This window comes from Eublepharis macularius, chromosome 7 (assembly GCF_028583425.1).
Source record: "Eublepharis macularius isolate TG4126 chromosome 7, MPM_Emac_v1.0, whole genome shotgun sequence".
NCBI classification, from domain to species: Eukaryota; Metazoa; Chordata; class Lepidosauria; order Squamata; family Eublepharidae; genus Eublepharis; species Eublepharis macularius.
Window position 1 is genome coordinate 89,739,843 of NC_072796.1, and position 144,009 is coordinate 89,883,851.

General features: G+C 41.6%; 2 protein-coding genes across 3 annotated transcripts; one reads left to right on the forward strand and one right to left on the reverse strand.

Annotated features, from left to right (window-relative positions):
* The first annotated feature begins 8,219 nt into the window (after nucleotides 1–8,219).
* SDCBP (syndecan binding protein) lies at nucleotides 8,220–18,588 on the forward strand. Its single transcript, XM_054985656.1, has 9 exons — nucleotides 8,220–8,336; nucleotides 10,567–10,632; nucleotides 12,223–12,301; nucleotides 13,171–13,280; nucleotides 13,851–14,009; nucleotides 14,449–14,624; nucleotides 15,052–15,223; nucleotides 15,984–16,075; nucleotides 17,866–18,588. Exons 2-9 carry the CDS (start codon nucleotides 10,582–10,584, stop codon nucleotides 17,918–17,920), a joined length of 894 nt encoding a protein of 297 aa, XP_054841631.1. The 5' UTR covers nucleotides 8,220–8,336; nucleotides 10,567–10,581; the 3' UTR covers nucleotides 17,921–18,588.
* Nucleotides 18,589–19,185: 597 nt separating this feature from the next.
* NSMAF (neutral sphingomyelinase activation associated factor) lies at nucleotides 19,186–78,783 on the reverse strand. 2 transcript variants are annotated; one of them, XM_054985249.1, is made up of 31 exons: nucleotides 78,499–78,783; nucleotides 53,489–53,578; nucleotides 53,307–53,385; nucleotides 53,148–53,212; nucleotides 53,031–53,067; nucleotides 48,157–48,207; nucleotides 47,428–47,499; nucleotides 46,836–46,883; nucleotides 46,694–46,746; nucleotides 45,315–45,444; nucleotides 43,843–43,914; nucleotides 42,411–42,519; nucleotides 40,430–40,606; nucleotides 39,804–39,883; nucleotides 39,321–39,411; nucleotides 39,170–39,233; nucleotides 39,008–39,059; nucleotides 37,345–37,465; nucleotides 36,591–36,722; nucleotides 33,768–33,810; nucleotides 32,752–32,915; nucleotides 32,023–32,131; nucleotides 31,637–31,695; nucleotides 30,315–30,382; nucleotides 29,524–29,591; nucleotides 28,794–28,917; nucleotides 27,953–28,033; nucleotides 24,545–24,695; nucleotides 20,335–20,437; nucleotides 19,993–20,102; nucleotides 19,186–19,498 (listed from the first exon to the last, which is right to left on the reverse strand). In XM_054985249.1, exons 1-31 carry the CDS (start codon nucleotides 78,549–78,551, stop codon nucleotides 19,404–19,406), a joined length of 2,751 nt encoding a protein of 916 aa, XP_054841224.1. In that variant the 5' UTR covers nucleotides 78,552–78,783; the 3' UTR covers nucleotides 19,186–19,403. The 2 variants fall into 2 exon arrangements, with proteins under 2 accessions (XP_054841224.1, XP_054841225.1); XM_054985250.1 differs by lacking the exon at nucleotides 19,993–20,102.
* Between the last annotated feature and the right edge of the window lie 65,226 nt (nucleotides 78,784–144,009).

The window sequence follows — 144,009 nt, forward strand, 5'->3', positions numbered from 1 at the left end:
CTCAGTGAGGGCGCAGAGTTTTCCCCGGCAATGGGCCTCTATGGGCTATGCCACTTTTTTCTGTGGCGTAGCTCTTTTGCGCCGCTGTGGGTGTTCTCATGCCTGGCAGGGCTTAGGGAGCAAACTAAGTCCAGTCCCGCCCTCCGCCCCATCCCTTCCTGTGCTGGCGCAGGGCCCTGCACCGCTTCTCCGCCTCCATCCACCCACCAAGCATTCCTGCCAGCAGCAGCCTGGCAGCGGTAGCACACCTCATGCCACTGCCAGCGGAAGGGCATTTGCACCCATGTAGGAGCCACCTATGCCCATGTAAGCCTTGGTTCTCTCCCTATGTACTCCCCCCCCTTAGGATTGGGCTACCTATGTACTAAATTACCTGTGTGTTGGCGGAGACTGCCCTCAAGTTACAGCTGACTTATGGTGACCCCGGTGGGATTTTCAAGGCAAGACTTAACAGAAGTGGTTTGCCATTGCCTGCATCTGCAAACCGGGTCTTCACTGGAAGTCTCCCATTCAATTACTAACCAAGGCCAACGTTGCTTAGCTTCTGAGATCTGACGAGATCAGGTTCACCTGGGCTATCCAGGTCACAGCAATTTATCTGTATATGACAGGTTTATTATGTATATATAAAAGATTTTAGTACTTATATGTTGAACCATATTAAGGATTTTTTAAATATAACAAGTATTTTTATCTGATTAATTAAATTATATACCAGTACTTTTAGTCTTTTACAATCATAACAATTTTTAATTTTGTTCCAACCTTCTTGGTTTCCCTTCATTTGTTGTTTTTTCTCCCCTTTTTGTTGACCTTACCAGGAGAGGATAGGGTTGCTAAGTCTGGCCTCAGAAATTCCTGGAGATTAGGGAGCTGTGCCTGTGGAGGGGAGTGTCAGATACACGCCAGTATATCTCCCATGATTGTCTTTTGTGTGTTTCTGGACCTCTGAGAATGTGCATAGGGGACACAGTGGCTTCTTGGCTGTTAGCTGCTTATCTTGAAAGTGTTTTGCTTTCCATTTCCCAGCTGGCTTGAGAGCATGGCCTTGGAGTGCCGGCTGGAGCCGTCTCATCCTCCCTGAGAACTAGGATGAGCTCGTCCCTCCTTTCTTCCCCTCCTCTCCCTTCTCCTGGGCACTTCGCACCAAAACCCTAACCGTCTTCCTTTCCCGGGGCGAGAACGTCCCCCTATAATTAACATTGTCCATCTTGCATCACTTCTGCCAATGCTTCTGTCTGAACATCTTGAAACTGGTATATCTCATCAATAAAGTATCTTTAACTCACATCTTGAGGTGATGCAGTGAAGTGCTTGGGGATCTACCTGACAAGTCTTGACAGGGAGAATTTGGGGAGGGATTTCACTTACAATATATAGTATACCATAGAGTATGAGCTCTGAAGCAGCTATTTTTTTCCAGGGAACTGATCTCTGTAGTCTGGAAATCAGCTGTAATTCTGGAAGAACTTCATGCCCCACATGGAGGTTGGCAACCATGGGAGGGGGTTGAAGACAGAGCAACAAGTGCAGAGCCCATTTCCTATTTACTGCTATTGTAGAACCTTACACATCACTCCCAGTGTTTCTTTTGGTTCTTTGCATGTAGCTCCCCCCCCACCCCCCACAGGGACTTAATTTCCAACTTCTGAACCTGAGCCCTCAAATGGGTCGTATTGGTCCAGCCTGGTGTGGTGCGATGAAACATTAATCTGAATGCGCTCTTTATTTGATGCTATATCTTGCCATTAGAGCATGTTTAAGTTAGTAGCGCACAATAAAAAACTTTGTTGCATTGTGGCTCAACAACAATCCGCTGTGATTTGCCAGCTACAGTTGACACAGTACGTGAACTAGAGACCCCTTGGCCGTCTTCTGGGCCAACATTTGAACATTTCAGTTCACTCTGCGAGGATGGGATTGACAGGACCCCGTGAGTGGTGAGACCCACCACATGCCTCCGGGACCCGTGTCCGTTGTGGCTGGTAAAGGCCAGTGCCAATGGAGTTCGGAGTCACTTGGAGGCCACTGTCAACTTATCTCTGAGCTCTGGAGTTTTCCCTGGGGCGCTAAAGGAAGCTGTGGTGAGGCCTCTCTTAAAGAAGCCATTTTTGGACCCCACCGACCCGGGCAGTTACCATCCAGTTTCGAACTTCCCGTTCCTGGGTAAGGAGATTGAGTGGGCGGTGGTGAAACAGCTGCAGGGTTCCTGAATGAAATCTCAGCCCTAGATCCCTTCCAGTCCGGTTTCTGCCTGGGGCATGGGACGGAGACATTGCTGGTCACCCTCACAGATGATCTCCGCAGACACCTGGATCGAGGTGGATCAACGCTGCTGATTTTACTGGATTTGTCAGCAGCGTTCGATACAGTCGATCACGAACTTATGACCCAGTGCCTCGCCGACGTGGGATATGCGGGGTTGCCTTGCAATGGCTGGTCTCCTTTCTCCATGGTCGGGGACAAAGGGTGGCACTTGGGAAGAGACTGTTATCCCACCAACCTATGTGCAGTGTGCAGTGTCCCCCAGGGGGCAATTCCCCATTGTTGTTTAACATTTATATGTGCCCCCTTGCCTAGCTGGTGCGGAGCTTTGGACTTGGGTGTCATCAATATGCAGATGACACCCAGTTATACCTGATGATGGACGGCCAGCCTGGCTCAGCCCCAGGTGTCCTGGAGCGTGACTTTGATGCCGTGACTGGCTGGTTGAAACAGAGTTGACTGAAATTAAATCCTACGAAGACAGAGGTCCTGTATTTGAGTCACGGGAGGTTAGGTGCCAGACTCCGACTCCTGACTGGGCGCCGCTTATACAAGTGTCGTCAGTTAGGAGTTTGGGGGTGATTCTGGATGCCTCCTTGAAAATGGAGGCTCAGGTCGCAGCAGTTGTCAGGGCCTCTTTTTTCCACCTGCAACAGACAAGACAGTTAGTCCCATACCTCTGTCAGCAATTGGAGTGCGTATAACACCTATATTGCACCAGCTGCATTGGCTGCCAGTGGAGTACCGAATCAGGTTCAAGGTTTTGGTACTAACCTATAAAGCCCTATGCGGACTGGGACCAGCGTATCTGTGAGACTGCCTCTCCCCATATGTGCCCCATGTGCCCAATTGGGAGAGAAACATCTATTGGTGGTCCCTGGCCCCAAGGAGGCCTGCCTGGCCTCAACCAGAGCCAGGGCATTCTCGGTCCTGGTCCCAGCCTGGTGGAACTCTCTGTCTACTGAGACCAGGGCCCGGCAGGATGTGTTATCATTTCACTGGGCCTGTAAGACAAAGATGTTCCACCAGGCATATGGTTAATAATAATAATAATAATAATAATAATAATAATAATAACATTCGATTTATATACCGCCCTTCAGGACAACTTAATGCCCACTCAGAGCGGTTTAAGGTCAGGCTTGGCCCCCACCAGCTGAAAAATGGGAGACAAATGGAGAATAAAATCTGAATCCCTCCCTACTAAGGTTGTCCACCATCTTATCATGTCAAGTTGTGTCTGCTGCTATTGATTGCCACCATCTGCATATATATCTGAATATATATTTTTATATGTGAGCATATTGTATTATATTACATTTTTTATCAATCTATTATAGTTTTAACTGTTGTTAGTTCCTTTAGGTTTGTCCTGGAGCAGACTGTTTCTGGGTACTAGTCTGGCCCTGTTGATTTGTTTCTTCATTTCATTTGGTGGGTACCCACCACTGGTTGTCACCTATAGCTCCCAGCTCAAACCCATCCAACGTATCATCAGTGAGCTACAACCCATCCTGGAAAATGATACCTCTCTCTCAGAAGCCCTGGGTGGAAGACCTTTCCTTGCCTACAGACAGCCCCCCAACCTTAAACGACTTCTCACTCACAATCATGAATCGGCCAGCAGAGTCACCAGCACAGGTACCAGGCCCTGCAACAGACCCAGATGCCAGCTCTGCCCCTATATCTACCCAGGGAATACAATTACAGGACCCAATGACATCAACTACACTGTCTCTGGCTCTTACAGCTGCTCATCCTCCAATCTGATATATGCCCTCATGTGCCAACAATGTCCTTCTGCTCTGTACATTGGACAAACCAGCCAACCTCTATGCAAAAGAATAAATGGACACAAATCTGACATTAGAAATGGAAACGTCCAGAAACCAGGGGGAGAACACTTCAATCTACCAGGACATTCCATCAAAGACTTAAAAGCCGCTGTAGTTCAACAGAAACCTTTTAAAAACAAAATCCAACGGGAGGCTGCTGAATTGGAATTCATATGCAAATTTGACTCTGTCAAGCTGGGACTGAATAGGGACTATGAATGGTTATCACATTATCACAGGTAACAGATTTCCTTTACAGAGGCGGGGTCTGGGGGAGCCCAGTGGCACCTGGCGTGGGCTTTTGGGGACCACAGTTCTCTTTGTCAGATGCATCTGATGGGGAGAGCTGTGGTTATCGAAGGCTTATACTGCATTGGAATTGGATGGTCTAGCTGTTTGGCTGCTACAAACTAACACGTCAAACTCCTTTGAAGCCTCACACAAGCCAACTGATCCCCACACCAAAAGGAGATGTTTACATTTACTAGCAAAGGAATGTTTTGGTTGCATCCTCCCTCTCCCCCCCTAATTGCATCTTCTCTCTCCTCCCCTCCCCCCCTCTTCTATATTTGACCAGTTTCTGTACCATGCATCTGACGAAGAGAACTTGATTCTCGAAAGCTTATGCTACAAACATCACAATATTCATATCGCCAATTCAGGATCCTAAAAAAGTTATGTTGAGTACATTATAAAATAAATGATAGTGGTCTTGAGTTTTAGAGATTTAAGTCATGTTTTGGCCACCCACCCTCTGTGGAATAATATCTAACAGCATTGTTCCTTGTCTATCATCTTATTTGCATTTTTTTTGGTTGCTAAGTTACCTATTCTTGTGCAAATATTTTTACAGCCTATGTGACTTGTTACTGCAGTAATGCCACTTCCTCCTCCAGCTGTATTTGGCTCTTCACTGCCCTTTCACCTTCTTCCTCATTCATATAAGAATACTGCAGGATAGCTACATCACCACAATAACAGTAACAGTGAATAATGAGAAGCAGAAGGCAAGCAAATAATTAGAACTAAGCACTACTAAAATCTATAATGAAAACATTAATCCCCAGGGCTTTTTTTCAGCCGGAATGCGGTGGAAAGGAGTTCCGGCACCTCTTGAAGATGGTCACATGGTCAGTGGCCTCGCCCCTGATCTCCAGGCACAGGGGAGTTTAGATCACCCTCCGCACGTGGAGGGCGATCTAAACCCCCCTCTGCCTGGAGATCAGGGGGCAGGGCTACTGGCCATGTGACCATTTTCGCTAAGGGTGGTTTAAACTTTAAAAAACTCCCTTGTTCCAGCTGACCCAAAGTGATGTCATTGCGCAGTCCTGGAAGCGTACACACACTTTGCGTGTGCGCACGAGATACCAGGGGCACCACCTCCCACCAGGAGTAGCCCCCTGTGCTGGCAACCCACTGAGTTCCACCACCTCTTTCCCCAGAAAAAAGCCCTGATCCTTATATATTTAAGATGATGTGGTCACAAGTTTTAGAAAGTTACTTAGAATTAAAACTTGGATTTTTAGAATTCTAATAAGAACACAAAATAAGGAGTCTTATTTGTACCGGGGGACTCAACACCATCAAGTAAAGATGTCATAGCATAGTGGTTAAGTAGTTGGATTGCAAATCAGCACATTGCTGATTTGACTCCCATTGCTGCCATGAGCTCAGTAGGTGGCTTTGGGTAAGCAGCTCCTCTCAGGCCCAGCTCCATTGTGGGGATAATGATAATACTGACTTTGTTCATCTTTCTGAGCAGGGCACATCTGTTTAGACAAGCAGTGTAGAAGCACAGTTATCATCATTATCATCATTATTAAATACAGGGGCCCACAGAATTGGATCCCTTGGTCCTATTCTATTATTATTAACAACATTTGATTTATATACCGCCCTTCAGCATGATTTAACATCCATTCAGAGCGGTTTACAAAGTATGTTATTATTATCCCCACAACAATCACCTTGTGAGGTGGGTGGGGCTGAGAGAGCTCTAGAAGCTGTGATTGACTCAGGTGGAAGAGAGGGGAATCAAACCCGGTTCTCCAGATTAGATTCCTGAGCTCTTAACCAGTACACCAAACTGGCTCTATTAAAACTTGAGGGATCTTTAGTGGACAGGTAGTACTCATTTTCCTGAAATTTTGGTGTAATTTGGTTGACAAACAGCCAATCCAGCTCCAATAGGGTCCCCATAGAGAACAATAGAATTTGAGTAATTCCGAAACCCCAGAATAATCCAGACCTCGAAATGTTATTGTGACAGTGGTTTGCTCAAGAGCTGAAAGGACGATGGTGATGTAAAACATTTAAAAGAATACATTATTAAAGTATGCAGAATGGAATGCACAGAATAAGAAAAGTGACATAAAATATATGAAATTGGAGAAAGAAATGATGAAAAAAAAGGTTTAACATTACATCCCACAAACAGAGAATTGCACAGCACTGGAACTAAAGAGCACATAATTGTCCAACCTTCTGTGCCCAGTATCTTCATCCAGAGGATGATCATGATGACGGCAGAGAAGAAATGCATCCTATGATGATCCAGACCGTAGAATTTTAAAGTTGTACCCAAATCACAGTTTTCTTAAGGATGCAAAGGGAATTTAGAAATGCAAATCCAATGATCTTTTGTAATGTAAGAGCGCCCAAAATTATTTATAATAAGATAATTAAGTAGTTGTGAAGTCAGCTTTCCTTCTTTCCAAGAGTAAGAATGAGCTGTGACACACAGTTTTAATTATCTTAAACAGACCTGAACTCTGGACCTGAATTAAATACAGCTGTGGGTTCTGCTGAGCTGTTGTCCAGGATGTTTAGAAACAAGCTGCTTAAAACATCAGAAACAAAACTTGAAGTTAAACTCATGATTCATATAAAACTGTATGAGGAACACAGTTGTTTGTCATGAGACTGCAGCACAAAGTTCATTTTTTATTGAGCAACTTGGTTGGAGACAAGCTCACAGGGTTTATAAGACAAGATGCTAGTTGAAGGAACCCCCTTATATCCATGCCAACCTGTACAATCTGAGAAGTAATCCTTCACAGCACTCACATGCATGCTTATCATTTGATTATTGCATGGGACTAAACTTTTATTATTTACTTCTACGCTTTTCAAAGAAGCAATACATTCATAGTGCAGTCAGACACAAAAATCATACAATCTACACTTGTGTGAACATGAATGTGAACAAGGTCTAAGACTATTTACTTTGCTCAAAGCACCATTCCTCAGAAAGCTGCTGCTGCTATTTTGAAAGATTTTGTTTTCCACATATCAATCTACATTGGAAATATATTCAAACAGCAGATCACAGGAGCTACTTTCATGACTAGAAAACATGCATCATTGTAATCTTCCCTGTGCTTCAGAGTTGATACTGAATCTGATGTTGTTTGTTATATTTTGTGCACAAGATATCTAAGTGAAGACAATTGGAAGATTGGAGCACTGACTTTCTGATTACAATTTCCCTTGTATGTTCTCACTTCTTATGTTACACTGGTCACACAGTGCAGTAACTTCTAAATCTGACCACTGATGTTACCCAGTGTGAAAGGACCACTTCTGCATTGCACGTAGTGAGAACTAACTTTTGAACTGGAAACATGCTAATGGTAGAAGATATTTTTGTGCCTCAAAAAAAATTCATTTTGCAATTTTCGGCTTGACCATACCATTACCCGTGCAATCCTAACGGACTTTGGGCGTGTAACTCTGATTAGGTTTGGATTGTATATTGAAGGACACATGATCTATGCAACGATGCTGTTTTCTATGCACTGTTTTTTAAAAAAGAAATTTCCCCCTCTCCTGACCGCCTGACGAGGAGTTCGGCTACTTGCTGTTTTGTAAGAGTCTAGTTGGAAACCCCCAAAACCACCGTTGCTCATTCGAGCCGCAGTGTGTGGGGGAGGGAGGGACGGAGGAGAAGCGGCTACTCGGCTGCAGAGGCGTCTGCCCCCTCCTTCGCACGCCACGGGGTGACAGCGGGCGAAGGGCCAACCGGACTCCCGCGGCCGCCCAGCGCCGGCTGCTCCCAGCCTCACCGAACCGACGCCTCCCCCGCCCGTCTAGCGTCACGAGCGTCCCGCAGACGGCGCATGCGCACGGCCTCGCCTTGCCTTTTCTCCGCCGCCTCCTCCTCTTCAGAAGCCGAAGAAAGAGCTTCCGTCTCGGAGTCCGCCTTGTCTTAACGGTCTGAGTCGCGGCCGTCAGCCGGTGAGTATCTCGGCGGTTTTCCGAAGCTGGGCCGCAGCGTCAGCTTCGCTGTGGGAGACACTGGGCAGGCCGAGTCGAAGCGGGCTGGGCCTCTTCTTCGGGGGCTCTGGGCGGTGGGAGGGGTTGGCAGCCGCCGCTCCTCTCGGGCGCCGCGGGTGGGGCATGCCGTTGGTCCCGAAAGGGGAGGGCGGGCTTCTCGTTCCTTTCCATGGCGAGGGAGATGCGCTCTCGACATGCTCAGAGGCACTCGTCGACTCTTTTCGCTTACTTGAGGGCCGAGTGCCCGGGGAGGGGAGGGGAGGGGAAGGGAAGGTGCGTGTGCCTGTTCCCCCCTCTTGTCTGGGACTACGAGCAGGAGGAGAAGCGCGTCGCGAGGGAGGGGAGGCTCTCCTGGCTGGGCTCCCAGTCCTCTGAGAGGCTCTGCGTAGGAGGGAGGGGGAGAGTGGAGGGAATCGGCCGCGTTCAGGGGAATGGCGGCGGAGGGGCGGGGGGGGGAAGGAGGAGGACTCCCGTTCATTCGGTTTCGTGACGTAAAAATTTACTTGGAAGTGGAAGAAGGAAGTCTTTTCGCGGGTGGGGCGGCCTCCTCTCCACTCCTGTGGCGACTGATTCAGGCTGGGATACGTGGGTCGGCCTCTACAGCAGGCGGACCCGGAGGGACCCAGGGGGCGCGGTGGGAGTTGCCTGGGCTGCGTCCAGCTTATCCTGAAGGGTATTTATTTTCTTTGCTTGGTGCGTGTGGGCAGAGACATGTATGATTGAACTCTGAATGTATTTCTTGGTCAATTCCGGATCTTGGTTGGTGTTAAGTAAAAACGTCTGTAGTCTCTCAGATAACATGGTGGACCACTTTATATGTTGACCGACTCCTTTTTTTCTCAGTTAGACCGTGTGACCATTGAATGCTATAGCATTAATATTTTTAACAGTGTCTAAATTGACAGATTTGGTGCTTCCATATTGGTTACAGTTTCATTTTAGCGATTTTTTAGGCTTTCTCCAAAGTATGGTTTGTCAGTTTAGCAGATTTTTTTTTTACTCCTGATGGGAAAAGCCTCCCAAATAGTTATGATTTCTCAGTGTAGCAGGGGGAAACGAAGAGTGGAGGAGTCAAATTGTTGATGTTTGAAAGCTTACACCCTGGAAATCTAGTTAGCCTCTAAGGTGCTACTGGACCTGAATCTTGCTCTTGTACCTCAGACTAATAGGGCTACCCTGAAACTATCTTCATAGAAGAGGGAAGGGTATTTGAGAGGGGGGGAAATACTAGGAAGGGTTGGTTGACTGGAAAACAAAGGCAGGGGGAATGGGAGTTCCCTGCAAGTTCCCCACCTCTCCCACAACCCACTGTGGCTCAGAACTCCCTGGACTCCCCCCCCCCCTGTGATTTTTACAGCCACCCCCCCCCCCCATATTATACTAAAAAATTAGGTCCAGAAAGATTTAGGTTGATCTTTGATGAAATAGCAACTTGCATACAATTGGAAGCAAATGCCAAGAAATAGTACTTTAGGTATAAAATGAAATGTTTTCTCTTTTACAACAGTAAGTAGGATATTATTTACATCAAGAGGAGTTAGGCGTGTTAGTCTGTAGTAGCAAAATCAAAAAGAGTCCAGTAGCACCTTTAAGAGTAACCAACTTTACTGTAGCATAAGCTTTCGAGAATCACAGTTCTCCCGCATCTGACGAAGAGAACTGTGATTCTCGAAAGCTTATGCTATAGTAAAGTTGGTTAGTCTTAAAGGTGCTACTGGACTCTTTTCGATTTTATTTACATCAAGGTTTTACTCACTCAAAATGTGTAACAAACATTTTTATGTAAGAATATCTGCTGATGTAAAATCATGTTCCAAATTGTTTAACATGTTTTGTTCAATACTTATACTCCAATTGAAATTTCTGCAGTTCCTAGTCCTATTACATTGCTTATAAAATTCCATCATCCCGTTGATTTCATGGACTTACATTTTGTATTCTGCTTTGACTCCTGGTAAGAAATGGGGACTATGAATAATATAAATATGCAGGACTATGATGTGATTAGTAAACTAACTGTCAGTCTAGAATTTTTTTTTTAAAAAAATAGAAAACTCAGTCCCAAGTTGAGCTGGATCAGGACACTCCATGAGACATTATGCTTATGTTCCCTCTGGTGTTACATCCCAAACTACCAATAGTCTGCTGTATATAACAGTTTTATATTGAACAATTGCTTTTCTTCCTGTAGTGAAATTTTGTGAAAATGTCACTTTATCCTTCCTTGGAAGATCTGAAGGTGGACAAGGTAATTCAGGTACGTTGAAGATACATGGAGAAAATGAATTTGCGGAAGACATATATATTGTGAGGATTCAAGACAAAATACCCAAAGTACTATTTGCAGTAAGCTGAGAATACTTGGCTGTATTCTGCTTTGGATACAAACTGAAGCTGAGTTCCGTGTCTTTAACAGAATGCTGTGTTGCAGCAGGCATCAGTGGGGATGGGTTGATGGGAAAGTCACTGGCTTATGCCATTAAGTCCCTCTCACTTCCCTCATTTTGGCTTATGCCTTTGTTGAGGAGCCTTCTCTAGCATCCTGGAACCCAGAGAGGAGGCAGCAGCAGTGAAAAAACTAAAAGCACTGTAAGCTAAGCTCCCATAATCTTCAGTTGTTCTTACACTGTGTGTCTGTTCTAGCTTGCTGAGGCTGGTAAGTAGGGGCAGCAGAATCTTGTGAGATCGGGTAATTGGCCAGGCAGATGCCCTGTGAGGTGAAGCCTAAGTGTGGCTCCTGCTGCTTTTTTTTTCCTGTAAGGGGAATCGTTGCCTGTGCCTTGCAGTAGTGGAAGAACTGTGTCGCATTTGATGGAATTTTCTGAGTAGGACACTTACCCACCAATGAAAATATGTTACTGTGCTAAGAGAAGAGCACTTACCCATTCTTTTGTTTTATTATGTGTTTTATTGTTTTATTATGTGCACTAAAATACGACCTTAAATATTTTAGAATGAGTATTGGCTTTATATATCATATCCATGTTTTCACATAGCCAAGGGCTGGTCCCACTGACCAGTGGCTAAGGTTCCTGGAGATGTTTTGCCATCTTCTGGGCATGGAGCAGGGGTCACTGGGGCAATCACGGGGTGGGGGTAGTTGTGAATTTCCTGGATTGTGAAGGGGATTGGACTAGATGACCTTAGAGGTCTCTTCCAATTCTATGATTCTATGTAGATTTTTTTAAAAAACTGTACAGTGGAGCCAGTCATGCTGCAGTTTAGGGATCTCCCAGTTTTGTTAAAAAAATCTGATTTGTGAGTATCTGACTAATTTAGGGGACGCTCCCCCTATTCCAAGTCGGGATTTTCCTTTACATAGTTTTTCTTGTTTTTTGCTCCGTTTGTTGAAATCCAGTGGCCCTTTTAGTGATTGGGGTGGCTCACAAAGCTGTGTCAAGGTAGGAGGTTACATTAATAACAGAAAAGTAGCTGGTGAAAGGTCACTGCTGCCACCTTCTCATCTAACAGGAGGCCAGGGCCAGCAGCTTTTCTATGCTGCATACTTGTTCCTTTAGGAGAAGTGCAGTCTCATCTAGAACATTGGACACCTCATTTCCTTGGTCATCATCACTAGGATCTCTGATTTGTCAGGGTTTAGCTTCAGTTTATTGGTCCTTATCCATCACTATGTTTATGTAGGTAGACCTTTCCCTAAACCTCTGGCAGGGCTTGTGAGGAGGAGTCTTGCATTTAGGAAGGTGAAATTTGTGTTGATGCTTTTGTAAAGAGTATAATTTATTCCAAATGTGATGAAGCTCTACAGTATTTTTTAATTAAGTGTCTCCTCAAAATGTTTTCTGAATTTTATTTTAAACTTCATGAAGTGTTTTATCTTTTTGTGTAGGCCCAGACAGCTTTCTCTTCAAATCCTGCCAATCCAGCAATTTTATCTGAAGCTTCAGCACCCATCTTTCAAGATGGAAGTAAGTTACTGTAGTTTAGGAAAGTATAAGGGGGGAAATTTCCATCATACAGAAAAATGCAATATTTACTGCATTGTTAACGAAACTAGAGGTACAATTCAGAGAAAAAGGACAAGGTTTAGCAAAATCAATTGGTGCTTAGTATTATGTGTATTTTCAGTGATTACAAAACTCTTAATGTGCTTTTTTTGTCATTCCTTGACTTTTACTTGCTTGTATGTTTTACTCTGCTCATCATTACACCTGCTCTTCTAGGATACATGAATTGGAGCGTTATAGTGGAGGAAGGATGAAAAACATAATTTTAAATGGCATTCAGTTTGTTTTCCTGAAGAAAAAGGCAGCTCTGTGTATCATAAAGTATCACCTTTTGCTATGAGTTTACCTTTTCACACTGTTTTTCTACTTTTTGTTAAAAACCCCACAGTAGCAAAACAGGAGTAATTTTTCTGGACCCTTTTTCAGGAAATATTGACTTTTTCTTAACATCACTGTTTCCTGTGAATTGAATTGTGTTTTGCTTAAACAGTTGCCTTAGGGTTTTGAAGTGGAATGTGTGGTATAGATATAGATTTTATGCCGTGATAACAACAATGCTAACTTTATACTATGAGCCAACTATTAAACAGTTTGTCTGCCAAAGCTCTGGGAATAACAGCATATACTGGTCAACTGGTTGAATAAATGTCAAATAAATGGCAGTATCTTCTAGCAGTAGTAACTATCTACTTGCTGTGAAGGAGGAATTGATTCACTCAAACCTGATACTTGCTTTCTCTTTCACCATGTTTAGAGGGAAGGGAAATATAATTTCAATGGTCCATAAGTATTTTATAGAACAAATCCCTGTTTGGAATTAATTTCTATAGGTTTATATCCCAAACTGTATCCTGAACTTTCCCAGTATATGGGGCTGAGTCTGAATGAAGAGGAGATACAGAGAAACTTGGCAGTGGTTCCTGTTGCTGATTCTCAGGGGGTAAGTATAAATCCAGTGAGCAAACTCCTCTCTTAAGTTTAGCACCAGAATTCTTGAAATTAATTTCTGGGGAACTTTCTGTCCTAGCCTTTTTATCAAACTGCTAGAAACAAAAGGGCAGAAATATTACTTCCCAAATTATAGATCCAGAGGAGTTAGCCATGTTAGTCTGTAGTAGCAAAATAGTAAAGAGTCCAATAGCACCTTTAAGACTAACCAACTTTATTGTAGCATAAGCTTTCGAGAACCACAGCTCTCTTTGTCATGCATCTGACGAAGAGAGCAGTGGTTCTGGAAATCTCATGCTACAATAAAGTTGGTTAGTCTTAAAGGTGCTACTGGACTCTTTACTATTTCCCAAATTATAGGTGCAGAAGTTTTCTCCCTGAAGTACTCTGCTAAGGCACAGGGCTGTGATACCTTACAGTTGTTGCAGCTGTATTCTTGCCAGAAACTTTAGCCAAAGCATTAACAAAACTGCTGTCACAAATGAAATTATTGTATTTTAATCAAAGACTTATGAATGAGACTTCATTCTACTATGGTTTACATAAATCTTCTAATCCTCAGCTTGTTGCAAGGCCTTCTGCAGTGAATTATATGGTAGCTCCAGTAACTGGAAGTGATGTTGGAGTTCGTCGAGCAGAAATTAAACAAGGGATCCGTGAAATAATCTTGTGTAAAGATCAGGATGGAAAAATTGGGCTTCGTCTCAAATCAGTAGACAATGTATGTATGAAGCTTAATACATCATCTTGTAAAGAACTTAAGTGTGAATTTCAAGCACAAATAAGTAAAATCAATTTAAGACACCCATAAATTTAAGTCTTGGATCCAGGCTAGCATTTACTTGAGAGCAAGGATTTCTGCCTGTGGGAACACTGGTTTGGAACCAAGCCAAAGTATTTAATTTTATATATCTGAAGAAAAAAGAAAAATGTGTTACTATTCTTTTAACTAGTGAGAGGCCATTATTTAGTGTATTTTTTTTAAGTATGGGACTTTGCAAAACAAAAGCAAATTGAGTTTTACTAAACTACTGCCAGATTTAAAAATCTCTGTGCTGTCCAGTAACTTATCTTGTATGCATCTTTTTAAAAAATATACTGAGTACATCCTGATGGTGTTTGGTTTCTTGCTTGATGCAAAGCTCTATCTTTCTGTTTAGGGTATATTTGTCCAGTTGGTTCAGGCAAACTCTCCAGCATCCCTGGCTGGGCTGAGGTTTGGGGACCAAGTTCTGCAAATCAACACTGATAACTGTGCAGGATGGAGTTCTGATAAAGCCCATAAAGTTCTGAAGCAGATACCTGGAGATAGAATTTCAGTGGTTATTCGTGACAGGTAAACACTTCTAAAAACCTTACAGTTGTGTTTAAGGCTCCTTTTATCAGCAGAAAAGTTGATGACTGTCTTCAAATTGTATTTAATTCTTTCAGATCATGATCTCCTAGTGGGACTAATTAATTTGTATATAGATGAGTGATTAGTTTACTTAGTGTCTTCATTTATATTCCACCTTTCTTCCCAAGCAGTACCCAAAGCAACTTACGTATATATTTCTCTTCTCTTTTTTATCCTCTCAACAATCGTGAGAGGTAGGTTAGGCCAAAGTACATGAATGGGTCAGTGTCACCCAGAAAGCTTCCCTAACAGAGTGGGGATTTGAACTTGCATCTCCCAAATTATTGCCTGGCAGTTTAACTACTACACCACACTGGTTTCTGAATAAAACATTTGACAATATAAATTGTAATTTTTTTCCTGCTAGGCCTTTTGAGCGAACTATTACTATGCACAAAGACAGCACTGGACATGTTGGCTTTATATTCAAAAATGGAAGGATAACTTCAATAGTAAAAGATAGTTCTGCAGCTAGAAATGGACTCCTGACAGAACACAACATCTGTGAAATTAATGGACAGAATGTAATTGGCCTGAAAGTGAGTAACATATTTGATTTAAAAAAATCACCCTACTGTTAATTTAAACCTGTTTTATGCTGTGACAGAACTATTATATGTATGGAACAGGATTCAGATGAGGAAATCTGTATTGCCTCAGATGCTCAGCAATGTATTTTCAGAATTTTGTTTTGTTATATGCTGTCAAACATATTATGTGCACTTCTAACATGGAGCAGTAGTGGTTGCCACTTTATCTCTACAGATGGTGGGGGAAAAACTTTCTCTCGGAGCAGGCTACATGTTTCACTAAAACTGGTGGGGTCTTGCAGAAAGAACTATAGCTGGGGGATAAGAATAGTATTGCATTTGTTGGTTTTCCTTTCTGTTGTCCCCCCCTCCCTTTCCACTAAACAGTGTTTGGGTTTTTTGGCTGTTAGAAGGGAAAAACCATGTCCTTAGTTTGCTAATGGGGGCTACAAGCATACTTTCTCTCCATTGCTTTTTCTTAGCCTTGTAGAAAGAGCTAATAATATGCAAAATGAGGGCTATAATGGCAACAGTTGGGAAGGAATTCTGTAACAAAGGTGTGTTTGTTGTCATCCAGAGATAATAGCTAACCATTGGTAATGACCAGGTGAATGCATACAGAAATGGCAGGGTTAACTGTTTTTTCCAGTCTGGTTTTTAAGATATTTCTGGACATTTACTATGATAGCGGAGAAGAGTTAATTTTAATGCAGAGCAACCATTAAAAACTTCGTTATTCATTGCATCAGTTTTGTAACATTTTTCACAGGATCCCCAAATTGCAGATATCTTGACAACAGCTGGAAATGTAGTGACCATCACCATCATGCCTTCCCAGATTTTTGAACACATAATAAAGAGGTATGCATAAAATACACATTATAAACATTGTACTGCTTCTGCCTTCAAAGTATTTACATCTGAGGTTCAACTTTATTCAGTGTTAAATAATAATATTTTACTGAAGATCAAAGCTGGCAAGTGGGCTTTCAGTAGTATTTTTGGCAGATATTCTTTATACTGGGATATATTTTATGGGGTAATGAATTTAAACTTGCATAGCTAAGTTGGGCTTAAAATTGTTCAACTGATGCAAACCAAACGTTTTTAAAGTTAAATCTGCTTGTTAGGCATAGAAAACGAACAAGTCATGACCTGCAAATAATTAGTAGTGAAGTACCTTTGCCAAGCCAGTCCTTGGGGAAAAGGAGGGCTTGGCCTTGAGTAATGTATTCTGTGGCACGTGTGTTCTTACTGTTGCCTTGCCCCTATTTCATAGGAAAGGACAGACTCACTAAGAGCTGAAAGAATTGGAGGGGAGGGGATGGCTTGGAGGTCACTTGCTGGAGGATGCATGTGATTATTCCAGCTATTCAATACAGAGAATAGTGATATGCATTCTTTCATGTGAATCAAAAAATCTTTTTGCCATTTATTTTCTTTGATAATTCAGCTGATGGTGATCCTTATTAAAGATCACCACTAGGGAAACGGTAATAAGATGCAGAGGAGTTAGTTGTGTTAGTCTGTAGTTGCAAAACAGTAGAGTCCAGTAGCACCTTTAAGACTAACCAACTTTATTGTAGCATAAGCTTTCAAGAACCACTGCTCTCTTCGTCAGATGCAACATGTTGGTTAGTTTTAAAGGTGCTCCTGGACTCTTTACTATTTGGTAATAAGATGAGAAACCAGTTGGGAGAGAGGCTGGAACCATTCGCATGGCAGTGCTGTGCTATAAAAAGATCTTCAGCTTGGGGGAAAAACTGAAAGAAGTTCTGATAGCAGCCTGGAAAGTTTGTGGGAGCACTGAAGAAAACCTGAATTATTTTTTTCTTCAAATGAGTGAAATGTGCTAAGATACCCATAGGGTGCAGCATTTTGCAGGTCTTTCATGGTTTAGTAATGGATGTTTACAATTTTATTTGTAGAAAACTAAGGCCATTTATACTTTTAAATTCTATAAATATGCAAAAGTAGGTTTAGGTTTAATAACGTATTGCATAAATTCAACTTTATTATGGTGAAGTAAATATAATTAAATTCTGCTTATAAGCTGCAAATTTTGTGCTCCTTTTTCTCTTTACTGCATGTTAAGCACTGACTTTGTTATCTTGCTGAGGATCTAAAACAGCTTAACTTTCTCCCTGTCCTCATTTTATCCTTACAACATACTCCTGTGCAGTATGTTGGATAGAATTACTAGCCCAATGTCTCCCAGCATGCTTTCATGGCAGGGTGGCGATTTGAACTTGAGTCTCCTAGATCTTAGTTTGACACCCTATGCAATACTGGCTTTGCGATCTCTACATTGGTTTGTACTTCTGTTCTTCTAAAATTAATAAGCTCCTTTACCCTTCCCATTATCCTCTTGAGGCTTGTTTCACAGAAGATATGTACTAGGGGAAGGCTTTTAAATCTGTATAAGGGGAAAATGCTTTATACTATCAATGGGGAAGTATGTGAGTACAAGCTATGACAGTAAGCATTTTTGCTCCAGGGAGATAAGGAAATGCCTCCTTGCTTCAGAGTTAAGTAAGTGCAATCTTGTGCTGTGTATCAGATGACTTAAGGTTTTACTTCTCTTTTCTTCCAGTCCATTAGAATGTCTGTTGTACACAGTGTCAGTTTAAAAGTTTTATTCTTATTTCTAGGATGGCCTCAAGTATTATGAAAAGCAAGATGGACCACACCATCCCTGAAGTTTAAAACTAGAGCTGTTTTGTTGTGGATGCATCTATAATGAGAACTCTGCTACTCCACATTCATATTCTGCACATGAGCCTTTAAAACCCAAGAGGAGAGCTGCTGCATTGAGCAATTTGCATTATGATGTTAAGGCTGGAAACATCACAATCCAACATGTTATTTTTGTTTACCAGCTGCGAATTGTGTAGCTTTATATTAGCTTCACAAGACATAAAACCATGTAATGCTTTTTTCATATAATGTAAATTTCTTCCACTTCCTATAAGCTATAGGAATGGAAGAAAACTAACATATGCTGTAAGAGTTAGTATTTACTATTTGTGATACAAGCCTGTTGCTGCTCTTTGTACTCTTTCAGATAAATTAGTTTTTCTACACTACTTTCTGCTTGCAAGAATATCTTCAGTGATGACTTCTAGCGCTAGTAATTTGTTTACAAAAGCATGCCAGTTAAAACTGAGCATACTGTTGCTATCATTCCATATGTATTTTAAGTAATGAATATAGTGTCCATATCTTAAATCTTTTTATTGCTTTTATTCTAGTGTATTTGACCTTTCACCATGTTAAATCAAATAAATTGTTGCTGAACTCACTTTCTAATTAAAATGGCACCATAAGATCATGATTAATATCTTTGTATTAAAGCAGATATTCAGAATGTTCAATTAATGTTTTACCATGTATGGGAGGTGATGTAACAGCTGAAAAATGAGGATTATAATAGCATCTCCAGAAGTTATATATATCTAATACTGGAGTGCTGTCAATAGAATGTACTATGAAAGCTGCAGTAACATATACAAAAGTTTATACTTATGTGCAAAGTAATGATCTTTTGTTTGTCAGTGGTGCCTCTAAATTCATATTAAGGGCCAAACATAATTTAAAAATGCTATAAAGCATGCAGCTCTGTGCTCTTGCCCCCTCCCTCCTTGCCTTTGAAGTGCTGAAATAACTTAAGTTGTGGGGGAGCTGTTTTGGCATTTATGTGCTTGGTGGGGAAGGGAACTAAGAGTGCGTCAACGTGCCAGACTACAGGCCCAGTACACGCATTTTATTTTAAAATGGTCATGCTCAGGGATGTCATATGTACTTTGGCCCATAGACATCTTATATATACTCCTTGCAAGAAAATGGGGGGGGGGTGTCATAAAATCTTAAAAGCAGAGTACTGCGGCTGTTTATCTCCACTAAGAGGTGGACAACTGTAAATAGATTACATGACTGCAAATTAACACCTTTACCAAAAATAAGTCTTTATTTTCACCTAAATTATTTGGAAAAGCATTTCAAGCTGTGATGATATTCAGAAATAACAAGTGCATATTATAGGCTGACATGGAATAATTTAGAGAACATAAGCTACAGGCACCGAGAACTTAGTCTGAACCTCTTCAGGTTTGATTACGTATGGATAAGATCCATTTAAAAGTCTCATTTAAAATATCTGGAAGCCCATACATATTTTCAGGAAAGGCACTTAGTACTGCTGTTTCCAGAACATGATTTGTCTGTCTTCCCCTCCAGTGATAATACTGTTACATTGCTCATTCATCCACATAGATGTCACTGGACCTAAAGACAAAGATTTAGCCAACAGATGAGTTTAGTTCGTTTTTGTTTGATTTTTTGCTAACAACATTGCAAACTACATCCCACTGAAATACAATTTGACACCCACAGACTTGTCCACATAAGGCTAATAAATCCTCTTATTTCAATGATGCTGCTACATTGCAGGTTTTAGCTGTAATAAAACATTTATACCCCACCTTTCCAAACAGGTAGCTAACCCACCAACTCTAAAAATGGTAAGGGTCCATCACATTTCAGAATGGGCAAAAGCCATCCTACACACAACCCAACCCCTCAATAGAATTCATTAGATTCTAGAAGACAAAGCAGGCCTCTGTGGCTAAGCACTCTCAAAACAGAATGAGCTAATTCAAAAGTGCAATTTCTACCCACTTATTTGATGTACAATAAAACATTAGGTTTAGGTCATTAGCCTTCCAGTATTTAAAGCTGCAGTACCTATGGGAAAGCTGTCACTTAAAAAAAAAACATACCTGCATGTCCTCTGATTCTTTCTATGATTTTTCCTCCAACTATATCCCAAACCAGTAATTCTCCAGACTGACTTCCTGATAAGACAGTATTGCCATCCCACTTGAAGCATCTGTAAAACCAGTTGCATATGGGAATAAAATGATGCTATAAACTTAACCTCTTCCCTCTACAAATTACACATTTTTAAGCCTGGCAAATATTCAAGGTATATTATGTTCGTAATCGCCACTATTAACAATTTTCCATGACGTTTCCCCTCCCAAGTAGTCCTGCCACTGTTAGACCAACCTATAATTTTGTCCCAAGTGATAATTAGTTCCAGAAATCTGATACAGCATTACCTTTGTGACTGCTCTGAAGCTATGGAAGAGATAATCATTCCAGTTTGCACATCTGTCACTTTGAAGTAGCCATCATCTCCTGTGCTTAACAGGTGCCGGCTGTCTAAAAATAAAACAATTGTGCTATGTATTGAATCCAGGCATGCTATACATGCAGGTAAATAACGATGGTCCTTTGCATGTTCACACAAAAAAGTTCTCAGTTTCATGTATGCAAGTAAAGCACATTGAGGACACACGCCTCAATATGTGAAGCTTTAAAAAAAAAATTTCCTGGAATTTCAGGAGCGTTTTGGGTTGGCACAGAAGGGAGGGAGGGATTAAGGGAGAAAACGGACTGACCTACACCTAGCTCTTAGCTATTGTATAGTGCATGATCCCTTTAAACTGGAAAGGATTATTTTTTATGGTGGATCTGTCCTCCAAACTCAGGAGGCAAGGTCTACCCTCACTGGAAGCAACGGCCCTTTGATATTTAAAGGGACCAGGCACCAAACAGCCTGAGGGCACTGAAAATAGAGCTGCCAATATAAAATAATGGTCTAATGTTCTTTAAAATGACACTTTTTAAAAGTCCATGAGAACTGAGACATGCTTCTCTCTCCTGCTCCCCCAACTGTTACTGTTTCAGGGGTGCAGGGGAATGTACCAAAATCATTTAATTTTGTATTGGTTTTTTTAAAGGCATGATTTTCAGATGCCAAAATTCCCAAACCAGAAGTTACAGTACAAAGCCGAACCCTCCCACACAAAAGCTTAGAATGTGAACGTTTCAGTGTGCCATTTTAAAAAATAATCTGAAAAAGTGATTTTTAAATGAATACCATTAGCATGCAGTAAACCAAGCTTGTATACATCATTCACTTTTGGCTATATATCCAGAGGAGTTAGCCATGTTAGTCTGTAGTAGCAAAATACTAAAGAGTCCAGTAGCACCTTTAAGACTAATCAACTTTACTGTAGCATAAGCTTTCGAGAATCACAGTTCTCTTCGTCAGATGCATCTGACAAAGACAGCTGTGGCTCTCAAAAGCTTATGCTACAATAAAGTTGGTTAGTCTTAAAGGTGCTACTGGATTCTTTACTATTTTGGCTATGAGTAGTGGATAAGAATTGCTCTAGACGATTTGACAAGGAAGCTTCTGTAAATGGTTGTTACGGATTTTCTGGGCTGTATAGCCGTGGTCTTGGCATTGTAGTTCCTGACGTTTCGCCAGCTGCTGTGACTGGCATCTTCAGAGGTGTAGCACCAAAAGACAGAGATCTTTCAGTGTCACCATGTGGAGAAGATGTTGGCAGGTAATTTATATCTACTCAGGAAAGGGGGGTTGAGCTGAGTCATCCTGTAAGAGTTTCCCAGGGTGTGGAATGCTAATGGAGCGAGGCTTCACTGTATCCTGAGGAGGTTCTTTTGCATATGGATTGGTGCTTGATATGCTAATCTTCTCTGCAGAGTATTTTGTTAGCCTGGTGTTTTTCAGGACTGGAAACCATGCTCTATTCATTCTTAAATTCTCTTCTTTCCTGTTGAAATTGTCCTTATGCTTATGAATTTCAATGGCTTCTCTGTGCAATCTGACGAAGTAGTTGGAAGTGTTGTCCAGTATTTTAGTGTCCTGGAATAGGATACTGTGTCCTGTTTGAGTTAGGCTATGTTCAGCCACTGCTGATTTTTCCGGATGGCCAAATCTGCAGTGTCTTTCATGTTCTTTTATACTTGTCTGGATGCTACGCTCTGTGGTCCCGATGTAAACTTGTCCACAGCTGCAGGGTATGCGGTCTACTCCTGCAGAGGTGAGGGGGTCTCTACTGTCTTTTGCTGATCGTAGCATCTGTTGTATTTTTCTGGTGGGTCTGAATACTGCTTGAAGGTTGTGCTTTTTCATAAGCTTTCCCATCTGATCAGTGATTCCTTTGATATATGGCAAAAACACTTTTCCTGTGGGAGACGGTTTTTCCTTGGTTGTTTGATTTATCCTTGGTTTAATTGCTCTTCTGATTTCATTTCTGGAGTAGCCATTTGCTTGATGTGCGTGGTTTAGATGATTAGTTTCCTCGCTGAGAAAGTGCAGTTCACATATCCGTCTTGCACGGTCTACTAATGTTTTTATTATGCCTGTTTTCTGTTGAGGGTGGTGGTTGGAGTTTCTGTGTAAGTACCAATCCGTGTGAGTTGGTTTCCTGTAGACCTTGTGACAGAACTGAAAGTTTGCTTTGCGGATGACCAAGGTATCTAGAAATGGAAGATTCCCCCCGATTTCTTTCTCCATGGTGAATTGTATGTTCAGGTGGATATTGTTGAGGTGGTTTAAAAACCTCCACCAATTCTTCCTCACTGTGGCTCCAAATAATAAAGGTATCATCTACGAACCGGAACCAGACTGTAGATTTGTGGGGTGCTGACTCTAGAGCTGTTTTTTCAAAATGTTCCATGTAGAAGTTTGCTATAACTGATCCTTGAGAGGGCTTCCCATGGCCACCCCATCCATCTGTTCATAGAATTCGTTATCCCATTGGAAGTAACTGGTTGTCAGACAATGGTGGAATAAGGCTGTTACATCCTCTGGAAAAACCTGATTAATAAGTGCGATTGTGTCTTTTACCGGAACCTTAGTAAACAGGGATACAACATCAAAACTGATGGATATGTCTTGTGGATTGAGTTTCAGAGAACTGATTTTGTTGATGAAATGTGCTGAATCTTTGATGTAAGACGTGGTTTTTCCGATGTGGTCCTGTAGAATATTGGCCAGATGTTTAGCTAATTCATATGTCGGTGAACCAAGGGCGCTCACGATGGGTTGGAGTGGGACTGAATCCTTATGAATTTTAGGGAGTCCATATAGTCGTGGTGGCTGTGCTTCTGTCTTGCATAGTTTTCTGTGCGTGTCAGGATGAAGTGAGGAATTTTTGATCAGCGCATTTGTTAGCCTGGTGATTTTGCGGTTGGATCTTGTTTTAGTTTTTTGTAGGTGGAAGGGTCCAGGAGTTCCTTAATCTTCCTTTTGTATTCTGTTTCCATTATCACTGTGGCATTGCCTTTGTCAGCTGGTAGAATAATGATGTCTGGATCCGCAACTGAGGGTCTTGATGGCCTTCCTCTCCTTGCGTGTTATATTGCTGCTGGGAAGCTTTGCCTTTTGTAGAATCCTGGCCATCTCTCCTCTTATTTCCTCAGCGTCCTCTTCAGGTAGATGACGAATGGCAGCTTCTACATTTGCAATGATGTCTTCCACAGGAATTTCGGTGGGGGTGACTGCAAAGTTTCCTCCCTTAGCCAAGGTGGAGGTTTCTTCCGGTGAGAGTTGATGGTCGGTCAGATTGATGACAATGCATGCATTATCAAGCATTGGGTTTGTCTGTCTTTTTTCCAGTCCTGAAAAACACCAGGCTAACAAAATACTCTATACCCTACAATAGCCCTGCAGAGAAGATTAGCATATCAAGCACCAATCCATATGCAAAAGAACCTCCTCAGGATACAGTGACGCCTCCCTCTGTTAGCATTCCACACCCTGGGAAACTTACAGGATGACTCAGCCCAACCCCACCTTCCTGAGTAGAGATAAATTACCTGCCAACATCTTTTTCACACTTTGACACTGAAAGATCTCTGTCTTTTGGTGCTACACCTCTGAAGATGCCAGCCACAGATGCTGGCAAAACGTCAGGAACTACAATGCCAAGACCACGGCTATACAGCCCGGAAAATCCACAACAACCATCGTTCTCCGGCCGTGAAAGCCTTCGACAATAGAAGCTTCTGTAAACTTCTTTTTGTGAGTGTGCTGGATCCTGTTTTCCTCTCAAGCCATCAATGTGCCACAAGTGACTATATTAAATATGGAGGACAATCATAGAATTTCATAGGCTATGAAGTCTTCGATTTCACTGCAAAGTTGCACTGTTAGACCATGTCTGAAACCTCAAGTTAAAATGTATAGTTAGCTATTTATATCAAGTCTGATCCTTGGCCAGTGTCGCTTAATAGCAGCAGCCTTACAATGTTTTAGGCAAGGGAATCCCTCCCCGCCCCCAACACACACTGTCGTTTAACTGAAGATGCCAGAGATTGAACTTAACATCTCTGTTTTACTACTGACCTGCCTCCACCCCTTTGCCCCCACTTGGTTACTCTCTGTCTGATCTGGGATTAAGATACAGGTAATGACTGCAAGTTATGTGAAGACAGAACTTTAATAAAACGTACCAGGACTAAAAGCAGCATCAAGGACAGTCTCTGCATGGCAAGCAAGCTGATGCAACGTTGAGGCAGTAGTAATATCCCAGATACTAATGGTGCCTTCTTTGGTTCCTGATGCTAGCAGAGTATGTGCATCATTCAACTGGATTGTATTTACCTAGATAAGTACATGTTACATATTACTTTATTCATCTTTCAGGCAAGCACTCTGGAAAAAAAGCAAAGGATCTAGTAGACCGTCATTTCCCCTGTTAATTAACATTTACTGACTTCTATGGTATTAAATGACAGTGTTTCTCTATATAAATCTTCATTGTCTTCCCTATTCATCTTTATTAAGCACTACATAAAAGCTGACCTATTTACTTAAGTTTTAGGGAAGATAGAATATAGAAACGGTGATAGTTGTTAATACTAGTTCTATTTGATTTTGTGTTTATTTCTGCATTAAATGTTGTACATAAGCCCCACTGAAAACCTTTAGTGGAAAGGCAGACTATAGTTCCTAAACATCTAAACACATAAATAAAAATAAATCTCTGCACAGCCTGACTTAGTCAAATGATGCTTTAATACTACAGCCAAACTAGCTGATCAGATTAGAACTTAAGTACCTAACTGACTATATCTTGAGCAGGAATGTGGCACTTTCCAAGAATTCCCAGTAAAACAAAGGAAGCAGTTGTGGCAATATAAGTAACTAGCAACAAAGCCCGTTGTAGGAAAAAGTACAACGGGCTCTAGAAAGGGAAGGGCGGGAAGGTGGGCATTGCCTCCTCTGTGACTGATACCAGCTGAATGAAAGCAGGGGGTTGGGCATTACGACATCCTCTGTGCTTGATCCCTGCTGAGTAAAGGGGGGGGGGGGCAGGCATTGCCTCCTGCTCCAGTCTTGATCCCGGTCGGGTGAAGGCAGGGGGCAGGCATTGCTCCTGGCATTGCCACCTGATCCCCTCCTGATCCCAGCTGGGTGAAGGGCAGGTGAGCCTTGCTACCTGTTCTGCTCCTGATCTCAACTGGGTGAAGGTAGGGGCAGGTATTGTTACCTGCACTGCTCCTGATCCCAGCTGGGTGAAGGTGGGAAGCACTTGCCACTTGCTCCCCTCCTGATCCCAGCTAGGTGAAGGACAGACGGGCATTGCTGCCTGCTCTGCACCTGATCCCAGCCTGTGCTTCCTGCTGTGGAGGTCTGGCTGCCTCATCTGGCCTTCCCTCCACAGCAGCACCCTCTGGTGGCGCACCAGGGTAGGAACTGAGTTGTCTTGAATACGCTTAGCCTTTTATATAGTAGGATAGTACCAAGAGCAGCAGGAGACACTCCCTCCCTCTTGTATAGAATTCAGTGGTACCAATTTTATAAGACTGCCTAGTTGTCCCTGGACTTAATCCTTTAGGATTGGCTTACCAAAGGCTTTCAACAGAACATTAACTGAAGCTGGCGAGCAAAGGTCTTCTACATAGTCCTTACTGGCAGGGGTAAAGCATTAAAGTGTTCCCATTGTGTTACACATAAATATTTCAGTAATCTGACTATGCATTTATTTCTACAGCAAAACAAATAGTATAGACTTATAACTTGATCCTTTTTTAAAAAAAATTAGAAAAACCCAGTTTTATTTTATTTGGCTCCTATATATGCAATATAAATCACCTACTGATCACTGAAGGTATATTTCTGCCCCTTTCCCACTACTTTAGTTTAAAGAGCCTTTTGAATAAGAAACCATCACTTTAAATATATGTATACTGCCATTTCCAGTTCTGACTTCACAGGCTATATGTAAAATATACCTTCACAGAAGCTTTCTCCCCCTTCGGTTGTGCAGACACTTTAATTTAAAAAGTTATATTTGGCAGTACAGTTTTGGATATGGACATGTAAAATATAGGTACAAAAAACAAGAAAATAAAGCATGGGTCCAGCAGTTCCATTTCTTGTAACAGAGGTGCCTTTCTCTGATACAAGGAGCATTCTGCCACTGTAATGATTCTTGCATTGAAGGAAGCCTCTGCTGTTAGAATAGAAACACTGGATCCACCCCCAGAGTCTAAATCATCAAAACGCATTTATTACGGGCAAAACCAACTGCTATATTACAACTGGTTAATTCTTACTGTACAGTAGTCTACCATACTAGACAAAATTTTGAATTTACTTTGTAAACATGCTATGATTGACATGACAGCAACCATTTGTTCATTTCACTAAATTTGTATATATAGTGACTAGCTTGATACCCGTACTTTGCTACGGTATTTAACTGCTTTAAATCCAGTTATAATACTTATGGGTATGTAACATTTTTTGTTTTTGTTGGTTTTGTAGTATAATAGCATAGTACCCGAGCTTCACAAAGGTGAATAAAGCAAAGCGTGTTGATGCTGAAAACCAATGAAGTGAATTTCAAAATGTAACATTTATTGAAAAGATTTTAAAAGGAAAAGATTGTAGTGCAATAAATAAAGTGAAAAATATGTACAACCGTTTTTTTCCTACTGAAGGACCTCTTTGTAGACCACATTGGTGGTTTTCCCCTCAGGTGCTAGGATCGCCAGGCTGCTGAGTGAGCTCACTCTGGAGCAGGCCACATAGAACTGCCTATGTGAGAAGCAGTTCTCCCTCAAGTCAATTCTTGCCATCTTGTACTGTCTTTCTTCAACTGTCTGCAGTTTGTGTTACCTGATTTTTATCTCAGAACACAGCATTCCACAGCTGACCAATCAGAAGGGGCCGGGGGCGCAAGCAGGTAGGAGCCTGTCAGCCACACAGGAAAGCCAGGCCCCACAGGGAGATTGGCAACCCTAGTGAACTTTTAGGGGAAAACTGGGAGGTGCAATTTATCTCAGGACACATTCAGTGACTCCCAATAACAACTGCATACTGTTTAGAATGCGGAGGGTGAGGACCAAGCAGGCCACATACACAAATGACCTCTGTGTTCCAACTGTCTCAGGGGGTGGGGGGAATGAGGTATGGAATGTTGTAAACTCCAATCAGCCCTCATATGCAAATGACCTTGAAAGGCTGGCCCAATCAGAGAAGAGTGGCTGAGCGGGCAGTGGGTGAGGGCGCAAACAGGCAGCAGCCTGCCAGCCACACAGGGAAGCTGTATCCCTGTGGGAAAACACATTTTACCCCTTTTTACCCCCTTAGGGGGCGAATTTCTTAAAATCCCTTCTTAGTGAGTCTTTACATCACAAAAGGAATGTTCCCCCCAAATTTCTCATTTCTAGGTCCAGGGGTTTGGGCTGGCGTTGATGAGTCAGTCAGGACACTTGTCTTTATATATATATATAGATAAGGCATTTGCACTGCAGTAAGAGGGTTCAGAGAATACATAGGCCACTGCCTGCTTTTTAGCTAATATTTTGGGTGGGATCTACGATAGTGCACACACATATTGTTATACTCACACTAACATCATGTTCCAACTCAGCAATCAATTCAAAATGCTTCTTTGTGCCCAACAGCTCTGCAGGAACGCAGTGCCACACCTGGAAGATAAATACCTGGGTATAGATGTTTCCTTTTAATTCACGTCTGCTGATAGGAACTAGCTACTATGTTGCTTGGAAATTGGTTAGTTTAGCGCAATATGCTTATTCTTTAGGCTTGGTCTCTTCATAAAAGGAAAAGAGAAGTCTGGCTTAGCTCCTAACCTTTTGAGATCTCTTGTTCTTACCCAGGAGAAGAATTTCCAGGATCATCACAGGCCATAGCAAGACATGATTTTAGGCTTGAATACCATTTTCTCAAATTGTCAAGTCTGTGCAACATACTACTGACCGTACATGAGAATGAAGTGCATGTATGGGCAGACCTATACATCACATGGCAGCTGCCCGAAAAGCTTCTGCTCTGCTACAATGAGAATGGCTTGCCAGGTGAATAGGTTTCAGCTCTATGGATACCTGCATTACTGCCTGCCACCGAGAATGTCTAGCAGTGTTATTAAAAGGGAAATCTCTATGCACAGACTGGAAGCGATTCACTTGACCAGCTATCTGATACATTACAAACATGGCAGAAAGCAACCACCATGGATCATTCTGCTCAAGGCTTTAAATATATAGAAATAAAAAACTGATTTTGTAGCTGCATCTGAAGAGTAAAATTAGAGACAGTGAAGTTTTCAGAAGCTACAGGATATATTATCAGTACTGGTTTAGATGATACGGCGGTACATAGGCTCTGTTGATCTGTGCCATTGCATTCACCATAACAAATTCGTATCACATGAAGAATTGTACATACTTTCACTGTAGAATCCCAAGATGCAGAATATAAGCGATCATTGTGCCAGCAGATCTTGCTGACAGCATCATCGTGGCCTATTAAGGTGTCCTGCCGTCTTCCAAAAGCAATTGAGTAGAAATAGCTAACAGAAAAAAATATTACAAAGAGATAAGAAACTATTTGCATACTAGTTTCAGACAAGCTTGTTTTCTAAGTTTAAATCCATTTGATTCACTGATTTTCAAATAGTTACAAATAGTAACAAAAGCTTTGTTATCCAGCACCTGATAATCCAGATTGCTCAGTTAACCAGCACCACACCTCCCTCTTCTCAGCCTTCTCTTATCTGCACCTTCGGCCACTTTTGTTTCTCCAGCTTGCCAGCATATGCCTCTGGCTGTTGCTGGGTTTCTCAAAGCTTCACTGCCTGCTGACATCACCTTTGAGTGCCTCTTTCTCTCTGAACTAGAGCTCCCAGGAAGATGGTCAGCTTGCCTGCCGGCTTGCTGTGTAGGATGGCTCTGTGGCTCAGGGGAAGTGTCCCAATGGAGTAGGGTTTGGTCACTGTGCATTCCTCTGGGTAGAGGGTGAGCAATAATGAACTGGCAACCCCATTCCTCATGAGTGCCAGATAACAAATCTTTCACTGTACACAGAAAGGAAATGTACATTGTTCTCTTTAAGTCTAGCAGTATTGAAGCATTTACCAAAGTTGTGCTATCAGGTCAGATAAAAGTACGTTACTTACATACTGTTATCCCATGAAGAACATACAACAGTGGTATCCCCCGGAAGAATTAAACAGGATGACAAAGCCTGTGACAAATGGCAGACAAGACCATGTTCAGGTACACCAGAATAGGTTCTGAAGAAAGTTAACTTGACTGCAAACACTTTCTGCATCCTGTAAGCTCATACTTTAAAAGCAAGCCTCCTAGCTATATGGGAGAAATCTCAATGCCCTGAAGTTTGCTATGGCCCACAAAGAGACAGTGGATGAAGGCTGCCAGCGCAGAGCAGGAAGATCTCTGTTATTAGCTATATTACTAGAAGAAAAAATATATTTTATGCTTTCATTTGTTCTATATACAAAACACAAAGCAAAACCTAAACCTTCCTAGATAAGATGTTATTTAATTAATTCAGATTATTACTTGCTTGTAGTTAGCCAATTGACAGTATTAGGGCTCTGCAGGGTAGCCTACAGCTTTGAACAAAATCTGTTTAAGAGAGGCTGACAATGAGCCTTAGGGCTTTTTTTTTTATTCTTAGTGTTCTGCAATGACTGCATAGTAGCTTATAAAACAGCTTTCTTGGGGAAAAGTCCACACAGTCCTCTTGCTCCATTGGTATCAGCAGTCTACAAAGTAGGCAACAGGTCATATACTATAGTCTAATGGCTCTCTGTACAACCAATACATGTCTCAGGTACGCTGTGTTGCATTAAGGGTTTTCTGGGATCCTCTGGACCTTTCTTGACAGAGTCATTCAGCAGGTCAAACTCTAAATAAGAACAATGCAGGTCTGGAAGAAACTGACCATGCTTGAGAAGGAAACACTCCTCTGAAGCGCTTTGGATTCTGCAGAAAACATCTTCAGGGTTGAATCTAATGCACATTTTGAGAGAAGAGTAATGAAGAGTAAATCAAAGCAATCAGTGGTTTCTAGATTCTGACTTTCCAAACACACTTGGATTGAAAAATAAATTCAAGAACAAAAGAAATATTACAGGCTGTGTAGTCCTGTGTGCAGATGCTCAATTGCTAGTACAAGAAATGATCTGTACACGAGGCACTGAGTGAAAAATATTAACTGCTTACACATGGACTTTACTGCTGGCAGAATATTCAGCACATTCAGGGGAAAAAATTGCTGGATTAGGCTTTACTTTCTTTCCACAATGTTTGACTGAAGTTTGTTCATACAAGGAAAACTCTTCTGCAAGTGGCATTCAAGCAGATTTCTTGGTCCTGGCTGAAGACATCAGTAGATAAACACACCAACCATAATGAACCTGTTAACTATTAAATATTCAGACTATCCAAGGTTGGTGCAGGATGGGAAGACACTGGGGAAAGGAATTCAATGCCTTATTTCCAAGTCTGTAAACTTCAAATCTTGTGCAATCAGGTATGAATCTGTCTGCTGATAAATGCAACCATTTCTGGAGAATCCCAAAGGATTAGAGAAGACTCTGGGCTGAGTTCTAGAGTATACTGCTCTCAGTTTGACAAGGAATCCCATGCTGGAAACATGCCCTAAGACATGTTCCAGAGCCACATTCCCTGTAGCTGTCTATTACAGAGAAGATCAACCACTGGGGACAAGCTGATATTACACAATCCAAATGCTACATTCAAGAAAAGCTAGATAAGCTATGCAAATCTGTTCAATTTGTATAACATTCTGCAGTTTTATTTTGTCTAATTTGGCCCATTATGGGTAAGGGTATAAACTACGGAGGCTCATGAGTCTAATATTGCTGAAAATACTATTTTCTAGTCAGATTTCAGTAGGCATCCTCAACAGGATTCCTAAGCATACTGCCATGGTTGCAAGGTCTAGAAATTTTCTTATTAAAGATACAGATTCTCAGCAAGACGTGTTCTGTGCCTGTTCTGCACCTTTCCTACACTGCCAGAGAACTACAAGCACAGAGAGGCCTCAGGTTTCCTGAGAAGACAGTTGAAAACGAAAGTCATAAAATATTCAGATGTATTTGTGAACAGTTTGTTCTTGCTTATACATATTCACAGGCCCATGCTGAGTCAGTTCTAAGACAATTTAAAAGAAAACTATGCTGAGATGATGTCAGTGCCTCTCTAAACACTGTTCATACCACTGAAGAGAACGTCACCTACCCTGAGATGTAGAAAAAATGGAAGACTTGTTGGAAGAGACGGCAATTCCAGTAACTGCCCTGTTCAAACATAAATAATATTGTGTATAAAACATTCTATTGACATATAAAAAGTCCAAAGTTCATTTAGATTAATTCCAGGAGAACATTATTCCATTCCTCAAGATACCTGCTTTGAGACAAGGAGGGTATCTGCTCCAAAACCTGCAGTTGTCCCCTGAGCTTTCTAACTGAGACCTGGTTACAACCTGATCCTGGAAAGTAGATTCCTCCACAACCCAGTTGAAAGATTATACTTTTTCTTTGTACACAAAGGTTGTACATGTACTTCCAGCTCCAGAGGCTGGCATGCCAACCTCCCTGCCATCTGCCACTCAGCTTACCTACCCTTTGTGAATCTTGTGTTGCTCATCTAGTTTTAATTTAGTAATGTTGTTCCAGGCAAGAGTTATGCTTTCTTCTGTCAAATCTTCAAAAGATTCTTCACCTGGGGAGACTAAAGGAAAAACGGAAAAAATGGGTCATAGAAAGCATTGCAGAGTCATCATGATTCATATATAACTGATCCCAAATGAAGAAGCCAAAGACAGATGGGAAATTAATCCCTCTTCTGCATTTGACTTCCCTTGCATCACCTTTGTCTTCATGAGATTTTCTGCTCAAGAGCATTTCTATGACAGCCAATCAAGAGTTGGGAGTCTGAGTGATTGACAGAGAGGGCTGGAGCATGGATGACCAGAACAGGACATTGCAGCAGATGAACAGAGAGCAAGCTGCTGCATGCCACTTGTCCTGCAAAGGGCTAATTGCCTCCATCATTATCCCGAGCTCTTTCCAAACCAGAAAATTTCAACACAGAACAGATCCAATGTCAGTACTCTCTCCCTTTCCAATCCTGTGTACTCTCCCCTCTTCTTACCATGTACAAGATACCACTATATTTTTCTGGCAAGGGAAATACTGTGCTTGAATTTATCATTGTGTCCTTGGCCATTTAGAACTTTCTTGAGAATAATTAAATCAGCTACCCAGCTTAATCAAGAAATTAATAATAATTGATAATACTTAAATCAGCTTAATCAGCTACCTAGTAATATATAGAACTGCCGAATTTACCTGGTGACTCAACCAGAGAGATGCTGCGGCTGGATGCGCGAGACAAACTTCTGAATCTGGGGATTATCCTCTGCGGGTGAGGAATTGTAAACAGCTGTTTTGGAGTCTGTCCAAACTCTAAGATTTGTGTCAGCAGCGCTACTCTTTCGTTTGGGTCCATAATTCTTCAAGAGAGGAAAAATACGCATGGGAATAAATAAAGACATAAAACTGTTTTATAACAAGTGGGGCCATTAGCACACCTAGCCCTGTAAATTCTGACTGGCAGCAGCTCTCCAAGGCTTTTCTTGGTCCTGCAGCCAGGAGTCCTTGTACGGCATCATCTAGCAATTTTTAGAACAATTAAGACATACACTTGTAGTATTTTCTCCACTAGTTTAGACAACAGGACCACTGCATGCATGTATTCAGCAGAACTGCTTATTTACTACCTTGCACACACACACACACACACACACACACACACACACAGAGGTCAATTTTTATTTGAACTCCCTAATTATGCTTGCATTCATGCGCTCCCCTATTTTCTTCTTCTCTCTTACAATTAGTATAAGGTTTATATTACCAATTTATGGGCTTCATGATTGAGATATGGAAAGATCAGTGCAATTGTTCAAAGAATTCAATGAGACTTTTCAAGCGTAAGTTCTTCAGCACAAAGGCCTTAGGAAGAGAGGGGAAACAGGGCTCTGGAATTACAGTGTTTCCCTTCTTGTTATCCCAGATTCCCAGCTCCCCCTCGATTTCTGCAAAATGCCCACAGTTGCATGTGATGCCTGTGTCACAACACCAGGGAATCCCATCAAGTGTCCAGGAATGCTGCAGAGCACCTTTTGATATTCTGAACCACACAAGCCCTATTCTCTCCAGACTCACAGAAAAAGCTTATCACCCAGAAAAAACAAAGCACTGGAAGCAAAGCAACATCACTGGATGTCCCCTCCCGCCACACTGAAACTTGAGTTTAGGGTCTTTCTGAAAAAACTGCCTTCTTCCCATTTCAATGATATTACCTGTTTAAATCAACTCCTCCTTCATATGTTAATGGATGAAATACTAAAAAAAAGGGGGGGATATAAGAAATATGTTACCATTTATTATCACTGTAATACTTCTGTAGTCCCACTGTAGTACAATAACACTAACACTGACAATGATGTGCTTTTGAGTCATATCTTACACAATTATTTCAGCTAGCCTGACCAAATAAGTTGCCATAGGAAGAACCAATCTCTGCAGCTTAAACTTACAAACCAGTATATAGCTCACAACCCTTTGTTCATGCATACTGGACTATCTATTACAACACTTCTGGTTCAGTAAAAGGCTACAGAAATGGAACTGGAAGGAATCTCACAGGTCAAAACATCCAATTCCTGTAAAAGAACAACGCACTCGCTCCTACTAAATCTTGAATATTTATTTATTTGATTTCTATGCCGTTCTGCTCGCAAGCAGGCTCAGAGCGGATCACAACATTTTAAAATATACAACAGAATAACATTTTTGTAGCAATATAAATATTAAAAATACATTGATTATAACACAACCACATACATTTTGCCCTACCCCTCAAACTAAATAGACTGCAGGGCGGGTGGCCAGTCATAGATGTTACAGAACCTGAGGGGGGGCATCTACTCCACCCATGGCAGGAGGCTGATACAATACCTTAGGTGGCCCACCCACCTCAACCACCAAATGCCTGGCAGAACATCTCCGGCTTGCAGGCCTAACACAAGGATAAGAAGTCCAAATGGGCCTGCGTTGAGGCAAGGTGAACCCCTTGGGGCTGGGGACCACCAGTAGGTGCTTATCTGCTGAACGAAGCAGCCTCTGGGGAACATGTGGTGAGAGGTGGTCCTGCAGGTACGCTGGTCCCAGTCCACTAAGAGCTTTAAAGGTTAGAACTAACACCTTGAACCTGATCTGGAATTCAACTGGGAGCCAGTGCAGTTGGTGCAAAAGTGGTGTTATATGTGACCAGAACAGAGTTCCGGTCAGGATGCATGCTGCTGCATTCTGGACCATTTGCAGTTTCTGGAGCAGTCTCAAGAGCAGCCCAGCATACAGCAAGTTCCAACCTGGAGGTGACCATTGCATGGATCACTGCAGCTAGGTTGCTGGTCAACAGGTAAGGAACAAGTTGCCTGGCCTGGCAAAGATGAAAAAATGCAGACCTGGCAACTGCTGTGACCTGGGCCTCCATTGTCAAGAAGGCATCCAGGACCACACCCAAACTTCTTACCACTGGAATAGGTGCCAACGGCACCTGTCCAGATAGGAAGGTGGATCCCAGAACCTGTCAACCCACATCCCAGATACAAGGCCTCCGCCTTCATGGGATTCAGTTTCAGTCGGCTCTGTTTTAACCAACCACTCACGGCCTCTAAAGCCCTGGTTAAAGTATCCAGGGTGGAATCTGGCTGGCCATTCATCAACAGATAGAATGAGGTGGCCAGGCTACCGTCAGGATTCAGTTACAGTGATCAAATCACCCCTGTGCTGAAAGTGCGGCACTGGTTACCCGTCTTTTTCTAGGAACAATTCAAAGTGCCAGTTCTTACCTTTACAGCCCTAAATGGCTTGCGGACAGGTTACCTGAAGGAATATCTACGATCCTACCCAGCCTCTTCTGAGCCCTGCTCTCTGTGCCCCACCTTCAGAGGTGAAGTAAATGGTGTCTAGAGACAGGGCATTTTCTGTGGTAGCAACTTGTCTTTGGAGAGCCCTCCCCCTTTGAGGCAACCTGGTACCTACTTTACTTTCATTTGGGCACCAGGCTAAAACACACCTTTTAACCCAAGCTTTCCATTAGGGGTTTTATCTTAACATTTTTAATGGTCTAGTCTAGGTCTGTTTTATGGGTAGGTTTTTTTTTTACTACTTACATCTGTTTTTTTAAAATGGCTTGTGTTTTATACTATTGTTTTTATTTTAACTGTAATCCACTTTGAGCAGGACTCTAAAAGAGGTAGCGTAGAAATATTCTAAATTAACATTCAACATTTACAATTCCTTTTCTTGACATTTCAACTTTGCAATGATCTCTTTCTGTTCCTTCTACAGCAGACCTTTCATATACCTAGATGTCTTAATAGAGATGGAGGTAACACATCTGAAGATTACTCTGCCTTTTTATTGCAGTTTTCCCAAATCATCAAACATTGCCCCAACATCCTGTACATCTCCAATATCAATCCCAAATATTCCTGTAAATCTTACAAATTTTAATAGGAGCAACATACATAGTACATATAGAAAAAAATCATCCTTATTAACAAGAACTGCTCCTCCCTATCTGAATTTCCCTTAACAGAAAACTAATTTTAATTTGTGGAGAACTAGGATAATGCAGAGGTTATAGATTGTGGGAGTCAGACTGAGAAGACTTGGTTCCAACCTGCCTCCCCAAACTGTCCCCTTGACTCAATCTACTCTCTCAAGTTTAACTGATAGAGGTTTACTGCCAGGAATGTGTTCTTAGGACTGCAGCCTTAGTCATGTGTTTAAATCTTCAACTGACTTCAGTGAGACTTTAAAGTGTGATACTGTGTGCCCATAATTATTAATAATTAAAAAAGAGCAACTAGTGGTGGAAAGTGCCATCAAGTCATAACTGACTTATGGTGACCCCTGCTGGGGTTTCAAAGCAAGAGACTAACAGGTAGTTTGCCATCCTTTTACTAACCAAGGCCAACCCTGCTTAGCTTCCAAGATCTGATGACCTTACTACCACATAAAACACTGTGCACTCAAAAACGGACATGCCTTTATAATGGCCACAGAACATAAATTGGATTTTGCTATCAATGCTTTAAAATTTTTGAGTTTACCATTATGGGCTGCAACAGCTTCATCTCCCTTCTGCTTGTAGCCAAACACTAAGTCAATCCATTCGTGTAGATGTTCTGACACATACTGGCTTTCTAAAGCATCTCGGCTCTTCTGAAGGAAGTCATCAACATCTGAGATGAAGGATACCAGAGTTCGTTTCTTGAGAGAATAAATCTCCATTGCCCTCTCCCACTTTAACTTGCTGAGGGAGTCCACTAGAAACTTTGCATTAATTAGTATCTCAGCAGTCCAGATAACAATGTTCATAGTATGTCAGTTTTTACTTACCTATTCTTTTTGCCAATACAATCTTTTTATTGTCGTAAAAACAGATTTTTTTTTTACAGTGTTTTAATGTTATATTATTGTCGGGGGAAGAAAATGGCTGCTAAAGGAAAACAGGGCAGGGAAACTGGTCCTGATGTGGGCGGGACCAGGAAAAGCCGGACTTTCCCACCCATGTGGATTCTACCCCAGCTTTGCTACAATCTCTCTCAAAACATTGCAACAAGGTAGGTTTAGAAAACATAGTATGAAAGACTGGGGAAACCCAGGAGATACACAGAAACACCACCGAAATGTGTGGAAAAACCCTTCTTCCCAATAGCACGGCTGAACAACCTGTCTGACTTGTGACTATTATAGAAAACATTATTTGAAAGAAGGGGAACAAGAAGGTAAACATACAAGACACTGAAAAGATTGAAGTCCAAGTTCTGCTACAGATTCCAACTCATCTAGAATTCCATTTACCTGATGCCCATGGGGGAAGTTCTACATTTTCAACCATCTTTCCTCCTTGTGTCCTGCCGAGGTCCAGATTCAGATTATTTACAAGGAAACTGGAATCATTTTCATAAAATTCAGGAATTAGCTGGAGAAAATAATTCAAAGAGTGTGGGAAATAGTGTAGCCAGATCAAGGGCTGATGAGAGGAGGGAGACGCTTATGAAATATACCATTCAGTGCTACCGTCCCCCTTTTGCTGCCATTTGTGCACTAGCTGTTCACTATCTTTCTAGTAGAAGACAGACAAGGAAGCCTATAGAGTGGCTGTGGGTCAGGAAGGAGGATACGCTCCCTTCAGGGATTCAATCACACTGAAGCTTGTTCTGCCATGCAGAGACAAGAAAACAAGTAATGATATTACAGGCAGCCAGAGGCCTTCTTGGCCCCCAGAGTCACAGCAGCTTCTTAAAGATGCTGACATAAGGAACTAGGAAAGTATTATGCTGTAAGTATTTATCAACATTTATCAATTCCAAAGCTACCATCAAGCATTCGCTGTTACATGGTTACATAATAGAACAGTTACGTATCTCAAACTGTGCATGCTTTCTAACATGACTAGAAGAGTTACAGCAGTTGTACAATAGGAAATAAAATTTCAGTTTTGGGTAAGAGTATATAGGCTTGTAAGTAAATGTCATTTATTTCAAGTGAAAGAATTTGGTGCTAAGGTATATTTTGAGTTGAAACCAACTGTAAGAAAATCTATAGGCTCAGATCTAACCATGTTTTTTGCTGCAGAGCACTTCTGCCAAGAAATAAGGTGTGAAGGATTTCACCAATTCCCCACACTGTTCTGTGTGTGTGTGTGTGTGTGTGTGTGTGTGTGTGTGTGTGTGTGTGTGTGTGTGTGTGTGTGAACTAATTCCTTACACTGTTCCTGGGTGGGGGGGGGTCAACTAATCTTCAGTGGTACAAAAGGCTGTAGCAGGATAGAGGGAGGCAGGAACATACAATTCCATGAGCAAGAAACACAACAGATGTGATTCTAGTCAGGATTTAAACTAAGTTTACTCATTCATTAAGAATCCAACATACAGTTTACAAAAGTGATGCCATATCATCGTTTCCGTTTCTTGCTCTGCTTAACTGTCTGGACCGGGGGGACTGGGAATAGAGAACCATACAATATGGAGTACAGTGAGAAATCATAGAATGTAAAAACCATAATTAAGTTTTGCCATATGTTGCAGTAGAAAACTGAAAACAAACACGCCATTTTGGGAAGCACTGCTGTATCACTAGGAATGTGAAATTCTGCCCTCAGAGGATAGTGAACACTCCTAGGATGTATTCCAGAAATAGCTGGGCATAATTGGACCTATCTGCTGTATTTGCACTGCACTTCTAGAAAGGTATTCTGGAATCAATTTTAGATTCTTTATACTTGGACCTAGTGCTGAACCTACTGAAATCCAGCAGATTTCAAAAATCCTGAAGGCTCTCATAACTGCAGAATACCAGTGCAAGAGATTTGCAATGTCAGAGAAACCTTATGGGTAATTCTGGATCACTGCCAAGTTCTTCCACACTTCTTTAGCATAAATCTGCTTCTAAATTCTGCAGAAGGCAATAAAAAATAAATGAAGCCTATCAGTATAGACTGAAATGCAAGCGTACAATTTACCTCTTTGAAGTCTGTTGCTCCATCCAAGCAGTTCTTCCAGGTTTCTGCAATGCTGGGGAAAACAAAACAAAACAAAAGCAAATAAAGCAGTATTTAATTTTCAATGAGATCCTGTAGTACCCAGCAAAATAAGTGAAACTAGTACTGCTAATCAAAACAAACCTGTTGAACATTCTGTCAGGATGATCAAACTTTCCATTTTGTAAGCAAAGCATATATTCTGGTGCTGTGGAAGCAAGAGAGGTCAGGTGTCACGCACAATTAATCAAGAACCATTATTATACACTGAAGAGAACCTTTGTGGGTGTCTTACCAACTCTGACAAGATAAAACAGAACATAACCCGGTGAAGAGTAATGGCTGCCATACATAAACTTTGGCTCTGGCATTTCCTGATAGCGCTCCTGCCAGTATAAAAAGGAGAGAGAGAAAAAGCTGCTCAATGCTAATATTCTTCCATATGCAACCTGGATACAATTTATAAAGGTCATTACTCCTCTGACCCAGTGATGGTTTAAAATATGAACTATGGTCATTACAGAGGATATTTCCAAAATTTGCTCCACTGCAGTAATAAATTGCATGGCATTTGCACAGCAAGTAAAAAGAACTGTTTAGCTTCTTTAGTAAGACAATGGGCTCTATTTATTGCCCAGTTCAAACAACGTGTTATATCCAATCTGCAAGCACAACTTTCTGGCCTCCCTCTTTTGGCTATATTGCCATGCTCCCTTCCTCAAAAAAATTTCTTCTTAAAAATATATTGCATTATATAAAAGTTCCTTTGGCTACGTACCAATAATCGTTCCAGTCTCTCTTTATTTAGCGCACCTACTGGCTTACTAAGGTCTCGAAAAGTTTCAGGCTTCATCAAATCTACAGAAAAGTAGTATTTAAAATTTTTTAAACAAAGCTTTTTATATATTACAATAATACCAAAAATGCAATAATAGCATATAGAATATTCCTGTTCCCATCATGTATGATACAAGAACGATCATGACAATCTGAGGCAATTATCATACTTTCCCCATTGACTCACAGCTAGTAATCCGTAAGCCATCTTCTAGCCTCATCTAGACCCACAAGTATTTTTTTAAAAAATCATAAAACCACCCCCAGAGTATAGTAAATACATGCTTTTGTCTATCTAGCAGATAAGCAGTTAGTGGTTGACTCCCACTCTTTTGTTATTTGCAGATCTACACTGAACAGGCGCTTTATGTAAATGATGTGGATGTACTGAGTATTGACCTCAGGAAGCAGTTAAGCACTAGTTCCACCTAGACATACAAGCTGGAGGCAATTAATAGTTGTTGGGTAACACGGAGCCTCTGCCACCGCACCCTACTATGTTCATTTTGAATTAAGAAAGGAGGAATCAGACAGCACATTGTGATATTTTTCTGCTAAAGTTCTTACCCAGTTCTGAACTAGAGTAATCTCCTATGATCCAAGGAAATACAGGATACTGGGAGAGGTCATTGCAACTCCGATCAGCCAGATTGTTGAGATGGAGAAGGTACTGGTAGTTTGAAATATGCCCTCGCTGCCACTGTAACATGTAAGTCTCTGCAGTATGTTCTGCAACATGATTCTCTGAGAGGAGACAAGTACAAAAGAAGCAGAGAAGAGATATTAAAATCAAAAAGAGTCCAGTAGCACCTTTAAGACTAACCAATTCTATGACCAAGAGATATTAAGGCACTCTTTTAAGAAAGCAGTAAAAGCCTAGACTGACGTAACATACTGTTACTGTTATCTTTTGTGCGAAGAATGAAAATAAAATTAGACAAGATAAACAAGTGGCCCAGCACAAAATTCTCTTTACCTCAGAGAGAGGGATTCAAACAGGTCTTGCCCCATTACTAGCCACAATCTTTGTATAGCTCTTGTGACAAGAGGTGGAAAGAAGAGGATAATCCTGCCACCTGGTGGCTTTCATTCTAATAGAAAAGGAAACTAAGACTACTTTTATTTTAAGAGTAAGGCAAGTAGCAAGTTTTAATAGCAGTGCCAGAAAACAGCAAGACTTAGGGAGGTAGGAAGGGATGTTGCTGCAGCCGTTTCTTGAGTGACAAGATTTGGCCACAATTATTCAGGATCTCATCATGTCTAGATTTGACTATTGCAATCCCTCCTATGTTGGGACTCTTCAAGTCAGGAACAGGCCCAAGTGTTTTCTGGACATCAGAAGCGCACAAAAGGAGGTGGGGTGGCTTTGGCAGAGGGAGACATGATCTCTTTCTAGTGGTTCCTTTCCTATGAAATCCTCCATGAAATCCTATGAAATCAGACTTTCTGTCTGATCTACTAACCTTCAGGCAGAATGTTAACATATATTTATTTACCCAGGCATTTATTTGTTTTCTCTATCCCTACCCTCTTCCCCAGTAATATAACTTAAAACTCTGTTTTACTGTTTAGCCTTTAGTATTCCTTCTTTTCAAGTGCCATCAATTGTTTTTATCCCCAAGAATATAAGTTTTAAGATCTAATTTTATTTTGTTGCTTTCTGCTTGACAATCTGTAGGGGAGCAGTGGCATATAAATGGTCCCGCTATATGGATGCCTGACCTACTACCTCACCTAGTTTGGGAGCTCCACAAGAGTGCTGAATGCCTCAACACAACACTTCCTGCTCAAGTGAGATGGGATGGTGGCAGGAAGACTGCCATAGCACAGCAGAGAATAGGGAAAGCAATGCTACTGGTGGTATTGCTGGGGAAGTGGTATCGCTGGGGAAGTGGTTTTGCCATTTGAATTTTTGTGAGATCCAAGGAACTGTCAAGAATTTGAGACAGTGAAAACTTTGTCTATTGTGACAGGTTTCAATGGGAGCAAGGGTCAAGCCCTGCCACTTTGCAAACAAGTCAGTTAAGGCAAGGAGGAGGAAAATCTTCCATAACCTCTTCACCACTACCGAGGCCAACACGGGAAAGGATGGAAGGCACTTACAGAAGCCTCAGAGAACCATCCATCCCTAAGACAGGCAAGAAAGATATGAAGACACATAACTGCCAGAAAAAGAAGGAAGCAACAAGAGAACTCCTCAACATTAATAAAGTACAGTGAGAGTCAGAACACAGAACTCACAGCGCATATCTGGATTGGCACTCAGACTTAGCCATTTCTAAACACTGAATTTCTTTCTTACAATGACCCTAGATACTGTAGCTCTATGAAGGTTCAGAGAACTTTCTGCAGAAGCTCTCTCCACAACAAAAAAACTCCCATATCCACTTAAGCAGTTAGGCTAAGCTGCACTGAAACAGACTTTCACAATGGCACTAGACATTACTTCCAGAATAATACCTTTCCATTCAATTATAAATCTCTAAAAAAGCAAGAAACAGTTTGTCATACACATCCCACGATTATTTAAAAATGCAGTTATTTATACCTAAATACGTTGCCACGTAGAAATAGACATCATCTCGATTTTGAGTGTTGTAGAACTTCAAATAGATGTCTGAACAAAGATCATTCTCTGTGCAAAATACTTCCAGACCCTTGGAAATTAAAGAGGGATAAACTGATAGGTAATAAAGTTCAGTGGCAGAATAGCAATGCAATGTTCCTTGGGCATGAACATCCAATGCACTTTGCTGCTCTCATAATTGATTTGGTAACACGATGCAGCAAAAGCTTTGTTAGCTGACATTCATCAAGACTGAGGAGTGCTGGTTAATCAAATGGACCGGATGCTCAATTTTATTGTTCTGTCCTGCCCCTTACCCAGAGGAACCTGCAGTGAGCAAACCCCATCCTACTGGTAATGCTATGCGCAGTGCTCCCATGCTTGGTAAAACACTTTCCCTGAGCCATTCAGCAATCTTTGAAGAGCCAGTGTAGGGCTAGAGTAGCAGAGAAGGATCTGGGTGATCCAGGTTTGATTCCTTGCCTAACCTACTTCACAGGGTTGTTGGGAGGGGAAAAATGGAAGAGAGGAGAATGATGTAAGACATTTCAGCTTCCAATGGGGGGGAAAGTGGTGGTGGGGGGTAAAAGTGAAGTAAAATAAGCATACAAGCAGGCCAGCTGTGCAGGAGTCCTCCAGTGGAGCTGCACCCCGACAGCTTGAAGATTGCCGAGGAAGAAATGAGGCACCCAAGGAGAATGTCAGCTGGCAGCACTGGCTGTCAGAAGTCCAGCAAGGGCTGAAGAGGCATGAGTGGGGCACCTGTGCACCCAAAAATGCAGAAGTATGGTGGGTGGGGCAGGGGGATCTTGCCCACTGGGTGATGCCAGCTAACAGAGAGTTCTGGATAATCAAGTACCAGGTGACAAAGATTTTACTATACTAGCACTTCATCACACCAAGTAAGGTTATTTTAATCTATTTGCCTGTACCATGAAGCTGTCTCTTTCAAAATAAGCATTTCTCCAGATTGGTTTTAATTTTTTTCACAAATACACATTAATGTTTTAACACAACAATAGACCACAATTTCAAAATAGCTCTTTGAAAATTAGTGGTCCAGCTTTGCCAGCAGCTGCTGTACTCTACCAACGTCACTTATCACTTTGCGCCACTAAGGAGTCATTGCTGACAGATTAATCTGCAACGTCTGTGACAGTTCAATAAATAATTTTGGAAAGCAAGAAGGAACATATCCACAAACATGACGTAACTTCTGTTGATCAGGAATGGGGACAATTCTGCAGATTCTCCTTCCCACTGTAGACCCTGACTCCAGTGGACTCTTGATACCTTTCTTTGTAGTATTTTGGATCTGGCCCCTGAGCAATTTCATCTGGCAATCTTCAAGCAGAGAAGTATGCATAACACACATTTGGGGATCAAGGAACAAACATAAACCTCAGGAACTTACCAACGGCAACAGGCCATGTCTTCTTTTATAGATGCGCCGGACACTATGCAGCATCACTTGAACTACAGGCTTCTGTAAAACAACAAGACATGTTCAAAAATACAGAAAAACTGTAAGACAATAATCTGGATTATTAGTTTGAATTTTGATGCTTTTAGGTTCTGAAATTTTATGCTTCTGGATTTTACTGTCTGATTTTAAATCATTTTAAACTTTAATGGTTTTATGATTTTGTCTTTTTATGTGTGAGCTAGGCAGTGGTTTCCTCACAGTGCCTCGCTGTGATGTGGGGGGGGGCAGCAAGTGGGATAGAGGTTACTGCACTACTCGAAATACTTATGCAAGCCCTGTTAACGTTTTAATCAATAAAATTAATATATAAATACACACCACCAATACTATCATTTCCTCACATGAACTATATGCAAAAGCTGTAACTTCCCCCTAGGATTCCATTGATATGGGGTCTCAAAATTTATATGTATAACCTCCCTCCGCCCCCACAACTGTTAAATTTTTTAAATCACATTATACTAGGTCTACAAGACTAGCATTAGCTAACTACTAGCAGCCACACTGTTGAAAGTAGTTGAGAGTAATTAAAGAAAGAAAATCCGCAAGCAGGAGCAGGCTGCTGATACCCCTGGAGGCTTATAGAATCCTGGAGAATTCAGATTATTAAATCTTTAATTCCTATCCAAATTCTTGCAGCCCCCAGCTTGTATCTTAGAAATGCTGACAAGAATTAAAGAATATAGTTTAGATTATATAGTTTAATATATATATTAAAGAATACATTATAAAAAGCTACATGTATGTGCTGTTTAGCAGGCTTAAGGTGGGTACAAAAATGAAGGATGCTTTAATACAAATCAGATTTACTACAATAAAATCAAATTTACTGCAATAAAACTATCTTGCTAACGTTTTTATATATAAAAAGACACCAATTTCACCAGCTCACGTAAGTGTCAGGGCACTTCCATAGTAGACGAGAAAGCTAGATTTTGATACAGCACTAGCCTTGCGCTGTTCTAGATATTTAATGTAAATGTCACCTTTCTGCCTTGTAGACATAAGATGACAAATGATATAAAACCCATAAAATACAATCATTTAAAGTGCTATTAAACAGTCCCATTCACATTTCAGGCAAAATCATCATCAAGATGCTTCAAATTATTTCACTTCACTCCCTTCCAGAATAAAAATCTTTGACTGTTCTCAAAAGTCATTTTACAATATACAGGTCTGAATTACAGTGTATAGTATTCTTCCTACAAAGAAGCAGAATGAAAAGTTTACCAACTTCCACAGAACATATGCTAGAGATCCACTAAGATTGCCTTTTATCCTTTTTTGAGTGGTTCAAAAGAAGCAGATAAAAATAGGCCTTTGAAACATAAGCAAATTACTGTCTAAACTGTCCCCAACATATGTGGGGTAGAGAATTAGAGTAGCAGGTTACTTACAGGGTAGCCATTAAGAGGCTGGAAATACAAGTTGGCGTCAGTGATGCATACATGCCCTGGATTAGTTACCAGTGGAGTGACCATTTCAGCTTTACATTCCATATGCAATGTTTCAGAAACATTCTGAAATCTACAAAAAGCAACAAATACCAAGTTACTTTACACTGTACATGATTCTGTAAAAAAGTTAGCTACCTTGTTCACCTGTGCCTAAAGAGCAAGTAACAGGGCCTTCCAGCACACCTTTAATTATACTTGGAAAACCAAAGTTTTACTCAATCTTCTATTTTCTATTGTCACTAAATGAAATTTATTCCACAACAACTGGCCTGCAACTGAATTGTTAGCTGCTTAGGACACAGCAACACAAACTTCCATTAACTTCTAAATGGCACCTTTGCAAAGCAAGAGTCAAAACAAATTAGAACAAGGTGAGCAATTCCTTAAAATGTTAAGGAGAAAAGCATACAGTTTGTTATTCCTGAAGAATGAATTGTCCTGCTAAGAGTCTCTCTACACAAGAAGACACTGAGGGCATGTTCACCAAATGCCAGGAGACACAATGTTAGCTGGGAAGCGTAATTTTAAAAGGCAGAGCCAATGGAGGTCACTCCAGAGGGTACTGATTCTCTCACAGCCCTCCGCCTCCAGCATGCCAGACTGTCTCCTCTTCTGGAGCCTTTGCTCTGCTGCCCTTGCTGCTTAAAACTGAATAACTGAGCCTCAGCAAGGCAAAGGCTCTGGAGGGGGAGACAGTCCAGCATGCCAGAGGCAGCAGAGGGCTGTGACAGAATCTGTCCCCTCCAGAGTGATCTCTGTCAGCTCTATCATTTAAAACTACACTTCCTGGATAACATTGCATCTCCTGACACATGAAGAACCGATTTCCCCGGTAAATGAAATGACTCAAATTCAGCAGCATGTAATTTATTTTTTCAAAAACAAAGAAAAAAAGAAACAGAAAAGACAACAGAAAAATATTTGAGTGTAATGGACTAGGGAAGCATTAAGAAGAAAAGGCTATGGGCTAGATCAAGTGGAGCTCCACTCATGGAATAGATTTTTCAACATCTCATTTCCTGCCACAAACCTCTGTGCTCTCCAAAAAGTGGCTCCTGGTGATCACTTCCTGAACTGCATGGCATGCAATCTGAGGTATTTTGTCTGGAAAGCAGTATCAGCAAACTTTGTTCCTCTGTTGCATGAGCTAAACACCCTTTCAGGTGTAGAAGAGGGACTCTGGATCCAACACAACAAGTATGATCTTAATTCTGAATACATTTTTGCCTTCTACTTTAAGCATCGTCCGACATTTTATTTTATTTAATAGCAGGAGTTTTTTTCTAAAGCAAATACCTGTTAGAGTAAGGGACACATACCTGTTCTTGTCAAATGTTGCCCTGGCCAAACGCGATTGCAATATAGCAGTTATCTAAATATGAAAAACAATGCAGCACTTTATATTAATACAGCCCAACCATCACAAGAAATTAATCATTAATATTGTATTAATATATTTACCATAGCAGCCTGGTCTCCCATCTTGTCCAGTTGAGAAGCTCTATACAACTATTTAAAAACAAAAGCGGGAAACTTCTTAAGTTTGGAAGGTACTATATCTAAAGGTCTGGTAGTCCACAGGGTAGACCAGATAACCAACAGGCCATGCATCACCTCTCCCTACACTCCCCCCCCCCAGTCACTGGGCTGCCCCTTGTATGATTTACAGTGCAGTGCAATAGAGATTTACTCCAGCCTAAAGCCCCTTGTAATCAACAGGATTAGAGTGGAGTACCTCTGCAGGGGATTGCACAGGCCAGCAATTCACAGTACATATCCTATGCAATATTTTGTACAATCAGCTCTTGCATATTTTCTATTTTCATAGGGCTTGCAAAGAAAGCTCATTTCAAGGGTTATAATGCATTTGAATAATGCCCATTTTACAAAGATCTTTTCTACAAGAAAAAGGACATCAGCTAACCGCAGAACTATTTGCATTCTGAACAGGAAGCTGTTTAAATGTTTTATGAAGAGATTTTAATCTCTTCACGGTAAATGACAAAATTATGTGCTACATTCATTGATAATACTCTCAAAAGCACATTCAGACCTGGTGAAGGGTATGTATAACATCTTCAACCTTCCCAGGAACATCCATTTCAAACACATATTCAGCTTTACCCTAAGAGAGAGAGAAGGAAAAAAGCCATTTTATTATTATTTGCCACCAGGGAGTCAAGTTATTTAAATTGGAGTGCAGCTTTGGATCAGTAGCATTTGTTAATGCTGCAGTTCAGACACTAACATTAAAAAGTGGCTTGGTAAGAAGTTCAGCCTTTAGAGCAGCTTTGAAGATTCCAAAATAATAACAATGCACACACATTTTTGTGTTTCTAATGTGATGGTTCAGAGAAGTTACACATACAAAGAAACATGAACACCCAATTCTCATGCAGCACAACTTGACTGGATGCATGAAAAGCAGGTCTGAAATCCATTCCTGCCCCTGCAGACCACTACAAGTCAACATGAAATCTTTTATTGCCACATCACTTTCTTCTACTTGTTTATCACAACTGTGATATTTGGCAAATCAAATATTTTTCCTGATCACTTTTACAAAGGCTTCCCATATGGTTCTGAAGTTTTAAATAGGTGTTACACATTTTTTCATAAATGTGTTTGTCATAAACGTATTTCTATCCAATGCCATTTATGAGTCTTCTCTGCCAATCAATCTTCCTCCTTTAATTCAGTTCCACATAAATATTCTTTCAGGAATGAGAAAATAGGTCTCATGAAAGTTAGATAAGTCAAGATAGGAAGGCGGAATACTTACTCTTTCTGTTTTAAAGGGTGCAACAATATTTTGCTCTTTAGTGAGAAAAGCCTAGGAAGGGAGGAACAATTATTCAGAATATTCTTTGTAATAGCTTTTTGCATTTTGGTTTTGTTGGGTGGTATACAGGAGGGAATATTGTGGGAAAGGACATGTAGAAAAATGAACAGAAGAGAAAAAATTAAACTACATACTATATACCTAAAGCACTTCGAATATGCAAAGAAAGAGCTTTGAAATCTACTATACTTTCTCCAGAAACACCTCATAAGGTAGGTCCCTATGACTGATCTGGTATGCTGTAGTTGAGTAAGAGAGGCAGATATTACTCCAAACAAACCTCAAGTGTTGATGGAACTCCCATATAAGTGGATTTCCCCAATTAGCTACGATGGAACTGCAGGAGCTCTAAGCACCCATCCAATTCCCCAAACATACTGAGCCAGTCAGTGCAGGATAGCGGTTGGGAGTGTTGGACCAGGAAAACCTGGATTCAAATCCCCATCATGAAGCTCACCAGGTGACTGTGAGCCAGTCACACACTCAAACCTGCCTACTTCAGAGGGTTGCTGAGAGGATAATACAGAGCATGGGAGAACTATGTACAGTATCTTGAGCTTCATGGGAAAAAAGAACAGCATATAAATATGATAAGGAGTCCCCAGATCAGGCTATAACTTGCCATGATGCTAATCCAAGCACAATATGTACCCTGTCCTTCAAATTTTGGAGCCCAGAACCAAATGCAGAGGATCGTCCCATTTTGCCTCTCACTACAACTCTGCAAGAAGTTTAGTTTGAAAAACGGTAACCAAGCCAAATTCTCAGGCACGAAGTTTACAAACAAGTTTAGGTCTAGCTCCAAAACCTCTGTATTGACACACTGCCTCTAATTTATTAACCTTCACTAGTACATAACCTGGTAAATCACTAAAAAATTATAAGAAGGCAAGCAGTGGAGGCTGCTGCTGTGATGCAGCCCAGGCAGCTCCTACCAGCCCTGCATGACCATGGGAACTAATAGCCTGGAAAGGGCCAGCTGGCCAATCAGAACTGGGTGGCTGGGCAGGGGGGCATGCCTGGGCGGCTGGACCTGGGAAGCCTAGTCTTCCCTCAGGTCCACCCTGAATGCTCTTAAGGCGTAGCTGCCAAGGACCCATGTTTCGTCATGCAGCCGGCAATCCCACCCAGACTGACCTTGTTTCTCTGTAATTGTGAGGCTTTGTTCACTTAATCATGCATGGCTTGTCTTCAGGCATTTTGTGATCTGTCAACTGCTCATCACAACTTTTGGTGGTGATTTGGCATTGGGCAATGGTCCATCTGGGGTAAACACCACCTCTGTGCTGTTTCCCCATTGCAGAGGATCCCTTTATTTGATCTTGGGGGTGACGCAGGGCAGTGACAAGACCAGCTCAGGGGCTTGTCTGAGCATACTCGCTCCCTGGTGACAGGAGAACCATGCATAGGTGTATGCCCAGGTGTGTTCCAGCTTACTTTCATCCCATAGTGCCCTCTCAGCTGGCAGTCTGAGCAGGTTATCAGCTGGCAGGTGGGTCAGCCAAATGGAGACCTGACTCCCATGCACTGCCAAGGCTCTAGTAAGCTGTAAGCAATAAAGTTCTGGCCTTTTTATCTCCAATCATGGTTTCTGTGCTTTCTGTTCTCTGCCTGAGCCCTCTTCTCTCAAGCTGACAATGCAAAGATTTCTCAGTAGGATAAGCCCTACTATCCATGGATCAAATAATTATACAAAACCCTTCAACAAAAAAGGAAAGCGTACCAGAACTTAAGCAAGTTAGGTAACCAGTAATATTAGTTTCATTCTAAAGAAAACATCATAACGGAAAATGCTGCTCCTGAGTAGAGATGGGCATGAAACAAGAAAAAAAACGAAACAAGAGTTTCATGTTTCGTCACATTCCACAAATCACAAAACACAAACTTCCATGAAATTGTCCCATTTCGCAATACGATTAGTTAGTTTCGTGATTCATCAGAACCCAGAGCACTGAAGCCCCCTTCATACCCAAAGATGCCAAACTCGCAGGGAGACTTCAGCAGGCTCTCTTTCCATCCACCCTCCCAGTTTGGCCAAGATTGCAAAACACTGATTGGAACCCACAAAGCTGGGCCCCAGAGCCAGGCAATGGCCCTGAGACTGGGCTTGAGGGGAAGGCCTGAAAACAACCACACAGACACCTGCCCAGGCGGGAGAGGTGCACAAAATAAAACCAAAGGAAACAACAAAAATGTGAGCCCTCAAAAGAGCAGAGAAAGAATTAAGAAAAAACAAAGACAAGCAAAGAAAAAATAAGAGAGGCCTCAGTCAAGGTAGGCCCCAGAGCCAAACAAAGCCCTGCGGTAGGGTGGGGTAGAGGAAAAAAGGCACCCTCACCCAAAGACCTTCCCAGCAAGGACAAGTGAGGAAAATAAGAAAGAGGCTTTTCAGTCTCTTTTGAAGCAGCAGCAAATCCAGCCAAAAGCTCCCAACTCCACTCTCTCTCACTCCAAATCTCAGCAACAGATCCTCCCTCTCTCTGTCTACTGGAATTAAAAGCACGAGGCAGAGAGAGGTGCCTTATATAACAAACGCTCACATACAGCAGAACAGGAGGTCTGTGGTTGGCAGACAGACCTGCCTAACAGGGTTTGGAGGGATGAGATTAGTGTTCCCATGGCTACAGAAGGTCCATCCCCTCAGTTGCCATGGGGATTAACCCTCCTGCTCCTCACTGTATATGGCAGAATGGAAGCTCTCCAGTTGGCAAGGAGCGCTGCCTATCAAGTCTATGTGGGCTAAGATTGGGGTTTCCAATGGCAACAAAAGGTCTGCAGATATTCCGGGCCTATGTTGCCTAGGGAATCAATAGATCGGCGCCAGCCTGTCTGGCATCACAAATTGTTCATGAATCAAACAAATTGCACCAAAAAGTTGTGAATTTTGTGAACGCCCCACAAAACGCATTTCACAAAACACGAATTGGTACGATTCGTCACAAAATTTGATTCATATTTTGATTTGTGCCCATCTACTCCTGAGAAATATTTATGAAGACAGTGAAGATCAATCATTGTTCTGTCACAGCAGTGCATAATGCCACATAATTGTTTAAGCAGAGTAAATTGCTCTTCTTTGAACTGATTAATAATGCAACACACATTGGTATCAGCAACAAATTGCCAATTTCAAAGTAAAACAAAGTTTATTGTGCATTAAATGTTCAAGAACAATTACGAAAAGAAAACAATCGTATTGTGTTAATTTCTATCCTGAAATAGCAACTGCATTGGCTAGAAGGGTAATCAAGATGTACCAGTTCCCCATTAATTCTTCAGTTTAATTTATCCTTTCTCGAATCTCCTGCAATAAGTTCTGTGTGGCCAAATTCATCAACAAACATTTGACATTTTCAGTACTGCATATCAGAAATCTCTAAATATTGATAAATAAATTAGGGACTAAATAATTTTTTTATAAGTCTTCTACTGCAGGAATCCCATTTCTTTCTCGTGTCCAATTTAACCCAAACTTTGGTTGCCCCATCTTGATCACTCAAGACATCAGCCTGGATTCTTACCTTATCCAGATTTTGGTCACAACATATTATAAATTATTCTGTTTACTGTTCAGACACTACTGCTTTAAGCAATTTTAAAAATATTTCATATGACATGTCTCTACTGTTCCTCTCTATTTTTCTCTTTTACACTGTTTAGACTACTCCTACTAGCTCTCCCTTGCTTAATTTTATATTCCATTTCTTCACGGACCTTTTATTTTGCTTGCTGCTCTGCTTCCCCCCCACCCCACCCCCACCCGAACAAACCATTTTTTTTAAATGGAGAGAAGATAAATGTTTCCACAACACTAGTATTTGTGTGTGTGTGTGTGTGTATTTTATTAAAGCAGATGAGAATGACTAGAACAGCATTTTCTGGCCCTGTATTTATTTCTGCACAAAATTATGCAGGGCCCCACCAATATCCTCCTGTGCTGTACAGCTGCTAGGGCTGGAATGGTGCCCTCTGCTCCCTCTCTGCTAGAGAGTGAACCTGAATTAGTGTTGCCTTGTCTTTAACCTTTCTTTCTGTGAGGTTTTTTTTTTTTTAAACCACTTGAACACACTCGGTATAATTTTCAAAAGCTAATGATGCAAATTAAATAACCAAATGAGAAGGAAAAACCATAACTGAGCAGGAATGGCACATTCATTGTCCCACGTTAAGAGATAATGGCATATAATGTTATTCCCTCTTATTAAAGCTAAACTAATTGCACAATTCATGTCAAACTAGATTTCTATTTTACAGTCTTTGTGTTTAATACTATTAAAAGACTTCTATTTCTAGTTCACAAATTCTAAATGTGCCAGTTTACTTGTTATTCTATGGCATATGTTTTTCAAACACATCTCAACACTACCATAAGAAATCTCTAACAAGAGGTTATTTCTTTAGGGTTAAATTCCTCAACAAAACAAATCTGATTATTAGTTTCTCTAGGGCAACAAGGTCAAACATTGCCACTGGTCTGTTTTCCATAGTGTTGAATTAAGATGGTGGGCAGTGATGCAACATTCAAAATTACTTTCCTGTAAATGAGTTTACAATGAGAGACTTGAGTTAAAAATGAGATTTGGTTGAATAAGATTGGGAGGGGGGAGGGATTTGGAGCCTTTGCTGGCAATTGTGTGAACTGTGTGTATAAGAAGCTCTGCAAGAAAGACCTGCAGTGAGAGGAGGAACTGGGCAAGATCACCTTTTCTCCCTCTTGTACCAGTGGAAAAGCTGGTACGATCTAAGACACTGGGCCCATGCATAAGGCCTTTTCATTATTTGCAAACCAAGAGGCTGGCTTGTGCGCATCTTACCTGATTTGATATAATAGAAATTGTTCCAGGGGTTCCCCTAAAAGGAAAATTTGAAAATAAATTATTGCACTAATAAAAATAAAGGCAAAGCACTTAGTCGTTGTCAAGATCACATACCCTGTAAAGGGGTTTCTTTCACTGTCTTCGGGTGCTTCTATTTTAATACAGTCTCTCAAAGGAATCTGTATGAAATTACAGAAATAAAAAATGTTTTCTTCCCCCCCCCAAAAAACAAAAAGGCTATTGTATTATGGTATTTGTCACTAAATTACTTACCTTAATAATGGGCTGGCTTACTTCATCAGGTTCAAATATCATAGATTTTGAGCAGATTTTCAATGATCCCCTGACTTTCCTTAGATTTCAGGGAAACAAAAAGATCATTGTAGGATTTTAAATAGAGGCAATATCATATCTAAGTTCAGAGTAATCTCACTTTTAAGGATGTCCTGGTATACCTTCTATCTTTGCCATTTTTCTTCAGAACATGATTAGCAGTATGCTGTTCAAAGTAGTATTCTTCAAGGTTAAGGAGCAGCAACGAAAACCTAAAACAACAGAAGCACTTTTAAAGGGATGTGGTGAATCCTGTCATGTGACTACTACACAAAAACCCATCACAGAATTACTTTACGTTTTACCCAAATCCTTTGAGATTACTTGCTTTAGCCACTAAAGATGGATATCGAGACCTTTGCACATTTTAATACCATTTTCCCCCCATAGGTCACGATGGAAATTCACGTACTAGCATATTCAGCACCAGGGCATTGCATTGATCATGTTGTAAGGAAGTAAAGATTTCAGTAACTACAGATGTAACAATGCTACACGTGAGACATGCAGCAACTCTCACTGCCAGGCACAGATACATGACCTGGTCACCAGAGGGCTGGTGGTCCACAGATTAGATTTATCACCATAACGAATTTGTAAAGCCTTGGCAGTCCTACCCCATTTTTATCCTGACACCATAAAAGGTTCCTTTTTGAGTAAAATTCTGCTCAAATAAAAATGTTTTCAAATAAAAGCACAGCAATGCTATTCTACATGTTATTGTTATATCTGGTTTAGAATTTTAATGTACTAGCGACATCCAAGGGCACGTGCTCCATAACTGTGAAGGCCTTTCTGTTTGCTAGCCTCAGGTCTGACCACCCAAGAGGAATCACAAAGTGCACTTCAGGCTTGTAGAACACTGTCTGGAGAATTCAGCAATCACAAAAATATAGAAGTCTACTGACTCTGGATAAGAGTTGCACAACACCACCTGCCACATACATGACATTTCTGTCATTACCCTTGATAGATTACGTGTTAAAATATCTCAACTCACTTCTTCAAAATAGCCAGTTCAATCCAGGAGGACTGGCTGTACTGAATATCAAATTATATTATCAAGCAGTGGCGTTGGTTTGGATAACAGATTGGATTATGAATTCAAGCAACAGACATATTAAACAGCAGATGCTAATGGAAACCTATTCTTAAACAAGATGGAACTCACATTGTAAGGTACGGTCTGCTTAAAATATGGTTTCAATGCAGAAATAGACTGAGCCCACCAATTTCCCCATTGATGTCACCAATTAACGCCTACTATGAGGTAGCAGTTATGAACAAAAAAGGAAACATAAAAACCTGGCAAGAAATCCAGGCCCATGGCAAAAACATTCCTTGGCTGACTTATCACCAAATAGTATCAAGATTAAAGGATCAAATTCTCAAGATGAGTTATTAATATCTGGAGACTTGTCGATCTACTGGAGAAGATTTACAAAATATTACTACAACACCATACAGACACAGAACAAGCAAAACTTGTATGATAAAATAGATGCAAAATTTGGGGGAAACTATTTCGATGGACTTATGGGAAAACTTATGGACTAAAGGCAGAAAATTTACAAACTGAGAGAAAATTGGTATAAAATGTTTTTAGATGGCACATTACTCCCAAGGATATTGCAAGGATTAGTAAGGGTTACAGTGGACATTGCTGGAAGTGTCAGAATATGGATGCAACATTTTGATTTTACCTTATGTGATGGACTTGTAAGGAATCACGAAATACTGGATAAAAATACATGAAGAGATGCAAAAGATCCTCAAACTCAGATTTGAATTAAATCCAAAAAGTATGCTCTTAAATATTTTACCAACTAATCTGAGAAAAGAACAAGGAGATCTCTTCCATTATATGGTGACAGCAGCAAGAGTATTATTTGCAGGAAAATGGAAGAACAATGCTTGTCCTGGTCTCCCAGAGTGGAGAGATAAGGTTCATGATGTCCGGGGTTGAGCACCCCAAGCATCCTGGACTTGCCCCAGCCCCCCTACCTGAAAGCTGATGGGATGCCAATGGCAGGCGCAGGAATCCCCTGGGAGGGGGTGCAGCTCCAGCCAGCAGAAAGGGAATGGGAAAGGGAGCCAGAGGGAGAGACCAGCCAGGGGCACACCGCTCAACCCCACCCCAAAGGGCAACAGGCACCCACACCTGTCCAGAGTGCCAACAAGGGGGTAGAGGTACTGGAAGCCCCTGCCCAAGCCCTAGGGGAGAAAGAAACAACCCAGCCATAGGAAGGTGGAGCAGCTCCCAAGCCCCAGAGGATCGGAAGGAACAGGCGGAAGCCAGCCAGCCCCACCCTCCAGTAGGAGACGAAGGGTCCTAACAGGAGGACAGCCAGGAGGGGGCCAGGGCAGAGGGAGAAAGTACAAGAAATAGGGGCTGCCAGCCCTCAGGCAGCCAGACTGCTACCTTACTGACAGGACAGCAGAAGCAGTAAAGGGCCATGCCCCAAGCTGCAAACAGGGAGGAAGGGAGTAATAGAGACCAGCTGAGGCTGCTGGAAACTCAGAACGAAGGAAGCTTGGCAGCTAGCCAAGAAAGCACAGCTGTAGCTGTCCAATACAGCCAAACTAGCTACTCCAGGTGTAACTGCTTGAGGCAGCCCAGGCCAATGCTGGAAGGCAAAAGAGGGGTGTGGCCTGGCAGGTGGAGCCTGGGATGAGGGGCAGGATATAAGGAAAGTCCACCCACAGGGTGTGGTGGGTTGTGTAGGAGTGGAGAGAAGTGCAAGAAGGAAAGTTGATGAAGGAGGAGATGGAGGAGAGTAAAAGTGGTGATGGGGTCAGGTTGAGCAGGCCAGCGAGTGGACTGAGAGGGAGCCAGGGTGAGGTATACCGCTCCTCCTTCCACAGAGCAGGGTCCTGCAGTATTCCTGACACCCCCTGCAGTCGGAGCCAGGCACGCCGGTGCCCCACCCCACCCAGTGGCATCCACGGCAAGCCCTGACACATGAATATGCTTCAATGGCCAAACTGACTACTTACTTACAAAATTGGTCGATAACCGACTTCTAGAAAAAATGGAAGGATTTCTTTGATTATTTAGGATAAACTAATTGATAGAGTAGCTTAGAAGGAGGGGAGGAAGAAGAGAGAAGGAGAAATGTTATCTATCTAGGTTCAGGGAAGCCAAATAGGTAATTAGTTTATTATCTTAAAGAAACTTAAATGTACTGCTTGTTTTATTCCCAAGACTTTTATATCTGTACTGTTTATATACTTATTGGTTGTATATGATTGTATAACTTTCAAACTTTCAATTTATTGTCTAATTTAGAATCTGCATAACTTTTATACTATGCACTTTACTCTATTTTCTTACTGTACTCTATTTTCTTTTCTTTAAATAATTTTTTTTAATTATTAAAAAAATAGCCAGTTCAAATAGGTGTACAGGCATAATATTACAAACTAAGATGCACTAAAATAAGCACCCTGACCTTTATAGCCCAGGACAGCCTTATCTCATCGCATCTCAGAAGCTAAAAAGGGTCGGCATTGGTTAGCAATTGGATGGGAGACCACCAACTAAGACCAGGGTTGCAGAGGCAGGCAATGGCAAACTACCTCTGTTCGTCTCTTGCCATGAAAACCTTACCAGGGGTTGCCATAAGCGAACTGTGACTTGAAGGCAGGATTTCATTTTTCAAAATACATAGTAGTGTTGTGCGGAGTACTTTCGAGTGTCTTTTATGAATCTACTGCCAATCAGTTATTTTTAGTATTTGGAAAATTAAGGCAGCAACATTTTCTTGGGAACAAGTTCTACTGAATTCAGATTTATTTCCAAGTAAACATGCATAGGCCTAAACTGCAAGTTCAGCTTTGAATCAGAGATACGTTTTTCACAAGAAGCTTGATTAATAGGGTCAGTGTTCAGAACAGTGACGGGGAATTTTTTTTTTTTAATGCCAGTGTCATATGGTGTCACTTCTAGGGAAAACCAAAGACAAAAAGCAATGTGATGTCACTTTCACATTAGGAATTGCCAGAAACTCACACAAACACATCTCCCTTGCCCTCTCAGCTTCTGCTGGTTGTCAGGCACAGCCTGCATATCCCATTGATTAAAAATAAAAATTGGGGGATCCAGGGGGCGTCGTGCGAAGATGGCAGACGTCTAAAACCTCGCTCTGCACCCTAACTGCCTACCGCGGCTTTTTGCAAGCGCCTATACAGCGGTAAGCTTCTAAAAATTATGGGAAAATCAGGAGGAGGAAAAAACAAGCCCACAGATCAAAGCGGCCCTTCCCTAAAATCCTTTTTAGAGCAGATAGAAGCTAAACAAGCCCCGGTAGGAAATCGACAAGGGCCAGCTAAAATGGAGGCTGCCAAGCCAGCAAAAGACCCTGATGAAGCTCAGGCTCTAGAGGGAGAAATAACTACTGCCCTGGAACGGCTTGAAAATAAAATAGTTACAAGGCTTGAAAATGCAATTAAAAACCAGACTTGTGAACTTAAAGAGTCAATTGATCGGGCTGCACAGACTGCCGAAAATGCTAAGCAACTAGCTATAGACAACCAAAAAGAAATCCATGATCTACATGCAATAAATGAACAGCTTCATGAAAAAATCTTAGATTCTGATAATAAGCTAAGATCTAATAATATAAAAATCAGAGGTTTTGATGAACATGAAGAACGCAATACAGATCTCTCTATATTTATAGCAGAATGGCTTAGAAAAGAACTAAGACTGGAGGATGGTATAACCCCCCTAATATCTCATGCCTACAGAGTGGGGTCACTAATCAATACAAGATCAAGACAACAGCAAAGAGATATAATAATAAACCTCCCTGACTACAGATCAAAAGAAAAGATCATGAAGGAAGCTAGAGTGAGAGGATATTTCTCCTATCAAAATAAAAAAAAAATATATATTTCAAGATCTCTCTGCAGAAACACTAGCGAAAAGGAGGGAATTAAAGCCGATCATTAACAAACTGAATGAGGCTGAAATGAGATACCGCTGGGCTTCATCAACAAGAATTCTGGTACATTGGCAAGGGAAGACATACCAAGCTCAGGATATGGAAACTGGCACCAAACTACTTAAAGATCTACAACTAGACTGGCAAACCACCTCTCCAAGCAAAACTGCTGTTTACAATGCAAGAGCTTCACTGAACAACTGGAGCAAAATACCAGTAAAAAAAGATGATAGAGGTCCACAAAAGGAGTCACCATGAACAAACCAAAGAAGAGTTGCAGAAGGTGGCAAGACTTTCTTTTTTCTGCCGGAATACTACTTTTTCCCACAAAAGAAAAAGAAGCGAGAAGTTTCCTTATAAACAATCAACGTTTCTTAAATTTCACTCAAAAAATTACTTACTTTCTCTCCTGTTTCGCTGTATGGTGTCTGATTTAGCTTAAAATGCAGCCGGGTAAGGTGGGAGGGGGTGGACGGAAGTGAGGCCTAGTTGGCTCTCTAATTTAGTTTAAACCCCGGATACTGGGTTGAAAGACCAAAACCCAGTTTCAGTGCACATGATGCTGGATATATTGTTAGCAATCCCTTTCCTACTAGGGAAGGTTTCCGGTGGTTTCCTCCTTGAAAGTACTAAGGAGGTTAGGGTTCTTATACCTTGTTCTTTTTTCCCTTTCTTTTTTCTTTTTCTTTCTTTTTTTTTTTTAAAAATCTCTCTTCTTTCTATTTCTTTTCTCTTCCTTCTCTCTAAGAATTTTCTCTTCTCAAATCTCTTCACATCTCCCAGCTACTCTCCATTGAGGTTTTCTCCTCATTTTATATTCTTGCAAATTGCAATTAATACATAATAGTTGACCGGTTCTTGTTATAGTTGGGGTAAAACCTTGAAATTCAAAAGATTGTTTGCACCTTGCAGTCATATAAACCCTGTTTTATTGACTTCTTTTTATTTCACAGGAAATGGAGTTTAAAGTTCTTTCTCTAAACTGTCGGGGTCTGAATAATGTTATTAAATGCAAAAGGGTCCAGGCTACACTGCTGAAACAGCGTCCAGATTTTTTGTTACTCCAAGAAACACATCTTTCAGCAAAGGTGAAACAGGTATTCAAATCTAGCTGGTGGAACCACCAATACCTAGCTCATGGTAACTCCAAATCCAGAGGGGTGGCAATTCTTATTTCGAAGAATGTTAGATCTGAAGATATAGTAGTAGAAAAGGACCAGAAAGGTAGATACCTATTCCTTAAGGGTAATTTCGACACAAAGAAACTGACACTTGCGTCAATATATGCTCCCAATTCTAATCAGATTTCATTTTTAAAAGAGACCTTTTTCAAACTTAAAGTGTTTCAGGAGGGGGACATTTTATTAGGGGGGACCTAAACTTAATAGCTGACCCTAAACTAGACCATTCAAAACAAAACAAAAAAAGAAAATCCAAATCTACTTCACTTGGGCTAAATTCATCTAAAAATAGTCATCTTGCTAATATCCTAAAACAATTAGATCTAGTTGATGTGTGGAGAAATCAACATCCTACTGAAAGGGACTATACTTATTTCTCCCCCAGATTTGAAACATATACTAGGATTGATTACCTGCTGGCATCTCCAAATCTACTACAATATATCTCAAATTCAAAGATAGGCCCAATGAGGTGGTCTGACCACTCATGGGTAGAATGCGCATTAAAGCCCTCAGAACAAAAAACCAAAACACCAAATTGGAGTCTTAACAAATTTCTTTTATTTGATGCTGCAGCTCAAAAAGACATATTAGAAGAAATACAAAACTACTTTAAACAAAACTTAAATTGTGGTGTTCCAATTGAAATAATCTGGGATGCAATGAAGGCTGTGGTTCGGGGCAAGTGTATTGCAATTGCTTCAGCCTACAAGAAAAAGAAAGAAAAAACTAAATTGGACTTAATGGAGAAAATATCTTACTTGGAAAAGGCCCATAAAAAAACATGTAATAAGAACATCTATAAAAAACTTTTAAATGAAAGGAAAAAATTGGAAGCCCTAGAAACCACAACTATTCAGAAAAATCTAATCTTTCTAAAACAAAAATATTGGCAAAATAATCCCAAAAAACTGAAATTACTCTCTTGGAAAGTGGGGGGAAAAAGAGCCACAAGACTAATAAATCAAATAAGAGATGAGGATGGTCAAATTCAAGTAAAATCAGAATTTATTCTTGCAGTCTTCCAAAATTTTTGTAAAAATCTATATAAGTCAGACACTCCAAATTTAGAAACTGTCAATAACTACTTGGGAAAAGCAGGGCTGCTTAATAAGATTACAACAGCTCATAAACAAATGGTTGATCAGCAAATCTCAATTACAGAAACTCAAGAGGTGATTAAAAATTTGAAAAATAATAAGTCCCCTGGTAACGATGGATTTCCTGCTGAATATTATAAAAAATTTTCACAACAGTTGGCCCCTCATCTTACTAGTGTTTGTAATGCAATATTAGAATTTGGTGTAATGCCTCCCTCCTGGACTGAATCACAAATGGTGGTTCTCTTAAAACCAGGAAAGGATGCTACTAATCCTGCTTCATATCGCCCTATAGCTCTATTGAATCAGGATATGAAAATATTTACAGCCATCCTAACAGCCAGATTAAACAAAATAATTTCTAACTATATTAAGGAAGACCAATCTGGCTTTATACCAAACCGCCAACTAACAGATAACATAAGAAAAACACTGAATATCATTAATTTTGGGAAGCAAAATAAACTTAACTCTCTTATTTTGGTGTTAGATGTGGAAAAAGCTTTTGATCGCATGGAAATCCCTTACCTTATGGAACTATTACGGAAAATGAATTTTGGAGATAACTTTCTCAGAGCAATTCAGTCATTATATGCTAGCCCCACTACCTCCATCAAAATTAATGGTCATAAGTCGGGGAAAATTAATCTACTTCGAGGCACTAGACAGGGATGTCCGCTATCCCCACTTCTTTTTGCTCTGGCTATTGAACCATTTGCAAACCATATTAGATCATCTCCCAACATAAAAGGCATTAATATTAATAACAAAGAGTACAAACTTTCTCTGTTTGCCGATGATATGGCACTTTACCTTTCAGACCCTGTGTTTTCAATGTCTGAATTAGAGACAATTATGAAAGAATTCTCAAAAGCCTCAGGCCTAACCATCAATAGCAACAAGAGTGAAATTTTCCCAATATATTTACAGTCAGACTTGCCCAATCTCATCAAAAGCAACTATCAATACAAATGGGTTAAAAAACATTGGAAGTACCTAGGAATTAAAATACCTATAAATTTAAATGATCTCCTGAGCATCAACTTTAGCGAAATCAATCAGTCAATCAACACTATATTAGAGGAATGGGGGGGAAATTACCTAACCTTGCTCGAGAGAATTACCCTAATAAAATCATTTATTTCCCCAAAATTTCTATTTATGTTCCAGGCAATCCCTATCGTAATACCAGACAAAAATTTTGATCAATGGCAATTTAAAATTAGTAAATTCATTTGGAATAATAAAAAACCCAGAATATCATTGGAAACTTTAAAAAGAAAAACCAGCAGAGGTGGACTAAATCTTCCAGATCTGAAAACCTACTATGAGGCTAATCATTTGAAAAATCTGGTGGTAATAGCAAATGATTTAATTGGACTAGATTGGAAAGACATTGAACAGAGTTACCTGCAAGGAAGTCGTTTAAGTGAATGCATTTGGAACACGAATTTAGAACGCCCCTCTACACTAAAAAGCAATCCCTTTTTATTAAGCGATATTAAAATCTGGGACAGAATGAAATCTAAATTAGTCCATCCATTCTCTGTAGTCTCATCGTTTGCAGGACAGCACTGGTTCCCACCAGCTCTCAGCACCCACTCATACAGATGGTGGAGGCTGAACAATAAAACTAGAATAATAGATATCCTTGATAAAAAACAATTACAAGAAAAAGCAAAAATAGAACAAGGCAACACGACAAGAGCCCCATGGTTTGAATATCTTCAGATCAAGCATCTCTTTGAGTCGCCAAAACTCAAAGAATCTATAGGCAAGCCACTAACAAGCTTTGAAAGAATCTTAAAAGAAAGATCAGTAAGACAAAAGGGTATCCTGTCTAAAATCAATTCAATTCTATTGGAAGAAAAACAAAAATGCAAAATTTTGTCTTATCAAAATATTTGGTTCAAGGAATGCAAAATTGACCCTTCAAATGATACATGGAACATGATTTGGAACTCAAATAATTTCCGTACAAATATAATAAACATCAAGATGCAAACCATAAAACTGATTTCACATTGGTATATGACCCCAATCAAGCTCCATCATGTCAATCAATCTCAGTCAGCTACCTGTTGGAAGCAATGCGGTCAGCTGGGCACATATTTTCATTGCTGGTGGGAATGTAAATACATCAGTTCTTTTTGGGATAAAATAATTAAGGAAATTGAGGTCATAACAAGTTATGTGATACCTAAGTCTCCAGAAGTAATATTATTAAGCTATTGGGAAAATCCTGGGATTCCTACTTCTAGCCTTAATATTATATTCTCACTTCTGGCACTAGCGAAATTATCAATAGCTTCCTTCTGGAAACAAAAATCAATCCCATCCATAAATAACTGGAGAAGTCGCATATGGGATCATTTTGTCATGCAGAAGATTTCTGACCAGCTGGCACAGAGAGAAAACCCGAAACATAAGTCTTGTTTTCTTGAGCAATGGCTACCAGTACTTGATTATTTAACCAAAGATGAACAATGGTCTAACAACAAGGTGAAACAAGACTTATACTATTCCTTGGCCTATCTTTAAATATTACACAGTTTTATTTACAAAAGCGTTATCTAACCCTTACACCACTAGGCAATTTATAACCTGGTCACTGCAAATCAGAGATGTGTTTTCAATAATTGTTGCATCATTTTATTTGTTTTAATTAATGTTAATGTTCTTGTCTAGACTAGATAGTAGTTTAGACGTTGATAGTTGTTGGCTGTTACTGAAAAGTAAACTATTAATTTGTTTAAAATTGAAGTTGAATATTTTCTGTTAATAATTTCCAGACGTTGTATTATAAAAAATTTGAAAAACTTAAATAAAATGCAATTTGAAAAAAATAAAAAATAAAAATTGGGCCTAACCAAACTCTCTCTACCCAACCCATTCTGAAGTAATAGTTGGTAATTGTTCTATGAGGTTCTTATTTTCACATTCAACTAGAACTATGTAAAGTTTATTAGGCCTCTAAATAATTTATTTTATAAATTATTTTAGGTTAACTCTGAAAAAAGGCCAGGCAAAATAGAAACCTTCCTCGACCTTTAGATTGGTAGCCTTGACTGGTCAGCATTTCAGAACAGACAGCAGAACTCCCATATATGGAATTCTGCCCCTGAAAACACTGTGCTCCAGTGCCACAAATTGCCCATGTAGCTGCCTTATGTCAAGTTTGTCAACATCAATGTTCTCTATTAGTAGAGTTACTGGCCTCGGAGTGGTAGCTGGATATCTCTCATAACTATAGCTAACCTCCAAGCAACAGAAAGAAATTCCCCTGGAAAAAATGTCTGCTTTGGAAGGTGAACTCTATGGCATTATAACCATGAGGTCCTGCTCCTCCTCCAACTCTATCCTTCCCAAGCCCCACCCCCAAATCTCCAGGAATTTCCCAACCTGGAGCTGGCAACCCTATCTACTAATATTGACATTAGTAATCCTACCTGTACAGCAAGTAAGAAGAGTCTATGAACAACCCTGTCATTGTTCTAGCTCAGAGTGTACCATAGTTCTATTGGAGGAGGGAGAAGAGATGAAGAGACCGCAACCACATGTAGACTATTAGCGGGAAACAACTACGTAGATCCTATGCAACAGTATTTCAAAGCCTTTTAAAGGACATAAAAAACCAACACTTTTTGGAAGCTTAATTCTAGTCAGCTTTTATGATAGCCTACCTGATTATAACAGGTAGTCAAAACTTATAAAATAAGGGCAGATATATTAAGCCGCTGTTTTTCTTCTGACTACAGGGTAACCAGTTCACAGATCCCAATTCTTTTCATCCCAAAGTTCTCCATATCCAATTATCTGTTTCTATCAGTATCCCATTATAGTCTATTTCCTTTAAGCACACATACAGCCCCTTTGCTCACTGTGATTAAAACTTGACAAAACTGCATCACTTTCTCGATTTTAATTTAAAACTTTTCTCTGTTATATGTCTTTTTAAAATTGTAATTATGCAGGTATGACATGAACTTTGAGTATACTATACAAAAAGAGACATCGGTATCACATACTTTCCATTACTCTATTTTTTTCTGGAAACATGTCTAATCTTAAAGCCCTAATTCTAAATTACACTGTGTTAGTTGATTCTTTAGTTAATTAAGTGCAATTCTTCTGTCATTTAATCCCTTCAAAAGCTGTAATTTTGTACACCGTAAATAGCAGTTTGCTAGCAATCACCAGAAGCTTTCTGGGGTGGAGCATGATAACACTACAGCACATAACACTGCTTTGTCACTTCCGGTTGGTTACGTGCCTAGAAGTGATGTCCCAGAATCACAGGAATGCTCTAGGAATTTCCCAAATCTCAAGAGTTTTGTTAGTCATTGTCTCATTAATTCTTATTAGTCCTCCACTGACTAATAAGAAGATATATATATTTGTATTGAGATGCTTTTTAAATGTAGTTGCTAGTGTGACAGACTAGGATCTGGGAGACCAAGGTTCAAATCCCCATTCTGCCATGTTAGTTCACTGGGTGACCTTGGGCCGGTCATACCTTCTCAGCATAATCTACTTCACAATGTTGTGAAGTTTTTGTTTGCAGCCCGTTTTGCTGCAAATAAACTTGCATTTTATTTGGTAGGTAGCGGCCGTCTTTAGGCTTTGCTGATGAATTTTAAGCATCCCAGTTATGTCATTTGGGTCCTTAAAACAGATGACACCTTGTGAGATATGAATGGTAACACCAGCTGTGGTGTTTTTGCCCTGTTTATTTGACCTATATATTGCAGAGTCCCTGTGTTCCCAGAAGGGTATTATAGAAAGGCGGACTATAAATGACATAAATCAATAAAATAAATAAAAAATAAGCATATTGGTTTCAAAATAGGTTCATAAGCCTGGTAGTTTCAAAAATAGTTATATATTCTTAAAAGTATATATGCAGACCCAGTCACAAAGACTAATTTTCCACACAGATCTTTACTCAGAGAATAATTGTTTTATCCACACAGACTCTCTTGGGCTCCATTACAGATTAGTTCAGGGATCCTGGCTAAGTTAAGCAGACAGACTAACCTTTCTATGAGTTTGGCTGGGTGCTACTCCTGGGTGCTACTCCTGGGCGGTGCCATGCCGCACAGGAGGCTGACTGGGAGCCCGGGCTGGTTGGCTGCTCTGGGGCAGCGCATTAAGTGACATCATCAGGCTGACCTCCATGCTTCTGGTGTCACTCACTCCTTGGTGGTGCAGCACTGCCACAGGAGGCCGGTCAGGAACATGGGCTGACTGGCTGTTCCTTGGTGGTGTGGTGCTGCTGCAGGAGGCAGCCTGGCCTGGCTGGCTGCTCTTGGGCAGCTCTACACCAATGCAGGAGGCCACCAGGGATGGTAGGCCAGTTTCTCAGCCCGGTGGCACTGCTGCGCAACCATAGGAGGCTGGATGGCCATGCTAGGCAACTGATGGTGAGGGAGGGTTCGTGGTCTGGATCAAGTGTCTGGTGTTTGGAGAACATTTTTCCTGGACAGTCCTCCAAAGTACCAGACTGTCCAGGCCAAAACTGAACACTTGGCAACCCTATGCATCTCTTTGAGACCACTTCCTTACAACCTTTTTATCTGATTAAAAAGCTCCCTGGAATAATTCTGTTTTGCATAGTTTGTGGAAGGCCAGGAGAGAGTGGGAACTTGCCTGACCTCTTCAGATAGTAGGCCATACCATAAGGTTGGAGCCACCACAGAGAATACATATGTGTGGGCAGATGTTGATTTTGTCCATGTGCAAGGTAGTACCTGCAGAAGGCCCTGCTTAGTGAAGCTGCCATGATGGGATGCAGAGAGAGAGAGAGAGAGAGGTGGTCCCGTAGATATGCTAGTTCAAGTCTGTGAAAAGCTTTGTATGTGATAGCTAATATCTTGAATTGAGCTGGATAACAACAACAACAACCGATTTGTATACCACCCTTCAGGATGACTTAACATCCACTCAGAGCAGTTTACAAAGTATGTTATCATTATCACCACAACAACAATCACCCTGTGAAGTGGGTGGGGCTGAGAGAGCTCCTAGAAGCTGTGACTGACCCAAGGTCACCCAGCTGGCTTCAAGTGGAGGGGTAGGGAATCAAACCCAGTTCTCCAGATTAGAATCCTGCACTCTTAATCACTGCACCAAACTGGATCTCAAACCAATTGATAGTCAATGGAGTGACTGCAAAGTAGGAATAATATTCATGCTCCACCTAGCTTCCAATAATATTCAAGCTGCAACATTCTGCACCAACCAGAGTCTCCAGGTTAACTTGAGGGGAGACCTATGTACAGTACATTATAGTAATCAAGTTTTTGGCATGGATCCAGGTGGCCTAGGGATACCAGATCCCCGGTGGGGGCAGGGGATCCCCGCCCCCGCTCCACACACCCTGCCCCCACTTACCTAACCAGCTGGGGGGGCGCATCTTCCGTGCATGCTCCCCCGCAGCACTGCGCACTCCCGTGAGCAGCAGCCTCTGGGATTGGGCCCATTTTGGCCCGGATCGGGGCCGTTGTGGAGCACGGGAGCGCTCTTGCGCTCCGCAGTGCTTCAAAACGGACCCATTTTGGTCAAAATCGGGCTCGTTTTGGACCCGTTTTGCTGCAGATCAGGCCCATTTTGAGGCGCTGCAGAGCGCAGGAGCGCTCCTGCGCTCTACAGGGGCTCAGAATGGGCCCGATCCATGGCAAAACTGGCCCGTTTTGCTGTGGATCAGGCCCATTTTGAGCCCCTGCAGAGCATGGGCGCGCTCCCAGGGGCCGTGCGATGACGTCACTCCCGAAGTGACGTCATCGTGCTTGTGGGGGCGCGTGCACACCCTCCTCTCTCCCGAGGTAAGTGCTAGGCCCTTATTCCTTTGCCAGGAGGTTGAGGAAGCCTGGCAACCCTAAGTTGGCCAGATTGGTCGTAGGTGGGAGGCCGTCTTCCAGGGTAGCCTGAGCTTTTTAGAAAACATTTTTTCAGTTTTCCTTAGCTTTCTTTTCTAGCACTAGCACAGGATCCAGTGTAACCCCATGGCTCTTAATTGAGACTGCAAGGGTCAGACCAATTCCATTGAAAATGGGGAGTACACATGTCCAGTCCAATTCCACTTAAATATGCTTTGGACCATAACTTTAACTTCATTAAAACCAAGTGATGAAACTGTGTTGAGGTTTGGTCTGCAGTCTGTATTCTGATCCCTAGATGTGTAATTGAGCAGCAAAAAGAAGCCTCTGGGAGACGTGGGTCAGGTCAGCATTGCTGGCTGAAGGTGAGAAGTGAACCCTTTTCCCCTGTGCCATTTCCCTGACTGGAAATATCCCTGATGCTGCCTTAAGTCCTTGGAGTTTAAAGCAGTACAGAAGGGTACTTCAAGTTGGAGAGAGGTTTGGAAGGAAGAGTTAACCTTGTATGAGCCAGCTTGGTTTAGTAACCAGGGGATCAGAGTAGGATCTGCGCTATCCAGGTTCAAATCCCCACTCTGCCATGGAAGCTCAAGTGTGACCTTGGGCCAGTCACACTCTCGCAGTCTGACCTCCTTCACAGGGTTGTTGTGGGAATAAGATGGAAGAAAGAAGAATTAGGAAGCCATCTTGGGTCCCCGTTGGGGAGAAAGGTGAGATATAAATGCAGTAAATAAATTCTGTGGCCCTGATCTGTCCCACCCCACCCATTTCAATATTGCTTGGAGAAATGGCCAATATAGATATTACTACTACTTAGCGTTAAATGTTAAAGATATGGTAGGCACTTTCTTCTAAATAAAGCTGTCAGACTTATGAAACGGGGGCTTGCCGTGATAACATCCCCTCCCCCACTTCTCCCCAGGGCCTGGTATTAGGCCACACCCCATCTGGCACTCCTCTGCATCAGTAACAGGATACGGATTATAGAGTTTACTACTATGTATTATCTATTGCTGGAAGAATGATCCTACTGGGCAGTTTCTATGTTGTTTAATATGTCAGACTTAGAATTGCTTATGCTCTGTTTCAGCATTTTTTCAGCGATGTATGGGATTTCTGATGGCTGAAATCTCTTTGCAAATTTGCATTTTACCCTATTACACTGCTTACTGAAATGTTTTTGAAACTGAGTATACTGCCTCACACTAAATAACAATCCCCCCTCCCTCCCCCCAATACTGTCTTCAATCGAAGTGATTTAACTCCACTTCAGTTGTTGATCAGCTTGCAGAGCCAAACTATCAGTGTATTGAGTGGGAGGGTCATGGGAAGTCTGCTGTCAGTTTGGACTTGCAAACATCTGCTTGCTTCCTTGTCTTTCATACTTCACTCTTCCAGAAGACTGAAGGCTGATACATTAATCTGGTTTATCACATGCTCATTGCTACTTCTGTTGTACAAAAAGGTAATAAGTTGTGTTTTACAAAAAGGTAACCCCAGGCCAGTTACTGTGAATAACTCCCTTGGGCATGAATGACCTGCTTGTTAAGAGAAGCAAAACTCATAATTACTTATCATCTGTGGATGACCATTCAATTGTTTGGATAAATTGTCCTTTAAAGCTTGAAGAACATAAGGCTGAAAAATTTCTCTAGTAATTTGGTAGGGTAGAGTCCAGTAGCACCTTTAAGACTAACCAACTTTATTGTAGCATAAGCTTTCGAGAATCACAGTTCTCTTCGTCAGATGCATAGAGGGCAAGAAGAAACTGGTCAGATGTATAGGTGGAAAGGGGAGGGAGGAGTAGATGCAAACAGTAGCTTCTGATATGGAGATCAGTTTGCTTCTGTTAAGGAAGTCAGTTACTTCTGATAATGAGATAACCATCCATAGTCTCTATTCAATCCCAGCCTGACTGAGTCAAATGTACATATGAATTCCAATTCAGCAGCTTCCCGTTGGATTTTGTTTTTGAAAGGTTTCTGTTGAACTACAGTGACCTTTAAGTCCTTGATGAAATATCCTGGTAAATTGAAGTGTTCTCCCACTGGTTTCTGGATGTTGCCATTTTTAATGTCAGAGTTGTGTCCATTTATTCTTTTGCGCAGAGGTTGGCTGGTTTGTCCAATGTACAGAGCAGATGGACATTGTTGGCACATGAGGGCATATATCACATTGGAGGATGAGCAGTTGTAAGAGCCAGAGACAGTGTAGTTGATGCCATTGGGTCCTGTAATTGTATTTCCTGGGTAGATATAAGGGCAGAGCTGGCATCTGGGTCTGTTGCAGGGCCTGGTACCTGTGCTGGTGACTCTGCTAGCCGATTCATGATTGTAAGTGAGAAGTCGTTTCAGGTTGGGGGGCTGTCTGTAGGCAAGGAGAGGTCTTCCACCCAGGGCTTCTGAGAGAGAGGCTGGGTTGTAGATCACTGATGATACGTTGGATGGGTTTGAGCTGGCAAGTATAGGTGACAACCAGTGGTGTTCTGTTGTTAGTTCCTTTAGGTTTGTCCTGGAGCAGGCTGTTTCTGGGTACTAGTCTGGCCCTGTCGATTTGTTTCCTCACTTCATTTGGTGGGTACTGTAGTCCCAAAAATGCTTGTTGTAAATCTCTTAAGTGGGAGTCCCGATCAAGTGCATTGGAGCAGATATGATTGTAACGTAAGGCTTGGCTGTAGACAACTGACCGAGTGGTATGTTTAGGGTGGTAGCTGGAGGCATGTAGATATGAGTATTGGTCTGTGGGTTTCCAGTATAAGGTGGTATTTATCCGTCCATTATGTAGTTATACAGTGGTGTCCAGGAAGTGTACCTGTTGTGTAGAGTGGTCCAGGCTCAGGTTGATAGTAGGGTGAAAGTTGTTGAAGTCCTGATGAAATCTCTCAAGGGCTTCCTTCCCATGGGTCCAAATGATGAAGATGTCATCCAAGAATCTTAATTATAGTAGTGGTTTCAGTGGATGGGAGCTGAGAAAGCATTGCTCCAAGTTTGCCATGAATATGTTAGCATATTGTGGTGCCATGCGTGTGCCCATGGCTGTGCCATTAACCTGTAGATATAAGCTGTCACCAAATTTGAAGTAATTGTGAGTGAGTACGAAGTGGCAAAGTTCAGTGGCGAGGTGTGCTGTGGTTTTGTCCGGGATAATATTCCTTATGGCTTGCAGTCCATCTGTATGTGGGATATTGGTGTATAGAGCCTCCACATCCGTGGTTGCTAGGATGGTGTCTCTGTACATTGGACAAACCAGCCAACCTCTGTGCAAAAGAATAAATGGACACAAATCTGACATTAAAAATGGCAACATCCAGAAACCAGTGGGAGAACACGTCAATCTACCAGGACATTCCATCAAGGACTTAAAGGTCACTGTAGTTCAACAGAAACCTTTCAAAAACAAAATCCAACGGGAAGCTGCTGAATTGGAATTCATATGTACATTTGACTCAGTCAGGCTGGGATTGAATGGAGACTATGAATGGTTATCTCATTATCAGAAGTAACTGACTTCCTTAACAGAAGTAAACTGATCTCCATATCAGAAGCTACTGTTTGCATCTACTCCTCCCTCCCCTCTCCACCTATATATCTGACCAGTTTCTTCTTGCCCTCCATGCATCTGACGAAGAGAACTGTGATTCTCGAAAGCTTATGCTACAATAAAGTTGGTTAGTCTTAAAGGTGCTACTGGACACTTTTTGTTTTTGCTACTACAGACTAACACGGCTAACTCCTCTGCATCTATATTTACTGTATGCCATTCATCAGTACCTAATAATGATGAATTTAGTACATTATAGTTATTGCTTGTAAACATCAGCAGCCAACAACTGGGTCAGACAATTTGATGTGAATTTCTTCTTTTTATACTTGCTCAAAGTACTTGGTCCAAAGCTGAGCCTGCATGTTTGCTAGCAAGAAGATATGCATGTCTGACTACCTCTGACTGCATTTCTGCACTTCGGCTCAGCCATTCTGAAAAGTGCAAGAAAAGGGGTCAAACCATAAAATCAGAACTAGCCCCTTGTTCTCAGATTCAGATCGCCAGTGAAATAATCAAATCTAGGAGATCACAGGCTGGAGCCAAAGGCATCGTTCTTCACATGGAGGGAGCCTTCAGCTAAGGGGATGGGCTGTGGGTCACCGCAGAACAAAAGAGAAGCTAAATCAAAAGACAGACAGGCACACACAGAAGCATGGAAAGCGGCCAAAGAACCTATTACACCATTATGAACTGCTCCAAAGCTCTTGTGCAAGCATTTGACAAACACTCCTCACAAATACCTTCATCTGCTCAATGATTCTTTAGAGTCCATCCTGCAATGGCAGTCAGTGTAAAGATCTTTATTGTATCTGTAATGTTGAGCAAGTAAGGGCCAAGCTACAAGTGACAAATGACACTTGAATGGCAAGTGTATTTCTCCCTGTTCACTTGCCCTCCACTCAATCCACTTGCCAGGCAAGTGTCTTTCGTCATGTGTAGCTTGGCCCTAAGTAAGTTGTGTGTGTTATTTCTGCTGGTTAATGCAGGGTTTTGAATATTGATTACTGTGGGTTTAAGTTCAGACCTCTGAAGTAAGAAAGAGGGACTGGATGTGGTGAATGCTCTGATTGGACAGTAGCTGTAGGGGATGGAGTGCACTGGAGTTTTTAGCCACAGTGCTGAGAAAGTGTTCTGTCAAGATCAGTGAATATGCATGGAGTTCTGAGAACGTCTGTCTAAGGGCCAAGCTACACATGACGAATGACACTTGAATGGCAAGTGGATTGATTGGAGGGCAAGTGAACAGGGAGAAATACACTTGCTGTTCAAGTGTCATTCGTCATGTGTAGCTTGGCCAAGTGTCATTCGTCATGTGTAGCTTGGCCCTAAGTCAGCCAAACTCATAGAAAGGTTAGTCTGTCTGCTTAACTTAGCCAGGATCCCTGAACTAATCTGTAATGGAGCCCAAGAGAGTCTGTGTGGATGAAACAATTATTCTCTGAGTAAAGATCTATGTGGAAAATTAGTCTTTGTGATTGGGTCTGCATATATACTTTTAAGAATATATAACTATTTTTGAAACTACCAGGCTTATGAACCTATTTTGAAACCAATATGCTTATTTTTTATTTATTTTATTGATTTATGTCATTTATAGTCCGCCTTTCTCACTGAGACTCAAGTCGGATTACACAGTATGAGATTAGTACAATCAGTATCAAGTGCATTTCCATAAACAATGCCATAGGGTAATTAGATACAAGTTTAAAAGACATAGCATTAGCAAGAATCCAATACAGAGTAGAAAAAAATACTGAAACAGAATATAATCAGTTCTAGGACTGATATTAGACAACATATAGCAGTACATATTATCAGTACTCTGTAACCATCATGCTTATACATGTGTAAATAAATCCTACTTTTGGTTAAGCAAAAAAAGATCCCTTTTTTACCTCACAGCCACACCCCCATGTACTGACCATTTTGTTATACTATCTATAAACAAGCTGTTCTATAATACCCTTCTGGGAACAGAGGGACTCTGCAATATATAGGTCAAATAAACAGGGCAAAAACACCACAGGTAGTGTTACCATTCATATCTCACAAGGTGCCATCTGTTTTAAGGACCCAAATGACGTAATTGGGATGCTTAAAATTCATCAGCAAAGTCTAAAGACGGCCACTATCTACCAAATAAAATGCAAGTTTCTGAACAGAAAGCAAAGCCGCATATATTGCTACATTAACAGAAATACCAGTGACAGACTTCACCACACTTGTAATTCATGCCCCCCAAATATTTTTTCCGAAATATATCATTACATAAAATTGAGCATTTTGTAGAGATTTAAAATTATATTCTCTAATTTTTTTTAACCAACAGAAAAAACTTTCATTATATACATTATATCCATCTAATTTTAGCATTTCCAGGTCATTTTAAGGCTTTTCTAGTTCCAGAATATGGTCCTTCAAGTAGTATTATGCTGTCATTAGTCATATAAAAGGAGTCAACAGCCAAAAACAAATACATGCAAAGGAGGGCAATTTTCAGGCTGAGGGCCGAGCTACACATGACGAATGACACTTGAACGGCAAGTGTATTTCTCCCTGTTCACTTGCCCTCCACTCAATCCACTTGCCGTTCAAGTGTCATTCATCATGTGTAGCTTGTCCCTTAGTCAATGGAGGGTTAACAGATTTATTTGTATTCTCAGAACTAAATATTTGTGATGTTGATTAAAACAGCAAATAGTGTACCCCTTCCTAAAACCTATGTATAGGCACTTGAAGCATTTCATGGCAGAGCAATCACTAGGCCATATTGAGTTAAAATACTGGAATATATTTTAAACAGAGGTTTTTTCCTAATTTCACATTCTTCTAAAAATAAGCTCTCTTATTTTAGCATTAAAAACTTGAGTAATTAGAATTCACTTTGTAACAACGTAACAAGTGGGAACAAGAACTGAAAGCTAGAGTAGTGATTACAGTATTGAGCTAGAACCTTGGAAACCAGGTTCCAATCCCCACTCTGTCATGGAACCACGCTGTGCCCTTGGACCAGCCACACGCTTTCAGACTAACCTTTCTCACAGGGTTGTTTGAGGATGAAATAGAAGAGGGAAGAACAATGTAGGCTGCTTTGGTTCCTCACAGGGAATAAATAATGAGAAGAAAACATTTAGAAACTATGTGGTGACGAAGCAGTCTTACTGACCATGCTGTCTCTGTCCTAAATGAAAATTGTTATATTTTTCTGTAGTTTCTGTTTGAGAACTGCTTAATTTCTTCTCAGTGGATCCATCAGCAACTGATCAGGCCATATTGTTTGCCAACATGTATTTACTGATTGCTTCCAGGTAGGGTTGTTATTCCTCAGAGGACAGCTAGTCTGAACAGGAAACAAAAGGCCTGCTCTAACATTGTCTTTTCACCACATTCCTTCAACTTCCTTTCATCTGGTTCAATATTTCATTATACCTCTTCAATAGCTAAGTATCTGATCATCTACATTTATAAATTGCTGATCAAGTTGCACATCAATAAAATTGAACACTGGTTCGCAAAAAAAAAAAAGTGTGGGACTGGATGTGAGTTGGCTGAGGCCAGAACACTATAAATGTATGGCTCTGTGAATTATCACGAGTTCAGATTGCCTTTTAACACTACAGGCAGCTTCTGTCTTGAGACTGCCAAGTAGCAATTAAAGGACAACACATTGGGATCCTTTTTTGGCTTAACTGTCTTCATTCGCTTCCAAGGGCAAGTACAGTCCTCACTGAAATGAATGAAAATTATAGCAATACTTGTTGGACTGTATTGGTTCTTGTCCTTTATTTGAAGCTCTTGATGACAAGATGAAGACATTATACAGCTTGAGCAGTAAACCTTATTGTGCATCACTCCAAATTTTTTCAAAGTGAACAGGTCCAAGAATAACTACCCCTTCCTGTTTCCAGAAAAAGCCAGGTGCAAAGAATATTGATTAGCTAGCCCTTATGGCAACAATAAAGTCACTTCTCTGACACCTTCTAAAGTTTTAAAAAACACTGGCAGTCTTTAAAGAGAAGCCTAAAACACTTAGTGGATAAACAAGTTTGGCATCTGGGTTCAAATGTAGGCCAAAGGAGGAGAAAAAGGCTGAAGGGAGCTACAAGGCTTACAGTCCTAAACTCAATCACTGTAGCATTATTTCTGGAATATCTACAAAGTTGTTATCTTCCAGAGGTCACATTCTTCTACAAAATAAATAAGAAGGTTAACCAGAGTCAGTGAAGCCCCACATATAAAAATATCTAACCTCATGAAAAACTCTCATTGAGACCCACTTTCATTTGAACAAGAAACTTCCTTATGCAAACCATTCTAAGGCTTCATAACATACTGCTTTCAATTCTTCGTGGAGCATATATAGTTCGTTGTTGTGCTCGGCATCTCTTGCTTCTCTGCCTTCCTTTAACATGCAAAGTCTGACTGAGCTCTTCTTGGTTGAAAAAGCTTCAGTTTTCCACGGTGTCTGAATATAGCCATTTTGGTGAACTGAAGTTTGTTTATTCCACACTTGGTACACAAAACCTGGGTCTTATCTCAGTTTAGAATCCTTATTTGTAAGCAATGAAACTTGTTTGCTGAGCCACTTGCATTTGGATACAAGGATAAATAGAAGCTTGACCAAGCTAGGAAGTGTTCAGTTAAGCACCACACACTGGAAGAGGCATGCACAAGAAAAGTAGCCTCTTCTGCACTCCGGACTTACTCCTCATTTTTCGAGAAGTCAAGTCAAAACTAATGCAATCGGCCTAGCCATGTTCCCTCTGACCTTTTCCATGTAATGGTGGTGTTGTGTGTCATTTTATGTATTCTGCTCTGTACTAAAATAAATCTGAATTGAAGAGCGCTGGTGCTGTTGTCACCAATGGCTTCATTGGTGGCATCACAGTACCAGTCCTTTAATTTGTTTTCTTTCTGCATGGGCTAAAGCGATGCATCGCTGGAATGCTGAAGGGCTCATTATTCCTGGAATTTCTCCCTCCCTCAGAACCCATTTCTGACGAACTGCCACGGACTTTAGGCTGGTTCGTTTAGTTTGTTTTTTGGTTCGTCACTGAAGACAGCCTGGTGCCAATCAATCAGTTTCCTAGGCAACAAGGGATGGACTTCCTGCAGACCTTCTGCTGACCCAAAAGTGAAAATGTGCTGACCTAGATGTGACGTTTTCACGAACCAAACAAACTAGTTCATGAACCAGGGCAGGTTCATGAAAGTTCGTGCTTCATGAAATGCGACAAACTACAAACCTACAGTTTGTAGGTCCAGTGCAGCAACAAAACAGCATTTGTGTCCCATTGGAGTTGAATTACAGCTTGTCATGAAATCTGAATTCAGCCCAAGCATTTGCAGTAATAACATAGACCTGTCTTACAGGGCTGTTATAGGGATTAATAAGACCATACACAGGACTTTACTGTTTGGAATTTTGTAGAATCCATTTCAAGTATATTATTCTTAAGCATTTTAGCTCTGTCCTGAAAGTGCAATCCCCGCTATAACAGCCAAGCCAAAGACAAGCAAGATTAGAATCCACTCAAAATCTGAAGTCATAACAGCTTTCATATTCAGGCATCAATAATCTTTTATTTTAAAAGATTAAAAAGCTGAAAAGAACCTCCTTGTCCTTTCTAGTATAAGAAGTTATTATCCCATCTGATTGTTGTATTTTTGGTTAAGGGCTTTTTATGTAGGGGTAGAGAGAGAACACTAAGCAAACAAACTAGTATCAGCAATACATGCTTGTAATATGAATGCCCCCTCCAAAACAGCCCTACATAACTTGCTGTTAATAATGGTCACATTTCAGTGTAGCTGGCCTCATCCATAGCAACCCTTTACCATTTGCACAGTCCCATCTCCACGTGACCTGCTTCCTAAGGGTAAGCAGTCAAGTACTTTAACATGTCCAATATGCAGAAGTTTTCTTCTTGCATCAGAAACAGTATCTGTATAACATGGACATGTGATTAGAGAGTCACACGCTTTCTTTAAGGCTACTCTCATTACAATTACTTGGATGCACAAGAATTAAAGGAGTTTCTCAGAGGCATTCCAGCTGGAGGGAAAACACAGTCTACTCACAAAGGTGCTCTATGTTGAGATGAACACACAAGTAAAATGCTAAAAAAAGGTAATGCAGCACAAGTATGCCCCCAAGATTAAACTTCTGCCCCAACTCTGAACTTTAACCCTAAAGTTGTAGAAACAGGATGTAGTTAGGGAAATGCACTCTTCCCATGTTTGAATACATTTCTCATGCCCCTGTTTTAATCCCTAGTATTGAAATCAGGTTCAAAGTCTGAGTCAGGCACAAATTAAGCTCAACCAAAAAAACATTAGAAATACTGGAACATTATGTGCTTCTAAAGTCTACTGAGCTTTTCATCTACTGAAACAGGTTGGAAAAACACAAACAAAGGTAGCCGTGTAAGGCTCAATTTAAACATGACTCCAGCCCAAGGAATAGTTATTAGAACATTAGCATTTGCCCAGTATCTCCTTTAAAGTTGGCTGCTGCCCCTGCAAAGCAGTCACTTCACACAAGTATGCAAGAGAATGAAGAAGCAAAATACTGGAGATATTAAGAGACCACAGCACTACGTGTATCCAGGATCACATTTTAGAACATTCCACTATACTGAACATCCTTTGCAAACAGAAAGCCGCCACAACAAGCAGGGGTGTGTGTGTGGCTTTATCCTTGTTAGGCTAGCTTTCCATGTGCAGGGAGGTATTTTATGGACTCCGCCACATTCTACCACCTCCTTCTCCTGCATGTGTACAGAAAGCTATAAAGATACCACGCACGTGTAAAGATGCATTTTTCCCTTTGCCAACATCACGTCAAAGTCAACACTCAGTGAGTTGCACGTGCACAAACAATCTTGTTTTGGTAAGATACAGTGAACAAAATCGAAAGAGATCATTTCAAGGGAGGGGCAATAAGCATCAGCCATGCACTGCGATCCTGCGTACACTCAGCAGTCCCACCGCAGCCCAAATGGCACTTGCACCTTCCAGAGCGTTGGTCTGTGCGGATTCTAGAGGTGAGGCCAGACCGTGGAAACTGCAGCGCAGCGCCGCCCCCGCCCCGATCTCTACCCGACTTCCGTGTTGCCCGTTTGCGTTCGTCACGGTGCAAAATCAATACGGGGGGTGGGGGTGGGGGCGGACCGGATGGTCGCTTCCACGCACGCCCCCGGGCGAGACCGCCCCCACGTCCTTTCCCTGGTAACCGCTAATTTAGACTAATAGAACATCTATGTAGCTTTTTGAGGGGAAGGGCGGCCGCCCCCTTCGAAAGTGTGGAGGGGGCGCTTTGCTCTGTCCCCGCATCGCTGGAGAGAGGCAGCTGCTGCTGCTCCCCCACCCCGGCCCACGAAGGGGAAGAACACTGAATGCGGCCGAAGCTGCCGAGGGGGTGGGAAGCCGCGGCTACGGCGGTCCGCTGTGTTGCTGGGAGCCTGCCTGAGTCCTTCACCCACCTCTCCTTGGAGTACAGCTGCTGCTCCTGCCGCCTTTTCCGAATGAAGGCCATGGGCCCGCCCCAGCCGCGTTTCCCCGGCACCTCCGCTTTGCTGCTGCAGCCGGCCGGCAAGCAGAGGCCTCAGTCGCCGCTGGAAGACTCTTCGGCGCAGCCTTCGCCAGACCATTTATACCGCCGGGGCTGCCTCACTCCGCGCGCCGGCTGGGCTCCTGCCAGGCATTTTCTGCTCGGCGCTCTTCCGGGCTTCGTCCCCACCTACTAATTCTCGTTTGCGGCCGGAGCCTGATTCTGTAAGCCTGACTGGAAGTCAGCTGCTCTGCGCTGAAACACGCGAGGAGGCGCTGTTTATAGTTACTGGGTGGAAATGAACTCTGCACATGTTTAAAATGATCTTTATTAACGCCATCGCTCAGCGTTGGCAGCAAAGGCATCGGTGGGGGATTCTCTTTGTTGTGTCCATCAGTTGGGATTGGGTAAACAGGCCAAAGCAACAGTTGTCGCCTTGCAAAGTTGAAATAAGATTTGGACCGCTGCTCTGTGCACACCTATCTGTTGGTTTCAGTGGAGTGTTACTCGTTAATGAAGAGTTAACAGAGCTTTCCCTTGCTGCTACCTGCTAAGACATTTATTTATTTATATTCCGCCTTTCTCATTGAGACTCAAGGCAGATTACATAGTGTGAGATTAGTACAATTAGTGGCAAGGACAAGGGCAGGCATTTCCATACAGTGTCAAGAACTTTTCCATAAATACTGTCATGGGGTAAAAGAATATAAGTTTACAAAGATACAGTATTCGCAAGGATCCAGTATGGAGTTAACGAATTGCTGAAACAGAACATTATCAATTCTAGGGCTTACATTGAACAACATAAAACATAGGTAGGATATTTAAAGCAACAGATAATATGTAAGGCCACATAATTATTTATTTATTTATTTATTTATATCATATTTGTCTTCCGCCCTCCCCAGAAATCTATGGTTTCTAACTCATCAAAACATTTGGTATCCCTTTCCTACAATACCACCCTCTTAGCTGGGAAAAAAGGCCTTTTTGAATCATTTAGTTTTGCATTGTTTGCGGAAAGCCAGGAGGGTGGGGGCTCTCCTGACCTCCTCAGGCAGGCCGTTTCATAGGGGTCACCACAGAGAAAGCCCATGTATGTGCTGCTGTTGATTTCGTCCATGTACAGGCTGGCACCTGCAAGAGACCCTGTTCAGATGAGTGAAGCTGCTGTGGAGGGACATAGGGAGAGGGGTGATCCCGTAGGTATGCTGGACCAGGAAAATCAGACTGGAAGGCACTAGGCCTTGTTCCTCCTGTCCCTCTAGCTTTACTGTTGTCACTTGGAAGGGAGCCCAAGCAAACCATGGCATCAGCAAAGGGTCAAGTAAAGATAATGAACCTTTTCCAACTTTTTTGTGGTTATTAACAACAGGAGATGCAAAGCAATGAGCAGAGAACACAATAGTTAATATATGTGGTTTGCATAATTTCCTCTGATCAGGAGGAAAGAAATTGTTATCAGTCCGTGGCTCCAAGGAGGCCCATCTGGCCTCAACTAGAGCCAGAGCTTTCTCAGTCCTGGCTCCTACCTGGTGGAATGCTCTGTCTACCGAGACCAGGGCCCGGCAGGATCCACTATCCGCCAGGCAGAGTTGTTCCGCCAGGCTTATGGCTGAGGCTGGGCTTTCGCTGGCTGGAGGATACAACATCAACCCCCCTCCCTATGAGAGATGCCCACCACTGTTCTTAAGCTGCTGCTATGTTCAATTGTCCTGTTGCATTATTTGTTATTAACTGTATTGCTGCCATCAGGAAAAAGTGTGCTGCTATTTTTTATATTTTTGTATGATGCTTTTAAATGTTTTATATGGAATGTTTTAAATCTTCTTAATGCTGTTATCCGCCCTGAGCCTGCTCGCAGGGAGGACGGAATACAAATACGATAAAATTAATAATTGTAACCTGAATAATATACAAATTAAGAACTGAATTAGAGAACGAAGATGGCAACTCTACTCTCAGAGACTTGTCTCTACCATAAATGTATTTATATAAGGTATGCATTATAGTATAATTCTATAACAATCAAGTTTCTCTTTTGAAGTTCACATGTTTGCTTGCTGATAGAGCCTCCTGAACTTGTGTGCCAATCTAGTTCAGGAGACTTCTGCTTTGCAAGCCTAGAATAAAACCCAGTACTGAGTTTTACAGGGCCTGGAAATATCTCAGTAGCTTCCCAGTCTCTCCACAGAACATGAATTCTTCTGAGTACCTACAGCTTCATTCCATTCCCCTCCACCCCAAAACCTAACAGACAGTGCATGGTGCTTGTTCTCATACCAGCATAAACAAATGCATATACACAAGCCCCGCAAGTGCCCATCTACAAGGCAACTTGGGAAAATTCTTTTCTAGAACTTGAGCTCCAGCTTGTGGTAAGTTGAATATGTGCATTTGCCTGATTCAGCTTTTAACGATCACAGCAAATGTTGCTATTCAAGCGTTTACAGTAATGGAGCAAAAGTGGGATCCAGTCAGTTATGGTGGAAGATAGATTGCCTACAGCAATTGTTAATCTAACATGGGGGAGGTAATTTTACCGATGTCTGTACATGCCCAGATATGCATGCAAGTGGTGATCAATTATCCAATTCAGTGATTAGTTATCTAATTCTTAATGTGGGCTACATCTGTGGATACATAAATCTGGTGACTGGGGCCATGAACAGACAAGACATCTTTCTACAAACCTGAGAGACACCCAGCTTTGTAGAAAACTCTAAAAATGAATAAATGGGGTGTGAGGTTAAAGTGTTAAACCTCCAAGGTGATAAATGGAGCAGCTGTGCCATTAAAAAACAGATGCTCTCAGTAGCCATTACCTGCAAACCACAACAATCAGGAAAAGGTTGGGGGAGGGCCCTTTCAGCTTTTGAATGAGGACTCATGGGTGACTTTCTACCACATGACTTGCATTACTCACCCAAACATGGCTGCTTGCTAATGTTCAACAGCAGCCACCCTATGAAAGACATTGTTGTGTAGCGGTTAGAGTTTCAGACTAGGTTCTGGGTAGGATCGCCAGGCCCTCCTACCTGAAAAAAAACTGAGTGCAGAAGCACAAGAGTAGGGAAATACAAGAAATGAATAAAAAATAATACAAAGTATATTCATTTTACAAGAAGCGCAAAAGCTTAATATCAATCAAGAAATAAATTATATAAGCCATATTACATATAAACAGTTTCAAATAAAAAGGCGACCAACAGATAAGTAAACACTAAGGTTGGTGCAAATCCGTTCAAGGAAATATCCAACAGATAAGTTACCAGGTATCTCATAACAAAGGTAAATATAGGTAAGTACAGTTCTTGTACTTATTAATAAAGAAACATTCACTTTTTGTTGTAGGTGGAAGTTGGAAAGTAGGAGAAGGCAAAAGCCCACGTTGCCCAACGTGCAGTGCCAGCTTGAGACTGATGTTTCGTATTGCAACCTCTTCAGGGGCGAAGAAAAAATCCACCAAGCAAAAATAATACAGTTAAGAGCATATAGCACCAATCAGTCAAACGAGTCAAAAGCGGGCACGCTGTTTTTGATTGGTGCCATATGCTCTTTACTGTATTAAGCAGGTTGGTTTTTGGTGAGCAGAGGCAGGCCCAAGCACACTGCGTGCAGACCTGACATCACTTCTGGTTTAAACTGGAAGCTATGGTGTCTAAGCAAGCCCCCCAAATAATTTTCACTATGTTTTGAGTTGATTCTTAGAGAACTGGCCCTGCTAAGATGCTGGTTAAGTTAACAAATAACAAATGAAGCTGAAGATGGGGAGAGGGGCAGATAAAGGTTGATAGGTAAGTGGGAAGAAGAAAAGGAAGCAGTGGGGCTAGGCCAAGTTGTGCAGTGGGGAATTCTCAAGGACGTTATTTTAGGTACAGGAAAGAAAGGCCCGTCAAATATCAGTACTGTGATTCACATAAGAAAATTCTTCTAAATGAGATGGAATACATTCTAGAACATAGTTCCATTTAGATCAATGCTGTGTTTTGAACATTTTCTTGACCAGCCCATTGCATATAATACTTCAAGCCTTAGGCCATATAAACCATGAGTGGGCAGAAGGTTACTCGGGAGTGATCAGTCACTTTCCATTTAAAAGTCGTTCTTTGCCCCTCCTCCAGTGCTGCTGTAATAACTTCCCATTTAATTGTTCTACAGCAGCTTCTCCCTTTTTACTCTTTCCTGAGAAAGAAAAGAACATGCATTTATATATGGGAAAACAATACCAGCAACCTTTCCCACCTGTCTCTCCTTGTCCTTCATATGCATGCATGTGCACACGCGCTTGCACACACACGTATTCTAGCTCTGGGTGAGAAGGGAGTGTGCTATTGATTCTCTCCTGTTAGCAAAGCTACTATTTGCCTCTGACAAGGAAAACATAAAGGTAGCTATATTTTTCTCTAGCATGTGAAGTTACAATTAGGGTTGTAAACAGGCATGGAGAAAAATGTCCTGGCCCTTTAACAGAGGCTTAATGTGTGGGAAAAGACAGCTGAAGCTTTTCATGGCATGGAGGTAAATAATACCATTTGGTAAATAACATCCTATTAAGCCTCTATTAAAGGAACAGGACATTTTTTCTCTATAGGCATTTACAAATGCCGGCCACGGGGTGGGGGTGGGGTTGCTTTGTGAAAACAGCAGAAGAAAATTTTACCTACCTGATCACAGTAGACCTGCTCTGAAATGCTATGTTAGTCTAGCTGCCATTTTGTGACTAGCTCAGTGCACTGAGCTGCCAAGACTAGAAAAAAATTAAGTAGCTCCTAGAAACATCTCTGTCCTGTTCTGATCTAGAAAAGGCACATGCTGCCTGTGGCCAATGCAGCTCAGTGAGCAAGCTGTGTTTTTTCTACCTTCTGTAGCCTGCAAAAGTGATGCTACACCCATGCCCAAGGAGTGCATCTCTGAAACCAAGGCTGTGTTTTATCATGTCTATCATGTTAAATACTCATTTGCTAGTGCATCAAGTGTTAGAATCAGGTTGTAAGAAGATTTGATCAGCTGTCAATGTTTAATTTTTTTAAAGTATACTAGACATACAATATGTTTAAAAATTTTATATACTATATAATGTTTTACTGTTTATTCTCTAAACATGCAAGGGATCTTTGGACCTTTAATTCATTCCTCCTTATATTACCTTAAAATTTTACCTCAGGAGTGCTCTGGTCTGCACATGAGAGTGGTTGTTAAGTAAAACGGGATTTTCTCCCCATTAAAAAGATAGGATTGTACATAAGAATGATGGTTGCAGAGTTTTGATAAGCGTATTGGTTTCATAATAATTCTTAAGCTTGGTAGTTTCAAAAATAATTCTCTCAAAGGTATATTCACAGACTCAGTCACACAGATTAATTTTCCACACAGATTTCCGCTAACAGAATAAACTCTCATCTCAACCATACAGGCTTTTCCACACAGCTTGCCTGATCTAGATAGAATAATCTCTCAGATACACAAACTGACCCAGGTGCGCATAGTTTGCCTGACTTAAACAGAATTAGGCTCTGAGGCTTCCCCACAGTTCTCATTTAGCCAGAATCCTTTCTCTGAGACACCCAAAGACTGATTCAAAACTGCAGTTTACTCCATCCCCCAGGGTACAGCTACTGGAAGATCACAGCAGACTATTTACCCATCTGGGTCCCTTCTTTCTTCAGAGGCCTGCATTTAAACACACCGTAACAATTACTAAAAAAACCCACATTAGCAAACAGAAACAAAATTCAAATTAAATACATTACATGCAAAACATTACACATACCGTTTTTCAAAATAAATGTTTCAAAGCCATACATGTAAGGCAGTTTTAAAACCCCATTTATAAGAATGGTTTTCTTTAGAGATGGGCATGGGATGGGAAAAAAACGAACCACTCAGTTCATGGTTTGTTAATTTCCACAGAACACAAACTCACCCAATTTCCAAACCAGTTCGACGTTCAGGGGAGCCCAGGATGGCCCCCTTCATGCTCAGAGAAAAAAGCACCCCTTTCCCAAACACCTCGCCAGTCCCCAGTCAGTAAGAAAAATAATAAAGCAAGAGAAAAGAAAAGAGGCTTTTCAGCCCCTTTTCCAGCAGCCAGAAGTGCAGGCCAAAGATCCAAGTTCCAATCCCAACACTACAGCCAGCCATCAAGCTCTCCTCCCTCTCCCACTCTAGAGAAACTGAAACCAGGAATCACACGGCTTCCCCTATTTATGGGAAAAGCCAAGAGCTTGAACACAGGAGCACTCTGGTTGGCAGAAAAACCTGCCTAACATGGTTTTGGAAGGAAGAGATTGGTGTTACCATGGCTGCTGAAGGCCCATCTCCTAAGTTGCCTTGGGGATTCTAACCCTCCCCCCCTTTTCCTGGCTGGATAGGCCATTGTGGGAGCTCTCTAGTGTCAGACTATGGATGTTAGGTTATGGCAGATAGATCCCTGGATCACTTCAGCATGGCACATGTCCTTGGCTAACTGATCTTTATTCAGGGATTCAATTTTCTACATATACACAGGTCCATAGGAGTACATGAAGTAAAAGGTGAATTAGCCTGGTCACTTCTCATTGAAAGGAATAAAGTTTCAGGCTACTACAGAACAATATAATCACCCAGCCTCCTCCCCACTAAGTCACAAGTACAGAATCAGTATGGGAAACATTTCTGAATTTCACACACTAGACAGACAAGATACTGAGCAATGTTACACTCCAGACATTCAAGGTCATTCTAAACAATATCCGCAGCTGTCGGCTATTCTGGGAGACTGAGGAAACGAAAGTTGTTTGCAAGCTAAGGAATGTACTTATCAGATACGACATAAGACCAGCATCCCGCCCCCCCCCCAAGGCAACTCTGGGCCATACCCTTAATACTGGCATGGACGAATGGGCACATTCAAACATGACATCCAGTTGGCAGGGACAGCTGTCAATCAAGCCCGGAGGGCTCAGATTGGGGGCAAACTAAAGACTGCCACTGTTGCCTGGGCAAGGGAGTATTTGGCGGCAAAAGTGTCCGAACCGGCAACGGAACGGTAAGAAAAGTTTGTTTGGTTCGGAAAAATGCGGGTCCCATGGAACGTGTGGTTCTTTGACTACGAACCAGCCGTTCCGTACAGAATTTTGTTCCGTAGTTCGTTTTGTGCCCATCTCTAATATTCTTTTTAAAATGCTACTCTAAAAAGAAACAAGTCAGTCATCAAAATAAATCTTCTGAAATATACTGGTTACTGATGTTTTAAGGAGGGATATGAACTATATGAGATATATCCTTTCTAAAATTCCATTTGCTTTAGTGGATATGCATTACAAATAAGAAAAACAGCATCTGGCCAATTCTATTTATTCGGGAACACAGCTGTTATTCTCCCATTAACTTCAGTAGAAACTTTGAGATTACTCTAGAGCAAATTGGATGCAGAATTTGCTTAGAGAGGACCCTTTTTCTGTCTTTTTTGGTATTTGGTACAGTGCAAATGATATTATATTGAACTGTTTAGATACTAATATGATGTCTAGGATAGTCTGGAATCTTCCAATTTACAGGTGCCTGGTATCTTTCAATGAAAGGAAATGATGAATAAGAAGGAAGTCACAGGGGTTCCTGTCTAGTCTTCCAACAACCCGTCTGCCATTCTTTCTTCCTCCTGGCCTAAACACAGAAAGCTCCGTGATCACTATGATCAGTCATTTGTTTTTACCTTACAGCTGCAATGTTTAGCTGCTCATTGTATTGAGGAAATAGAAGAGCAGGTGGTTGAAGAAGAGAAGTGATGTTTCCTATAAACTGCCACCCTTCCAAACCTCAATTTCCCTGATGAAACCACCTCTCACAGCTGCTGTTAGCTGTGTGGGAGTGGGGAGGGCTATGGAAGGAATGAAGCATGAGATGTTGTGCCTGCAGTGAATTTGAATACATCTCCCCAAGGCTGTCACTCTCCCTTAGAATTACAACTCAACCACTTTTCTAAAACCCACAACATGGCATCATTTATCATATAGTTAGCTTGTTTATATGACACCTTTGTCCATACTGGGGATCCAAAGTGTCTTACATCATTCTCTACTCCTTTTAATCCTCACAACAACCTCAAGAGGTAGATTAGGCTGAGAAAATGTGACTGGGCAAGATTCAAGTTCAGTAGCACCTTAACGATCAACAAAGATGGTTGTTGGGGGTTTTCCGGGCTGTATTGCCGTGGTCTTGGCATTGTAGTTCCTGACGTTTCGCCAGCAGCTGTGGCTGGCATCTTCAGAGGTGTAGCACCAAAAGACAGAGATCTCTCAGTGTCACAGTGTGGAAAAGATGTAGGTCATTTGTATCTACTCAGGAGGGGTGGGGTTGAGCTGAGTCATTCTGTAAGAGTTTCCCAGGGTGTGGAATGCTAATGGCGGGAGGCTTCACTGAGTCATTCTGTAAGAGTTTCCCAGGGTGTGGAATGCTAATGGCGGGAGGCTTCACTGTATCCTGAGGAGGTTCTTTTGCATATGGATTGGTGCTTGATGTGCTAATCTTCTCTGCAGGGCTATTGTCGGGTGTGAAGTGTTTTGTTGGCCTGGTGTTTTTCAGAACTGGAGCCCATGCTCTGTTCATTCTTAAAGTTTCTTCTTTCCTGTTGAAGTTTTGCTTATGCTTGTGAATTTCAATGGCTTCCCTGTGCAGTCTGACAAAGTAGTTGGAAGTGTTGTCCAGTATTTCGGTGTCCTGGAATAAGATACTGTGCCCTGTTTGAGTTAGGCTATGTTCAGCCACTGCTGATTTTTCAGGCTGTCCAAGTCTGCAGTGTCTTTCATGTTCTTTTATTCTTGTCTGGATGCTACGCTTTGTGGTCCCGATGTAAACTTGTCCACAGCTGCAGGGTATACGGTATACTCCTGCAGAGGTGAGGGGGTCTCTGCTGTCTTTTGCTGATCGTAGCATCTGTTGTATTTTTTCGGGTGGGTCTGAATACTGCTTGAAGGTTATGCTTTTTCATAAGCTTTCCCATCTGATCAGTAATTCCTTTGATATATGGCAAAAACACTTTTCCTGTAGGTGACTGTTTTTCCTTGGTTGTTTGATTCATCCTGGGTTTGATTGCTCTTCGGATTTCATTTCTGGAGTAGCCATTTGCCTGAAGTGCGTGGTTTAGATGATTAATTTCCTCATTGAGAAAGCGCGGCTCACATATCCGTCTTGCACGATCCACTAATGTTTTCATTATGCCTCTTTTCTGTCGGGGGTGGTGATTGGAGTTTTTGTGTAAGTACCGATCAGTGTGAGTTGGTTTCCTGTAGACCTTGTGACCTAACTGAGAGTTTGCTTTGCGGATGACCAAGGTATCCAGGAATGAGAGTTTTCCCTCACTTTCTTTCTCCATTGTGAATTGTATGTTCAGGTGGATGTTGTTGAGATGATTCAAAAACTCCATCAATTCTTCCTCCCCATGGCTCCAAATGATGAATGTATCATCCACAAACCGGAACCATACACTGGGTTTGTGGGGTGCTGATTCTAGAGCTGTTTTTTCAAAATGTTCCATGTAGAAGTTTGCTATAACTGGGCTGAGTGGGCTCCCCATGGCCACCCCATCCATCTGTTCATAGAACTCGTTGTCCCATTGGAAGTAACTGGTTGTCAGACAATGATGGAATAAGGCTGTTACATCCTCTGGGAAAATCTGATTAATCAGTGCAATACTGATTAATCAGATTAACCAGTTACTTCCAATGGGACAACGAGTTCTATGAACAGATGGATGGGGTGGCCATGGGGAGCCCACTCAGCCCAGTTATAGCAAACTTCTACATGGAACATTTTGAAAAAACAGCTCTAGAATCAGCACCCCACAAACCCAGTGTATGGTTCCGGTTTGTGGATGATACATTCATCATTTGGAGCCATGGGGAGGAAGAATTGATGGAGTTTTTGAATCATCTCAACAACATCCACCTGAACATACAATTCACAATGGAGAAAGAAAGTGAGGGAAAACTCTCATTCCTGGATACCTTGGTCATCCGCAAAGCAAACTCTCAGTTAGGTCACAAGGTCTACAGGAAACCAACTCACACTGATCGGTACTTACACAAAAACTCCAATCACCACCCCCGACAGAAAAGAGGCATAATGAAAACATTAGTGGATCGTGCAAGACGGATATGTGAGCCGCGCTTTCTCAATGAGGAACTTAATCATCTAAACCACGCACTTCAGGCAAATGGCTACTCCAGAAATGAAATCCGAAGAGCAATCAAACCCAGGATGAATCAAACAACCAAGGAAAAACAGTCACCTACAGGAAAAGTGTTTTTGCCATATATCAAAGGAATTACTGATCAGATGGGAAAACTTATGAAAAAGCATAACCTTCAAGCAGTATTCAGACCCACCCGAAAAATACAACAGATGCTACGATCAGCAAAAGACAGCAGAGACCCCCTCACCTCTGCAGGAGTATACCGTATACCCTGCAGCTGTGGACAAGTTTACATCGGGACCACAAAGCGTAGCATCCAGACAAGAATAAAAGAACATGAAAGACACTGCAGACTTGGACAGCCTGAAAAATCAGCAGTGGCTGAACATAGCCTAACTCAAACAGGGCACAGTATCTTATTCCAGGACACCGAAATACTGGACAACACTTCCAACTACTTTGTCAGACTGCACAGGGAAGCCATTGAAATTCACAAGCATAAGCAAAACTTCAACAGGAAAGAAGAAACTTTAAGAATGAACAGAGCATGGGCTCCAGTTCTGAAAAACACCAGGCCAACAAAACACTCCACACCCGACAATAGCCCTGCAGAGAAGATTAGCACATCAAGCACCAATCCATATGCAAAAGAACCTCCTCAGGATACAGTGAAGCCTCCCGCCATTAACATTCCACACCCTGGGAAACTCTTACAGAATGACTCAGTGAAGCCTCCCGCCATTAGCATTTCACACCCTGGGAAACTCTTACAGAATGACTCAGCTCAACCCCACCCCTCCTGAGTAGATACAAATGACCTACATCTTTTCCACACTGTGACACTGAGAGATCTCTGTCTTTTGGTGCTACACCTCTGAAGATGCCAGCCACAGCTGCTGGCGAAACGTCAGGAACTACAATGCCAAGACCACGGCAATACAGCCCGGAAAACCCCCAACAACCATCGTTCTCCGGCCGTGAAAGCCTTCGACAATAGATCAACAAAGAGTTTCCAGGATATAAGCTTTCAAGAGTCAAGCTCCCTTTGTTAAGTATCAGCTGTACCAGATATCAGAAAACTTTACTCTCGAAAACATATACCCTGGAAACTCTTTGTTGGTCTTTAAGATGCTACTGAACTTGAAGTTGGCTCATCTACTGCAGACTACCGTGGCCACCCACATGAAACAAGCCAAGTATGCAAGGGTCTATTTCGCTAGTTCAGTCCTCATACTGCAGTATTTTTTTCTGACTGCACCAGATTTGCCGCCATGAGTAGTCACTCCTGCCACTATGTGGCATTTCCTGGGAGTGCTTATACCACAACTTTAAAAAAAACCACTTTGCAGTCAGCTGTTTCCTTGTGCACACTCATTCTGTTTTTGAGTGTTCCACCCTCTTCCCCCCTCTCCCATCCCCTGCCAGCTCACTTCATTATGATTGGCTACTCTCGTCTATCCAGCCACTCCCTCTCTCCTCCTTTCCATCCCACCTCCCTTCCCCTCTTTCCTCTTTAAAAAAAAAAAAATTAAGTTCAGCACAGTATTGATGAATCGCTGATTCGAAAGCATGCAGGAGGAAGTTCCTTTTTTATTCTTTTTGTTTTGGCACAGGTGGGAATATTGTATAAGGTGCTAAATATCGGGGTATCAGAAATAAAGATTTTAATATTGAGTTTAGATTCTCATCCCATGGTGAAGAAACAGATGTTTGGGGGCAACAGAGAAGGAGGCAGGAACAGAGCTTTGCCAGCAATGCATCACTGCTCCAATGAGATGATTGCTTCAAAATACAATTTTTTAAAAAAATATTATTTCTATTTGTTTCTGTCAACATTTCCTTGTCCGCATGAGTGATTCAAGTTCATGTGTGAATTTCATCCCCCTCCCACTTCCTCTATTGTTTCCACTGTTTGGCTGGCCAATAGACAATTCTCACAGGCAATCACGTGAAAAGGGGGAAAAAAGATCAGGTGAATCAGCCAATCAGGATCAACAAAGAGAGGGTTGAAGGGGTGGTGAGGTTGAAATCCCGGAAATAGGTTGATTCAGTGCTCCTGTGATGCATCAATTCAGCTCATGTGCAAAAAAGGGGGGGGGGAAAGGAGTGACACTGTGACACATTGTAGACGACAACACACGTGCTCATGATTCCAACTCATTTTAGCATGGTTCAGACCAAAAAACAAAAACCAGGGCCATGCAGACCAAACATGAGAAGTGTGAATGACCACATACAAGCTGATTCCATGATTTTCGGCTTGACTTCAAGAGTTATGTCTCCTGTACAGAAGGGGCTTGACTGGGCCAAGGTTATCCAGCAAGTTTTCATGACAGAATGTGGATTCAAACTGGGTTAAGTTCATCTGTTCTAAATTTTAAAAAAAAATTATATTGCCACTGGTGAAACCTCCTCTTAAGTTAAGATGCAACTTAGTTGTTGCACACAATGCAATAGTTAAAGATCATGATTTTATACTACACAGGATCCCGTTTTGGACCAATAAGTTCTTTGCACATCTCTGTCCATCTGTTGATACCTGCATTGTTATTCTTATTCTCTACAATTTTCCTTCTGGGACTTGTACTAATTTTGCTTCCAGTTTCTTTTACATCTTACCATTTACATTGTTGTTCTTACTTCTCCTTCCCTTCTCAATCATGCACTGCTGTGTCAGTGCATGGAGAAGCAGCCATATAACTGTTTCACAAGTTGTTCCAACTGAGTCCCCATTTCTTCAAAATAGAATTCCTGGAGGAATGACCTGCCTAACCAGGCTGAGATGGCTCCCACATTTCTATAATTCTATAGAATGCATAAAACAGAATTGATCAAGAGAGCATTTATGTCTGAAATTCTAGGAAGTTTTCATTGCATTGTTCATTGTATATATTCAACTGTTTTATTGCATTGTTCTCTAATTTGGTAATCTAGCTTTATTATATTGTATGTAATATAATGTTTTTACTGCATTGTTTTCCAGTCTTGTAATATAATTTTATTGTCCATTTTTCATGCATTGTTCTATAATTTTGTAATCCAGTTTTACTACTGTGTTGGTTGTATGCATTATGCTGTTCTTACTGTCTTGTTTGTAATTGTATAATCCACCATGTGTCTCAGTGAGAAAGGCAGGCTATAAATGAAGTAAGTCAGTAAAGTGCACTTCAGCCTGCTTTCAGAGTTGTGAACCCTGGAAGTAAGATGCAGAACTTTTGCTTTCAGCAGTGCAGAATAGTAACAAATCCTATGCGATCCCGATCCTATGTAGAGTTATGCCAGCTCTGCATGGACGAAGACTGTACAGCTGCAACCTATTATGCTTCTTCTTGGGAATAGGTCTAATTAAATTTATTGTGATTAGTCTACAAATATATACATATTATCAGACTGTACATTTTTTAATTATTGTTTATTTAACTTCATTTATATCCAACTTTTCTCCCTAGTGGTGACCCAAAGTAGCATACAACATTATCCTCTTCTCCTTTTTATCTTCACAACAACCCAATGCGATAGTTTAAGCTGAGACATCACCCAGCAAGGGTCCATGGGAGAGTGGACATTCAAACTTGGATCTCTCCGAGTCTAGTCTGATGCTAGATTTCTCTGGAATATACTTCTAGGAATGCAGCATTAATTTTACTGTTATCCATACCTTTTAAGTCAACTGTTCTCACAGGCAAAGAAAAACATGTTGATTCTCTGCTCTGTAATAAGAACATAGCAGTATTCTGAAAACACATTTAATCTGTGCTAGACTAGACTGATGATACAAATATTGGTTTGTGTAGTATCCAATTATGTCAAGCAGTTGTGCTTATCCTTCAAGTACTTTTTAAATAGTTTTCTTGATTTTTTTCAGTATGTTTACTGTGGATACTCAAAACATCTGGATACAGAGCTCCTCCTTGTGGACTTATGCCATTGTAACACATCACATCCTTAAAATTTAACATGCAGGTAAAATTAGTTAAAGTGTCCATTCAATAACATTACTTTATTAGGAATCGACTGCTGAAGAAATGAGTCATCTTAAGCCATTTAAATTGGTTATTTCAGTGGCTAATTGAAGACAAATGTCTTCTTGCAGACAGAAATTACCTTTTTTGCTTTGCAGTCATGGGCCATTACTATGAAAGAGTGGCTTGCTATGACTCAGTGCTATATCTAATAAAACATTTGGTGTTCATAGGAGCCTTTAAAAAGTGTAGTTGGAATTAGATATCTAGGCCATCTTTCAAAGAATGGTTCTTCAAGCAGATTCTGTAACTCCAACTAAAAGATGAATACCATTTTTTAAATAAAGTGAATCATTACTTGCATGTGAGATTTCTACAAGTGTGCCTTTGTGGAATTACTTTCAAACGGACATCCCTGAAAACCAAAGCTTTCATCATAAGACGCCCTTTACTGGAATCCTTTAATAAAGTTTTACTAGATTTATACCAGAACAGAACAGTAATTGATTTTATAGATATAGATTTTATAGATATATAGATTTTATAGATAAATTAGAACAAATGCTAATTTTTGTGACAAGGGAGATGTCCTGTGCTACAGGATCACTCAGATGGACCTTCTGAGTCCTAAGTTGGGGTACAGGCTGGGGAAGACAGATCTTCAACTTAAAGTTCATCATGGTGAAAAGAAACCCCATACAGGGTCATTTGTCAACAACAACACTCAGAGCGGTTTACAAAGTATGTTATTATTATCCCCACAACGACAATCACCCTGTGAGGTGGGTGGGGCTGAGAGAGCTTCTAGAAGCTGTGACTGACCCATGGTCACCTAGCTGGCTTCAAGTGGAGGAGTCGGGAATCAAACCCGGTTCTCCAGATTAGAGTCCCATGCTCTTAACCACTACACCAAATGTGTACACCAGAAATGTTAAATTGGGCAGAGGGAGTTATACACCTGTGTTCCTCCAGGATTTGTAGAATGGCTGATGAGAGTGGTGGCTGAACAGTTAATCTGCAGTTGATTCAATTGCAACTGGCCACCAGTGCAAAATTAGGCAAAAATTCTTAGCCTCTCAGTACCTCCCCCTTTCATAAAAATCTGGGGAGAAATAATACAGGCAAAACATCCTTGACAATGACTGCATGGTTGTCCTCACTACAAGTATTCCTCATACTGAAAAAGTATTAGGAAAACCTAACCAATGAAGGCTGCACAAAAAACTATCAAATGGCAGAAATGAGACTCTTACAGTGCAATCCTATTAGACTGCAGTAACTCACCATAGGATTGCACTGTTAGAGTAGCTTGTGATGTTGGCTGCTCATTAATAGAATCTGAGATTTCAGATCGTTCCTCAGATAGAAAAGATGGAAAATTCTTTGATGGAGAGGTTTCAGAACCTAAACACTATTTTTACTGAAGGATTTTCCTTCCATTTTGACCAAAGCACTCAAAATTCTAGAGCTATCAAGTGTATCTAATAACTCTGAAGAGGAAATCACACAAGGCAAACTCAAGGAGACTTTTCCCAAGAGGCAAAAGTATGGAGAGGGCTCCCCCAACTCCATTTCCAGAATCCTTTCAAATGGAAATAAAGGAAGAATGGATTATGACTTTATCTAACAACTCTAGCATAGTATTTGCAAAAAGTTCTATACCCTACTGGATAATGTCATGGGTCTTTTACAGATCCCTCTGATGGATGCACCCATAGATGCTCTTGTTTGAGGCACAGTAGACTTAAGAAATGTTGAAGGTTCCCTGAAAAGCTGAGCTGACCACATACCTGCATTGGCCTGAAGCCCTTTGCTATAAGCTTCAGCAGCAACATCTTCATTTGCTAGACCCTCAGACCCATGGTCATGCAAGTTATTAAAGTCAATATCAGCAAACAACAAGAAGTCCAGTGTGAGTGTTTTGAGGCTGCTAAAACATTTATCTTGTATGTCAAAGGCCAGGTTGGATTCTGTTACAATTTTTCTCTGTGCCAAAGCTATGTAGTCAGACACAACCTCTGGTTTAAATTGTAGGCAATGGATGCCGCCTGTAAGGCGAACATCTCCTCCATTACTTTTCTTCAAGTATAGTTTCAGGAAAATACATTGTTGCTTTCCAGCTTAGTGGAGATGTCCACGATGAATACATGGAAGCTCCCAGTAGAGCAAAATATGGTATCCAGGAGACCAATCCTATATCCAGACTTAGCTTGGGTTGGAACTGTCTACATACTGAACAAAAACACTTAGATCTAGGTTGTACTGAACAAGTATTTCAGGTTATGTGGTCTTCCAGAATGTCTTCAACATTCAGCAGTGGGAGCCAGTCTGCCTGGGACAGTTGGGAACAATTCCTTCTGTCCCAGGCAGACTGGCTCCCACTGCTTTAACTCTGCAGAAAGGGTGAATTGGCCAGGACAGAAGCTTAAGGAGCTGGGAGAAGGGGAGGGGGCTTTTATTCCTGTTCCTGTGTTCACTCCCAGTTCCTGCTCCTACTCCTAAGTAGGCCTTGTCTCTCATGGAGGCCTTTACCCCAGAGGAGGCCTTTCTTCCACAGGGAGCTAGTATTAGCTGGCCTTCCTCCTGGCTGCTCCTCTCTTACCCTTGCAGGCCCAAAGGGCACTCTTTTTGGCTCTGCAACTGGGCTGCTGCCTTCTTTAGGGCTGTGCCCCTGCTCCACCCCTTCTCCTCCAAGGGTAGGGCACCCATGGCTGTCATGGAGTGTTTAACCATTAAAGTTAGGAGCCTTGTCCATCGGAAATATAATCTACATTTTTCATACAGATAGCACTAAGAACATTAGTTGTTGTAGATTTTCCGGGCTGTATGGCTGTGGTCTTGGCATTGTCGTTCCTGACGTTTCACCAGCAGCTGTGAGCCTGCTGGCAAAATGTCAGGAACGACAATGCCAAGACCATGGCCATACAGCCCGGAAAATCTACAACAACTAACGTTCTCTGGCTGTGAAAGAACCTCCTCAGGATACAGTGAAGCCTCCCGCCATTAGCATTCCACACCCTGGGAAACTCTTACAGGATGACTCAGCTCAACCCCACCCCTCCTGAGTAGATACAAATGACCTGCCAACATCTTTTCCACACTGTGACACTGAGAGATCTCTGTCTTTTGGTGCTACACCTCTGAAGATGCCAGCCACAGCTGCTGGCGAAACATCAGGAACTACAATGCCAAGACCATGACAATACAGCCCGGAAAACCCACAACCATCATCGTTCTCCGGCCGTGAAAGCCTTCGACAATACATCGAGATTCTCCTTGTTTCTCTGACAGAGGGCAGAAGCGGCCCCGTGGCGGCACCAACTCTGCCTGTTGTCAAAGAGACCAGGGGAGTCTCTCCTCATCCCTCTGACAGCGGGCAGAAGCAGCCCTGCTGCAGCGCTGTCTGTGCCTGCTGTCTGAGGGACAAGGGGAGTCTTTCCTTGTCCCTCTGACAGAGGGCAGAAGCGGCCCCGTGGTGGCGCTGGCTCTGCCTGCTGTCAGAGGGTCAAGGCGATTCTCCTCATCTCTCTGACAGCAGGCAGAATCGGCCCCGTGGCTGCACCAGCTCTGCCTGCTGTCAGAGGGACCAGGGGAGTCTCTCCTCGTCCCTCTGACAGTGGGCAGAAGGAGCCCCATGGCACCAGCTCTGCCTGCTGTCAGAGGGACCAGGCGAGTATCTCCTTGTCCCTATGACAGTGGGCAGAAGTGGCCCCGAGGCAGTGCCAGCTCTGACTGCTGTCAGAGGATCAAGGCGATTCTCCTCATCTCTCTGACAGCAGGCAGAAGGAGCCTCACGGCACCAGCTCTGCCTGCTGTCAGAGGGACCAGGGGAGTATCTCCTTCTCCCTCTGACAGTGGGCAGAAGTGGCCCCGAGGCAGCGCCAGCTCTGCCTGCTGTCAGAGGGTTAAGGCAAATCTCCTCATCTCTCTGACAGCAGGCAGAATCGGCCCTGCGGCTGCACCAGCTCTGCCTGCTGTCAGAGGGACCAGGGGAGTCTCTCCTCGTCCCTCTGACAGCGGGCAGAAGCAGCCCTGCTGCAGCGCTGTCTGTGCCTGCTGTCTGAGGGACAAGGGGAGTCTTTCCTTGTCCCTCTGACAGAGGGCAGAAGCGGCCCCGTGACGGCGCTGGCTCTGCCTGCTGTCAGAGGTAAAAAGAGATTCTCCTTGTCTCTCTGACAGCGGGCTGAAGCAGCCCCGTGGTGGCACCGGCTCTGCCCACTGTCAGTGGGATGAGGGGAGTCTCTCCTTGTCCCTCTGACAGAGGGTAGAAGCGGCCCTGCGGTGGCACCGGCTCTGCCCCCTGTCAGAGGGATGAGGCGAGCCTCCTTGTCCCTCTAACAGCGGGCAGAAGCGGCCCGCGGCACCGGCTCTACCCACTGTCAGAGGAACGGACAGAATCTCTCCATCCCTCTCGCACCCAGCAGCAGCAGCCTGGCGGCGCTGAGGTGGGGCGGGGGGGTGGGGGCTGGGGGTTGTGGAGTGTTTAAAGGGCCCTGCCACTTGCACGTGGCAGGAAAGGGCCCTTTAAACTATCACCTGGCAGGCAGCAAGGGGGAATCCCCCCTGCCACTTGCCAGCTGATAGTTTAAAGGGATATTTAAAGGGCCACGAACACTGAACATGTTCTTTAAAGGGATATGTTCTGTTCTGTTCATTGTTCGTTGTTTGTGGATGGCAACGAACAACAAACAGGGTGTTCGGAATTTTTTCCCTGTTCATGCCCATGTCTAGTCTGTTGTGAAGGGAAAATCTGAGTTGTTATAGGAAACTCTATGAAAAAATGTTTCTGCAGTTCAAGTATTAAGTAGAACACCTCTCACTGTAAAGAACCAAGAATATAAGAAACTACGCTTCAATGAAACTTTTTTGCCTGTTACTCAAATTGTATTCTGTACTACCAAAAAAAATTTACCTCAGCACTTTCATTTCCTGACTACTCTTATTCAATCCCTACCTGTTAAATAAAGTTTTTAAAAAATGTTTTACAGTGTCCAATGCCATTTCCAACAAAAAGAAAGAGGACTCTGCCAGGGTAAGACTGGAGACAGGCTGTCTGAAAGTCAAAGCCTGGGTCCATATTCTATCTATATAAAGGGACATCTCAACCCACAAGGTCCATTCCCCCTGATATTTTGTGACAATTATCAATCAAACTGGCTTAAGGCTGTTCAGAGATACCTGCTGAGAATTGGATTTTCTCCCCAAATGCCTTGTTTTGGCCTTTTTCTTTACAATGAGGGCTTCCTTGTGGAATAGAGCATGCAAAAAAATTACTTAGGCAGAGAATCGAAGATATTGAATGCTAATCCGACTGCTCTAGTTTACAAAATATAAAGATGTGGGTAAACATCAAATACTCTGTGGAACCAGAAAACTATTTAACATCTTTGGAAGTAAAAGGGTTTAGAAGGGCCTTTACTTTAGCCAGGTGCTCTGCTCTTCTCTCTGCCATATTCAAAGGCAAGTATAAGAATATCCCCTTTTCTGAAAGGCTCTGTACTTGCCAGTCAAGGGAGGTGGAGACTATGGAACAGTTGTTTTTTTCATGCTCACACTATAAGGTGGCACGCAGAGAGTTAATCACGCCGTTGCTCTGGAAAAAACTAGATCTCTCTGAAAAACTTAAACTTGTGTTTCTTTTAGCAGACAGATCCAGAGGAGTTAGCCATGTTAGTCTGTAGTAGCAAAATAGTAAAGAGTCCAGTAACACCTTTAAGACTAACCAACTTTACTGTAGCATAAGCTTTCAAGAAACACAGTTCTCTTCGTCAGATAACAGACAAAGATCCAAAGATCACTTACCAATTAGCCAATTTCTGTATGGTGATATTTATGATATTTACATGTTGATCAATTTTAAACTGTTTTTTATCTTTTTAGTCTAATTGTGAAATTTCTTAAATACGTACTTCTCCTGTATGTCTGGTCTAAGGACCACAATAATAATAAAATCAAAAGAGGGCTCCTGCTTCTCCCCATCAAGTTCCTGGGCTGGGCTACAAAGCCAAAATTATATCTGTCAGGGTGGGACAAACAGACTTTCAAACCACAGAGATAATGCGCTACTTGGGGCTGCTCAGCCAAAGCAGGCAAACTGAATTTTGGTGGGAAAATCTGCCTCACAGTGGAGGAGTGGGGAGGGGTCCATCATAGTAGGTATCTGAAGAAGGGAGCTTTAACTCTCGAAAGCTTATATCCTGAAAATCTTGTTGGTCTCTAAGATGCCACTGGACTCAAATCCTGCTATACTTACTGAAGTATCACTTTTATAGAAACTGTTTACAGAAAGTTTACCTTACCTTTAACAGATATATTTCCAATTAACTTTTGTTTGTAGATTAGTTTACAAAACAAAGGTTTTGAAATTCCCTTTTCATTGAACTTAAAAAAAACTCCATTCACTGCTGCTTCTCATTTTTGTTCACTAGATGGCACTAAACTAACATGGTGTACACATTAATCCACCACAATGAAAGTTATTATTCCATAACACAAATTGTTTGTTCTTCTTCAAAACTAGATTTTAGCAATTAAAAACAAATCCCTAAGAGTCCATCAAAACACAGCAGTCAAGTCTTACCCCAACAAAAAAGCAAACAGATCCTAAAATATCTTACGAACTCTTGACTTTGATCCACTTATTAAACTTTTGTGTTCATTTAGCTCTCCTTATATTTAACATTGAATCTTTATTGGATAGATATGTGAGTGATTTCCTTCATTTTTCCATACATTTGAAAACTACGAAGAAATACTCCCAAAGCAATCTTTTCTGACAACTTTACACACCCAAGGCCCAATCCAGCCAAGGTTAAGAGAACAGTCTCATCATAGAGATATGCTTAATTCACCCATTAACATTTAATATGTTGGTTGGATAGTGCTCTGATTTCTTCAAGCATTTTTTTATTATATTTGCTCTGCCTAATCATCCTCATCATCCTTTAAATTATTTTGTCAATATTCTTAATTTGCAGTGTGGGTTTTAAAAACATTACTGAATAGGAGGTCTTGTCTGGGCAAAATAGGTAAGTGATGATCGGATTACTAGGGGTGTGCACTGAAAATATTTCCATTTCAGTTTTGGATCCAAGGTGTCCTAAGGAATATGTACCATCATTGGTTTTTTCCTGTATGGAGCATTGCTGGCTCGGATCGAATCCATTTTTTTTCCTGTTATCATGAATTTCAGCCTTGTTCTTTGCAATGAGGGCTTCCAGGCTATATGAGGCAGTTGTTTTTGCACTGAACAGCACCTAGATCCCACAGATCAGAGTCATCCCTCTAAATCATTGATCCACAGAGTTTTGCTCAGTTACACTACCGTCACACAACAAAAACAGACCCTGAAGAACACAAATGTTGGTGAGTTCACACTCTGATGAGAAACTGGCTAGCAAAGAGGTAATGGGGTAATTCCACTTTATGTTCAGTTTACATCCCACTGTTGCCTGTTGGCAGTGCCAGATCTAGGCACGCGGGCGCCTGGGGCAAACCTTGCCTGGGAGCTCCGCGCATGCGCGCGCTCCCGGCGCTGCATGATGACGTCACTTGTGACGTCATCACGTGGGCGGGAGCCATGTGCAGCAAGCCAGCTGCTCCAGCGCCCGGTGAGTCGTGGAGCTGGCAGCAGCGCAGGCAGGCGGTGGGGCGGCTGGCTGCCTTGCTGCGCATGCGGCTCCCAGCCCTGCGCTCAGCAACCCGCGCGGCAAGCCAGCTGCCCCAGTGCACGCTCTCGCTGCCAACGGCTCCGCGGCTCACCAGGCACTGGGGTGGCCGGCTTGTCGCGCGGCCAGCTGAGCGCAGGGCTAGGAGGCCCTCCACACAGTTAGCACGCCCCACTGCCCTGTGCCGCCCGTGCGACAAGCCAGCCGCTCCAGCCCACGGTGAGCCGCGGAGCTGGCAGCAGCGAGGGCGTGAGCTGGGGCAGCTGGCTTGCCACACGGCTGGCTGCACGCGCGGCAAGCCAGCCAGCCACCCCATTGGCGGGGCTGGCGAGGGTTTCCCAACCCTGCACTCAGCCTCCTGGGCAGCTGGCAGCCGCGCCCAGCGCCCCCTCTTTAGCGGCGCTGGGGGCAGGCTACCCCCTTGCCCCCCCCGGATCCGGCCCTGCCTGTTGGTGCCACGTTTCCTTGTGCTTTACAGTCTTGTTCCTGCAATGAGGGGCTGTTCTCACATTAAGTGTTGCCAATCTCCATCGCCAAGTGCAGGCAGGCAGCATGACTGTCTGCCCCTCACCCCCACTGCCTAAACAACCTGTGTTTTTTCCTCAAGTTTTTCTTTTGCTGTGATCAGGCAGGATTGTTTTTGAAAGGACAGAGTAGGCGAATGACTCGCAGGATGGGGGGAAGCAATCCTAAACAGGTCTACTCAGATGTAAGTTCCATATTATTCAATAGTGATTACTCCCAAGGAAGTGTCTTTAGAATTGCAGCCTATGATTGAAGTCTGCACATTCCCCCTTCCAAATGTTTCCAAAGCCAATAGGTGGTCTCCTCTTGCGAGGAGGACCCAACGGGCAGAGGGATAATGCCATTGCCACGGTAGCAACAGGGAAAAAATGCTCTTATGCACATTGTTCACATTCACCCTTCCCACCAACAGAGTTAATTAGTAACATAAGCATTCTCAGTGAAATCCTAAGCAGAATTACTCCAGTCTAAGCCCATTGATTTCAATAGACTTACACTGGAATAACGCTGCTTAGGATTTCATTGTCTCTCTCCTTGAGATCCGATTAGTGAAGATGCTTCTGTGCAGGCCTAGTGCCTGCCTACCTGCTGCTGCTGACTCTGCGAAATAAGAACTGAAATGAAATACACAACCTTTTTGATGGGAGAGTGTTGTTACAATTTTGTTTCCCTAATTTGGTTCACCATTTCCCAAGCTGCTTTAATGAAACAAAACAGCCATTTCCAAGGGTATTTCCAGCTTGTTTGTTTCATTTTGCACACTCTTTCTATTACAAACTAAAATTGCATTAGACTTTTATGCTACAAAGCAGCAGATTCTTGATTTGATTCATGTTCAGCTTGTTGGAAACTTCTTCAGACTTGCTGTTGCCAAGCCTGTTTTCTCAGTATTTATGCACATGACTACACTGTCTTGTGTGTAACTTGTCCTTGTTAAATTCTATCTCATTGCTTCCCGCAAGGCGTCCAGTTTAGTCAAATCCATTGTTAGCCTGCATTTGTAGTCTTCCTTAGTGTTGCTTCAGCATGGATTTGTTTTATTATTTTATCATGCTTTCTCAGCCTATGCATAGCAATAAATTAAAAAGCTGTATTCAGATAATCAAATATTTGTCTAATAAATTAGTGTATAAATAGCAAGGATTCTGAAGGAAACCAGATGTTTCCAACTTAACTCTGGCCGAAGCAAAAGTAAGATGCAGTTTTACACTAGTCAATTTCCACCCCAGAGCATTTTTTTTAAAAAAAAATGGTATCTACCAAACCAAAACTTTATATTTTTGAAAAAGAAAACAAATAGTATATACACCAGGCTCTGTAGTCCTTAGTTTAGGTCCATAGGAATGCAGAGGTATTATTGTTGGCTCATAAAAAAGGATTGATGTGATTCCATGAAAGAAAAAAGCTGAGAAGTGAGACAAAAACAAGATATAAATTAAGGACTATGAAGCCTTGTGTTTGTGCATTATGAAAAATCCCATATCTATGCAAAGTTCTGCATCCATGTTTACAACAAACTAATTAATTTACAGTGTACTTTTAATAAAAAAGAGGCAAGATCCTTTCTATCTCACATCAACATTTTTTTGGTAATTAGATGTTAACTAACCAAAGTTGGCTTATCATTCATCTGTCTGGACCACAATTCTTTTGCAAGTAGGAAACAGGTACCCTTGAAGAGATGAAAAAACAGCCGAAGCACTCCTATGCAGTTTATCATGTCTAGTCCTTACAACAACTGTACCTGATTAGTCAGTCATTACTGTCTCTCATTTTGCAGACTAGAGGAAGAGATGAGACTGAGAGACAGTCATGTGTCAAGGGTCACCTAGTCAGTTTACAGCTGAAGTCATATATTTTGATATTAGAACGTATGGTTAAAGCACACACTTTTATTTATTTTTATTTTTGTTTATTTTATTTATTAGTCCTCCTTTAACACTAAGACCCAAGGCAGATTACACAGTACAAATCAATATGAATAACAGCTAGAACATTCAATGAACAAATAAAATAGGGTATAGATTACAGAAATTTGAAAACAAGAATAGATCTGACTACAGAAATGAAATATTGCTGAGACAAAATGTAAGTAATTAAACATGATATCTTTAATAACATGGAAACTACTCCGTAGGGGTACATCTACATCAACCAACTGTACCCAGTAGAATAATTTACAGCCCCTGCCCCTTACCAAGGCATCTCTCTGAGTCATTTCTCATAGCACAGCCCAATTACTTGAGTAAAAAAGCCCTCCTGAATAATTCATTTGTATAGTTTGTGAAAAATCAAGAGAGAGGGAACTTTCCTCGCCTCCTCAGGCAGGCCATTCCATAAGGTGGCGGCTACCACAGAGAAGGTGTGTATACAGGCAGCTGTTGATTTTGCCCAACTGCAGAGTGGTATCTGCAGAAGGCCCTGTTTAGGTGAGTGAAGCTGCCGTAGCAGAGCTTAGAGGGATAGGTGGTCCTTCTCCTATGCCCTTCTATACCTTTCTCCTATGCATGTTTACTGGGAAATTCATTGGATCCTAATCCCAGGTAACTATGCATATGATTACAGCCACAGACTGCCCGTGTCCCATTGCAACCTGATCTTCCCTGGTTCCCCTGACAGGCACAGTGTTCTACAGAAGCTGCTGCAGCAGCCTGCTACCCAAATTCGCCACCTTGGGCCAGCTGTCATGGCATAGACATCAAGGCAAGGAGCCAGGTAGGCCCAGCTCCCACTTACTGCCCCCCCAAACAGGGGCCATGGTCGTACCCAGCTAGCTGCAGCGCACAGCCCTCAGGCAGATGGTGGCACAGTGCCATGTAAGCTCCAATCCTACAGGCCTACACAAGCAGGCGGTCCATGATTCCCAATGGGACACACCCCCTGGAAGATGTCAGTAGCATTGCTGCCCCAACCACTACCAAGGCCTGGCCGAACCCTAACTCACTGCATCCCAGATGTACATACCACCCCCACCACCCCACACACACACCAGGAACCTCATTCTGCCACCTCTCCAGGTTCCCACTTGCCAACTTGGTTGCTATCTCAGAGGTCAGCTGATGGCTGCACATTCCTGCATGGCAATACTCTTTCTTCTGATCTCTCCCAGGAGACACTCCAGCTGGGGTAACCAGGGCATGCCATGGGGCCAGCCTCACCATCATGGCCTTGGAGCCAGAAGGTGCTGGTAACTGCCAGGCACCCATGGCTGAGCTCATATTCCTGTTGCATTCCCCTTGCCACTGTCTGGGGGTTGTACCCATTGCTCTACATGGCACATACTACTTGGTGGTCCTGCTTGGGATCTCTTCAGGTGTGCTGGGCTGTTGGGCCTCCATTGCCTCTTTTTTTTTCAGACGCTGCCTTTGTTCTGTTTGGCAGGGACCTGTGTAGCATTGCCAGTTCCAAGTTGGGAAATTCTTGGAGATCTGGAGGGTGAAACCTGGAGAAACCTGGAGAAAGTGGGGTTTGGGGAGGGAAAGGACCTTGGCATAGCATAATTCAATAGAATCCACCCCCCAAAGTAGCCATTTTCTCCAGGTACACTGATCTCCGTGGCCTGGAGACCAGTTGTAATTCTGGGAGATCTCCAGCCACTACTTGGAGGCTGGCAACTCTAGACCTGTGCCTTTAAGGGGTTAGTGTATGTGCCACAGGCATGTCTCAACAGTGTGTGCCTGTGTGTGCCCAAACCTTTGTCTTGCATGTCCACAGGTCTGGCTCACTGCAGCTGCCACTCTGTGGTTGGTTATTTCCCCTGTCATCCCAGCCACACTGTCATGTCCCTGTGACATCTTGTGGGAACAATGGCCTGGTTGCTAGGATCACTGGCACAGTTATGGCCCCTCTGCTGGGTCTTTTGCCCAGTCCCTGATCTTTGTCAATCCCTTTTAGGGAATGAACCAAGGGTGTCACTTTTGTGCCAGCAGCTCAGGTTTCTGCTGCCTGTTTAGATTTTAATCTTTTTTTAAAAAAACTTTATGTTAATGCACTGTGATATTTCCTGATCTTACGCTCTAGTATATGAATTTGTAAATTAATGAATAAATTCCTCTGTAATACTGTGATGTGCATAGCTATGACATTCTGAATGTTGTTGAGAAAGGCTACTGATGACAAAGGAAAATAAGAACAGCCTCAGAGAATTACAGCATACAGTGAAAACAGAGTCTGGAAAGGAAGGTTGAAAGAAAGGTTCCTAGTGTTAGAAGGACAGTTTGGGAAAGGTACTCCTTATCTTGCACAACCAGAGGTTGTCCATAAGAAAGTAAAAACAAAACACAACAAGGGAACTCAGTTGTTACGAACAATCAATGCAGCTTCTAGCCAACAGAGTGTCAAGAATGTTTTACATTGTATCAAACCAACTGAAGCAATAAATCACAATAGCAGAATAGTGAACTTAATTCATTGCTATTGTGAGGTGGTAAAAAAAGGAACAAAACATTTTTTCTTACTTATCAAAGGAAGTTTCCGGGCGCAATAGGAAACAAGGGCCAATCTACTGGTAATTTCTAATTGAATTAACTTCAGGATGAAGATAATTATCCATAGGAAAACAGCCTGGGGTATCTTTTTTCACTTGGTAGGATATTTCTGAAGCAATTGGAATGAGAAGAGCCCAGCTACGTTAAACCAAAGATCTATCTGATCTGGCATCATCTTTCTCATGGCATCCATCGAACTGGGAGCATCAGGGAGGCCACAAAAAAGGGAAAGAAGGCAACAGCCTTCTTCCATTGATATTAATAGGTAAAATTCTTATGACCATGGAGGTTGTTTTGCCATATTGACTAATTGCATTGATCTATAAAATATTGAAACAGTCGGAATATAAAACCAACACTTTGTATCTAAACATGTGCCACCACACATTAGAATACCAGTTAGTAAAGTTTTCACAGTCCTCTAACCTAAATTTGTCCTCATATCCAAGGAAATATTATTACTGGGCCTGTTGGCATCAGCTACACTGTCCTGGACTCATCCACTTGCTCATCCACCAATATGGTGTGATCATGTGTAAACAATGCCCTTCTGTTTCCTACATAGGACAAACAAGTCAGTCCTTACACAAAGAATAAAGGGATGTGTCAGTCTCCCAGGACACTCCATTGTCTAATGTGAAACTCACCATTCTTCAACAAAAGAATGTCAAGGGGAGACTCTACTATGCCACTCCTGAAATGGAATTCATTTATAGGTTTCATGCCCTGATCTGGATGGCCAGGCAAGCCTGATCTCCTCAGATCTTAGAAGTCAAGTAGGGTTGGTACTGGTTAGTATTTGGACGGGAGACCACCAAGGAAGACCAGGGTTGCTATGCAGAGGCAGGCAATGGCAAACCACCTCTCAACATCCCTTGCTTTGAAAACATCAGCAGGGGTCACCATAAGTAAGCTACAACTTGATGGCACTTTACACAAACACATGTGCGCACGTGCACACACATACATATGAACCATGGTTTCATACTATCTTCTCCGCACCCCAGGATTCAACAGGGACTTGGGACTTCTTTGCTGTATAATTATACTATCTCAGCATATCTTGATCCCTCCATGTATTAAGGTGTCATCTAGCTTAGCATAACTAGTAGAAAGTGTCTGTTTTTTTATTGATTAGATTTGAATGTTACATAATTACATTCACTATGTATTTAATGTTGTAGCACAGTGGTTCAGTGGTTGGACTGCAAATCAGCACTCGGCTGGTTCAAATCCCACTACTGCCATGAGCTCAGTAGGTGACCTTGGGTAAGCTATTCCTAAACTCCAACTCCCTAGCTGTATTGTGGGGATAATATTTACTGGGGATAATATTTACTAAATTCACTGTTGTAACTGTGGCACTAATTTGTCTAGAAGAGTGGCTCTAGTCCACAACAGCTTATGCTGAAATAAAATGTTCTCAGTCTTTAAGGTTTTACAACTCTTGTTTATTTTTGCTACAACAAATTAACAGAGCTACACTTGGGAATTTATCTCTTAGGTCTCCTGCATAAAATGGCAGCTGACTCTTATGGGCTATTAGTTTCACAAAAGAATTGTCATATAGCAGTCATAACAACATTAATAGTGTGTCATCAAATGGGCTCTGGTTCACAAAACCTTTGGCCTTGGAGCCTATACTTTTGCACTATGCACACTTCTTTCTGGTGATCCACTGCAAAACTCACTTGTGCTGTTTGTACAATTCCAGTATTTTTCAATGATCCTAGAAGAATGTAGCTCTAGAAGAATTGAGCTCCACATCAGAGGACTGCCTCTTCAGTGCCCAGAAAGAAGCACATGAAGCAAAGATAGAGGATCTATGCCTTTAAGGTGACATAAGACACTCTATTGTGTTGGCTGCTGCAGACTAACATGACTATTTCTCTAGAATGAATTCAGAGTACAAATTAGTTTTCACAGCTTATAGTCCTTCTATGATAGCTGGCAGGAGGGGACCTTAAGATAAGGGAAAGGATAAAGTTTTGGAAAGAGAATAATTTTGAGAGGCAAGAGAATTTCAATGCTACTTGAAAGATTCTTCAAACAAGTGATATCAAGATCAAATGAAAGTGTTGGTATGGTATTATATTGAAATCTACACTTTCAAGGCTCATAATTGAGTACAGTATGCTAACACAACCAAGACCCCATGTATGTGATCTGGCAGCTTGCCCCTTATGGCTCCAGGGATACAAATTAGATTTATAGATGACTTAAGGTATCACTAGTGAAGGCAGAAAGGGAATTTTCACAGTACATGAATTGCTGAGACACTGCAAAGCAAGTAGAGGTCATGGGGAAACCTTTTTAAAAAGGAGAACAAATGTGGATTACGCTAGATAATGGGGGAATTTGTAAAATACAGTCAGTTCTTTTCTGGTGTGTCTCCAGAAATGATAAGTGTCACCTTTAAACGAACAGAGTAAATTTCGTTACAAAGGAGCAAAAGAGGCTACTTCAGTTGCAATCCAATTTAATACCTCACAAGTAGGGCAAAGTCACTCAACTCTTCCTCCTCTGATACAACCCTTTTCTCACTGCAAAAAGGAGATGCAAAATGGGAGGGAGAGAGCTACATCTTTAACAGCCCTGAAGAGATCTCTTGGATATTGCTTTCAGTATCCAGGGCAAGTGGTGGACCAGTACTTTCATTAGCTGCCTGCTTCAGTTTCTTTAATTTCCAAAGAAATGATTTCCAGAGATTAAGCCTTGCGGGCACTGTTTCTTGATCCTAAACATATAGAAATAGGCTGTGATTTTCCAGTGATGTGGCCAAAGTACTCCATCTGCATAGGTTCAAGTGCACATAATAATAAGAAAACATAACTAGACATGGGCACGAATGGAAAAAAAACCTGGAACACCCTGTTTGACATTCGGTGCCATCTATGAACAAAGAACATGGACGAACATGAACTGTTCCCAGACATGTTCGTTGTTCATTGTTCATGGGGGCCATAACCCCCCCCCAACCCCAACCCCAACCCCCCCACTTAGCCCCCCTCCCCTCAAACCCACTTATCTGGCCCTTTAAAGATCTCTTTTAACTATCAGCTGGCAGGTGGGGGGAAATTCCCCCTGCCGACTGCCAGCTGATAGTTTAAAGGGCCTGGAGAACAGTGGCACAGCCAGGCTGCCTGCCCAGTGTGAGAGAGGTGGGGAGATTCTCCCCGTCCCTCTCGCACCTGGGAGAATCTTCCTAATGTCCAATACCTACCAAATTTGCCGGGGATATAGTCTCCACTGTCCTCTGAAGACCCACCCAGTTTCATAGAGATTGCACCCAGGGAAAGGCATGATCCATGGCTCCTCACTGTCCTCTGAAGACCCGTCCAGTTTCAGAGAAATTGCACCCCAGGAAAAGCATGATCCATGGCTCTTCCCCTATAGTCCCCACTGTCCTCTGAAGACCCCCCCAGTTTCAGAGAGATTGCACCCCGGGAAAGGCATGATCCGTGGCTCTCTCCCTTTAGTCCTCACTGTCCTCTGAAGACCCCCCCCCCAGTTTCAGAGAGATTGCATCCCGGGAAATGCATGATCCATGTGTCCCCCCTTGCTTTTATTTTCTGTTCACAGTGGCAAAAATGGAACTGCCTGTTGGAAGGCAGCTACTTTGAGGGATTACAAACTGCCCTTCTCAATGTCCAATACCCATCAACTTTGCAGGGGACATAGTTCTCACTGTCTTCCAAAGACCCCCCCTCCCAAGTTTCAGAGAGATTGCACCCCGGGAAAGGCATGATCCATGGGTCCTTCCCTTTGTTTTCATTTTCTGTTCATAGTGGCAAAAACAGGACTCTCTGGTGGAAGCTACTTTGATGGGTTACAAACTGACCTTCCCAATGTCCAATACCCAGCAAATTTGCAGGGGACATAGTCCTCACTGTTCTCCGAAGACCCCCCAAGTTTCAGAGAGATTGCACCCTGGGAAAGGCATGATGCCTTTGTTGTCATTTTCTCTTCACAGTGGCAAAACCAGGACTCTCTGCTGGAAGTACTTTGAAGGGTTAAAGCCAGAAGGAAAGCCAGAAGGAGTTCAGACAGAGTTCAGTCCCTCCCTCTATGGTTGCCAAGGAGATTGATTGCAGCAGGCTCCAGACTGTCTGGCTTGCCAAATAGCTGCTGAAAAAGCCAAAAAACCAGGTGCGCCTATACCCATAGAACAAGCTAAAGTAACCAACCAAGAAGGGAAGGCAATATATTCAAAGTGACAAGTTAATATCAAAATAATTATAATATCAATTGTAATATAAGGTGCAAAGTGCAAAGTGAACCACACAATTCAATAGTACATTCAATACAATTTCAAGTCAGCTATAATAGCCACAAATAGACCAAATGATTAATAATCAGTCCAACTGGTGCTGATAAGTTGTTATTTTGCATGTGTGCAGACCATCCTCCAAGTTGAAGGGAACTAGAGCTGTCCTTCCAAACAGCCTACGGGTCTATGCCAGCTTTCTTATCAATCCCCGTTTCATGAGAACCGCTTCCTCACGGGCATGATGTAATGACTACAATAAAAATATATACTCAATCTTGTGCAGTTACATTAATTACATCAAATTATTGGGGATTGATAAGGAAGCTGGTGTAGACCCGTAGGCTGTTTGGAAGGACGGCTCTAGTTCCCTTCAACTTGGAGGATGGTCTGCACACATGCAAAATAACAACTTGGAGGATGGTCTGCACACATGCAAAATAACAACTTATCAGCACTAGTTGGACTGATTATTAATCATTTGGTCTATTTGTGGCTATTATAGCCGACTTGAAATTGTATTGAATGTACTATTGAATTGTGTGGTTCACTTTGCACCTTATATTACAATTGATATTATAAATATTTTGATATTAACTTTTCACTTTGAATATATTGCCTTCCCTTCTTGGTTGAATAGCTGCTGAAGGCAACGAACAAGGCTTTTAATGGCCACTTGTTCGTTTTGGATGGGGTCTCCCGAACAGCTTGCTCGCAAACAGCAGATTGGAGTATTCGTGTTTTTTTTCTGTTTGTAATGCTGTTCGTGCCCATGTCTAAGCATAACCCCAAATTTAACCCTGATATCTGACAGAGATTCCAAGTATAAACCCTAAAAAGGAAGTTCTAGTTCTATCTTAGCATCTGTTTCAGAGTGCTTCAAGATAAGAAGTGGAGGGCATGCCCAAGCCCTATGACATAGGGGCCACCATAAAATAGATGACTCATTCATTTCAAGACTTTGTCATAACAGGTACAATATAATATAGATTCTTTTTAAAATAAGAGAGACCCAAAGAGATGCTGTGCTTGTATGATGGCTTACACTCTTGAAGTAGAACACACTTTCCTAAGTGTAGCACTCCAAGCAGGTGAGTATTGCTACAGATATTAATATCGTGAAGCTGCCTTATACTGAGTCAGACCATAGGTCTTCAGCTTAGTATTATACACTCTGAATGGCAAGGGTTCTCCAGAGCCCATTCACATCACCTGATCCTTTAAACTGGAGATGCTGGGGACTGCACCAAGGGCCTCCATCTTACAGAGCAGATGCTGTTTCTCCATGGCCCCAGCTTCTGTAGCTAGCTGCATCTCCCTTATACTCAGGTTCTACTGCAGTGGAAAAGAGCAAGGGTCCAGCAGTACCTATAAGACTAACAAAATTTGTGGTAGGATATGAGTGCGAATCACAGCTCACTTCTCCAGGTTCTACTGTAACTATCAGAAGAAGGGATGCAACAAGCCAAGGGTGCAGGTTTTGTGCGCATATGAAGTCTCCCATCTTACTCTTTCCTCTGCCCAGAGTAGCCAGATGTTTTTCCCCACATGCAACCTCATTCACCTTTATCCCATTATGTTCCTACTGTGGGAAGTAAATTTAATGGGCTGTAATATTTTCATGTATTTTCATGTATTCACTGTATTCTCATGTGCCTTTATCGTATTTTCACTGCAAGGTAGAGGGTGAACATTGAGGTGAAGAAATAAGAGAAAGAGAGACTAAGCCACTCACGTGATGCTATAGTGGAAAGTACTGAAGTACCTGTTATTTGATAGAAAGTTGCCCACACACATATATTGGGCTAGGTTACTGAGTAGTGAAACATATATACACATATATGACAATATATATATATATATATATATAATGCTATATCCATAGGTTAGTAAGAGAAACCTCTTTTGGAGCTAATTATGCCAGATTATGCCCAAAGCAGCTGTAGCATTGAGCAGAAAGACTAGCTAAAGAAGGGGCCAATGAAAGTTCCTTTGAGGGGCAAACGAACAATAGCTGAACTATGATCAGAAAAGTGAGGCAGATGGCAAAAGGAGAAAGTTACAGTTGGGATGCAGGGAAGGGGGCACTGGGGGAAGAGAGCCAGAAACAACTCAGCAGAAAGAAACAAGCTTGCTTCAGCTCTTGATATCAGTAGAGCTTCAAGGTCTTGAGGTCCTCCCATGACATTCAGGCACCAGAGATGAGGTGCTTGAATAGCATCACATGCATTTCAGAAGAGGGGAGATTGCTCCCACAATATGCACAAATGGGAGATTGTTTGCTTAATAATCACAAAAGTGCCTTTGTCAAGCAATACACTTTCAATAGGGCAGGATCTGATAACAACTGTATGAATGGGAAAGTAACAAGGGAAGAAGATGTTCTTTGAAATTATAAACAATATCTATGAAGTGAGATGTGATGTTATTTGAAAAGTATGCATGGTTAATAATGTCCAGAATTGTTCTGCCAATGTGAGACTGCCAAGTTATTGGGGTAGTACCTTGTATGGACCAATGGGTTCCCCAATATTGTAATTAACCCAAAGGTATAAAACTCTTTGCAACTGTATCACAGCTCTGAAGAACTGATCAGTTCAAGGGGCCTTCCATCCTGGTATTGTATTATTCTTCCTTTCTTATAAGCAATAAAGGCCTGTGATTATCTTCCTCGTTGGACTTCAGCGTGTTCTCTTTTACTAATTGGACTAGGTACATAATTTGTACAACACTACTAAAAAGAAACTTCTACTAAGAACATAAGAAGAGTCTCACTAGACCAAAGTCTATCAGACTAGTTGTCCATTGTTTCACTTAGTGGGCAAACAGTTGCCATGAAAACAACAAACGTGACATAGTCGCCAGGCTCCTCCCCCAACGGCAACTGACAGAGGCTCATTTTTTAAAATGTTTTTATAATGTTTTTACTGTTTTAAACTGTTGTTAAACCGCCCTGAGCCCATCTGACGGGGAGGGCGGTCTAGAAATGTGATTAAATAAATAAATAAATAAATTTTTATGAGCTCTCTTGCTTCTTTTTGCTTTTAGGGGCTATTATAGCCAGGTAGGACAGATTGCGACAGTCCAAAACCTGTCTCTTATTAAGAGGCACCCAGTGTTCAATATCAGGTCGGTTGGGGAACTGTTTGTCTCTCTTTAATTAGAGAGTTGGATACTCCCCAACTCCTGAAGACACAAGAACATCTCGCAAAGCAGGTGGCCAAAAGCCAATTAAGTCAGCCTGGGGGACTTTTCTAAATATAATTCAACTGTATATTTGTGCTAGTACCTATTCTCTTTTTCTTTCCATGTTATTCAAGAGGAACGATATTGTGCTTTATTTTTCCTCCTTTTTCTTTTATTTTCCATCTCCGGAAAACAACAAAGATGTCTGTTACTCATCTCAGCATCAACGCATCAAGTAAGTTATTCAGTAAGTGACACATAAAATAATTGGGGTTTCCTCTCTGACGGGCAAGCCACTGGCAAGTTACAGAGTTTTCTTAACAGCATTTGGAACTCAGTCAATATTTTATAGAACTCTCCTAACTGAATTTAGGAATTTTGCCAGATTATTTTTTTTCCTTATCCTTTCACTTTTGCCTTGCTTTATTGAACTTTATAAAAAAAGAATTAAGACAAGTGATTTTGTAAAAAGACAATAGATTTTAATACCTTTCATTATTGGCCTAATCTGGACTGCAAATTATCTAAAAGGAAGGATTTAAAAGTTCTTAAATTTGGAGATTAAAAAAAAGGGCAGGGGAGATGGTGGATTTTAAACTGCGTAGTTCTACCAGTTACTACCACCTGCTGGATTAAAAAATGGGTGCAGTTATGAAGCAAACCTGAGAAGAAATTATAGAAAGAATTTCCCAAAGGATAGCCTCCTCCTTTTTAAGCAAATTTGAAAGTTTGTTAAGCAAAGTAAAACAAGACTATGGAAATACTTTAGTTAAGATTTGTCAACGGGACCAGGATTCTCCAGAACCAAATTCAGAAGACAACGTGCCAGCATTGCTATCTCAGCAAACTGATCAGTCTCTGGAAGGACTTTCTGAAGAACACACGACCATGGACTTGAATCACCTTTAGGTCTGCCCAAAATAAATCACCCATCTCAAGGAATCAATCAAGCCATCCAATAATTTAAGGAACAGTTCAAGAAAATTACTGATGTGGGAAATGGAGCTCAGTTCATATATTTACTACAAGCAGTCTTTGAACTCAGAAAAGATAATTTAGGCTTCTGGGAGGACTATGTGAAGATCTATAGTGTGTTTGACCCAGGAGGCCCTCCCCACTGAGACCCCCAAGGATTACTGTGAAGATCAACGGGGACTTTGACCCAGGAGGTTCCCCCTACCGAGATCCCAAGGATTACAGATATAAAAGAGATACTGAGGGCATATATTCTGTTATACGCTATTATGGTTGACTATCATGCAAAATTGTCATCAATCTACCTGATATATAATAAGCAAAATTAGAGCGTATATCTATAGGTCACTCCTTGGTAATTTATTAAGATCCAATTTATTTTTGATAGAGTGGGAAATTCTAGCTGCCACTTTATTTACATATCTTCTTAAAGTAATTGTCAATTTCCCCTCCTTTTTCTTTCTATTTTTTATTTTTCTTTTCCTTCTGAAATATTTATTTATTTAGATTTCTAATCTAAATATTACTTCTTTCTTTATGAAATACCATTTTAAAGTAACTTTTTATTATATTGTGTGCAAAATTGTCTTATATATAATAACCAAAATAATATTAAAATAGCAACTTAAGATGTTAAAAGATTTTTAGAATGAGCAAATGCTGAAATCAAAATATGGGGAATCTTCCCTTTAGATAAGTGTAAAATTTAAAAGATTTTTTCCCCTTCTCCCTGTTGGAATATCATTTCTCTTTTTGTGAAATACCATGAGTCTTAGTAATTTCTTATTACCTTGTGAGATAATGGATTGATATATTAAATACATAATAGCTAATTCTCTTACTGAAGACTAGACTAGTTTACTAATTACAAGTTAAATAACCAAATAAACTGAATTAACTCATTGCTGACAGAGGGGAAACGTCTTTTTTATAGTAATCTACATACTTGATTACTTATATGCTTGTCTAGAGTAACTGTTAAGTTTTTCTGTTCCTTTTTTTCTTTTTTCTTTGTTTTGATATTTGCATATATTGTCCTTATTATATCCTTTTAATTAAGATTTCTAATGGATTAACCATATAGATGTTTATAGTTTCAGGCATGTAGGATCCTCAACAATAGGTGGAAGTATAATCTGTATTGCGTTGGACTATCTGCTTGGAATTGAGAAAGTTGTGTGAAAAAAATAGTTCATATATTTTACTTATATTTTGCAGGTACTACAGTGTATTATTATTATCCAATGTATTTCACAGCATACGTAGTCTGTTAGATTTATTTAATAGTTTTCTGTATAAGGTTCTATGCACTACTAATTGTTCTTTACTATTTCTTAAATAAATAGATAAAAACATGACATAGACACCAAGGCTCCCAATGTCTCCTAGCACTGGTACTCAGTTGCTTTATTCTGTATGTGACGGTTCCTTTAATCATCATGGAAAGTAGCCATTGATCGACCTACCTTCCATGAATCTGTCTAATCCCCTGTTAAGCCACCTATGCTAGGAGCCACCACTATGCTCATGGACAGTGACCATCACAATGAAATTACTCATGAAGTAAAACAGTAGTCCTTGTTGCCCAACTTGAAGCCATTGCCTTTTGATTTCATTGGGTGCCTCCTCGCAGTCAAAGTAAACAAAGATGACCTTAAGAGAGCAATGTCTGACTCAGTATCAATAAGCATGTCTAAGATTACAGTCTTAGGTATTATTTTCATTACTGATGTTTTAAAATGTTTTGTATTGTTTTATATTATACACACAACAAATACCACAAACATACAAAATAAAACAAAACCCAATCATCTGATAACCTCCTATCCAATCAATAGTTTATGCCTCATTTTATATAATTGTTACCAAACACAAAAAAGGAAAAAAGAAAGACAAAGAAGGGAGAGGAGAGCTTCCATCCAATGGTTATAAATTAACATAAAATCATTAAATTAATTTCTGAATGATAATATCCTCTAATATAATTATTCAACACTTTAGTCAAATTTTCAGATATGGGTTTCCATCCAATTAAAGATCATTTTTAAAAGAGCTATATTCTGGAAATTCCATTAAATAAACTATGAAGCTATTCCAAATTATCTTGAAATCATCTTTATTTTCATTACTGATATTTTTATCCTGCTCTTTCTCTAAGGGGCTCAGAGAAGGATATGTCTGCCTCCATTTTCTATGCACTGTAAGTTTAGCCTGAGAGACAATGTTGAGTTTACTCATTGAGCCTCTTGACTCAGAAAGGAATTGAGCCTGGGTCTTCCTGGTCAATATGCAACATTCTATTTATGACTCTACAACTGGCATGGTTGCTCTGAAACTGTGAAGACCAACAATTCCAGCCCTTCATGTATTCTGGCAGCCTCTTGTTCACCCCACCATTCCCTCACCAGTCAGGTGTAGGGGTCCTCAAACCCATGCTTCAGTTCACATTTTGATCATTTGCAAGGAGCTCAACCTGATCTGTCATGTTTCCAGGCTACATATATTCAGCAATATTTCATGGGAGATATTGGGAGCCAACTTCGCCCTCTCCCACTGATCTGTCATCACTGCCTGCCACTTGGCAGTCAATCATATAAATAAACAGTGTAGTGATTATAGACACAGTTTTTTTTAAAGTTTGCTATTTGCTGTTTTGCACATAAGCATTTTTGCGCAGCCATATGAATGGACCTCCCCCACATCATTTAATTACCCAACCCAACCATCCATGATCCTGGAGGGGAATCAATTTCACCCACTTCATGGGTACAAAAAGAGCTGCAAAGGTGAAATAAATGAATCTACCACCACAGGTACTATGCAGGTGCAAAGCTGTTCCATAGCTGTTTGATTCAGATGGTAGGGAGGCAAGGAGATCCAAGGCTCAGCTCGTGAGTAATCACAGCTATGAAACACAGTATGTTCACCTGCTGTCTAACATGCTTGCCACAAAATTCAACTCATCCCTAATGAGCAGCTCCCTAATTTTTTAGCAGCAATCAATGTTTTCTCTCCCTTCTTAATGAAGCTAAATATAATGCAACACAGAAGAGGGCCTTTGGATTAAAGAGAGAACATGGGGCTACAAGAGAACATATGTAGTGAGCTGGCACCTGGTGGGAATATGTAACTAAAAACAATATCTCACACAATGGGCAAGAGGAGATCTGTACTAAATGAGAGGGGAATTTGGGAGGCAATCTTTGGGCTGGGCAGTTGAAGAAATGGAATATACCCAGAGAGAGCTTTCTTACATTGACTGGCATATAATAGTCAAATCTATGACTATACCATGTAGTATGTAAAAGCCATACTCTGTGGTCTATATGTTCTGGGTGATTTTATTGTTTTTAAAAAATCATTGATGATATACTAGTAGTTAGATTTTTTTAAAATAAAAAGTATGAAGTTGAATAGTTGATGTAAGAGCTTGGAAATGTTGAGAGAAAAATTAAATGGTAAATATGATGAACAGTATCTATATTTTTAAAAATTCTGTGTTATATTTCATACAGATTTATTTTGCTTCTTTTAACCTTACATCTTCTGATAGTTCAACAACATATTTTTGGGTGAAATAACATTTGGTTTCCAGGGTCAGACTGTTTGTCACTGAAACAGATGGTTTTTGAAAAAAGGAGACCAGAAGGTGAGATTGCAGATTAAACTATAGGCATAATTCCAGGAATGATTCTCATCACAACAATTTTGAAAGTATGGAATATTCTATCTATATTGAAATCCATAAGTTCTTCATGGTGGAGCATTATAATTTAAAATCAGTTATAATTATTGAAATGTTGTGCAGCATTCAGGATATCAGCATATCTCTTTTGTCCATCCACACTTGTATTCTGCCCTCAGCAATGACAAATTCTTGATTATTTCTGGGAAAGGCAAAAAAACCAAAAAAAACCCCAAAGAGGCAAGCCATAGAGCACTGAGCCAATTACATTATGCTGCCTTTGTAAAATAAAATAACAAAACAAAGATCTTCCAAATATAGTGGAGTTGAATCATCATATACCAAGCAGGAATTAAATTGTTTCTCTCTATTTGGACTGTGTCATTACACATTTAATATTTGTCACGCTATCATCATCATCATCATCAAACTCATTTCAAAACTAGTCACTTATCTATTTCTTTACAGCATTGGGATAGATATTGACTCTGTGCTAGCAAATAGGTTTCTAGCATAGATCTCTTTAGCTTTGGGTTCCTGCTAAGTGCCAGTGCCTCCAAAGATATACTAAACTCTCAATCTTAATATCTTAATATTTTAACATTTGACATGTTTTAATGTTTGCCACTTTGGGGACTCTGAGTTTGATTAAAATATGTTTTAAATAAATAAAAATAAATTTCACAAGGGATAAGCATTCAGCAACACACTGATGAGTTGCTGTTCTTGTTACTTTGATAAACAGAGGCTGGACGAGATGGCTGATAACATATGATGTCCATTTCTGAGCACTCAGCTATAAAATGTTTGTTCATATATTTCCTTCATTCCTTCGTCCCAAAAGTGCAAGGGGTTAGGAATATAGATGAAAATTAAATAAATAAATATTGGGGTCAACTTAAATTTCATTTTTCAAGGCAGCTCTAAGTAAAGCACATAACAGTAATGTAACCTGAATGTGATGACAGCATGGATCACTGTAGCCAAATCATACTTTCTGAGGCACATCAGCAGAAACTGGTAAAAGGTGCTATGTACTACAAAGGAAACCTGGGCTTCCAGGTGTAGGTCAGGATCCAGCAGCTCCCTTAAGCTACAAACCTGCTCCTTCAGGCAGTGTGTGACCCTTCCAAGACACACTGATACCTCAGCCCTCAAACATATTTTCATTGACCAATAGCACCTCAGACTTGTTTGGACTGAGCGTCAGTGGGCTTTCATCCATCCCATTACTTTCTCCAGGCACTTGTTTAGGACTTCCACAGAGCCACCTAACTCAGTTGATTGGAGTCATCCACATTTGGTATCACCATACTCCAAATTCCAAGGTGATCTCTCCCAGTGGTTCATGGCTGAACTGTATGGTTAAACCATGTGGTTTAACAGCATCAGAGACAAGATGGATCCCTGTGAGACTCAATAAGGACTTCACAGCATAGCATAAATGCTACAGGACTGAGCAACACTTTTTAGCACCACCTTCTGGAATCTGTCGGCCAAATAAAAGTTGAACAACTAGAGCACTGTTCCCCATCCCTCACCCCAGTCCCAACTTGGCCATCTTTTCCAGAAGGACACCATGGGCAATGGTATCAAAAGCTGCTGAGAGGTCCAGGAGAATCCACAGATATGTGCTCCAGCTGTCATTTACCCAGCAAAGATCATTGGTCAGGGTAACCAAGGATGTTTCTATTCCAAATCTAGGCTTGAGCTGCACAGCTACCACATGTTTAGGGATCTTACCCTAGAATGAAATGTTGGCCTCTGAGCAGTAGTTATTTAGGTAATTTGGGTCTAGAGATGTATTTTGAGGCATTTCAAAACTACCTCTTTCAAACCAAAAAATAGAAGATATCTTTGCAAGTGATGGCCTTCAGTGGTTCTAATACATTTTTATTGTATTTTATGTACAGTGCCTGAAGCACCATTTGGTGGCTGAAACCAGAAACTCTATATTTCAAAAAGCTTCTTTCAAGTATCTGTTTAAAATATTTATGTATCACATTTCTATCAAAAATGATCTCCAAGATGACTCACTCAGTTCCTATGTCTAATAGTAAATTGGCTGTCCCTTGTAAGAACTATGAAAGTTGCAAAACAGGGCCACCTACAGATAAGATAGGTGTCTCCCTAGTACGCAAATAAAATGATTCTGTAAATTAATCAAAAGCCTACGGCCTGAAGATTTTATCACTATGTAGCAGAGGGAAGGATTATGGGGACTAGGAAAGGGGGAAAAGCAGCAATCCATCTGCCTCCTTAAGCATTCAATGAAAAAGAATAGTCTTGAATTAAGAGAAGTCCCATTTTATTCAATGGACTGCCTCCCAGGAAAATGTCCTTAAGGAATGTATCCTATGAGTCCTTGATGGTGGAGATTCATAGAGTACAGTCTCTGCAGACAGCATGAGTGATAAGGCAAGAAGATCCTCGTTGTATCCAGAAGATTATAGCCTATTTGGGCTTATAGTCCAGAAATTAACCAGTGACACTGAACAATACTAGAAGAATATGCTGTTTCTGACAATCACCACATAAAACTCTAACTCCTACATTAGTCTCCAAGTATTTAAAGAAAGTAGTGACCAAAAGTTTGTAGGTTCAGAACAAGGGGGCGTGTGGACATTTGTAAAGACACAGAGGGCTTTTGTTCCTTAAAGAGATGTAAAATTTCACCAAGTTTAACCTCTTGCATCATTGTAAAGATGCACTCCTGATAAATTTGGCCTCCTACCTGGTGTGTGTGTGTGTGTCTCATCCCTGTTTTTTGTTTCTTTCACCTGTTGACTGCTAGTAGCCTTTGGGGTCCAACTCCAAAATGACTGTGTGCAGGACTGTGTAGTGTGTGCTGCTGAGGGTGGATTGTGAATTGTATCTGCTTTTTAATGCTATCAGTTTTATCTGTTTTATTTTATATCTTTTAATGATGTAATCTGCTCTGAGCCTGCTTGCGGGAAGAGCGGAGTATAAATTAAATAAATAAATAAGTACATTTTCCTTCTAAGTAACTCTGAAAACTGCAAGGGCCCTCTGAGTCTAGAAATTCCTAAGACAGTCTGGCATATACAGAGAGGAAAGCTGAATTTCATAACTTGATTTAAGTGAATCAGCCATTATGAAGGGAAGCAAGGATTCTTCAGCAAAGAGTAAGAAATGGGGTTGGGTGGTATGAATGGAACCAGGCTTCACCTTAGTAACAATGATGAGATAAAGTTGTCACTTCTGCTGATGAGGTAAAGATGAGTGGCATCACCTTCTGAGCAACTATATGTTTCTATGTCATTTTTTATCCCACCTTTCCCTCCGGACACTGAAGGCAGCTATGACACACCCCTCCCTTTTTTCTTAAACAAGTTAAATGACACTAGAGATATTTTTAAATTCAAAAATAACAAAGTATTCTGTTTAGATGAGAAAAGACAGGTGAAATCAGGGTTGAAAATTCCTGAAGTTACTCGATATAGATAATTCTGAGGTAAAATCAATACATGTACAGACTTATGGTCTAATGTTTCAGACTAATGAGCATTTCTTAAGCTCTTCACAGTTACTTCAATCTTTATCTTCAGGGGTTTGTGTCCCAGTGTTTTCCCAATCACTCTAGTACCCTCTGAGTATTCTCTTACTCTTTTGGTTTCAAAAAGATTGTACCCTCTTTCCAGTACCCACTCCCCTTCTTTTGAAACATGAGTATTTGTCTTGAGGTTTTAACAGACTCTTAAGATCTCCAAAGGCAGTTTCTGTGAGGGGGGAGATATAATTAAATATCCCTGACAACCCTCATGTTGGGGCAATATCCTTTCACTCATCAAGTACAAGATATACCACCGTATAGCAGAGTCAGCAGAAGAATCCAGTGTAAAGTAAAATCATGTAAGAAGATAAATAGAAACTTCATTTAATAACTATTTACAGTAAAATAAAGAACAAACTGTGAGAGAGACATATTCATGACTTGTACACAGGAGAGAGGCAGTTACAGCAACAGACATCTTAACTGACACAGAAGGAATCTTCACTCTCTGCAGGGAGGGGCCAGTTCCATAGCAACAGATAAACAGACACTATACAGAAACGATACAAAGTATCAAGCCCCTTCTCCACCTGCAAGGATTCATTACTCTTTCAATTCAAATTAGGACACAGTGTCATATTACAACAGTCCTCTTCTCACTGTGCCTCATTTGAATTGACCAAATTTAATTCATTATGCTGTATTTCAAAATTGTCTTTACTTAGAGGCTTTTTTAAGACGTCAGCAATCATTTGTAATGTTGAGCAATACTCCATTTCATTAAACCCTTCCCAACACAAGTCTTTTATTGCATGACATCTTATATCTATGTGCTTAGTACATGCATTTATTTTCTCTGATTGTGCTAATTTCAAACAACTCTGATTATCTTACATAATTTTAATAGGCTCTGAATTTGGCACTTCCCAATCTTCTAGAATCTAGCTAAGCCATTGTGCTTCTTTGCACACCTCTGCTGCAGCAACTTATTCTGCCTCAGTCGTAGAATAAGCTATTGAGTTTTGTTTCTGGCTAGCGCAACTTATGGCTCCAGCTTATGGCTCCGCTTGTAGACTTACGATCTGTTCTGTCTCCAGCCCAGTCTGCATCTGTATACCCTACTAACTTAGGATCTGTTGTCACTGTTAACTTTAGCTTAAGATCAATAGTGCCTTTCAAATACCTCACTATCCTTTTTAGTGCATTCCAGTCCTGATTAGTGGGTAAACTCACTTTCCTACACAGTATACCCACTGCAGATGCAATATTAGGTCTGCACGTATTGGCTAAAAATAACAATTTCCCTATAATCGTTCTGTACAATTGATTATCAGGGAAAGATTCCCTTTCATCAAAGATTCCCAATTTCTGAAATGAAATTAGTACACATTGGAGTTGTCACAACATTTGCTTCCTTTAAACCCATAAACTCTATCAAGTCAACAATTTTCTGCTTTTGACTGAAAACTATCATCTTCTCTTTCTACTTGCATACCCAAATATTAAGATAAATTACCAAGTATCTTAACTTCTACTTCCTTATTTAAACATTCAACAATTTTGTACATTCTTGTTTGTTTTCACTACACAGTATCATATCATATGCATAAATAAGTACACAAGTTATTTTTCCATTTTGTTGTTTTGAAAAAAGACATGGATCAGCTTTACTTGATATAAAACCCTGCTGTAAAAGCAATTTGTTTAATTTATCATTCCTTGCTCTAGCAGCCTGTTTTAAACCATATATTCCTTTTTGTAACTTACAAACTAGTCCCTGACCAATTTCAAACCTTTCTGGTTGTTGCATATACATTTCTTCAATTTCTCCATTTAAGAAAGCTGACTTTATATCTAGTTGTTCTACATGAAGTTGTTTAAATGCAGCAACACTAAGCAAAGCTCTAATTGTACTATACTTTACTACAGGAGTAAATGTTTCATCATAATCTTTTCTATATTTTTGTGTATACCCTTTTGGCACTAACCTTGCCTTAAATCGTACATTACCTTCCTGATCTAACTTTTTCTTAAACACCCACTTGTAACCAATAGCCTTTTTATCTTTTGGCAACTTAGTAAGTGTCCAAGTATTATTCAATGCTTCAGTTTCTTTTATTCAATGCTTCAATGTTATCCATTTGGCTGCTTCTTCTGCAGGTAATTTGTCTATTTCTTTCCACAGTGTCGTTTCACTATTCTGTACTGCCTTTGCTGTGTATGACAGCCATTCTGGGGCGCGCCTTTATTGGTTCTAGATGAACATCTAATAGAAGGTTCTGCTTGCTCTTCCAAATTTTCACATTCAGTTTCTTTCTCAGTCTGTTTCCCCTTCTGTTTGTGAATTCTCTGTACTTGAATTCTTGCTTTCTATTTTCTCTTCTTCTAAGAATATTTTTACTCCATTCTCTTCAGTTGGCCAATTAATATTGATCTGTTCCTCTGCAATATTTTTCTGATTAGGAACATATGTACAAGACTGCTCTTCTTTAAAATATACTACTCTTCTTACTTTCATTTCTCCTGTTTCTTTGTTAAGAATTCTATAACCTTTACATCCTTTTTTGTATCCAACCATTATTCCAAGTTCAGTTCTATTGTTAAGTTTGGAGTGTTTCTGCACTGGCACATATGCAAAAACTTTTGACCCAAACATTCTAATGTGACTTATGTTTGGCACTTTTCCAAACCAAAGTTCAAATGCTGTCTTATTAGTAGTCTTTGTTTGCAGTCTATTCTGCAAATATGTTGCAGTCATCACAGCTTCACCCCAATATTTATGTGTTAAGTTAGATTCTGTTAACATACATCTAACCATTTCCATCAGATAGCGATTCTTTCTTTCTGCCACTCCATTTTGTTCTGGGGTAAATGGTACAGTGTGCAAGTGCTCTATTCCATTTTTATTCAAATAAGACTTGATGTAGTATGAAATAAATTCACCAGCATTGTCTGAAAGTATCGCTTGTGGTTTTCTCCCAAATAGATTCTCAACACTTGCAAAGTAGTTCAACTTTTCTGCAGCTTCTTGTTTTTCCTTCAAAAGATAAGTTACACAGTGTCTGGAAAAATCATCAATAAATGTTAATATATATCTATTTTGTACACATGACATTGCTTGAATTTGGCCCACAAATACCTGTATGAATAAGTTAAAGGTTTTGTCGAACTTCTCTGACTTTGTTTAGGGATAGAAGGTCTTGTTCCTTTCCCCAACAGACAATTTTCACATTTTTCCCTATTCAAGTCAATTTTACAACGTTTAATTTCCATTCCTCTTACCAAACCTTTCCTTTGCATTCCTTCTATTACTTTGTAGTCTCTGTGACCAAGCCTTTATGCCACAAATGAATATATCTTGAACTCTGTTTGACCAAATTCACTCTCTCTTGACCTGTATCTAGAACAAAAACTCCATTATTTTCAAAACCTTGAGCACGTAGAACACCATTTCTAGTGATTGTACATCTGTTTCAATAAAAATTTATATTAAAACCATGCTTGGTCAAAGCAGATACACTTAACAAACTGTCTGTTAATTCTGGCAAGTAAACCACATTTCCACCTCATTATAAACAATTCCTTCTCCTGCTACACATTTAAGCAAGCCTTCTCCTTTACCTTGAACGGCTATTTTATTGCCATTTGCAATTATGACATCCTCTGATGAGGTTTCATTCAGTTCTTTGAAGAACTTAGAATTACAGATCATGTGTATGGAAGCAGCCAAATCTAATCCAACTAGAGGATTTAGTATTAATATCCTTATTTCTTCCACACTCTGAAATTACTAAATTATTCTGGTGAGCAACAGAAATTTTTCGTGTGCCATTTGCTTCTACTTTGTTGCTTTACTTTGCTAACACCACTTTGCTTTACACAGTCTCAAGACAAATGACCTGTTTTCCCACAAGAAAAGTATTTTCTAGTTTTATCTTTCTTGTTTGCACCTTGTAAAGTGGTTCTATGTTTAAAATTATACTCAGTCCTTTGTGCAGAAAATGCTTGTGTCTCGCTCTCTGCTGCCTTCTCTGCTCTCCTAGATGCCTCTTCCTTAAGTCGTGAGACAACATATTTCATAGAAATCTTTATCTTCATCTTTAGTCTCTAGTAGATGTATCAAAGAGCTGTAACTTTCTGGCAGGCTTTACAAAATTAAAATGATTTTATCCTCTTCATCAAATTTCTTGCCTATGGTATTCAGGTGACCTCTGTCACTTGACTTATATGCTTTTCTAGATCACCTCTTTCATTTAATTTTAAATTAAACAACTTTTTGGACAAATACAGTCTTTCATTCAGTGAGTTTCTCTCATATAATTCTCTTAGTCCCAGCCACAGTTCTCTGGCAGTCTTATAGTCTCTTATGTGGTGAAAGTCACTATCTCTCACATAAGTTGCAATTTCTGCCCTTGCCTTTCTGTCTTGTTTTTCCCAATTCACTTTTTGGGCTTCTTCTTCTGGTGGGATTTGTTCCAGTTTTTCCCACAAATCCTTCTTCACCAGCTCATTCCCCATTCTGAACTTCCATAAAGGATAGTTACTGGAGGTTAGAACAGGCCCAGCAGGCTCTAGTGATTTCACTGCCTTTAAATACGTGGCCATTATGTCTTCTCTTATTATCCTGCAGATATTTACTTCTCTTCACTGGCTTGGCCCATAACCCCTTTGTGTGTGTGTGTGTGTGTGTGTGTGTGTGTGAGAGAGAGAGAGAGAGAGAGAGAGATAATTAAATATCCCTGACAACCCTCATGATGGGCAATATCCCTTCACACTCACCAAGTGCAGGATATACCACTATATAGCAGAGTCAACAGAAGTGTGAAGTGTGAAGTAAAATCATGTAAGAAGATAAACAGAAACTTCATTTAATAACTATTTACAGTAAAATAAAGAACAAACTGTGAGAGAGACATACTCATGACTTGTACACAGGAGAGAGGCAGTTACAGCAACAGACATCTTAACTGACACAGAAGGCATCTTCACTCTCTGCAGGGAGGGGCCAGTTCCATAGCAACAGATAAACAGACACTATATAGAAACGATACAAAGTATCAAGCCCCTTCTCCACCTGCAAGCACTCATTACTCTTTCAATTCAAATTAGGCCACAGTGTCTTATTCCAACAGTTTCTAACCACTCCAGTCTAGGGATCTCTTAACTCTTCAGCACTATCTCTTTGATTGGGTAGGGAAATTCTCCTCTCACTAGAAGCTCTATCCCCTTTCTTTTGCCTGAATGGGAGTCTGTGCCTACTTCCCAAGCTTCCTTGCCAATTCCCCCTCCCCCGGGTTCTCCTGTCTGTGTTAAACTGCTCTCAGTTAGGGCTGAATATTGAAACTCAGTCCTCAACTCCTCTCAGCTAGGGCTGAAATCAGTTTGCCCTCTCCTAGCATCCAGTTCAGAAGTCTATCTCTGTTCAGCTCATGTTACCCAATCAGATTCTTTGGAGTAGCCTGTCACTCAAGATGCTCTGTTTCTGATAAGAATTAACCCTTCACAGTCCTTCAGCAGTTTGTGCAGCACTTCTAAGCTTTTAAAAAGTGCCGTCTGTCACAGGAGTTTACTTGGTTTTTTAAATCCCTCAGAGAATTAAGAAAAAAACCCCACAGGAGGTATACTATCAAAGCATTAAGACCAAAGTTATCATACAGAGAAACATTAGTTTTGCTGGTCCTATGAATTTTCCCTCATCTAAAGACTCTCATTTAGAAGGACATAATAAGGATTTTGTTTTTGCTACTTGTAAGCAAGGCATCTTCAAATGTAGGTTAATGCAGTAAAATGGAGGCAAAGAAACTTTCAGCTATTTCAAGTGGTTGCAAGGCCCCACTTGTAATATCTATTAATGGAAGTGGTTTTAGTTGAAGTGTATTTTGTCAATCTTAGGATGATCTACTTACAGCAGAACCTGGAGCATCTTTCTGTTAAAGAGAGATATGTTGAAGCTTGCCACAAGCAGAGAAGCAACAAATTCACGAGTTAGTTTTGATCTCTGGCAGCTTTTGGGCCCTCTGGGAATATTCTCCACCTCCAGAATGTTGAGCCTTGACACCTGCACCAGTTCTGGCAGTTCATATAATTGATGATCCCATAAAAGAGAAAGTACCTATTCACAGTGGGTGGTTTCCACTTTGGGGTCTGTTCCAGAATGGCAGTGAACTTCACTGGTTATCAGCAGAATTTTAGTCCAGCGGCACCTTAGAGACCAACAAGATTTTCAGAGTAAGCTCTTGAGAGTCAAATCTCCCTTCTTCTCTGGTCCTATAATGCTTTGTACCACAGTATGTCTTCAGTTAGAAATTGTATCAACAACTCTGTGTTAGTTGTTCATTTCAGGCATTTTCAACCTGCCTTTCTCCTTGAAGGATTCATGGTGGATGAAAAATGCCTTAAATATTTTAAAATGAAGTGCACCGTGAGAAAACCAGTCCTGAAGATGTCCTGCTGGCACAGAACAAGATAGGCAGCAGGCAGGCAGGCAGCAGCAAGTAACAGAAATCCAAGGCAGAGACCAGAGCAGGAGAGGCACCCCAAAAAGTCTGGTCCGGAAACTGAGTCAAGCTGCAGGACTGTTTTTTATCCTTCTTGCCCATGCTCAGAGAGCTATGGAGAGCTGTGGGAGAATTGTCATGACTGAGCAGACAGTTCTAGTGATCCCTCTGGCATCTGATGTCGTTGCCTGGGAGAGCTGGCTCCTCTTCCCAACCTCCACTTGCCTGGAAATCCTGTAAAATTTCTTTAAAAACAGGCCTTGGAGCCTTTAAATGCTGGCTCCAAATATTTCTAGAATTTTTGAGATTGGTATTCTGGAAAACTCGAATATTGCTCAGGATATGCTAATATATATGAAAAATACCTGTAGGGTATTTTTGGATATATATTCAGACTGGAAATATCTGAATGCATATCTCTGTACACATGTGCTGCATGTTAACATGTGCATATCCAAGTGGGACCCTATACTTCCACAAGCCCTGGCTCCAGCCTTACCTGGGGCCCCTGTTTGTGGGCTGCAGGGAAAGGGGTGCAGCACAGAGTGACTACCATATCCTCTGACTCAGGCGGCTCCTGGTGGCCTCCTTGCAGCTGCGTGAGGTGGGTGCCATTCCCTCTGGCTCAGTTGGCTTCCTTGCGTTTGAGTGGGAGCCAGTAAAATTCAAACTGCCCAGCCAGCCAATCAGTGGGGGCTGGCTGGGCTTTTGGGGGCAGGCTCTGTCTCCAGATCTGGGGAGCTCAGTCTCCAGCAAGGTTCACTGAGCAAGACTAAATTCAGGAACTGGCTGGGCTCCCTCAGTAGTTTCTTGCATTAGCTCAGTGTTAGCAGCAGAACAGGTCCCACTCTCAGCTAATCTTGGGGTGGTTCCTGTTGGGTGGTTCCTCCTATGGGCAGCAGTGACATTGGCGAAGGCAGTGACATTAGTGGTGGCAGCAGCAGCAGCAGCAGCAGAAACTCCAGTGGCATCAACAGAGGATCCAGCAGTGGCAGCTTCAGTAGACAGGCCTGCCAACTGCCATTCCCAACAATGGGTCTCACATTTGCTTAGGGTTGCCAACCTGCAGGTGGTGGCTGGAGATCCCACAGGATTACAACTGATCTCCAGGCCAGATGTAACAGTTCCCCTGGAGAAAATGATGATTTTGGAGTCTATAGCATTATACCCTGCTGAGGTCCCTTCCTTCCCCAAACCCCACCCTCTCTAGGGTCCACACCTCAAATCTCCAGGAAAATACCAGCCAGGAGCTGGCAACCCCTACATCTGCTGAATATACAACCCACCCCCAAAGGCACATATATATTGAATTGTATTCAGGTGGTCTCACCTATTTGGCTTGTTGCTGCTTCCCTCCTTAAAAGGAGGCATTAAGACAGCAAGGAGATGATCAGGAATATGCCTCCTAAGAAGTCAGCAAGCCCTTGCCATGGGGCCCAAGCCAGGGTACAGCCCTCCAGTGCTTGGACAGCAGTGGCCCTCCCACCAAGGGCCAGGGGCACCGAAACTTAAGTCCCTCCAAGGGGCTCCTGTCCACAGCAAGTGGGTGGGAGGTCCGTGGCTTGCCATATCTCCTCAGCAGCATTCCACAGGACCCAGGGGAAGCTGTACTCTGCAAGGTTTATCAAGGGCCCTCAAGCTTCTCACTGAGAGGGCTGAGCAGCTGGGCACCTCCAGGTCTGGGATGATTGCAGGGGCTGTCACACAAGACCCTGTTGAGCTCCCCCTCAGGTGGCTGGTATGGCTGCTGGAGGTGCAAGACATTCCAAGGGGCTCAGTAGGGCTCAATCCCACTCCAGCAGCAGCTCCAGGAGCCCTGGATGAAGGAAGAAGCTGGCCAAGATGGCCCATAAGTCTTGAAGATCTTCTTGCATCAAGGAAGAATCAGACAGCATGGGATCCTCCTGTGAGTCTTCTACTGATAAATGAGAGGAGATCTTAAGGAGGACTGGCGGGGCGAGGTGGCTCATATAACCTGGGCTTTTTGAAGGTGGGCTAGCAAAGGAGAGGATGGTTTGGATCCTAGGACTGTCTGGGTGACTGGAGGGCAGTGGGGGTTGCTTCTTCTATCCTCACCATGTACAGTGATGATGATCCTCTGGGTGCCCACCTCATCTGGAATAGGATCCTGGATGGGTTTTACATCAATGTATTTTCCTTGTTATGTCCAGCAGCTGAGGATAGGAGGAGCTCCCTTCCCACAAAAAAAGGACGAAAAAGGATCCAAAGAGGAAGAGACAGATCGTTCCCGTAGCAACTGATTGGAGGGCTACATTGAGTGTCATCCGCATACTGGTGACAACCCAGCCCAAAGCTGTGCGCTAACCGGGCAATGGGGTGCATATAGATGTTAAATAGCATAGGGGAAAGAATCACCCCTGAGGGACGCCGCATACCAAAGAATGGCATCTGTTCCCCGAGTGCCACCCTCTGTCCCTGATTGCAAAGGAAGGAGTTCAGCCATTGCAGGGCTGTTCCATGAATCCCCACATCGGCAAGGCAGTGGGTCAGAAGATTATGATCGACCATGTCGAACACTGCTGTAAGATCTAAAAGTATCAGCAGTGCCGACCCGCCCCGGTCCAGTTGTCGCCGCAGATCATCTGTGAAGGTGACCAGAGCCATCTCTGTACCATGGCCAGGCCTGAAGCCGGACTGGAATGGATCCAGGATAGAGGCATCATCTAGGTATACCTGCAGCTGTTCCACTACCGCCCTCTCAATTACCTTACCCAGGAACAGAAGATTCGAAACTGGGCAGTAATTGGCTGGATCAACAGGATCCAGTGATGGTTTCTTTAATAAGGGCCGCACCACTGCCTCCTTCAGTGAGTCTGGAAAGAACCCAGAACTCAGAGGAAGATTAATGATGTCAGCTAATAGTGCCCAAATCCCATCACCGCCAGTTTTCACCAGCCATGATGGGCACGGGTCCAGTGGGCATGTGGTAGGTTTCAAAGCATGCAGGACCCTGCCTACCTCCTCCTGGGAGAGTGGCCTGAATTGATCTAATATCAACCCTGAGAACAACCAAAGGGCCTCCAGTACACATACTGCATCAACAGTGGTGGACAGATCCCAGCGGAGTGACAAGATCTTATCCACAAAACAGTCTCCAAAAGCCTCACAGCTTATTATAGAATTTACATTTTTATTTGCCCCATATGTGAAGGACGTTAAAGACTGAATCACTCTGGAAAGTTGTGCTGGGCAAGAACTAGTGGATGCAATGGAAGCTGCATAGTAGTCTCTCTTTGCAGCTTCCACTGCCATCTCATAAACCTTCATAAATGTCCTATAAGATGTTCTTGTCACTTTGTCACGGAGTCACCGCCACACTCACTCTAGCTGTCTCAGCTCCCATTACATTTGTTGTAGCTCATCAGTATACCAAGGAGCTACTCTAGTTCGGGGGTGGAGAGCAATCTTTGGCATGGGGAGTGGCCTGATGGAGAAAGACTCTCAAATGAGCACCACCACACACCCCTGGCCACTGTCCCATGACTGGTGAAGGGCCGAGAAACCTGAGGGGGTGAGAGCAGCTCTTTCAGGCTGACAGTTTCACTTTCCTGTATCCAGGTCTTGGTCACGCACACCGGGTCTACCTCTTCCATTGCAAAATATTGCTGAAGGGTTGCGGTCTTGTTATTAATGGACCTGGCATTGCCCAGCAGCAGTGACGGGAGAGGGCATTGAGTCCTAGCCCCACTACCAGCATCCCTTGGGATGGGGCAAAGGTTGGAAGGAACCCGAGCATAACTATATCTCTGGCTTCTTCCCTTATAATTAGATATAGGCACGGAACAAACAAAAAAAAGAACCACAAACCATGGAACTGGACCAGTTATGAACCAGTTCGTGGTTCGTGGGCTTTAAATGCCCCTTTCTGGCCTTAACAGCGGCAGGGAAAGGGGCATTTAACAGTTTAAAGGGCCCTTTCCTGCCTTGCAAGTGGCAGGTCCCTTTAAACTATCAGCTGGCAGGCGGCAGGGGGGTTCCCCCCACCACCTGCCAGCTGATAGTTTAAAGGGACCTGCCATGGCAGAGCTCTTTAAACTGCCCAAACCCCAGCCCCCCTACCCCCAGCCCCAGCCCCAGCCCCACACTTACCTTATCCTACAGTGCAGCATCTTTCCCCTTCTCCCAGGAGGCATGGGAAGGTTGTTTTCGGCCTATTCCACCACCCTGGGGGCCTGCAGGGTGACGGAAGAGGCTGAAAACGGCCTTCCTGCCCTTCAAATGGCTGCCACAGCAGCCATTTGAGGGATGAGAAGCCTGTTTTCGGCTTCCCTGCCCCTCAAATGGCCGCCGTAGCAGCCATTTGAAGGGCACAAGGCCGTTTTCAGTCTCTTCCATCATCCTGCAGGCCCCCAGGGTGGCAGAAGAGGCCGAAAATGACCTTCCCACCCCTCCTGGGAGGAGAGGAAGGATGCTGCACTGCAGGATAAGGTAAGTGTGGGGCTGGAGCTGGGGGGAAATGGCCCCCTTGGGAAATGGCCATTTAAACTGCTCCTGTAAATACAATCCAATGAACCAGCACGGAAAGAAGCTTCCATGAACCCTGGGTCACGAACCCCGAGCTGGCCTGTTTCATGTGTTTTTTTGGGTCGTATTTAGGTTCGTTCCCATCTCTACTTATAATACCTAGCCCTACCACCATACCTCCCTCGTCCCATAACCACTGGGATCCCCGACCTCATATCGACCACCAATTCAAATGACTGCCGCCCTCAGCCACTCATCCCACAACACCTATTTCACAGTAACCCGAGTCTATATAGGCAATAGTTTTATCCCTAATAACATTAATGCTATCAGTAATGTTAATAATTCAGTTCTAAATTTCCCACCCCCTTTAAATTATTAATTTCCCAGCTTCTCTGCTAACTTCCTATCAGAGTAGGTTTAGTTTAAACAATCCAGCAAAGGGCTATACCTATTGCAGTCTGCCATTCAGACATGCAGTACAAACGGAATTCCCACTACCCAAACCACCCACCCCAATAACAGTAACAATCATAGGGAGGAGATATCTCTTGTGGGCCCAGGCTCTTGCTGGGGACAGTGCAGCCTTTGATTATGATGAGGCCTTCCATTAGTGCACTTCTCACAATGCAAGAATGAGATGGCAACTCATCAATCACAAGCTATGGTTATTGCTAGTAGGTCCCCACATTAAGGGCAAGGCTGATCCCTTGAAGGCAGGAAAATAAGATGGCAAGCAGCAGTGCAGCTTATGCATTTCTTGAGAATGCCTCAGGAAAGGTGCTGGTGGCCCATGTGTAAATTTGACCACAGATATGACAGCTGTTTTTGTCCTTACTCCTGGCCGTCCTATTCTCAGTCCTCTGGAGGCCAATAGCCCTTTTGGGCCACCCATCCCTTCTCCAACAACACCCATATGGAGAGAGGGTCCACTGGTACCACTGCCCAGCCCCCTGCCATGGAAAAATAGCTGTCTGGCCATGAGGCTGGAGCTGGCATTTACCCCAATCTGGAAGGAGACCCTTAGCCTCCTCCTAAACCTCTATCCAAATAGGCTTGCAGCTGATTACCTATGTGTTGACTTCTGCAGTGGGTTCTGCCTCCCCTTTATTGGCCCACATGTCCCTTCAACCGCTGACAACCTGAAATTCACCAGGAACTTGCCCGAGGTTGTGGCCAGGAAAATTTCGAAGGAACTGACTGCATGTCACAACCAGCGCTGAGGGCTGGGCCTCCTTGCCCACTTTGGGGGTCATGGTCTTGCACTGTCTGGCTTCCCTGAGAGAGTGGGGCATTGCCCCCAAGACCCTAAGTAGTAATTGGCCTCTATCTTCCTTTCCAGTAAAGCCCAAGTTTTCTCAGACTCTTGCAATTCCTTCACTGCTCAGTGAACCATTGAGGTTGGAAGAGGACCATCCCCCCACTGGACCCCCGCAGGCCAATCACCTGGACCATCCTTGCCAGACTAAGAGAGAAACTACATGAGACATGAGTCAGGTCCCTCAAAGTTGCAATTCTCCACCGGGAAATTGCTCTGTTTTCCAAAGAGCTTCAGCTAAGGTTTTCCTCCAGGTGCTTTGGGTCAGGGAGGACATAACAGGAGCCAGGAAACCCAGGAGGCCTTTTTGCAAGAGAGAAAGAGAATCCGCAACACAATTGTCCGCCAGGGAGAAGAGTGGTGAGGGGGATTCTCTCTCTCTCTCTCTCTCTCTCTCTCTTGCAAAAAGCTACCGTGGATTTCCCAAGCCAAGGCTTTTTGCAAGAGATAGAGAATCCTTCTCATCGCTCTTCCTCTGGCAGAGAATCACATTGAGAGGCTGTTCTTTGTAAGATTACACCAAACAGGGAACCTTGCAGGGCCTGATACGTGAAGAAGACATATCTGGTGTCTTGTGTAGTTTGGCTTTCAAAAGGCAGCTCCCGTACACCTGTAGATTGACCTTAGAAGCCCTGCTGTTCAAGGCTGCCTTCATGTTTGCTTTCTTCGGGGCCATCAAGGTTAGAGAATTGGTGGCCAACTCACCATGACACTTCTGGGAGAGCCCTTGAGCTTTAGGATGTATCTGTTCAGGGTCCCCAGGTTTACCACATCCTGAGGAGTTCTAAAACTGACCTGAATTGTCATGCATTTCCTTGGGGTTTGCTGATTCTCCTCTATGCCCGGTTCACATGTTGACAGCTCACACAGCCCAATTTTGGGGTGGTTTCAGCTGTAACCATTAGGAAATGTTGTAATGTGAAGATATTCAGCTGCAACCACTAGGAAATGTTGGCATCTGAGGATACTCCCCACAGTTTTCAAGCTCCATACAGATATTAACAGCTTTGAAAGAGAACAAGATCAAAGAAACTATAGTTTACAACTCTGGAAATTGGAATTGATTACTTAAAGTGAATTGGAAGGATTGGATACTTTATGAATATTTATGATTATTTATGAATATTTATTGGTGATAGACTAGTTGGATTTGGGGTATTTATTGTAGTATATTTATCACATTTGAGCACTTGCACTTTTGTTTGAATTTTAAAAATTTACAGAATATATAAAAAATTATATAATATAACCTTTGAGGTCTGTAAGTTGTTTGAGAGTATTCTATACTCGGAGGACCCCTCATATTTGGCTATTGAGGACAGCTTACTATCAGCCTGCTCTCCTGACCATGGCCCTCCATGCCAGCAGCTCCCCTCTCACATGCTTCCAGTTCATCAGTACGCTCAGGTCTTCTCTGGAGGCTGTGGGCTTGACTGCAAGGGAGTTCGGGGCTCATTCCTTTTGGATTGAGACTGCCACAGTGGGTGTCTCTGCTCTTGGCCTTCCTGCTGCCCAAATCCAGACAGTGGGTAAATGTGGAGGTTGAATGCATATGTTACATAAACCTCAGAGCCTCTATTAATCCTTCCTGTTTACAGTTCCTAAAGAGCGGCACAAATCTGTTTGAATTTGAGGGCAGAGCATTGTGCACAGGTTGGGACACTATGCTGTAGAGTCAGGATGAAGAATGCACCTAAGACTGGAGGCAGCTGTCTTCATCAAGGGAGTCAGTGTGAGAGGATGCTTCAGAGCACTTTGATCCAGAAAATTCTTTAGCCTCTGGATGCGTTGGTCATTCAGCTAGGAGAGAATGATTTGGGAATCTGACAGGGCGTGGACTTATCATGTGCAATTTTGATGGACTTGGGGACATTGTTGTGACTCTTTCTAGGAATGCAACTCCTTCGGTCGGACTTATTAGAGAAAGGCTCGTGGTGTTGGGGCTGTCTGCCCAGGGAAGATTGATATGGCCAGAAAGAAGGCAGACAAGTTCTGGACATTTATTTTAGAGTGAAGGCGCTGTTCTATCCTGATGGGGTGCACTGTCCAGATGGGGATTGGACCTTTCGCTGCAGAACATGCAAGGCATGCAGGATGTGCAGGACATGCAGGTTGCAGCTTTAGGAGTTTTGGCAGGAGCCAGGCAAAACCTCTTGTGGAGGTTGTGGAATTTGGCACAGGTCCTCATGGGGGTAAACATAGCCTGCAGGCACTGTTTCCTCATAAATGGGGAGCACCTTTAGGGATCTTGGAGGTGATGCATGGCAGGGTCAAGCCCAGCTTGAGGGCTGTCAGGACATGCTCACTCCCAGATGGCAGAGGATCCACTCAGAGTTTTATGCCCATGTGGAATCCCACTTACTATCATCTCATGGTTTCCCCTGCCCCAGCAGGCAGGCTGATGGGGTGAAGGAGTAATCAGGTGGCAGATGGGTCAGCCACTGCTTGGATCCACCCTATGCAGCCTCAAGACTCCATAAGCTGTAATAAATGGTGGCCTTTTAAACTCTATCTAGTGTCTCTGTGTCTTCTGTCATCTTGCCCTTCACCCCTCGAGCTGGTCCCACAAATTAATGTAACTGTATTTTAAGAAATAAAACTACAATGGAGAAATTTACCCTGAGATATGAAATGCTGCAGATCTAAATTTTCTCTTGTTAGTATGTTATTAACACATTTGGTACTGCTGCTATACTACTGGTAAGAAATTCATTTATCTCTAAAGAATGCAAATCCCTTCAATTGAACTAGATCTGGATTAATTTATCAAACCATGCAGACAGAGCAAATGGTTATCCTTTGTGGAGAGTAGTGATTAGATCTATATGTTGGTTGGAGGCTCTAATCAGTGTCTTTATACAGCAATAATAAATAATATAACACGCTTTGCTTTATGTTGCTCTAGCTGTGCAATCTGTCAACCAGTTTATCTTCTTCACTAATTAGGCTGAGGGCTTTCAGGGATTTATGTACTACAACTCCTCAGTCTCTTTTCCCTGATTAGCACCACATTTACATTCACATGTTGCTGCTAACATAGTTTGTGGTACTTTATTTAAACACTGATCAGTAATTGTAGATGAGATTCTTACTATTAGAATATTTATCCACATACAGTAGAATACTGAATTCTTTTCTCTGAATTTCATCTGGATTATCTTTCTTTACTGATAGTGATAGTAATTGAACTAATGCATATTCATGCATGTTCACCCATCACATTTGGTTTTTATTATCTATCTGGTTCACACATTTATTTATCTAAAGATTCATTATAGGTGACAGAGAAGCAGACATACAGACAGATACCTACTCAGCGTGCAAGGCAGCATGTGAAGCTAGCCTGTAATGTGTAGCTTTGGTCGAGTGCTTCGCCTCCAATTCATTTATGGTCATATTATGTGATACTTAACTCAAAACTCCTGAAACAGGAACTCTCCTCTTTCAGTGGCTATCTTCCCAGCACAAGCACAACCACACTTAGGAGAATTGTGGAAGTGTGATCCTATAGTTAGTCTTCAGTTCTTGCCCGTACTCTAATCCTTGGTCAGTGTTTCTTTCCTTTTCAGTAACAATAGAGATACCCTCCCTTTCTGACAGACAGACATGCAGGTCAGCAAGCCAACTAGCCAGCCAATCTAATGTAAAATCAACAATATCCAGTTGCTAGGACTAGTGAATCTTCAGATTTTGAAATATAAATCTAATCTGACATAATTCATCTTGATGTCATAGTTTTAGACTCTTAGACTCAGAACAGTATTTGACTCCCTAAAGCCTCCATTCCTTGAATGTTGTCGTTTCATCTTCCTTTAAAATATTATTTGAAGCTACCTTCTTTTTTGTAAAATAAATAACCCAAAAGCTCTATGGAAGCCATTGTCTCTTTGAAGTTGGACATAAGGGAATGCATGTGGTTAGTATATAAATACCTCTAGGTTATAAGAAACTTACAATTAAATCCATGAATGATAATGAACAGATGCTTTCCTCGCACAGATGATTTTTCATACCAAACATGGGCTAGCTTGAAGATTTTTTTCAATATTAAGAGTTTACCATTAAATTGAGAGAAAAACACAACATACCTTGACGGTATCCCATCTTTTTGGCTTTTGTGAGCTGCTAGCTTTTCTGTATAACTAATTTTTTCCCCCTATCTGGAAAAACATACAGCAAAATTGACATGTGGGTTCTTTCACATCGCACAACAAATAACCAAAGAATGATGTACTGTCTGATAGAGAATATTCCTCTACCACTCAGAAGTATCCTTCATTACATGGTATTGTGAGACCAGAACTGGTACTAGATCAATGGCACATCAGGCTAATCGTAGAGCAATTTCATGCCTTGTGTATTTGACAAACACATGGCTACTTATCCATATACTAAGATGAAAATTTAGTGGCAATAAGCCAGAGCAGACCTATTTACTATCTGTCATTCCATTTCCATTTTACTAAAGTGGATTCTGGAGACTACACAAATCAATGGTGATCACTTTTCAAAACAGAAAATATTTCTGATCTTTTGGAGCTCTAAAACAGAAAAAACATTCACAAAATCCAGTTACTGTAATACTATAGACTACTGTCACCCTCAGACATTTTCTCACTTGATATAAACAGTTTTTAAAAGTATTAGCTCCCATCCCCGCTTTGAAATGAAACTCACTTTTAATAACAACAACAACAACAACATTCAATTTATATACCGCCCTTCAGGACAACTTAATGCCCACTCAGAGCGCTTTACAAAGTATGTCATTATTATCCCTACAACAAAACACCCTGTGAGGTGGGTGGGGCTGAAAAAGCTACTAGAAGCTGAGACTGACCCAAGGTCACCCAGTGGGCTTCAAGTGGAGGAGTGAGGAATCAAACCCACTTCTCCAGATTAGAGTCCCGTGCTCTTAACCACTACACCAACCTGGCTCTAGTTTCATTTATTTAGGACATGTCCACTACACCAAACTGGCTCTCTTTTATGAATGACAGATGTATAGAGGTAGAAAGTAATTTCTCAGGAACCAGTTGTCTTGAACAACTACTTCACATTGTTGGACTTTGCTTGTAGATACTGTAGAACTCTTAAAGGGACTACAGTATTATACTTTGATCTGCAACAGGTTGATGGAAGGCACAGGGTGCTGTCATGCCCTGCTTATGGGCTTCCCAGAAGCAGCTGACTGGTTACTTTAAAAAGAGCATGGTAAACATAAGAAGCTAGATCACATCAAAATGGATGCAACAGAGCTCTTCTTGCATTCTTTTTGCTGATATGAGACAACCCTGGCTTTGTAGCATTACTTTTTGTAAGCACTTTACCCCCTTGTAGTACTTATGCCAGAAAAAAAAATTGTTTTATTACGAAGTAGTTACCACTTTCCCCTCATTAGATGTTCTTACCTGCAGTGTGGTACTTCAAGTTATTTTTTTAAATATAACTTTGTTCAAAGCTGCTACCACATAATTAATCACCATACAAACAGAAAGCACAGCACAAGGTCAGCCAGAAGTGCACCAGACAAGAAAGTCTCTATTTGTAGTCTAAATGCCAATGATGATGAACCAGTGAGAGTCAATGTGGTGTAGCAGTGAGTATGTCAGACTTGGACTCTGAAAATCTTGGCTCCAATCACCACTCTTCTATGAGGATGACCTTGGGCCACTCACCCTGGTCTAACTGCACAGGGTGGCTGTAAGGATAAAATGGGTGAGGTAAGAAACCTGTACTCTGCTCTGAGCTTCTTAGAGAAAGGTTGAAAGAGAACCCTAACAGACAATCGAACCTTACTGGGAAAGACATTCCAGAGACCAGGTGCCATAGGCTCTGTCTCTGTCACTCTCTTCTTCACTTCACTATGCCAATTTATGTTGTTTAGAATAGAATCTTAGGAGAGAGTACGCCAGAACTGACCATAACCAGGGCTTTTTTTCAGTGGGAACGCAGTGGAATGGAGTTCTGGCACCTCTTGAAAATACTCCGCCATAGTGCATGAAAATAATATTTCAAAGAATCCCGTGTGTTTCTTCTTCATTTCCCTCTTGAGAGTTCTGCCACCTCTTTTCCCAGAAAACCCCCCCTGACCATAACCATATTCTTACTTGAGTTGAAATGTCCATATCAATTGTAAATATAAAACAGCCAATGTGTACAGACAGATATGCACTCCTCGAATGGAGTAGATGATGGCATGCCTCAAACTTCTGTTTCTATAGTGGGCTAAGGCAAATATATTTAGAGTACACAAGAATGTACATACTGTAATACTGTGAACCACTTTCACTAGCAGCATAGGTCTCTAGACTAGACCAGAACTTCTATAGGAGTCCTCCAGATAGGCAAGAACCTTTGCTTAGCAGTAACAAAATGGAGCAGCATTTCCTAATGGCTGGAAGTGCTGCTTATATAATCATAATACCTTTTAATCTTTATCATATGCCATTATTGGGGATTCTGAGGCATCAGCTGATAAGTGGAAGTAGGCACTAAGAGCAACAGGCAGAGAATTTCTGTTTGCAACCTGAAGCTCTACTTTAACAGACTTGAGTTTCAGAACCATGTGCTGGCAGTTACAAAAGAATATCCCAAATGCTCATGATCTAACTATTAACACAAGTGAGGCAGAACATAGGACAGGGCCATCCAGTATGCAGCCAATAAAGTTAATTTGTCAGTGCCAACTCACTGAACTCCATACTACACTGGCCTGTCTTCCTGTATTGCACAGTGTCTTCTTGGTCTGCTTGTATGCTGTAATTAAATGTGTGGGTTTCGCTAAGAAACCAAACATTTGCACTAGAATCCATTGGTTTCAACAGGATTTTGATTCTGTAGTGAACTCTCTCCTCTCTACTGTTTCCACTGATGGTTACTCAGAGCCAGATCCAAGGCGTTGTGGAATCCCTTTCATTGTCAGGCTTAATAAATTTATTCGTAGTGGAGTAGCTGCACTCCAGTTTTAAATCTAATGCAGTCTTAGGATATTGAAATCAAGATATCGCTGGATCAGTAAGTAATGGTATGAAATGCAGTGCAAATTAGAAATTACTTAAGAGCTGCATAATTTATGGCAATCAGTTTTCAAAGATATCCTTTTTCATAGTAGAAAATGAAGCAGAACTAATAGGATGACAATCCACATGGCTGAACATAAGTGATATTGATAGTAATAATAATGTACAGCAGCAGGAAACTGTCATATGCATAGCCTTGGTGCAGAGCTATTATATTTTTACACCAGATATCGAAGTTTATTCCAATTGGGTTTTATACCATTTGTCTAGCATCAGCTCCTTCAAACAAGCTATCTTCATCTGCCTAGATAACTCAAGAATTACAATCAGGTAGACATATTCTCTTTGTTTGTTGTTGGTTAAAATTAAAGCACCCTTGCTTTTGTTTCGCCAAAAAGGTAAAGGTGCATGGAATGAACAATGTTAGCTTAGCTTAGTGTTGAATCTGTTCCTGTGTCCATTTTTTCGCCAAGACTTCGGGGGAAAGACTTGGGACTTCTATAGCAAAGTGGGATTTGAGACTTTTTGCAGAACCTTTTTGATGAGTAAACTCTGGGACACCAAGGAAACATAGTCAAATAGTACAGCATGTGAACAAGAGGCATGTGAGAAGATTACAGGGACTCTGCAACTTGAAAAGTCATTGACATACCAAATAATTAATATTCTTATGTGAAGTAACTTCCTTTTTTGTTTTGAATATTGCTCAGTATCTGTTCACTTTTTTGAAGCCAGCAAGTGAAGAACATGACCATTCATACCAGATTTAAAATCTACAGATCAGACTATTAAAATTTAGTGAGCAATCCTCTGTTCAAATCACACTATGGTGACAAATTGCAAACTGCAAAGACATCTTCAGACCGTAAAAAAACCCACCCTCTTAATTGTGTCATCAAAGTTTTGCACATTTACATTCTTATGGAAACATAATGCAATTGATTTTAAATAATATATAATGTGCAGAAATTATGAGTATGAGCCAAAATGGCACTAGAAATACTGCTCTTTTTAACTTGTGTGAGCAACTCATCAATGTGATCACATCAACAGGAGAGAAAACATGAAGGGTAAATTCAATTTCCAATTGTCAGATGTGTGAATGTCAAATAATCATTATTAAAAGTCTTAATGTAAAGCTGAAATCACCTTCTCTTGGCTGGTTACATCCATTTTATTTCCCACTGATGGACCTAGTAATAACTGTCCTTTCTTTTCTTAGATTTTTCCATGTCCTGTTTGTTTTTTCCCTTACATTAACATTGTACTTTCTGCTCTGCATAATGATGGATTAGTGCCAGCAGCTGCTTGGGGATTACAAACCTTGAAATCTACTAATTACAGCCTCCTGATCACCATAGCAAATAAAATAACAACACTAGACAGGTACTGAATTGAGGTGGAACATGTCAGTTTCCCCTATTGAAAAATCTTCTGTGCAACTAATAAAAATACCACACACAGAGCCTGTGTTTCCTACACATAGGGATGGTTCCATTTCTAAACCCATTGACAAAACCTACTTAAAGTCCAGAGGATCCAGTACCAGACTTCCTTGGCTCCAGGCTCCTGCCTACACTGATATTTTTAGAGACCATGTATTCTATTTTTATTTGAATTTTTTTAGTTTTTCCTGTGGTCAGATGGTCTATATACTAGCAAGAAGTGTGTATGTAGTGTCTTTTGCAACTACTCTAGTCAAGTAATAGACTAGAGTAGTATAATTTCTTTTGAAAATTCTGACAAAACTATGCCTCAGGTAAATTTATTGTGAAATCCTATGCAGGCTTATTAAGTAAGGAAGGAAGAAGTGTGCATAGGACTGCACAGTAAATCATTGAAATAAATAAAGCTTAACTATTTCCCAAGGCTAATAACCAGCTTTAAGGTTAAAAAAAAAAAGTGGCGGTGGTGAAACAACCCTGCGGAAGAAGGGTAGCAAAAGAGGTTGGAACAAGAAAAGTGAATTCACTATAGCTCCAAACATGAAACAAAAGAATAATTCAACAAATGAAAGTGCAAAAGTATGATTAAGAACAGGAGCAATGTGGTTCAACACATAAACACCACACCCTTGTATATACACATAGTAAACTTAGACATATACAGGTATTCTAGTACATTTTATATCCATATGCATGGAACCAGAACCAGATGCATTTCAGCCCAAAGAAACTAGAAAGAACAACAAAAAAAAAAGAAAAAATATCCAAATATCCCATATCCAAATACAGTTTATGACTACAGTCAACTTGGGAAGTTGTCAATCATGCAGCAGGTATTTTATAGCTACATATACCTGATATTTTTGCTAGTGCACTATGTATGGGTGTCTATGCTTACTGTAGTCCTGTTGGCAGGATGGTGGGTTGCTTTTAGTGTAAGTGTACATTTTTTTTTAATTCACTCATTTTGTTTAATTTCATATTGCACTTATTCATTTTCCACTGGTTGTATGACTGTAACATCTACTACCTCTCTCTTGTTTACTAGCTAAGTGCTTGATGGAAATAACATGAACAAATGTTCATAATGTATGAGTAGGTGCCTGCCAATGGCAGGTAATCTCCTGAGAATTTCTGCCTCTGCCAGTCAATGAAAGCAGGCCCTCCACACATTAATGGCTGCATGTGTATGCCCATTGATGACATCTCTTCTGCTGTGACTGGAAGCAGTAGTATCGTGAAAATGCTATGTTTGGGGTCAATTCTTAAAGAATCGGCCCTGGCATGATGATGATGTTTTCGGTTGCTCTGGAACTGACATAATTGCTGGGAGCATGGAAGCACACACATGAGGGTAACAGAATTAATTTGAGCAATGAGGCGGGGCCTGTCAAGGACAAAAGGGGAACCTGGCAACCAAAGTGAGAAAATGAGTCGACTTCACTGGTTGTATCCAAAAACTCTTCTGCTGTGAGTATCTTCTGACACAGGAAGTGTAAGAGATCCAACCCATTGTATGTGCATTTCAATTAACAATGGACACAAATTCACAATGTACTTGTACTGCAGTCACGCAAGACATACTGGAAATAGAGGGAAGGATAAAAATATATACCACATTCAGTTCATTGGAGGAAGGTTGGTGTAAAAATGTGATTTACTGATAGATAAGCAGGTAGGTAGTCATAGACAGAGACAGACAGATTAACAAAGCAATGACTTTAAGGGAACAAGTATATTGGAAAAAAATCACAACCAGCTACACAAAAATACTAGAAGTAATGCAAAATATTCAGAATCTCTCTACACAAGATATCTTACATGGGGATACTCAACTGACTTATTGTGTGGTCTTATATTCAAGCGTACTCTGTCGCCATAGCAGCACATGTGTATACACAATGGGAGAACAAGTGTAAGAACTTTCACTTGAGCATCCCCATGTAAGATGTCTTGTATAGAGAGAGACTCAGTGAAATCCTAAGCAAAGTTATGTCAGTCTAAGTCCAATGATTTCACTGGAGTAACTCTGCTTGGGATTTCGCTGTCTCAGTCTTGGAAAGAAAGAACTAACTGAGGCAACAAGGGAATTTGTACAAAGTCAAGAAAGCCCTCATTTACAGTGTGTTCCTAAGTTTTCCATCCTTTGAAATACATTGAGGTCAATGGGTTTAGAAGGATGTAACTTTGCTTAGGACTGCACTGCAAGTCACTGTGTTAGAAATGTGACTGGA

What these genes read in the sequence shown, in the direction of transcription:
- NSMAF (XM_054985249.1), bottom strand. Translation starts at nt 78,551, where the DNA reads ATGGCCTTCATTCGGAAAAGGCGGCAGGAGCAGCAGCTGTACTCCAAG. An exon ending in TCTTCATGGGATAACAGTAT is followed by an intron (nt 28,918 to 29,523) that starts GTAAGTAACGTA and finishes TTTTTCTGTTAG; the next exon opens with CTATTTCTACTCAATTGCTT. An exon ending in TGATGCTGCTTTTAGTCCTG is followed by an intron (nt 20,438 to 24,544) that starts GTACGTTTTATT and finishes TTTTATTTTTAG; the next exon opens with ACAGCCGGCACCTGTTAAGC.
- SDCBP (XM_054985656.1), top strand. Translation starts at nt 10,582, where the DNA reads ATGTCACTTTATCCTTCCTTGGAAGATCTGAAGGTGGACAAGGTAATT. An exon ending in ACCCATCTTTCAAGATGGAA is followed by an intron (nt 12,302 to 13,170) that starts GTAAGTTACTGT and finishes TAATTTCTATAG; the next exon opens with GTTTATATCCCAAACTGTAT. An exon ending in GTCTCAAATCAGTAGACAAT is followed by an intron (nt 14,010 to 14,448) that starts GTATGTATGAAG and finishes CTTTCTGTTTAG; the next exon opens with GGTATATTTGTCCAGTTGGT.